This window comes from Bombus pyrosoma, linkage group LG15 (assembly GCF_014825855.1).
Source record: "Bombus pyrosoma isolate SC7728 linkage group LG15, ASM1482585v1, whole genome shotgun sequence".
Lineage (NCBI taxonomy): Eukaryota > Metazoa > Arthropoda > Insecta > Hymenoptera > Apidae > Bombus > Bombus pyrosoma.
The window spans coordinates 10,191,696-10,313,591 of NC_057784.1; the positions used below are offsets into that span (position 1 = coordinate 10,191,696).

The 121,896-nt window shown below is 40.5% G+C and overlaps 6 protein-coding genes across 17 annotated transcripts; 1 reads left to right on the forward strand and 5 right to left on the reverse strand.

The window, feature by feature from the left end:
• Positions 1–25,646: 25,646 nt before the first annotated feature.
• Positions 25,647–61,892, reverse strand: LOC122575574. Of its 6 annotated transcripts, XM_043744673.1 has the most exons (7): positions 61,653–61,892; positions 61,229–61,330; positions 59,824–59,886; positions 58,457–58,554; positions 34,387–34,516; positions 31,781–31,879; positions 25,647–26,877 (listed from the first exon to the last, which is right to left on the reverse strand). In XM_043744673.1, the coding sequence occupies exons 2-7, from the start codon at positions 61,278–61,280 to the stop codon at positions 26,852–26,854; spliced, it is 468 nt and encodes a 155-aa protein (XP_043600608.1). In that variant the 5' UTR covers positions 61,281–61,330; positions 61,653–61,892; the 3' UTR covers positions 25,647–26,851. The 6 variants fall into 6 exon arrangements, with proteins under 6 accessions (XP_043600608.1, XP_043600606.1, XP_043600607.1 ...); XM_043744671.1 differs by lacking the exons at positions 59,824–59,886; positions 61,229–61,330; positions 61,653–61,892 and adding an exon at positions 59,255–59,793; XM_043744672.1 differs by lacking the exons at positions 25,647–26,877; positions 31,781–31,879; positions 34,387–34,516; positions 58,457–58,554 and adding an exon at positions 58,879–59,690.
• A 526-nt stretch (positions 61,893–62,418) lies between these two features.
• LOC122575560 (angiotensin-converting enzyme) lies at positions 62,419–118,909 on the forward strand. 5 transcript variants are annotated; one of them, XM_043744645.1, is made up of 13 exons: positions 62,419–62,553; positions 71,189–71,425; positions 73,402–73,560; positions 74,544–74,640; positions 75,993–76,136; positions 76,341–76,532; positions 76,878–76,975; positions 77,544–77,713; positions 78,023–78,147; positions 79,441–79,783; positions 102,155–102,295; positions 113,409–113,575; positions 117,003–118,909. In XM_043744645.1, exons 2-13 carry the CDS (start codon positions 71,192–71,194, stop codon positions 117,137–117,139), a joined length of 2,007 nt encoding a protein of 668 aa, XP_043600580.1. In that variant the 5' UTR covers positions 62,419–62,553; positions 71,189–71,191; the 3' UTR covers positions 117,140–118,909. The 5 variants fall into 5 exon arrangements, with proteins under 5 accessions (XP_043600580.1, XP_043600577.1, XP_043600581.1 ...); XM_043744642.1 differs by lacking the exon at positions 62,419–62,553 and adding an exon at positions 69,467–69,703; XM_043744646.1 differs by lacking the exon at positions 62,419–62,553 and adding an exon at positions 69,558–69,698.
• Positions 80,857–82,764, reverse strand: LOC122575570 (repetitive proline-rich cell wall protein 2-like). Its single transcript, XM_043744663.1, has 2 exons — positions 82,671–82,764; positions 80,857–82,423 (listed from the first exon to the last, which is right to left on the reverse strand). The coding sequence occupies exons 1-2, from the start codon at positions 82,680–82,682 to the stop codon at positions 81,266–81,268; spliced, it is 1,170 nt and encodes a 389-aa protein (XP_043600598.1). The 5' UTR covers positions 82,683–82,764; the 3' UTR covers positions 80,857–81,265.
• LOC122575582 (E3 ubiquitin-protein ligase RNF12-B-like) lies at positions 85,099–86,865 on the reverse strand (the record flags this gene model as incomplete). Its single annotated transcript, XM_043744691.1, has 1 exon — positions 85,099–86,865. A coding segment is annotated over one exon (1,341 nt), but the record flags the coding sequence as incomplete, so codon positions are not given.
• On the reverse strand, positions 87,985–94,518 carry LOC122575569 (tetra-peptide repeat homeobox protein 1-like). Of its 2 annotated transcripts, XM_043744661.1 has the most exons (4): positions 94,109–94,518; positions 91,442–91,497; positions 91,077–91,302; positions 87,985–90,857 (listed from the first exon to the last, which is right to left on the reverse strand). In XM_043744661.1, exons 2-4 carry the CDS (start codon positions 91,451–91,453, stop codon positions 89,863–89,865), a joined length of 1,233 nt encoding a protein of 410 aa, XP_043600596.1. In that variant the 5' UTR covers positions 91,454–91,497; positions 94,109–94,518; the 3' UTR covers positions 87,985–89,862. The 2 variants fall into 2 exon arrangements, with proteins under 2 accessions (XP_043600596.1, XP_043600597.1); XM_043744662.1 differs by lacking the exon at positions 91,442–91,497.
• On the reverse strand, positions 95,543–102,135 carry LOC122575572 (proline-rich protein 4-like). 2 transcript variants are annotated; one of them, XM_043744664.1, is made up of 2 exons: positions 97,958–102,135; positions 95,543–97,285 (listed from the first exon to the last, which is right to left on the reverse strand). In XM_043744664.1, exons 1-2 carry the CDS (start codon positions 98,024–98,026, stop codon positions 96,206–96,208), a joined length of 1,149 nt encoding a protein of 382 aa, XP_043600599.1. In that variant the 5' UTR covers positions 98,027–102,135; the 3' UTR covers positions 95,543–96,205. The 2 variants fall into 2 exon arrangements, with proteins under 2 accessions (XP_043600599.1, XP_043600600.1); XM_043744665.1 differs by lacking the exon at positions 97,958–102,135 and adding an exon at positions 97,747–97,899 and having other exon boundaries at positions 95,547–97,285.
• Positions 118,910–121,896: the final 2,987 nt, after the last annotated feature.

A 121,896-nucleotide genomic window follows, 5' to 3' on the forward strand; every position in this document is an offset into this window, starting at 1 on the left:
GTCGAGACAAAGCTAAGTGTATCGTGACAGGAGAATTTATCAGTTGCGTGCGGCCGACAGTCGGCGTGATTCAGGAGCGACCGGGGTAAATAATTAGAAGAGCCCCGGGGTGGTTCTTGCGTGGATGCCGCTGGCACTGGGTCGAAAAGCCGAACAAAGGTCCAGAAGAACGGTCTCTGAGCTTTCGTCGACCATCGAGACAGTCGGTTTTACGAGCGAATCGCGGACTAGTGGGATGATACTGGTGGGAAGGGATGTGTTTTTTTGGGCCAAGAGGAAAAAAGCTGGAGGAAAGAGGAAGGAAAAGATTTCGTCTCGATTCTCAAGGAGAAAGAAGCAATGCACCGTTGATACGGAAAATGGCTTTTAAAAGTCACCGAGTTGCTTTTAATTAAAAACTTAATTAAAATCGTACCTGAAATGTCCCAGCCATTCTCCAACTTTGCTGCACTTCGGACCGTACATACGTAAGAATACTTTCGCACTTTGGGCAAGAACGACAAAGTAGCGACATATATCTCAGAAGCAATCTTAAGACGACGATATTGAGGATCTTTTAATGCTTTTTGAAGAGCTTCCTACGACTTTGAATCACCTTTGCCTGATCTCAAACGATCTCCCACGTTCTCGCTTTCATATTATCATTTCTACCATTTTCATTCGTTAAACACTGGGAAAATTTTTGAAGCGTCTTTGAGCAGTTTGCAAGTGAAAAGACCAGCACTAGGATTACCAAACTCGCCAGGATGGTGAATTCCAAATTTTGTTGTACCTTTGGCACGGTCAACGTTGACTTCTATGGGGAGTTCTAGTTGATCTTTAATTAATTCTCGTTACGATTCTCTACACGTTGTACAGTTATTATAACACATTATATATCGGTATCAGTTTCGATGTTGAATTTTAAATAACTCAAAACTATGACGGCATCGAGAACGATCGAATAAATCCTTCTCTATACACAATCTTCTAAAAACGATTCACGATAGCGTGTTTTCACACAGAGAAAATACATTGGTGGCAGCGTTCGAAGGCTCGAGAAAACACTTCGATCTGGCAGAAATAATGGCGGTGCTTGGTGGATAGACGAGAAAAGTCACCCTCTTGTCTCACACGCGCCTTAGCGCGTCGCGGTCCCAAGATCGCGTCGAAAATCTCGCGTAAATCAGCTCGGAGGAGGTGAGATCTAGCATAAATCTTGACCGCGGTATAGCCGCGACCCGCTTTCACCCCCAAACGGTTGGCCGCTGTCGGGATTTATCGACGTCCGGGTCGCAAGAGTGAATTTTACATATCGATCACGGGCAACCCTCTGCGCTTTGAATACGTTCGAATTCATTCGAACCTCGGCAGGGCAGAAATGAAACGCAGGGACGATGGAGCACGGGGGAAGGGTTTGTTATCTGTTGTGGAATGGCCAGGGTTACGTACACAGCGACCAGAATTACTTTCATTCGTCAAGCTGTCGGCCCTTTCCTAGCGAAAGTTAATTCCCGTTTAACGCGCTGACCTTCCAGTCGATTCCTCGATTCTTTTTCAGCTTGAAATTTCGTACTCCTCCACGTCTAGCTTTAGAACATCGAGTCACACGTGACGTGTAGATTGTCTCTCTTGAATGACTACAATCTTATCGAGGGGATATCGTATTGGATTATTTAAAAATTTCATAGCGCTGTATGTACTTTTACGATATACTGCTATTAGTTGACTACCAGAAGCAGCAATTAAGGAAGAAGATCTATTATCGATCGAAAGAAACACCTTGTATTTCGACATAAGATGGCTAAGATCAGGCTAAGATCAGGCTAAGATCACCAAACAATATTATAGGACAAGTTAATTATCTATAAGCTACGCGACGCTACAGAGATAATGAGAAACCCGAAGTACTCTCCGAAAATGAAATCTTTTGCTCATCGGTGTCCCTGAATTTACAGGAAAGTAGTAAACACTCGCTTGGGATTACTTCATCGATAAGCAGAGGAAGCAAAACGCAGACAGACGGTATTAGTTGGCTCGTGGTAACGAAAAAGGAGAAGAATCGAAAGGAGAAGCAACCCCGGTTGACTCTAAAATGCGGCGGTCTGGGTCGAGGACATCGATGCGTTGGTGGCTATCCTTTATTTCCCCTTATTTCCTATAAACTGGGATAAGCATAAAAAATAGTCTAGACGCATTCTGTATAGTTAGCATACAGCAAAGGACCGACCCCGTGATCGATACAGAAGAGAAGCCCAGGGCCGTACACGCGATGGATTCGAAAGAACGGGTGCCCGACATCCAGCCTGGCTCGTCGACAAAAAGTAGACACGGAGGATGCTGTTTGCACCGTAAAATGAGATGCATCGATGGTAGAAAAGGTATGTTCCCGTTATCAAAATGTCCAAGCATCGCCCTACCCGTTATTTTCTTTCCTCTTTTACCCTTCCGCTTTTGCGTTTCGACGAGTAGAAACTAGAAGAGGTTGGAAAGTTTGCTTTCTGACGGACGCGTGATTGGTGTGGTTTTATCGGAACGGATCGCAGAGGATACGACAGGTATGGAGTGGAAAGGCGAGTTGGTGAAATTTTTGGAGGGGTCGATACTTCGAGGCTATCTGTTACTTGCATCTTGTCTGCTCTTTTCTGCTCTTTTTTTTTTTTAGTAAATTGGATGCTCGTTTTAGTGAAAACAGGTGATCGATAAATAGGTTGTTTAATATTAATATCGTAAAATTCACGGAGGACGATTTTCTTAACGCGTCCGTCGTTTTCGACCGAATTTACGAGATGCATAGAGTGCACGTAAATCAATTTATAAATCATACGATCCGCCGCGCGTCGATTCGACGTTATACAAAAGGAATCGCGATTTACGGCTCGCTTGGCCGGAATGAAATTTACGTGGCGTTCGACGTGCGTGCCCGCCCGAAAATATTTTACAAATGACGATTGATCTCATGCATCCGGCGCGTTCGTAATTGATTGCATCCCCCGGAAAAAAATTCGCTCCATTCTATCGATTCTAGTATTGTTCAAGCTCCGTGATCTGTTGCAATTTTTAAAGACCGTCGTCCTGAATGATTCTACTCGCTGTCTTACTCGTGTTGCTTTATATTGCACGTGTAACGGATATACTATACGGTATCAATAATTTTGAAGTTTTCGTTAAAATCAATTGCAATTTAATTCATAAAAATTCCACAACATCTCCATTTCTGTTCTCCGAAACAGCAACGAAAATTCAACGAGCCGCACGAACGAGCAAGCAAAAGAATCGAGGGGACGGGAGAATAAGGCAGTCAGCGAAGATCAAGGCAGCGTGTTATCAGCGACGTCTGGACGAGGTAAACGCGCAAAAACCATTTAATCGCCGCGCCATCGATCACCGTCGGCAGATTAAAAAGAAAATTGCTTCGAAGGAACTCGTGAAAGTTGGAGTATCCTTCTTGCCAGACAAAAATGAGTCCTTGCTTTCAGTCAAAGTCAAGGAAAAGAAAAAAAGGAGAGAGAGAGGGAGGGAGGAAGGGAGACGGAAATGGAGGAAAAAACGAACCAGTGATAAGGAAGGGGAATGTTTTATTTAAAAATATCGACGAGTACCCTTTAACTCTGTCTGGGGAATGAAAGTTATTGTATAAATGGCGGCACTCGATTTGGCACGCTCTTCTGCTATCCGTTGAGTTCATCGATTTCAGGATTTCGGCTGATTATACGAGAGTTCGCGGCGGTCTAACAGTCTGTCGGATTTTCGCTCTTTTTTGCCGCTGTTTGCTCGAAGAATGTCGTCGAGCCGAGCCGGATCATAAGGCAGGTTTAACCTGGCAGTTCTCTTACCCGTGTTTGCTCTACGATAATTCAGCCATATTTGCCCAGACGAGGCGAACTTCCAGCAAGGAGCAGACGAATTATTAGCCAGGAACAAAGCGCCTGTTTTCCGCCAACTTTCTCTCTCTATCTCTCCATTTTTCCACCCTTCCGTGGAACAAGTGTGTTGGCTTCGTTTTGTTCGCCAATCCTTTATTGTACCTCGAGATTACAATTATGTCTTCATCATAGTGGAATCGGCAAGCTGTGTCAGTAAAATAGATGTTGAGTACGCGACTCGTAAGTAATTAGGTGGGAGATTGGCGGATCGATTAGATTTTGTTTAATCCATTAAAGACCAAGCCCGTCCGTAACATGATCACGACAGTCGTGTTTCGTTATAGCGCTGTATAGTGCAATTAAATTTTAAAATGTTTCGTATAACGTACGTACATAACGCTCACACCGTATGTTATTTTTCGAAACTGACAAAATTTTATCCTGCATTTTCGACTTAATTTCACGCGTTGAATAATCTCCTGTTAATTGTCAACTCCTGTCCAATCGAGAATTAGTCAAATTGCTGAAAAATGAAGCTATCAAAGCAAGATTTTCCTGATTTTGCGTGTGTCGTGTATTTAAGCCTATAACATATTCGTCCAAAGTTTCTACGAGTATATTTTCGTCAGCTGTTGTATATTCACACCTTTGCCCTAACGTCTTCCCTTGCAGAAGTGAAATGGCACTCCGTTGGAAGCATCACCGGCGAAAGGGTAGAACGATCCATCTCTGGCGTGGTAATTAAGCGACAGGGCGAGCAAGACGGACAGGTAAGAAGCGAACAGCTGAATCGAGGGTCGGTTCAGACAATCAGAGCGCCCAAGGGGTGGTTAAACACGGATAGCAATGCAACTGTAGACGCGGCGCGCAACCGCATTCTCGCCCCCTTCGGATAGCTCCACGGCCAATCCCTAACCGCTCTACAATTAATTGCGCCTGCTAATTACCTCATGTCGCCGAAACAACGGAATCCATGATTAGCCAAGCATACCTTGACTCATCCGCGAGCAGGTTCCGTCGGAACACCAATCTACTCGCGAGGATCTTTCGACTGTCATAACGATTCAGACGGTCGAGATTATTCGAGAAACAGTCACTGTTTCTCCTTGTAATTTGCCTTCGAGCGTTTCCAAGGTATCTTCGAATTAGTTACCATGTTGCTCGTGAGTCGAAGCTGCTGCTTTCCGATGGGAATTCCAGATGCTATGCTATTTTCGTAGTCGTTGATATGTAAATAGGTCGTGTATATTTATGCAAATTTGTATTTTCAAGGTAAAGAATCGAACCTCGAACGAAAGTATTTTTAAAAGTACACTCTAAATGTAAGTAAGATGTATTTCACTTTCGATATTTGACAATATTTTCGAGGCACGTTTGACATATTTTTGAATGCCCCAAATGACAAAATTCGTCGATATTTCAAGTATTCTAACATCACGTAAAGAGCTATAATTCTGAATTATCGATCCATTTTTCATCCGCATCACAGAACGAACACGTTGTATCGATTGTTCAAAGACAGCAACGTTATGCAAACTCGCTACATCACGACGACTAAACGTGTTAACCGTTGACGGTCCAACGAAAATAGTTTCGTCAAATTTGCACGACGGTTCACCGCGGTTCGCGTGAGCGAATTTAATTATTCGAATCAGCGGGATCGAACGTGGAAAGAAAAAGAGAGATAGACACAGCGAAACTTCGTATCCAAGAGAGTTTTCGACGCTCTCGTTAAAAAATATATAAAAGGCCCGACTGATTCTCGAGGTCGTTGAACAATTTACATGAAAATGTCCGAGTCTACTAGTTTCCCGTGGCCATGAATTATTCAGCCGCGGAAATTACGCCAAAATTGCTTCCGTTGCGTTTCCACAGGAAAAAAGGATCGGAGTGGAATCGAATTAGATTTGCATCGAGTCGAGCGATCTCGTGAAATCACCGATTCCTTTGTTACCTGGAAATCTTCCTTTCTTCTTCGTTCTTGGAAACAGTGTTCGAAAGAATCTACGAGTGGAAAACGTTTCAAGGAACTCGACATTGCGTTCGTTCGTTAAAAGATTTAATTTACCCCATTCGAAATCGGCGAAGCTTGTGCAAATTTCCTATGCAAAAGAGTTCGTGCTATTGTGATGAGTAGACCGCAGATTTGTATACATTTATAAAATGTTTAAATGCATAAAAATATGCAAAACGCATATAATATGCAAATGCATATGTATAGCATCTTTAAAATTAACTTCTCAACGTTATAAAATATTTAGGGATGAAACGAATGTCAGTTACCGAAGATGGACTTTTAATTAAAAATAACTCTTGAATGATTGATTATTATAGAGGGCAGTTACGTTTAATCAAAGAACACATTTTATAATTTCGTTATATCCTTGATACATGAACATGAACGCGCACGTTTCTACGCTATTAAATAACTTCAGAGTCTCGGGAACGAAATAACTTTCCATCAGCCGGAATTCAGATTCACGTCGCGTGCCAAATCCGAATTGGATTTAGCACTTTGCACATTTGCAGTTTCAATTTTTATCGCTCAAGGTATGAGGATTCGAGTAACACACGTGCAAAGAACGTATCATCCAACTCCCTGTGCAGCCTTGTTGATACAGAAAAGGAAGCAAAAGAAAATATCCAAAACATTTTTGACAAAAGTTCCTTGATAAATTCTCATCCTCCTTTTTCTCACATCTCCTCAGAGTAAGCTGAAATCAATTAACGATACAACGTAGATCAGAAATATTGCATCTTGATACACGAGGATGATTTCATCGACGAGGAAATTTCGCGTACATGAAACTGTACCTCCTTACACGCCAAGATTTCTATGAGAGACAACGATGATGTATGCCACTCGAATAATCCGCAATCTCCGACACATCAGTCTGATGATACGTTACCCATCGTTGCAACTTTGCACGCACTCCTTTTTCCTCGTTCGCGGTTGTGATTCATCGCTTATGAGCTCTCGTACCAGTTCTCGTAGCAGCCCTCCAGCCATTTCGAGTTTTCTCAACGGCTCTTCGCATCATATCCGAAGATTCACAGATGGCAAATTCGTCGAATCGCAGAACTACGAAGCGACGGGGTTATTAGAACGTCGAGCCGTATTAAGACGGAGAACCTTGACCGGGGTTGGAAAATTAATGGATTCGATGGAACCAGGAGTCAGTGGGTTAATAGACTAACAGATTGGATCGAAAGGATAATCTGCGTCACCACCGAGTCCTGTGACGCGATCCGTGATGCGACGGGTTAAAAACTCAACCTGACGAATCTATCATCGTTATTGTGGAAACTTGTACGTTTCCTAAAGTTCTTAAAACTTCCAGTCTCTACTCATTTTATCCCTTAGTTATTTTTTAGCCAACTTTCTCCATTTCGGTAGGACAGCCGCGAAATTTATTCGAATAAAGTTGCTCGTCAGAACCGCGCACCCGCACAAAATTCTCCGATGCTTAATTAAGATTTCGTTCGTCCGACACCGACTCGACGCGAATTCGTCGGTAACGAAGATGAAGCTAATATAATCCTATGACCTTGCTCGAGGACGCCCCGTTCCCGAAGGAACGGGCGCAAAAAGGCAAAGGGAGAAGGGCCCTTTTGTTTAAGGACGGCGTTTACGCGCGTCGCGTTGCACTCTTCGTCCTTTATTTCCTTTTGTTCCCTCTCGTCCTACTGCTCCTTTCCTGCCACCTCGTTTGAATTATCATTCCGAAGAGCGAACCTCTTTAGAATTCCTCCTTACGTTCCTTCGAACGCTTTCGGCTATAATTTTTCGCAAATAATTATCTCGGTTTGCAGCTGTTCCAACGCCTCCTGCCAATTTTACTACCCACCTGATTCTAACCTGCACAGAACACTTCTCGAATGAAACATTTTAGATTCTGTTCGATCGTTGAAGATGTAATAAGAAAATTAATCACCCAAATACTTACGCACGATAGCGTAGCTTTCTCGAATTCGCTTGAAACAGCCATTTTCACAAAATTGCCTCTTCGCGAGATCCCATTGAATCGCAGATTTATAATTCGTAGGTGACTATTATCTGGAAGCGACGTTAATCTTAAACCTTGGTTTCCAGTTCTTCTCAGACGATTCAAACCTTTCATTAATGACGCCCATTGGTCTCGGCGCTGCCTCTCCAATTAAGCTTTCACCAATTCTCCTGCTGAAGTATTCGTTTCTCTCTTCGGGGTAGAGCATTCCTCGATTGAGCCGATAAATAAATACGTGGACGCGGGGGCGGCGTGGATTTTTCGCGAACGAACGAAAAGACAAATCCAATCAGCGGTAATTGAGAAACGAAAGTAGTCGTTCGGCTATCAGAGGCTGTTCCCGATTCCTTCGTTTCATCGGGAAAAGCTTTCAAGGTTGATTTTATTCCCGATACTCGGCGCGCCGCGGACTTTCTAGGCCGACGGGAAATTGAATTATCCAGTTTAACGACGGTCTCTGCGTGAGTTTTAAATGTTTCTCACCCCCGCGAGGGTTCGCAGTTTCGGCGATCGGAGGGAGATCGCCAAATCGCCATTATTGGTTGACGAAGCACGTTACCGTCCATAAATATTTGGACACTTCGATCCATAAAAATTTGTGGATTTGACCAAAATGTGAGAAAAATTAACGATGAATCTATACTTAAAAGCAACTTACTACCTTTGCGTGCAATCAGAAAACCAAATTCAAGTTTATTACAACGAAACATACTTGATTATTTACTATATATGCTGCTACATACATCGGCTATTTAAGTATTACCGCTTGTATCAACGTCAGACGTTTCTCTATTATTTTAGGTGAATTTTCTCCACCCGATCCATAATTTAAATAGCATATTTTGGAAAAAGTAAGCGAGTATTCGAATATTTTTGGGCGGTGGTGCAAGACGGTTAGCCTAGATTCCGGAGCAACTAGCGTGGTCGAGCCGACGATAGCGTTGGATTTATTTTTACAGCCCCATTAATGTTACACGTTTTATCGAGGAGAGAGATTCTACTCGCGCGAAGGAAATCCTCCTATACGACCAGACGCTTGCCACTTCGTTTCTTTACGATCAACCAAGAAGATGAAGAAAAAAAAAGAATGAAGCGAGCCCTCTCCTCGCCGTTTTAACGTTCTCCCGGTCCCGGCTCCGTTCTCCGTGGAATTTTATACACTTTGTGTAACGCGACCCTCCTCTCCTCCATCCTTACCCCACCAGCGAGGACGTAAAACCGACCCCTAGAAACTGGAAAATCGTCGGCTGGGTTCCTTCGGCGAAATTCCAGCCGGTTGATTGCTACTTGCCAGCTCGTCTTCATTTTTTTCCTTCGACGCAGGAATTCAAATTAAAGAAGACTACTTTAGTGTCAAGTTCACTGTTCTTCTTTCTTCTTCCTCCGCCAACAGTTTGCTGCTTTTTATTGGATATAATCGCGATACGAAGGGATGATCGATAGCATGGTGACAAAAAATCAGAGGGAAATAGAAGTATAGCTTCGACGATAACACAAAATTCGTAAGCTCGAGTGCATGGCCCCATTCCTGTTTCCAGAATGATCGATAACCGTTCGACGAAACATCCGGCGAAGCCAGCCACCGGAAGAGCCGGATGGAAGGTCGGAGTACGAACGTCGTCGAGATCTCGGCGGGGGTTCCGCCAGGATTTAGGGTCCAAGAGCTTCCCCGTAGTTCTGGCCCACCGAGGGTGGTCGAGGAGAACGAGAACGCTCCGTGGAAAATCCGGCAAAGGTTCGTTTCGACGTCTATTATGCTCCTTCTTATCAACCGTCGCGGAGGTTCCCGCGGGGATCCGAAACGGGTCCCCATTCAGCCTTTTTAAATCTGTTTAACCCATTACTTTAACGTCATTCTCTCGGGCTCTTGCCTCGCGATTTATTTTCCTCGTACTCGTTGCTCGCTGCAAGCAATAGACTTGGTCGACGAGATTAAACGATCGTAAAAATGTTCGCCTTTTGATTGCCATTCGCAAACGAGCGAAATCCTGGAGAGGGAAAGTGGAAACAAAACTGTTAGCTTGACGCATTCGCTAGGGATTCCATTTTCGTTGCTACGCTCCGGACGTCATGCAAATTCATATTTTTATGAACGTACCGAAAGAAACGGAATCTAAATGGAAACTCGTCTCAATCCCAAAATATTATAACGAATTATTTTATAATTTTTTAGTGTATTTCATAATTCTTCTGGAATTTTAGAAATTTTCTACCGCTAAAAATGTTCGGCTGAAGATAGCAAAGAATACAACAGGGTTGATTGAAATTAGGTATTTTCTCCAATTTAGGAGATTCTCGAACGATAGGAAGATACGATCCTGTTCGAGCGAAAGAACACAGTAGGGTTGAGCAGAGAAACGAAACGAGGAAGAACGAGACCAAACAGCCGTAAAGAATCTTTGGGACGTGGCTGGGTCGATTATTGGAAACGGTCGAGTGTCTCGATCTTGAGGTTGCTCGTAAATAAGAGAATTAAGGAAATATCGTGTGACAGTGCGTTACACAATGGCACGGTGGGCAAGGAAAGAGTAGAGGCTGTTGAACAGAGCAGGATTCGCGCGATTGTAAAGCCGAGGAGGTATTGATCGTTACAACAGGGCGTCGTAGCCTGCGTAGCTGCAGAAGCCGTACACTTTACGACTTTACACGAAGGTAACAAGAGTTTGCATTAATAAACCGGTCTGTTCCCGTTGCCTCACCCCTCTGGGTGGTCGTTTATGATCAGCCTGCAATCGATGCGCTCGGACGATACCAAAATCGTCGTAAATCCGTGAACGGAACGCATGGATCGACGCGGTTAAGGCGATTATTAACACTCCGCGAATGAACACGTCCGTTCGACGCGTTTTATTAGCCGATAGCTGGGTTACGTATGTAATATACGGATTCCCTTGAATTTTAATCTGAAACCATTGTTGCTGGGATTATTAAGCGGCCAAAGCGAGCCCCACGTGGGAACTTGCAATCAACCCCGACGGCTTATCGAGTCACTGGAATAGCGTAACGGTAGTTTTACACCTTATCGAAAGGTAGATTATGCAGATTTTGTGTAACATTTTCATTGCTCCTAAAATGTTTGAATTTTTCACTTCGGAAACGATATACTTCTAGTTGGCTTCGTTATCAATCGCTTTTTGGGCGAACTAATTTTCAAAAATCAAAACACGTAATTACAACGATGTGCAAAAGTTTCCAAAAATTAATATTTAGTTTTATGTTACGTTTCGATTCTTGAAATTGAAAATCAATACATACAATTATATTAAATTATATGCAATACTTCGATGATTTTGACCGATGCTTTAGAAGCAAAGAGCTAAATTTAACAGACATAGCCACAAAATAAATCGTAAGACAAAGAATTAATAAAAATATCGGTAAAATTATTGAAACAATTCGAGTCGCTATAGGAAGCTCGATAACGTGGTAACTGAAACAAAACGTTAAAGAGGATTGATCGAATGTAAGACGACAGACGCGTATAGAAAATCCCTCTTTCCATTTGAATCGTTTAAAACCATCTGATCAAATTCTTGACCATTTCTGGTTATCGTTCGTGGAAAAGTCCAAGCATCCCATTACGGAAACAATATGATCCGCTAGGAGAGAAGTTGTTCGGTCAGGGTGGCAACCGATCACTGCGGTCCATAAAGAAGCGACCAATAAATTACTCGCAAACGATCAAGTTGGAATGGTAGCACGGTTATCCTGGCGTTCCCTCTTCGTTCGTTCCACTTCCAGCACGGTACAAATGACCATCGGCCCATAATTCCCGCATGACTAGATATGTCGACGTAACGTTGGTTCGATGGTGCGTGGCAGAGTCTCCCGGTCATCTCCCATGGGTGAACCCCGGCAGAGAGACCAAGAAGACGTTGTAACGGACGCAGAGGATACCCCGTCCGATTCGGTGATCCTCCGAGCGTCTCTTTATATCACCGCGTTGACCCCCTAGAGGTACGTGACGCAGATGGAGGGACACAACCGCAATATCTTTATCCCTTCTCAGGGCTGGAAAACAGGCTGCCACTTCGCGACGTCCGGTAAATTTATATTTAATAGGATCGAAAGCGCGAGATCACTGGGCTACGGTCATCTCTCTGCGATAAAACGTGTCGTAGGCTTCTCTCAGGCTGCTTGTTTCAATAGAAATCGACTCGGGGAAATTGAATCGGCCCAGCCCCTGTTACGTGCTCCTTTTCGCCCCCTTCTGACTCGCTCGTTATCGCTTTTAAGTTTTGATGACGCCGAGAGGACCCCTTCTTGTAATCGTTTAGTTCGACTCGGGTGGAACGTGGCGTAGAAGGGAAATTTCTTGTTCGTTCCTCCCTTCGGATTGACGAAATTGTTATACGGGTGGGAGGTTACGTGAATGGAACGAAGAAGATCAACGGTAGTTTCTTTCCTGGTATCGACTGAATTCGGGTATTCCCATTAAAGGATTCATTACGGAGGGTCGTGAAAAAGAAACGTTCGATGGTAACGCAATTAAATCCCCACCTTTCGGCCCGCATGTGGTTACACGACGCCACGATCGAGGGCTGATTTGTTCCGGAGCCGTGAATATATACGATCGGACCGACAAAAGCGTGGCCATAAAAAAAATCTTATCGCATAGCAGCCCTTATCGCGTGAAAGACGGCACGTTTCGGGAATTCTGCGCGGCTTCGAGGAGGGGTTGTGTCAGTCCCTTAAGACCATAACGTTTATGTAGCCGCTGTAGCTGCCGCAAAAGGGACACGAGAGATACGGGGCCACGCGGTAACGAGAAAACGTGGCCGAGAACTTTCTAAAGAACGGCGACGCCGCGCCGCGGAGACGTCGACGATGCCGCCTGGCAAGTTCAGCAGGGGGTTGCTTACGAGGGTGGAGTTTATTTATTGTTTACGCGGGGATACGGGGCCGACTCCGCGGCGTTTATGCAGATACATCCCCTTAACATAACCATAACTAAATCGACCATTCGATAAGATGGACTGGATAAAGCTGGCCCACTTGTTACGCCACCCCCGCCCGTCCCTTGCAAACTGAGACGGAGTCTCGTTTATCCCGGTCGAAACGTCGAATATCTATTACCCGACTGTATCCCCGAGACTCTCTACAGGAAATTCGATCCAGATTATCTTCCATGTTTTCCTCTTTGCTTGGCCACCACCGTTCCTTTCTCCTACCCCTCCGATCCAAGTGAAACGCCATATCGAGATATGAAAAAGTTCCGGGGATACGTAGTTAGAATTATTTAAATCGAACAAGGAAAGGAGACTGGAGAATGTCAAAACTAGCTTTACCCGAATCTCCCGAAGTAGAACGGTTCGCATGTTTCCCACGAATTTTGCTAAAACCACCACGCAAAACATGCATAAACATCACGGCGAGATTTAACTACGCGCGCATCTACGCGCGCGATCCTCTTTCGTTAGCAACTTTCGACCAACTCTGCCGGCAACTTCGCCAACCGTGCAAGAGTTACTGACACACAAAGCCTCGCACTGCTGCTCTGTACAGGAGGTAGTGGTTCCGCGGAGAAGCACGGGGAAACAGCAGAAAGACACACCTCGTGTCGCGATATCGATCGTTATCGCGTAGCCGCGCGAATTATCACCCTCGGGAACCGGGTGTGCACGCGAGAGGGGCTGATCGAATAAACGAGCGTGTCACGTTGCCCGGTCGTGTCACGAGGCTGCAGCCCCGTCGAGCCAGCCACCCAGCCACCCCGCCTCCCCCCTCAGCCAGCTCTTTCTCTTCCTTTCTCTCTCTCTCTCTCTCTGAGCTCTCGGTTTCCCTCGGTTCGCCCGGTAACGGTGAAAGCGCGCGGCTAGGTAGACTCGTGGGGGCGCCACGCGGCGGTGGTGCAGGGGGTAGCACAGGGGGCGGCAGAGCGTGTAGCAGGGTGGGCAGAGAGAGCGTTCGTTTCTGGAGCAGACGAATCGATGCTCGTTGCCCGTCCTCCCTTGCAACGAGTTCAATGTCTCGCCCGGGCCGGCCGTAGCCCCCGCGGTCGTGGCCGTGGCCGTCGGACGGCGCCCAACCCTCACCTCCAGCCACCCACTCACCCCCTGCTCCCAAGCGTCTCTCGCTCGCTCTCGTACCGGAGCGCGTTCCGTCTACCTTTCGGGCGCGGTTCCATGGCCTTTTGTTTCCCCACGTCCCGCCGGCCAGCTGGAAAAAAATTAATGCGTCTGTGTTTGTGCTGGCTCCGTGGAATAATAGCACGCTGGAATGTAGTATTAGACGGTGCACACCGAGGTGGGTAATTTTCGGCTAGGTGTTTTCGGTAGACGGCAGGTTGGTTTAAGGGTTTAGGAATACCCCGACGAGGATGTTTGTTCTCGTTCAACCTTCGGGAGAATTATTCTTTTCAGGTTTCCAATGAATCGAGTCTGGGTTACGCGATACATTGTCAGCTCGTATGAAAATGTACGGGAATATTTTCATCCGCGTGATCAACGTCCGCGCTTGTATCGTTACTTACGATCATCTCGCCATCGAAATATCTCGCGTTTCTTCTTTTTCAGCCCGTTTGTAACAGCCCATTAGATTATTGTTCGAGGATCATTTTTCTTCGCGCTTTTGCCTGCTTTCCTTCGTTTAGGTCTCTAACCTCGTGTCTCAACCCTTCAACCGATCGCTCTCTCTCTCCTCCGGGCTTTCCTCCCGTCGACTTCTCTTCAGTCTCGACCTTCCTTTCGCTCTCGTTTCTTACCTCGCCGTTTCTCCCCCGCTCACCTACCTCGCGGAGTTTCTCTTTCACCCCGGCACCGTAGCCGCTGTTTAACCCGGCGCAGCCAAGTGGCAGCGACCTCGTACGCCTTCGCGCTGCTCTGTTTGCCAGGCGTTTGTCACCGTCGCGAACAAAGTCTCGCCTATGTGTACCTCCTCTCTTTCTCTACAAGTTTCTCTTCACCTCTCGGGACAACCCCCTTGCGCGATCTGTTTTGTACACCATGTACACTTTGTACATCGCGCAGTAACAGTCTGCTCTCTTTTCTCGAATTCTCTAGCGGTGTTTCCTTGTTTGCTGTCGCCAACGTTGACAAAAAAGTTATATTTTTTTTCAAAAGTATCGAACAAAACATTAATATTTAATATATAACACAGATTTATACTTAATAGGAACTTTAAGTTACACGCATTATTTGGTAAAAATAACTAATTTCGTCGCATATTCGTCAATTTCCGTGTCATACGAAGTGTCAAGTTAAGCCACGTGTCTTCGTATCTTTTAACTGTGATCGATCATTTTTTAACGTTGAAGTATACGTGTAATAACTGTTCCCAGACAGTTTAAGCAGAGATGTATAACGATAGCGAGTTACTTTCTACGGATTCGTCGCGGTTTTTCCGCCTCAAAATGTCGTATCGATCGCAAGTGCTCGTGTGGCAATATTTTGATTTTCCCGTATATGAACGAGCAGCGGGAATGGGTCGGACATAATTATAAATTATGGAACGTTCCTGGTGATGGATGAACACGAGGAGTCACCAGGGGATGCTGTGTAACTAGTACCTTCCCACGCGGAGTATCGCGTTGCGAGATACGCGAGAATATAGAGAACGATACGATCAAAGTTTCGCCATTGCGAGCAGAGAGCACTCGACTTCTTTATGGGGGAGGAAGGGGGATGGATCGAGCTACTGGGGTGGAAAGGAATGGCGGCATCGCGAACCTGCAGGAAGTTCGATTTGGTCTATCGATGTGAATAATACATACCATTACGACGGGTAGAATTGCCTTGGTTTTTTTCGTCCTTCTTTCTCGAAATCGCGGGACACATATTGTTACGATTCCGGGTGGATCGCTCTCTTTTCGAACTTCTTCCTTGCGCAACGTAGACTCAATCTTGGCTCTGAACGGCTCGCCTCGTACAAATTGATTACTTCTTCAGTTTTTCTTGGATCTTTTCGATTCTGCAGATGCTCAAGCACGTAAAAATAGTTTCAATGGAATTCCTTTTTTCCCTGAAAAACATTTTCAAAGAACTCATAGTCCTTGTCTCCATTTCCCCCTCATCGTGCACAGTAGAATGAATTTTCTCTCTATCGATGATCCTCGAGAAACCCAATATCATCTCACTTTCGCGTGAAGAATTATCATACATAATACCATATTATCATACCAATTCAACATCTAGATGAACCGATTCGGATGACATCATCGATCGGCTGAATGTATTTGATCGTGTTTGCTCCCACGAATACCGTAAATGGTTCCACAAATCAGATTTAGATTTAGATTTTGCACTTAACTTTCCGCTTCACACATTCAACATTTCCTTAACGAATATAATTTTTCTCTAGCGTAGTATATTTTTTCTTCCTTAGACGCTCTAGAAACTCCAAACCCTTAAATAACGCATTCCTCTATCGTCTTCCACACGAGAGTAAGTCTTCTCTCCATCGACGATTAATAAATCCTGGTGAAACTCAATATCATCCTACTTCCATTGGACCGTTGTATATCAAGGCAGGGATGGCTAAGGGGGTGGCCTTTACAAAATTTCCCGTGGATCCAATTTGCATAAATAAGCTCGTACCGGCTGTTCTCCTCTCTGGAACGGTTTTCCGTGAACGCAGCTCGTTCGTTTCGATCTTCGTTAGTGCTTAATTATAGCGTTCGTTGAACGTTCATCGACCGAATCCACCTTAGGGGGAAAGAGCGTTCCCTGTTGCACCTGCCAGAAAGCCGCGCTGCGAGCTTCGCCAACAATCGGCTTTCGATCCAAGACCGTCCGCTTATTCCCGCGCATCTCCAGGGATCCCGAGACAATTTCCCTGGCAAATCCGGGGCACGCCATTTGTCTCGTGAATTAAGTTTACTCTCTTTTTTCGCCCATATTCAACGATGCCGTCTGCTCCGCCCTCGTTGCTTCGACAGAGGCCGACAGAAAGAGGAAAGTGGGGTTGAAAGCAGAGAAATTGATATCGGTCGTTTTCTTCGTTTCTTTTTTTTACGCCAGCTTAGTCGAACGAATTATCTTGCCAAATCATTAATCTCCTGGCGTAACAAAACGAAACGACGCTTCATCCTTTTCTTCTATTCCTCTGCTACTCCTCCCCGTTTATCGAACGAAGGGTAGGTGTTCAGAACGAAGTCAGCTAATTCTATGCGAGATCAGCGCTGTAGGTAACTACAATGTGGAATGACAATGGAAACGAATCCCGCGGTAGAAAATTACGAACGCGATCGGTATACGTGGGGATATCCCGGATATCGACCGAGTGTGAGAAAACAGTCGGACGTTTCTGGAACGTACAAATTTTACACCCTTATACTACGAACTGTATAAAGAATAATTGTAAATAGACAATTATAAAACACATGGATCACGCAACAGTATGTTCAGGTATACCGTTGATAGTTCAAAAGTTAGCCATTAATTCTCCATCACGCGTCTGGAGCTGTCGAAACCCGAGTTCACGGGACGCGGACAAAAAGCAAGGGAGCAGAGGCCGCGAAATGGGAAAATAATTTCTCTCCAGACGGTGTTCCCGTGGTCGTTAACCCATTAACACATCGATCATCGCCTAACGCATCGTGCGGAAATCGTGCAGAGGCGGCACGAGATACCTCGTGATTCTTGGCCAAAGTGCCCAATTTTTATCTGCTACGCTTTTTCCACCTCGATGCTCATTGTCTTACTTCGTTTGCTTCTTCGTCTCTTTTTTTTTTATTACACAGCTCTGGGGGGAAACGCTCAGCGAAACAAAGAAGTATCGTAAAGCCGGCCGTAAAAGTGGTGCAGATAAAACGTAGTTGCACCAGCTGTATAAAGCGCTGCGTACAGGATACGCTGCACAGGATATAAAGAAGTTGGTTGCGTGATACAAGGAACATCGGCATGCTGGAAGGAAAACGGAAGCAGAAAAAAGACGGAATAAGCGGAGGGACGTGGGGAAACAAAAGGGGAAATGGCCAGAAGTAGAATTCCAGCCGGCCAGACCGGACGATGCTCGCTTTCGTCTGAGTATCCCGCCTCTGTTTAGAATCCAGTACCGCGGTTTTCATCTTGCACTTGTCATGAATATTTTAATAATATTTACTTGGCCGCGTGCAATAACCGTTGCCCGGCGCGCCGTCGCTTATATTTAGCCGCGGACCGCCCGGGACAATTTTCAGCGTTATGGCAGTGGTCGGTGGCCGGACTACGAACTTCTGAATCTACTTCATGTAGGAATACACGGTCAGAGGAGTCGCGGTTCTGCGTTATTTATAGAAAAATTTGTTGCCAACCAAACGTGGTACTTCTTTTTCAGCGAACGCGACATTGTATTTCTTGCATATTTGTTCATTACAAAGTGTTCTGGTACAAGTTTTATACTTTAATCGCCGCTAATTCCAGCGTTAAAGAACTTTCTTTTTATAAAACTCAAGTTCCTGAGGAATAATCAAAGTGAATTATGTAACGTGAACGTTAAAAAGTACCGTTAAAAAATACCAATTTATGTATATTACATGAAGATTTTTTACCGGTATATAGCATTTATCTAGATCTCGGGAAACGAGTGTAATAAAAACGTCTGTGTCAGGTCTTCAATAAGTATATCCAGAACAAACGAGAGAGAACGGCACCCTTATCGTGGCGCAGCCCAGTGTACTCAGCTCTAATCACTTCCAGTGATATTAATAAATTGTCCCCGGAGGGGTGTATTTTCTTTCGCTTTTTCCCCGGCCACATTCGGCGACGATGTTATTATTGTTTGCTTACTCTCGCGGAGGGAGAAAACGGCTGAGAGTTTGGGGTGGCTCCGGCAACGATCTACATCGAGAGGAAGACGTCCACGACGAGAGAAAAGAAGAGACCAGAAAACGGTATCCGGCCCCCTTCTTCCTTCTTTCTCCTCTAGTTTTCGTACTTGTGGAATAACGTTAGACACGATTTACGGTTAGGCAACGCGACGTAATAACCGATTTAAGCCCGGCCGTTCGCCCTAATCCCGAGTTACGAGGACCCAGCGACGATTTAGTCAATCGTACCACCATAATGCCGTAATATCGCGTTCCACAGCTTTGGCTACGCTGTTCAGCCAATAATAAACGAGTTTATTGTTCGAGGCAGCCTGTCGCGACTAACCGCGCGCCACTGCCACTGGAAAAGGGTTGCGTTCCATGCCTCGTTCTCGGAATAACGTTAAACGACGCGATACCCAGGACCAACGAGCACTCGCGTGCAGGAGGGTGCCAGTATCGTGCGAGTTACCACGTTCTACGATTCTAATAATGGGGTGATCGGTGTTCCTTGGTTTCGTTTAGGGAGAGTCAGGGGGTAACCCGTCTTAGTTTGATTGTAATCGCTGGTTCTTCGAAGCAGGGGTAAAATAATAAAATAATATGCCGAGATTAAATTCTATTTGCGATGAAATTGTTTTAGCGAGTTATCGGACAAATCGGTCGCCCCACAAAGTATAAAAGCAGGAATTTTCATTTGCAGGAAACGTAGGCGTTTCTTAGTTCCATGTTCGATCACCGAACACCAGAGCAATCAACGGTGCAGTCGCGGCAATGGCGCGCAGCAAAGGGACATTTACGACTAATTGCTTCTCCGTGGTTTTCTTCGTTGGGGTTCTTCCTTTTTCCCTCCCCTCGTGTTCGCCTAGCCCATACAAGTCCTCGTAAAAGCCCAAGGAGGGGAAAGGAAAGTAATACGCGGGCCGAGGCTCGCAGTAAAAATTCGTCGAGGGAGAGGACGAGGCTCACGTCGCGGGAACTACGATAATGGCTACTAAAATTCAACTAAACACTCGCGGGACGTTGCCGCACTAATTGCCATCGTAAATTTCTTTTTCTTCGATCGACGGGACGAGCGTTTGATACCAAGATCGTGTCTCGTTGCTCGGGAGAGCGCGCAAACTTTGTAAGAATCGAGTTCTTCCAGACGCTTTTGTTTGCCTCGAATCAACAATAAATACGATTTTGTTTAAAAGTATTCAAACACTTGCTTATTTTAAACCAGCAGTGTTTTAATTACGAAATTACGGATAAATTATACTCCAATAATTTTTGTTTTGACAATTGTCGACCGCAGGCGAAGAAGATAACGAGAAATGTTAAACTGGTAGAAGAACTTCCGACGTTAATGCAAGTTACTGCTATCTTTTAATAAATAATTCGAATATATCATCTCCTAACTCTCCATGAAATGGTATGAAGTACTGCTTCTAATTATATATTCGTTATTGTCTGCGCACTTCGGTCAATTTCAACAGTGTTACCACATAAAATTGAGAGTGTACTGAAATTTTTACAATTTTCGGTTCTGCTTCGAGTATACTCGAGAATATTCCACCTTTTCAATGCTTAATTCCTTTGACATTACATTGCCTCGTTTCGGCTTTCAAATAGGCCCCGAAACGATCGTTTCTCCGCTCGATTCACGAGGCAATGCGACTCCTCCCAATGGTTCTGAGACTCTCTGGCAAATTTACCAAAGTGCTCCTTCGAGGATTTGCGAATCGATTCTTTCGTCTAACTTATGGAAACCGTATCTTAAAATTTTCACAGAGATCTTATAAAGAAATCGTAGTTTCGCCTGTTGAGCATAATTCAACGAAAAGAGAGAAAGGCCACGTAAATACGACGTAAATCGGCATGCTACCTTTCACGAATAATCCCGATTATTCGTCCTCCAGCTCTCTTTTAAGTATTCCGCTTTACGAACATTCAATTAGGTTAGATTGCAAAGCGGATTCCGCGTCGTCGTCGTCATCGTCGGCACGACGTTTTGACGTTCAATCATCCGAGTGCTTGTCTTATACTCTCGGCTTTACACTCTGTATCTGGCAAGTACCTATAAAATATTCTCGCTTTGAGTTTCACCAGCGTTCGCTGTCGCGGATCAAAGTTTAATCGGTCGAATAATTAATACACCCACAGCTCTCCGTGCGAGTAATTGCTGAATTGAAAAAGTAGTAATACGATGACAGGAAGGAAGAACGAGCCACCGTATGTCCTGCACTACAGTCCAATGAAAATTGAACGATTTTACAAAACGTATTAAGGTCGGAAAATTTATTCGTGTAACATTCGTTAAACATACATATCTAGAATATCCAAAGTACGCTACTCGTTGTAATATTTAATGGGCGAAAGATATCTTTGGTATTTAAATTATCCATTTGGTATAAAAATTTTAATCTGCTCGGCTATTCGTAATCTTCCGATTAGAGTAGTTCGATCTTTCTATTCAAGACGCGAGATCGAGCGAAGGCCGCGGACCAGCGGGGACCGGAAGGGCGTCCCTTTCAAACGATCCCCGTCAGAATCTGCTTGAGAGCGGGCAATGAGAGAAGAAAAAACGAAAAAGAGGGAGAAAAGGCGGAAGGGAAGGTGAATCGAATCTCTATTTTCGCAGGCTCGCGCGGCTCGGCCTTTGAATAGACGCGATAAGGATCTTATAACCATGCAGAAGGGAGGGGGGACTGGATTGATGGCGGGGTGTTGTGAAATATAAAGTAAACTACCTGACATTGTCGCGATACGAAGAGGCGCATCGCTGCTTGAATATTGATGCACTGGCTTCCGAAGGGAAGATGAAAGGGACGGCACAGCCTTCGCTTCGGCTTTTTAATAATGAATTCGGCCCTTCTGCCTCGCGGATTTTCTCCCAACCGCTTCAACATTTCCCCTTCCTTCTGTAGCCTTTGAACATGAGGGTGTAAAAAAGGATTGGTTACTCTTGCGATTCCAATGGAATCGATGGAGCATACTTGAACAGAGACTTTGAGTTTGAACGAACGAAGATTCGTCTACGTCGAATTTTGAGAATTCTCAGGGTATCTTGAAATTTATATTTTACGATTTGTGAAATTTTGATTTCTACATACCATACGTATGATGTATTGAATTCGTAGCTTGCACGAATCAACGAGGTAAAAAAGAATGACGAGAATCACAAGGAGACGCCTAATGCTTTCCTAAAATGGACGTAATCGCGTCAACGGCTTAAAAGGCTGACCCTAGAACCGCGCTACGAACCCCAGAACTGACTGATAGGCTTCGTCGTTTCGCTAACGTGATTTTATGTCGTCGACCTGACGATACCTGCTAACTGACGGTCTTCCGAACTGGTGAGCGGACTTTACTTCGATTCAGACTAATCATTTGCACGAGAGCTACCTATTAGATCCAATTTTTCTAATTTTCAGACGCCAATGTAATGCGATCTGTTTGATAATATTTAGTTAATATAATTCGTCTCGATCTCTTGCCGCCAAAAGTGTTTCACGAAGTTACATACTTTCACCAGTTTATACTTCAAGCGGCACCTGTTAGCAAATACTACAGTGTTCCTCGAGATCGGTTGGATCGATACTGCACCTCGATGGTAAGAGAAAGGTAAGTGTCTCTTGGTTCTAGTCTCAGCTAATTCCATCCTGTACAATATTTCAAATTATATAAGGTGGAAGCTAGCTTCTGGTCCGTATTTCGTATTACTTAGATTTGCAAGATCTAACCATCAGTTAACACGATTCTGCTCTATATTTTATGCTATTCAAACTTGAAATTCCTCGTTTCAGCTAATTCCATTTTACATTGTATCTCACGTTACATTCAACTCCGTTCTACACTGTAGTTTCATAGTATTTAAGTTCTAAGCTTTTGATCTCATTTAACATTGTCTTTGTCTCCGTACTACATTGTCTTTCATGTTACTTAACAATTTGATTCATTGATGAAAAAAAATCAATAGAATAGGTACATTATTTCCAAATCGCCAGAGCCTACTCTCACAATCTGCCTCGTCACACTTCACTAATCTTTCGATCAATTACCTATTGTCTCTTAAACAATATTCTTTCGCAAATGATAATCCACCTAACTCTTAAAAAAACACAAAGTCATAACGAAGAAAATTCTATTTTGATCTGGAGGATAATGGAAAATCTGCAGGTTTCGCTAAAAAGAGAAACATTCGCAAAAGTCTGCCAAAAAATCGCGAGAACATTGTCACAGAGGCATTCCATCGAAGTGGTGCATCGATAATTTCCTTAGCCGCACTATATTTCCCGCGACGCGACGCTTTCCACGCTCTGGTATCTGTATGCGATATCGATTCGCCGAGCCACGTGCAACTTCGTTATGTAATAAGAGACAAGTTATTATTCAGTCAACGAGTTGGACGCGATAATCCGTGACCATTCCTCACGAGGGTGTCCCGAAAGTGGTCTCGTTCGCTGATATCTTAAAAGTGGTCGAACCAGCTTCTCCTTCCCCGACATACATATATATCTCGCAATATGAGCACATTTTTCCTTAGGAATCGCTACCAGGTCGGGAAGAAAGTTTCGCTTGTTTATTTTACAGGGAAACCAGTTTACATAGACAGGGAAGTATGGCGCAACAGCGTGAGTAAAATCTAGTTAATAGTCAGTTGAATAAATATTCATAATCCTTTACGCAATAGAATGTTTACTTTTTCTTTCCTTCACGTTAGATTTCCTTCTTATAGAGGCGTAAACGGCAAAACTAGCGCAAAAACTAGATTAGTATACCGTGAAAAAAATGATGTCTCTCGTTTTCACCTTACTAATGGCACACAAAGTGTTGCTTGAACTCTTACTATATATACTCTGTAGAAAACTTTTCTGCTTGTTCGTTCGCAGAAGCTTTCAAATTCGTTCGAAACTTTGTCGATAGGATCTTGGCAAATACAATCGTGTAGTCGTATCTTATCGTAATACTAATGAAATTTCAAAATGTTTCGTATAATACACTGATAAAATGTTTTGATAAATGTTCAAAGAGCCATTGTACCTTGAATGTTAGTTGGAAATAACTTTATGCTCCCGTAGCTTTGCGAGGTAGATGTAACGGAGCAAGTCGACCCAAACTCTAAACGTAATTTCGTGTGGCGAACCGCGGCGTGATGTCCCGAGAACCGGCGAATAATCCGATCATCGAAGTTTCAGCCGGGCCAAACAGCCGGTTTACAGTTTACTTATTCGCTGGGCTTCCGATAAATTCGTTTCATGGGAAACCAGTGAAATGCAGGCTGGCCACGATAATCGATAGGTTGTTTGCTCGACGGGCTGGAATCTCGCGATACCGATTGATGAACCGGGCAAAAGTAGTTCTTTGGTGACATAACGCGACGCCGATCCATGGAAAGTCTAGGCCGCCTATGTTTCGTGTTCGAACAGCTCCAACAGCTCGTCGAATTATGTGGGTTTATAGTCGAGACACGAATCGCCGACTGTGATTGGGAATTGTTGCTTTCCCTCATGGTCCGCGCACGTATCTTCTATTATTACCTTCTCTCTTCCTCCGTATCCTCGTGCTCGCCGCTACCTAATGCAATTGCTTTAATTCCATGTAATTGTATCGATTTTGCTTCCGGTTTACTACACACGCTTTCTTCCGTGTGATTGCCTTCGCATCGATCATTACGTGCATGCTCATTGTGACGTAAGAATATGTAGAGAATGTTCAATGGAGAAATACAATCGTAAAAATCGTTACGATAGAATCGAACAACAGAAACGGATATAGACGGATATGAGATAAAAAAAACTTAGGTAACCATGATTCGCGTATAATGTAAATTTCTTCTATACTTTCATAGATATAATGTTATACGTCGGTAGACACTGCGATCTTTATCGTCCAAGTTCCATCCAGTCGCTCTTAGTCGGTAAGTAGATAAGGACAGCGTTGGTCAGACAGGAAAATTCCGCGTGTTTCTCCGAGAGAGAGACAAGACATTCGTAATTAAGACTGTGGCGTGTCTAGGCAAGTAAATTGGAACCACGGCAAATCTTAATGATCTAATGGACGCCTCGTTAATCATTCATGGGGGAAAAGAAGGAAAAGGGGAGATTAACCGCGCTGACTCAGCCATTAGCTTCCTGGGAGGCGTGCAGAATGCCGTTGATTCTTCGTTCCCCGCGGGATGGAACGACGCATTAACGTTCTCCGCACGCTTTTGAATATCCTGCTAAGCCGTCTAATTCTTGACTAGATGCTCGCCTCGTCGACAAACTTGGATATACTCGTCGGGAATCAATCTTGTTTTACGATTTCATCGAGCGGGTGTCGTCGATGTTACCCGATCAATGATCGCTGTCTCGTTTCTTTACGGCCGTTTCCAGATCATAAATTAAGCAGGAAGCCACCGACATACCGAAGCGCGAGCTTCTCTGCGGTTTTATATAAACTTTGCCGATTTCTTGAAATCTTCCGTATCACCGTTATAAGAGTCAATTACACGCATAGTATCGTGTTTACAGTGCACTCTTACGATCTCGTAACAAAATTTTCATCACGTCGGTATGCGAACACGCGCTGAAGCGGTACGAGATCGCACGATTTCGCGGTTTAATTTCCCATGCATGCTTCATCCATCGCTGCGCCGAGCTACGAAGATAGTGGCCGCGTTGCGCGTAATTACGTTAACGAGACCGTCTTTGCGAATCGGACTCGATAATCAGAGGTAATTACTCCGTGGTAAAGGGTTTCTCGTTGCACGTGTCTCGTTATCGTCAGATGCCGTTTCACCGCGAATCGATCGGGAACCGTGTTATGACGCGAATCAAGTGTCGATCGTCTTCTCAGCGTACTTCTTATTATAACTTTTCTTAATGGTTATACACGTTGTATACAGATAAGTAGTACTTGCTTACTATTCTACTGGGATAAATAGTCGCTCTCAAAGTTAAGCTAATGCTAATGAGATTTCAAAGTGTTTTATACAATACACATGATATTGACATCGAAGTTTTCTATCATAAGCGTTCAAATACTTTCGCAAACCACTGTATATTATTCTCATGGTTACGGCATAATATTCACCAGGATACGTTCTCGTTAATAACAAAGTAATTTTATTGGACCAAAAATTATGTACAGTTCTATGTACTTAAGATTATGCTTATCAACCGTGACTGGTGGTCGAACCAGATTGGCCTGTGATCGATGAACGGTATTCCGAGTCGACGGAACAATCCGCAATTTTCCCGCCCATGCATCGCGTGCCGGTTACATGCCTCGCGCATTTCGATTTCAAGTGCAGCCTATGACTAAGCCGAGCTGTACGGCCGACAATCGGTCGATCGATGGAGATGTGACGTAATAAAGCGAGGCAGGCATGCGTGCACCGCGACAGCACGTTTGAGAAATCGCGTAGGCCAAATCCTGGAAACAACTCGATCGCGTTGTGTATCGTGTATTAAAATCGATACAGAACAGCGTTACAAGGAAGTTACGTATATTTACGACGCTAATTTCACGCGTCTTTTAAGGGGCTACTTTGCATGTGCTCGTAGAATGATTGATGTTTGCCTTCTCGATTTCTATCTGCTTTGTTTATGTACAGGAAATTGAGTAGGGGCTGCAATCTCGACGACGACGAACGGTAAATGTTTGAAGCGTAAACTGCCTTTCTACATCAATAAAGGTACGCGACTTTTAGCGAACGATTCTAGATATTATACTTTTATTATATTAACAACCGGGGAATCTCCATTACATATTAAGAAAGAGGTTAAAGTAGATTTACTTTAAACGTAATTTCATCGAATTATTGTAATATTCCTATTTTATTAAATACTTTACTTTTATGTCACCTTTCTAGCAATGAATTCTGTTCCGACAATATATAAATTGGAGCGCAGTTAGTATTCTATGAGATTTTATCGTGAAGCAAAATTTTGGACTAAATAATTGAGATTCCGCTGTTGCGGATTGCTACATTGACGCTATTTGTATAAAACGTTAACGATACATTAGTTTAAGATATGTACTTCTTTGTACAAATACTGCTAAGGATACTCCTGAGTGTCGTTAGAAACACGTTTAGAAACTCTTCAGGCAGCATAAAAATAATTAAAGCATACAATATAATACAAAATTGGACGCAGGATTATTTGTTCCTAAATTATTCCTTGCCACGGATTCGTCAATTTCTTGAGAACTCCTTGCCATGCCTCACCACTTCCTCGTTGATGATGACGCAGTAATCACGAATCTCTCGATATTTTTACTTCCATTACCTTCTTTATCCATCGTTAATAGTAAAAATACCTGTAGAAAGCTGCAACAAAATATAAAAAATAATCTTACTCAGCTTCTGGAAATACCGAACCGCTACCAATCACCATAATCATACATTATCTCATTCTTATCAAATCTCATCATGTAGCAAAGTTCTTGGTTTTCTAGTTCAACACCGCTCTTTCAACAGTCGTTCAATCCTGCATATTCCTGCGAAACAGGGTGCTCATTGTCGAGGCGGCAGAGTTCGAGATGCCGCGATTTTCATGAAGGATCGCGCGGCTAACCGGCAGAGCCTCGTTTCCGCGAGTAATCGCTGGAACACCTGACCACCGGTAATGAGAAGTCAGCCCCGGGACCACTTCAAAGCTGCTAATTACAAGACCCTCGTCACCCAAGCCACCCTACCTCATCCACATCCGATATTCTCTCTCCCTTTGACTGTTAAGTGCTCGCTTTTCTGCCCGTTGGCTCCAGTACTGGGCCGACCGCGGCGCTGACAATAAAGTTAACCAAGAGGGAGACGGCAGTGGGATCCATTAGGCAGTCGAAGGGGCGCCATGCTACGCGTAAATTTAGGCCCCCTCGGAGTGGAACAGGCTAGAGAAGAGTGCTAGTACCAAGCAAGGGTTGCTTTTCGACGATGCGGTCTTTTTCCGGTTTGCATTGATTGAATTTTGAAAAGATTTTAACTTCAGGGCGGTGCTTGATGCATTGCGTCTGGAGAATAGTGGAGAAATCGTAGAAGTCGTGTATGTGGTTCAAGTTTAACGATCGATTCGAGTTACGGGGCAACACGTGCACCGAAGAGTCTCGTTTCCCTTTCTCTTACCGACACGACGACACCATCAATTCTCGATCATAGACGTTCAGAGGGCAGAGGGAAGTCGATCGAACTTTCACTGGCAGCCGGTCGTTCGCGAAACTATATCATTAACACCTAAATCGTGCTCGACTCAAGTAGCTCCCAGTGTCCCGGGAATTTGTCCCCGATTTCCACCCCGTAATTACGTCCCTTCCGCGCGATTATTCCGCGCGAAAAGGCGGACCAGGCCGATATCGCGGCCCGTTAAAAGCTCGACGAGAGACGGTAGCATCGTTAGAACTTCGCAGAATAACGCGCAGACAACATCGGAATGGACGATCTCCATATTAACGACCCACCTTCGTCGCTAAGCATTAACGAAAACGAGGCCTGGCCTGGCTGTTTCGCGCGGCTGAATTAAATTATGCTTTGCCCTACTTATCTCACTGCTAGTGAATCTTTCGAGTTATCTTGATGCCGCACGACGAATCTCCAGGCAATCATGGTTCGAAACTTTTAACACGTTTTCTTGACATTAAAGCGCCACGACGGTAATCGTCGTCAGCTTCGGAACAGACGTTTTAGTATCGTAGAAGATAATTTGATAGGTTTCGAGAAAAAGTTCTAATCTTGGAAATCAACTACTTTCTTTGTGACGATCTTACGTAGCCGCGGACAGAATTCATGGTCTGTTGGATGAAATCGAAAGTCTATTGGTACAACAGGTGCCTGAAACCTTGAATGTGCAAAATCAATTACCCTTCGGTATTAAATAAATAGGAGAATGAAATCAAAGCTGAAAGCGTCTAAACGGACGGCACGAACTCGTTGAACGTTCTAATACTAAATTGCGTATTGCTGTCTGAGATAAGATCGATAATTAAATTCTGAAGTTCCATTAAAGAGAAGTACGAGTATATTTTATATATCTGCAATTATGTAAGGTAGTTTACACTGCCACACTTTTCAATAAACTTTCATTAACTGAGTAAATATTTGCGATTGTATTGCAGGCAAAAGTGCGCATAGTTCTTTAAGTGGTCCGTTCGGTAATTCGATTAACTGTTATTGCTCATAATGACAGCGTATGAAAGTCGCGCAACGATTCGTGAAACTGTTTGCACACCGATCGAACCTGTCTCGCGAGTATACTGCATGCTTGTAAAATTGCACCCATTACACATTCATAACGGATTAAATAACAACTCGTTACGATTACTCGAAATCGTATTACGAGTCTACTTTGATGAACAAATTAAATATCAGTTTCGTTCGCAGCGTTGAGTCACGATAAAGAAAACGGCGAAAGCCTAGCAACGAGTAATTGCGCCTGTTAACGATTATAAAATTCAAAATTGCCGTCGTTACGCGACTGGTTAACGCTTTCAGGGTTGCGTTCTACCACTGAAAAATGCAAATCGATTTTCTATTCCGAAGAACGATGCGATTCTCTCATACAATCAAAAGATATTCTAAATTGACTTTTTTTTAACAACCCAAGTTATACGATTTCCATCGTTACAGGAGAAACTTTCTGATCTTTGAAATCCCCGAAGAACGTTTTAATTCTACTGTTAAATTCATCGACACGATTGTTAAATTTATAGATGCGGAAAAATATTCTACGATCTATCGCATGAAAGAGAAACCGTAATTTATCAATTCTTGATGAAAATACGGCAGCCACTAAAGAAAGCTACGTTTGAAACTTTACAGCCGTCGTAGTGTTAAGAAAAGAAAGCCTAAAACCGCGAACTTGACCGTGAGACGGAGAATCGGGAAGTCGAGGAACATTGATCCGAGCGGAGGTACAATTTCCAGCGTGACACTAAAAGCGACGACCTTGTCGTTGACCCGGCTGACCTCGTAACACCTGTTACGCCTTGCGAAGTACCTAAGCCGAGGTTACGCGTAAACGAGTTTAAGTCACGAGGCCAACGAAACCACTTTCACTGACTCCCCGTCACACTGTTCTTTAAGTGAATCCCAAGGCCTGACTCCTCTTCGAGGAAACCGGTATTCCCTTCCTCTTCCTCTCTCTCTCTCTCTCTCACTCTTTCTCTTGTTCTCTGCCTAACGACGAAGATCACCAATGGCGGGCACGGCACGATTTCGATAATGAAGGACGAGAGGAAATTTTTATTCGTTCGCGTAACTTCTGCCGGGAGAATCAACCAGAGAAAAAAAGAGAGAGAAAGAGAGAGAGAGAAGGGGGAGGGGATCCCGGCGACGTAATCCCGGAAGAGGAAGCCCTCGGTGCTTCCATTTGCGCGTGGATTACTCGGTGATGTGATTTATGCGAGAACCGAATCGGTATTTTCTGCGAAAATATCGCCGTCAGCGTCGGGGATTTTAGGGGTGGCTTGTTTGTTTCGCAGGTTCGACTCATAAGGAGGAAGATTTTTTTCCTTTTTCTTAAGAGGGTGCAAAACTCTGACAAGTTCAAAATACCGAGTTTTTATATTTATTAATTCTTTTTAAATTCCAAGTGCGTAGAATATTTTGTCGACGCGGCCTATTAAATAACCTAATAATCGATGTTCCGAATATAGCGAATAACTTTCTCGTTTTGTAACATTTTTCCTTTAAGACGATCGAAAGTGAAACAAAATGTTACATGAATATTATCTGAAAAAAATCCGGATTTATCATTCCGTAATTATCAGACCGTAGCATACGTTCGTCCCGTTTTCTTAGTTCGTATAGTAAATACAAAAACGGGACACGGATTTACGTTACAACCCAATACTTACCTAAAACAATTCTCAAACTCTATCTATCTTCAGATTCTAAAATTAATGCTAGACTAAGCTTACCTGTACGTCACCATTCTACGTGCCAACTTCTATGTCTTATTTACAAAATGTTAGTAGAATTTCGTACGTTAAGACGCACTTTCAAATTGGACAAGTATCGGGTGTACTAATTAGCACCAACTAGCACAAACAATATCTATTGTATTAGTAATATATGACTGCATGAGAAACTCGTGGGTTAGTGCAGGAACAAGAGTCTTGTGTTTCCATATTTACAAGTTTCGTGTGACTCGAGAAATTTGCATAATATTGGAATTGATGCTTCGAAGATTAGATGTTCGTTTATATATTACGATCTTCCGCGTTTTAACGCAGTGTTTGACATTTGAGAAAGGTCAGGGAGCAGGGACGTCGACCTTTGTGTAGTTCACGATCATGAACGAGATGGAACGCCTTTCACGGAAGCGGCCAAGGATTGCAAACGTATCCTCTATATGTTGAATTGAGAATATTCAATGATATTCGGTGTAATTTCTGAGCTCTTCAACAGCACGTAGGTTATTTAAAAGTGACGAAGTAGAGTAGGTAAGTCTTGTTACGGAAATTACTAGATTGCGGATGTTTATGCACTTATCAAAAATTTAACCTTGCTACATTCTTTCTGCCATTTTCAATCCATTTTTATTTGTCCAACGCTATATGACAAGTTTGAACAAAATATGAGAAAATTCTTGTTTTAATATTACATCGAACGTGTTCTTAAAACGTCAAAAACTTTTTTGTTTGCCAAAGGAAGCGCAAGTGTGAAATATAAAAATTCGACGATGGCAGCAGGAATAAGTAAGAACCGAGAAAACAGTACTCCGTCTAAGTTCAATTTCTTTAGTGGCGCTCAAAAGAAATGTGAACTAGGATAAACAACCGCAATCTAGAGATTACAGTATTGTTACCGTAATGAATGTGAGTCGTTTAATGAACAGCATGATGAAACGATTCCAATGAATTGACACAGTCGGCACGTGTCAATGAACACAAGTATCTTCGTGTGTCCCTTCAGTCACACCCTAATTACACGGTGTAATCGATCATTCATACTCAATGAAAGAGATCTTCATGCAGCATGAGGACATGTTCAAGTAAACGAAGGAAAAGGCTGGGTTATCTGACGTGTGTGACAACAAATAAATAGTGTTTTATTCACAAGTTAGGTGCACAAGGACGGCGACAAGTGCTCGGGGTTAGTTTCACCCCCAAAAGTTACTGCTCGCCGCGGGGAGTCTTTGGTGAAGGTCTGAATTTTAAGAGCAGACTCGTTGCCATTCTCTGCTTCTGCGTCACGAAAGCGGTTTCATTTTCCCTTCAGAATCCAATCGACGATTTACCTTGGTTGGGTGGCACGAATCCGTATCCGCTTGCGCCTACTATCACTCCGCTTGTGTCCGCGCTATTTGGCGGGGGACCCGGAGGGAACAGCACTGGACCTGAACGAAAAATCATCCTCGTTAAACATTTTGAAAGTAGTTGCAAACTCAATTATTTAACCCTGATCCGGTTTTCGAACGTGTTCTGTCTCAAACTCGCGTTAGTTTCAATCGCGAAAGAAATTTCTAACGTTTTAAGAAAGTCATTGCCATACAATTGCAACAAGAAATCGCGCGTTAATTCCTTTATATTTTCCTCAAATTGAAAACACATTTTCCAACGATAGAAAAATACGATACGATCGGAAATTATCCAAAGAACGTAACACTGTTAAGAGGAAAGTTGACACCAAATTATTACATTACAGTGGTAAACTATAATTTCTACAAGAACTGTTTGATCCACTAACGTGTCTCACCTCCAACGCAGTGTCAATTTCTACAGCTTTTCAATTATCCTCGACTGATTAATCTACCTCTTGCACGTTTCACAGTATGCAAAACTGACTACTGCGCGAAGCCTGAAGCCGTCACTCATCAAACTGTACGTTCAATCATTTCGACGCTCGCCGTTTCCACGTCCGTCGGCCCGAATGCACAGGAATTTCAATGAGACACGATATCTTAGTTTCAACTCCATTCCCACGAATGCAACGATTATGAAAAATCATAAACACGCTTTAAGTGAGCTCGTTAGATGCCTGTCAAACCGTGACTCCTGATTATTCAAGTTACCAGTCAACGAAATTACACAGCTGTCTATTTTCAATGAAATTTTTAAACTATCAATCGCTGATTTTGGTGAAATTTTTAGAATAAATTTTGGAAATTTTCTGAAAGATATTTGATCTATATATTTTTTATCAGTAATCCTCTACATGTAGGTTTTTATCTCACATTTAAAAGTTTTAAGATGACTGCCGAAATTCGCAGTTAGAAATTAGAAGAAGTACAAATTCAATGATAAAATACAGAAATGGCTGTATTTATTGAGAATAAACAAATCGAAAACCACTTAAGGAATCGTTTCGAGATTACGAAATTCTTTGCATAATCTGTGATCCGACCTTCACGGCTTCTGTAAGTCTTTCTCTTGCATCGCTGTGATATTTCGTTTCTTTGACGGTGTTTGGTCTAGTTTAAATCGATTGTTCGATCACGATCAGAAGCAGAAATATGAATCACGTTTCACAATGCTCATGTACGATAATTCTCCGCGACCTTTTTGATGAATGATGGCGTCATGGGCATTTAAATTACAGTACACAGTAAGACGATCAGCTATGGAAGATTATCAATGTGATTCTGTATATTGTCATTTATAAACTTCGTTATTTTCTCGGTAACAAGCTATCAAGGAAAGCCAGTAGAAATCTCTGCCTGAATAAGGAAGTAATTTGCGTGAATGATTATTAATCGATGCCAATACGAGATAATGGTTTCTGCTAATGTACAGCGTGGAAATAGCGTGCAACAAACTCTGCGATGTTTATCGCGTCACGAGAAACTGTTACGAAATTGCGACGTTCAGTGGCAAACACCTGATCAATTGTTCCGGTTAATTAAGAGAGGCTAACGAACTGATCAAAGCTACTATATACTCGCCATACTTCTATCTATGTTTCGCTAATGAGCCGAGCTCTTTACGCAGTCGGCTTACTTTTTCTCATAATCTAGTTAGTTCCAGTCTCCATGCACAATAACGTAGAGTTGTGTTTGAAGAATTCTGGAAGGAAGAAAAAATTGTTATCTAATACTCGGTCGCTATAAAACGACCAGTTTCAGTACGATTCAGCGCACTGTTAGCAACACTTTGGCGAGACTGAACTTGGCACCCATTCCGTGCGTAAACGCGCCGCGTTCCATTCGATCGCAAGGATCGCGTATCCTGGTTACGCGTGCATCGGCTCGCACACATGGCGTAGGCAAATGTCACAGCTGCAACGTTGACTTTAGAATACGAACAAGCGACGAGAGGCCTCATTATCGTGACAAACGACGCTCTATCCGTCAATCGTAAATTGCAAGATTTCAAGTTGATGGACGTGAAATACCATAAAGTTTCTAAAATTGATTGACCAAGTTTAAAATAACACGCGATGATTCACGACAGCTTGTAGAAATCGATCGAGAAACTGACTGGAACATATACGACCACTTTCCTTTTACCTGAAACGAATTATTCTAATCACGAGCCATTGCTAGTTTAACTGAACGTCCATAAACCTGAACTGGTAAACGCAACGCGCTCGATATCGATCAGACTATTGTGATTAGTTCCCTCTTCCGCTATTTATCGTAATTTCTGTGCTTGCTTTCGAACCTTTGGAATGCAAAGATAATCTCGTTTAGTAGCAGCGTCACGCTTCGTCGGGAACATGGACAGCGGATATGGAATTAACCGCGAGTTCACAAATCGATGCTTCGTACTCGTGGCGAAAATTATGACCGACAGGGTTCGAGTTGGAATTGGAATCAAGACCCGCGTCGAATTGATCGAATTGATTGAAAGGTAGTATATCGAGAACATGAGAAGGGTTTCGAGGATAAATAATTAACATACTCACCTCTGTTCGATCGTGGATCTCGCATTACCGCTGATTGTCTCAGGTAAGGCCCGAATCCTGCGAACAGCTGACTGTAGTCCTGGGACGAAGCCACTGCCAGGCTCATTAAAACCAAGGTCACCAGAATTGTCTGAAATAAACAGATTGATTCAATACGTGCTTCGTTTTTTATTTGAATTTTTTCACTGCCAGTAGATCAACACGTATGTCCCTCTGTTTTTAGCTATCCTTTTTGTGCTTATAAAACGTTCGACAAACTAACTGACGTATCCAGCATCGCGGACAAATTATTACATTCTCGAATCTGCTTTCACTGTTTCTCAATCTTTGCGCAAAACGTTAAAAGTCTCGCGAAAAAAATATGCCATAAATAAAAATGGAAATTCTTGCAATCAGTTTTAATCAAGTCTCTAGAGGCGATTGCAACGATTCGACGAGAATATTGGCTCTAAACTGATTCCAGTATCGGAAGCTGCGTCGTTATTAACGTCGCGAATTCTACTATACAACGGAGAACGGTCAACGAGATTCGAAAGTTTCGTTAAACGATCTGAAAACACGCCTAACCGCAGAATGGTAACCTCGTGCGGATGATTTACGATCGAGAAAAGTCTTATATAGAGTTGAAACCACATGACAATTTTTACGAGCGTTAACAATGCAGCAGAATTTATGGGACAATAGCCACGGAATAAAATCACCATCCTGACAGATTGTATACAGGTTGCCTATTCAACGTTTCCATCCGATCTAAAGTCACCCGACTTTCTTAACATTCGCCATTAAACGATAAGGTATGATTAAAAGTGTTACTTGATAAATTAACTAGGATAAATTATGGGGAATGTTGAGGGCAAATCGCAATACGGTGGCACTTTACCGCGAACTGTTCCATTCGATTCTGATGAATTGCAATGATTTTATTTTTAATTGATTTGTTTGCCTCGTAGATAACTATTTCTGCTACGTGCTCGTAGGTATTTATGGCATTTAGAGCGGAAAGGATTCCAGAAATAGATTGTGTTCGAGATTTATGGAACATCGTAAATTTAGACTCCTATCCCAATTAAGGTATTGTTCTAGCATGGAATTTGCAAAGAATCGATTTTTGTTGGCACTTTATGAAAGTATAGGTTATCGAAACGATTAAAACGACGTTCTAAACTACAGTACTCCCTTAAAAAACAGCAGCAATGGCACTTCCGTTTCCATCGACTATGTAACACAAGTGAGATGTTAATTACTCTTTCGACAGAACGTTTCAATCTCGCAACAGGTTCCTGCTTCTCGATCGTGGTCCCCGCAAAAAGCCATAAATATTCCCAAGGTGTTATCACCTAACGAGGAATCGTGTGCCCGAAAGAATTCTTAAAAAGGAAATACACAGTGTCGTGAAAGTGACGTAAAAGCTCTGTGAATCGCCGATTCGGAAATAGAAGAAACACCTTCTCTCTTGAAAACAAGCATGGAGGAAGGTGTTTTGTATCATCTGACAAATGACGATCTTCTCGCTTTTCATCGAGCCTTACGTAAAATCTGACGAAATCATTACGCGACTTTACGGTTCGCTCGACGAGGATTCCATCGACGTTACGGGCTTGGGAACGTCGGTTAATGCTATCGAACAATTGCGCACTCGATCATGGCTGATTATTTAAAGTTTAAATGAACGTGAGCACGCTCATTCTTCCATCGGGTTTCTGTATCGAAAGCAAGGTGAGCAGCGTGACACGTCATTGCCTCGCGATTTCTTTCTTAACGTCTAGCACAATGTCAAGGCGATTAATTGTTGCTCCGTTATGAGAACTCCGGTCTGCGATACATCACAGTAAATAGTTTCCGACTGAGAATTCCAATGTATCAGACTGGTGAGAAAATAACGTCGGTGTTTGATCGTAGTAAGAAAAGCCTCGAATGGCTCGTATTTTATTTTGTATTATCATTTTCCCATTAATCCGATACTTCAAATTTTAAAACCAACGATTGCAAAAGATCGCTTAGATGGAATAGCTCGATCTAACATAATCTGGTGAGACGTTACGTTGATTTACCAACGAGATACTCTATGACAAGGATAGTGTTACGCCACGCTGGGTTTTCTTGTCACAACTTTCAACGGGGTTGATTGAAGCGAGAAAAGAGAAAGACAGTTTAATGATATAGTCTCGCAAGCTGCCAGAAGTCGAGTTGATTGGCATCGGTTCTAATTAGCCATAGCTGCCTGCATGAATAAATCCGCCATAATTACGCTGCCGAAACCGAACGGTGAGAAAAATGCGACAAGTCGTTTCTCAAATACCGATACTATCTTCAGTTTCCTCCAAGCTCATCTTCTTCTGTCAAAAAGTGAAAAAATCCCATTTTAAAACGAGAAATCACAGAAAATGCTTCATATGTCGATGAAGGTATGAAAATCTCAAGGCGTATGAAGATCATTATGTATGTTCGTTCAGAAGAACGAGAGGAATAGGAAAGCAAGGTCGAGGTAACACGGCGAACGCGAATACCTACACGTATCTGATTATCGAGTGGTTACTACAGAATGTTTCAGAATATGATTTTATTCAAACGTAACTCCTTGGAAGTGCAATTAAACGACGAAGAATACAGAACGCCTACATACTTTAAGCCTGCTACGATCCTCCAACTTTTATATCCGAATCTCACTCTTATTTCAACAAACAAAAGATCTTGTAATATGTTAAGACAAATTGCAGTGTAAGATGGAAACACAAATTCATGACTCAAGAGATTTTCCTGGTTCTTTTTGAACTAAAATACTTTTGTATAATCTAACTTTTGCAACTCTTAGACAAACAAGTTAACCTAATTTGTCCTTAAGGCGAGAGAAACGACATTGAAGAGGCACCTTAAACATGGAAGAGAGCGATTTTAAAGGAATTCTGTTGGAAAAGTCACGCGCGTTCTATCGTAGGTACAGAGGCACGAGGTCGCCCACAAACCACGGCACACATGTTCGTACACCGTGACGATAGATCACGCCGCTGTGATATCTAAGGCAACGCGCGTCGATGATCACGAGAACAGTACGTAGCGCACGGTGGCTACTTGAACGAGCGCGGGGCGATGTAATTTATTGCATTCGTTGCGAAATAATCGTAAACATATTGCATATTTGTCGGGGTAAAGCGGCGCACGAAATGCAGAGGAAAACCGGGAATCGGAGGTAATCAGAAAATATGCGTCGAGTTTTCCACGCGTGAATTAATCAACATTCGTGCCGCTGATTGTATAAGCGGCCTAAATCGAAGACTTAATTTTCCGCTGCATCTATTTACAGTACGATAATCTGAAATCATTTTCGCAAAGTGGTGGAAATTTAACCGTAGAATTGAGTTAGTTGTTTCGTCGTTAAACAGAATTCGGTTCACGCGTCAAGCACAAAGCTTTAAATACGTATCCCGGAATGAAAAATATATGACTTATGGGTGATAGTACTAGCTTTTCAGGGAAAGTATACCACTGACTCTACAAATATTTTCGTGGATGCAATTCACCTAATCTTGTAATTAGTTTGACATTTCTTATACGCAATTTGGAAGTTTGTGAAATACTGGTGCTTTACTACACAATGTACCAATCTACACTTACACGAGTTCTCTCCAACTGTTGAAGCAATAGATTTATCAACCTGCGACTATTTCCAGGAAGAATAACAGTTTCCTTTCTCCTCGATGATCAATAAAAGACCAGGTCGACCCGTTTCATTATTTTCTCTCTAATTCGCCCGCGGTTTGCGAGTTTTGCTCGTTCTCCGGTATCTCACACCTTACGACATCCCTCGTACAGAGCGCGATTCATCACAAAATGTCGAACACGATTTGTTCTCGTGTTGCTTGATCGATAAGCATCGATGTAGATCTAACTGAGCGTATCATTAAATCAGTGTAATGGTTACTTTCCCTGATATCTATCATTTTGATACGATGTTACGTGTCAGATCAAACGACTTTGACTGACAAAATATCTGTATTTTATCCAAATTGACTAGACCCGAAGTGTATTTACGATAGACTTTACAGGCCATTTTTCAGAAAGCTCCTTAATTTATTCCGTAACATTATCTACCAACAAATTTCACGATCATTCGATCGCAATCGATATCGAATTGAACACGAGAGGAATTCTTCGAGTGAAATCCAGTGTCTTGTCAAAACAATGATCTCTCGATTGTCACAAACACAAACAGACCGCGTCTCGAGTTTCTCCGTGCGTCAAGTGAGCATACAAGATGTATCTCGAGTGCATAGCGTTTTGGATCCATTAGCAGAGATCGCGTAGCGAAACGCTTAAAGCGTACGCTCGAGTGTTCCGACGAGTGCTTCCGCGTTTAATATTCAGAGAAACGATTTGTTCCTCTGCAGTCGCTTTTTTCCAACGTTTACATCATTAATGACGATGGTATTCGGTCGCATCTGTGGAAGCCGGATGCGTTCGTTGCATAACGTGGAGAAACACGCGTCTACGAACGAAAGTACATGGAGTTTTCCGTCGTTTCGCCAATGGAGAACGCTCTTCTCAGGCAATTACTCGTTTCAGCTCGTTTGGTAGACGGTTCTAATACAGAGGATCGTTGGAATTATCGTTTCGGGAAATATTCACGCAAAATTGACTCGTTACACGTTAGGTAAATTAAGCGTGTCGCGGAATTGTCTGGCATTTCTGGCATTAGCGAGGCTCTTGTAGATAACAGCAATGAAATTTCTCTTCCTTGTCTCTTCCTCGTCTTTTCACTTTCTTAATCTCTTACGTTGCGAAGACACTTCAAGGTATCACTGACACTAAAATATTGCTAGGAACTAAATATTTGTTCGAATCTTATGATATCAGTTGCAAATAACAACATCTTCGATGTTAGCTAGAAGTATTATTTCTGTGCACTTCCATGTGTGCATTTATGCTCCAATGATCTTCTTGTTCTCGTAAGTTGTTCTTAACTATATCTATAGGTTTCAAATCTAATTTTATATGCCACCATAAAGTAAACCGAGGTTTGTACGCTCGTAATAAAGCACGGTAGTCAAACGGCTAATTTACACGAGTATTTTTGTCACCGTACAGTGGAATGCACCTATCTCACATGTACACACGACTGCACTCCAGATAGCTATTGTTACAACACGCCCACATCGTGTCCGTGCAAAATATTATCTTCTCGCTTTTACTTTTCTGTCATGTGCTACTAGTGTATTAGTACTACCGTAAACCCGTCGTTTTCTCGTAAAACTATTTTTTCTCTCCGCGTTAGTGCCCCCAAACAATTAGAAAATTGAAGCGAGCAACGGTAATTACACGATGCAGAGAAATTTCCCTGCAAGCGTTTCTTAATTGGCAATGAAAACAGAGCTTCTATTGTATCGCATATTTAGAAAGGATTTTGAAAGGCTATGTTACACATTTTCTAATTTTCCGATAGAAAATTGAATCCTTCGCAAGATGTACGGAAGAAAAAATTGCAACAAATTAAGCCGATGAGTTAAGAGTTTTTGCTAATAGCCTGTGCAACGCAATGAAATTTAATTAACACGAACCGAAGTGAACAGATTTGTGCAAACAGGTTATGTTTCTGTGAGTTTTCGGTTCGCGTGTTGCAAACGCCGCAGGCGCCTAATTTCGACATCGGCGAAGATATGATGCACACCCGGGAACGCAATGCGTTCATTGCAATGTAGCTGCTACTGCTTACACAACGTCCATTCGCCTAAAATTCAACGTTCGACATTTTTCTATGGCATCGAAATTTCCATCGTTGAAATTTTGATAGAAAATTCCTTTTAGCTTATATGTTAATCTTACACAAACCGTGGCTATAAAAAAAAATACAGTAGCTATAAAAGATGCTTGTACTATTCGTCGTAATATCAGATGTTTTCAATCATGTGAAAGTACTACTAAATGAAATTTAATATACTCAGTCCTGATTATTCGGTATGTATTGCGCTGTAATAAGAACAATGGTATATACATACTTCTTGCAGTCAGTGTAAATTGCTTCTAGGAACGCTATTGGTAATACACGCGACCGGTTTATTACAATAGAAAATTCATCAGCCTGGTTTTGTGAAGCGAACAGACGAAAGAAATAGGAAACATCGTGTCGACTTGCGGAACGTGAACCGGGAGTCCTTTCAGAAAGGTGGCGACGGTGCAATTGTGAAACGTGTAGCGCGATAATCGAGGTCGACTGTTCAGAAAATTCGACGGAATGCGTTCTCTGAGAGCGAAACGACGCCACCGCGTGCACCGGAACGAGGAGAAACCTTCTATCGGCGTTACGGAATTCGTTGTTGTTCGTGGCTAACGAAGAAGAGAGAACAACTGAGATTAACGTAAATTTGATTCGTGTACCCGGAGAAAACTGTATAATGCACGTGTTACGATTTCAGAGAGTATCAGAAAAATATACTACACGCGCTGCAAGAGAAAAGACTATTGCGATGTTTCGAAGCATTGTTCGACACGTAAACATCTTGGCAGAAATCTGCAGATCGCCTCTTGATAATACGGAATAATTATTGCGAGGATCAGATTTAAGATGATATTCTTGACCTCGAACGATATTCTCTCAGATTCACGGTAAATTATTTATTCGTTGCTCGTGCAACTGTTGCAACGTGTATTTCTAACGGAATAAAATATAGGTAACGGAAACGTTCCCTCGATGGCCAATGGTAATGACTTGTGTCACCATTAATAAAGCTTCAAAATGTTTTATTTAACGTGTTACAATATGGATATAGCAGCTATTGTAAGTGTTGCATATACGCTAAATATTCAAATACTTTCGTGTGCCAATATTACGACAGTGGCATCGTTCTGATTCAGAGGCTTTTATAGAATTGTGCGATCGAGTGAAAGCGAACATCCCCGATTGCGTTTTCATCCTCCGTGTGTCGTTCGTGCAATCCTCGTGTTGGACTTCGTCCTTGGCGGTGGGCCAATTATTGCGCGAAATGAGGACCAAAGCTGTTGGACAACGAACGTCTTCGTAATTAGAAAGTGGAACGACTGCCTCGTCCTACCTACTGAATTTCTATCTCTGTGCTCCCAAATCCTCCAATAATTGGTCGATATACACTAAGATAACGTTATTTCAGTTAATAGGATAAGGCTAAGCAATTTGCTTTTTGTAATTTGCTAAATTCGATCGTCGCTATTGTATTAAACACTAACAGTCTCGTATACGCAACAATTTTAGTAATTCTGCGCAAAATTCAAAGTTAAATGTTAAGATGTTGAAGCTTAGCTGACTTAGCCGAGTGAGAGACTCGAGTAGCTTAGTTACTCAAATATCTTACTATATATTCCAGCGTGCACTTTCCCTTTCATATCGATGTTATCTTATCGTGACTGGCCGAGCCGTTCTATTGTAGGGCAGTCTAGCATCCGGCAACATCTATTTACCTTCATCTCGTATAACGCGAGAAGATTTGCTGGCTACTGGCAATTTCGATCCTCGTTTAGAGTTCGGTTACATGATAATATTACGTCACTAGAAATGGAGGCAGTGCGTGAAAAGGGTGAACTAGTTCGCGGAGAACAAGAAAGGCAGGGATACTTCCGACCGCGTACGCGGTTACGGTTCGACAGTTACCGGCGAAAAGCACGAAGAAACGTTTCTCCATCGGTTCCGCACCTTTCCAAGGCGGGAAAATCGCCACCATTCACCAGGGCGGTTTTTAAAAAATAAAAGGCTACCAGCGAAATGATAGCTCTTCTCTCCTTTCCAATCCGTTCCCCGGACCACTTTCGCCCTGCAGGAAATATATAACGAGCTAAATGTTCCTGACTTGAAAGTTATTTATTCTTCCTGTGTAACTAATTATCAAATTATTGAAAAGTTGAGTATCGGAAAAGTTTCATGTTTTCAGTCATTCGTGCAGCAAGTAACGTTTTGTTTGTATTTTGTTATAGATATTATGAGAGAAGTGTAGAAACCAGTAATCAATTTTATGAAACCGAAAGATCTGCGTGATAATGTTCCTGAATGTAATCTAAGAATTTAGTATCTATAAATGTTATTTATTCTTCCGATATAATTAAATATCAAATGCTCGAGAAACTAAAGATCAAGGAGGTTTTATGTTTTTTAATCGTTTACGCAGAAATAGCGTTTTTCTTTTTCGTATTTTGCCACGGATACTATACAAAAAGCGTACAAAATCGGGAAACAATCCTACCCACGATATCGAAAGCTATGTACACAGTTCCTGAATCGAATTTAGTGATTTACAAGCGTCCACGATCGCAGTTATCGCTTGGCGACGAGGAAAAACAAAAGACTAATACAATAAAACGATGAAATCGACCTTTCAGCCGTATGACTAATCGACCACGATATACCGAGCGCGATTTATTTCGACTCATGAATCGTTTACGTGTAATCGATGGATTCCGTTTTTCTTTTTTTTTTCAAATATTAATGGCCGTAGATTTATTTGTTGTTTTTTTTAACGGTATTGGAAATCAAAAAAATTGGAGAAATGATATCGTTTAGGACGAGAAAAGATTTCAAAACTCTTTCCGTCAAAGAGGCTGCTCGGAAATAGCACATTCGTGCAACCTGTTTCACATTAATCTCATACGTCGACGTGACCAATATTTCTCCTCGCGGCTCGAAAATGATTTATAGAGCTTTTTCGTCACACCTCGTAACGACACGACGTAACGTTGGTTTTCCAACGTTTCTACTTCCTCGAGCAATCAATTCACGCATAAGTAATATTCCTTGATAATGTAGGAATATTATCACGATCGAATATCAAGAAAGAAAAACTATGTCTCCGAGGAACGCAAACCACGGAATGTGTATGTAAAAACATTTTCTGTCGCAACACGCCTAAAATCAATTTAAGATACCATAATTGTACGAATCGTTTCTTGTTCACGCACTAGATCCCCCGAAATTGATCGAAAATATCTCCGTATCCGACTAGCTGCGTTACTCTCACCAACTACTTTCGACATACGTACATAAAAAAAAATTATACCCTGAGAAAACCTCCTGCATTCGCTGCAATTCTTATACGATCCTCGAGTCGAGCGATCGTGGAAACGTCAATGTCGCTGTCGATTACTTGACGGTTAGATTAGAAAGCGAGAACGCACACCTATGGCCGGTGTTAAGAGGGCAACCGATCCACCGCGATCAGGGAAACTGATTTCGAATCGTTACCGCGTTCACTGGTTCTCCAATGAATTCAAACTCCAGCTGTATTCCGATACGAAATTAGTTGAAATATAGCCGGAGATTAGTTAATGCCACCAAGAACCTCCCATTTTCACGTTGCTAAACGTTAATATACGTTCACTAATGCGTTTTGCATAACCAGTACTTCTCGTCTTAGGGCAATTAACGTGTAATAAGTGCTTTAGAAATCAGAGTCTCGTGATAGCGAGATATTTATACGAAATCGAAAACATCTAGAGAGTCAAGTGTCGCGATAATTTCTTGTTAGTTGTTCGCCAAGTAAGGATTAATATCCCCACCAATGATTTCGCAAGTCGCTATCTAATTCCGATCGCGTGACTAGGATCAGTAACCGTTTTCATTTTAGACGAGGGTTAATGACGTTTTTCGTGCGTGACTGCATTGGACAGAGCTCTTATGCAAAAAGTGGATAAAAGAGAAATTAAGCGATGTCGTTTGCAGCGTTATTTTACAATGCTTGTTTGACTTTTCGAGCGCACCTAAGCGATTTCCGCGGCTGAAACGAATTACTCTTATTGTTCTGGTCTGATCTTAAATGTTTTCTCTTAGTTTCCTCCATCGATATTATTCATTACGTTACGCAACAATCGATGAAATCTAAGACTTTGGCCGTAAATTATAGTTTTATAACGATTGTTAGAATTTCTATTAAATCTCTATCAAATATCTTTCGGATGGTAATCGTACGATTGGATCGATCGGATGTTAATCGTACTTCTGGCACGCATACTAGTGATTCGTTACGCAATGACAGAGCAACCCGGCAAGAAGCAGACGTTAGTTGAGGCAAACGTTACATCAGCCCGGGGCAAGGACGTGGACCTGTCTCGCCGACGGCTACGATCTCGTGAATGAACCCAAGTCGGGTTTACGGATTTCCTTTACTCGCGTCTCCATGTTCGTTCAACTTCTTCCTACTCACTCTTATCTCGACGAATAAAGCGTCTATTCGGTTCCAAACTGGGAGACGCTAATTAACCAAGCGTAATCCACTCGTGTGAGACGGATGATTACTTTCTCTTCGAAGAGCAGAGTGACGAAAGCGATAAGAACGCGGTGAAGAAGAACGTGTGCAAAGTATCCAGTGCGCTAGAGATGCATGAACGAATCCTTTGAACAAATGTACAACCTACTTTCACGATATGTGACTCCAATGGGATCATCCAAGGCAACGAGGGCTCGCGACTGCAATAAATTCCTTACAACTACTATAAATCATTATAAGTGTCATAAAAGTGATTCAGCTGACCTGAATTAGGATGTGCTGTTAATACTACCGCGATTTCTTCTACATGTTCTAATTATATGGAGACGATAAATGAGCATGCTGATAATCAGGTTTACGAGGATTCTAGGCAGTAGTTCGCGAGACGAGTCGCGGTTCCAGAAAAAGAGGATGTAGAAAGTTCGGCCACAATAAGCGAATCTCGTGGTGTGCATGTTTACACGTGGTTACGACGAAGACGATCAGGGTGTCTTCTCGCTCTCTCGCCTTTCTAACAACCGATCTTATCTTATCACGAGCTAGATATTCAAGGCAATAGTTGACCTATTTGAATTTTAAATGGATCCTTCGACGCAGAAATACGATTTCTACACGGCCAATGATTTCAAATCACTCAACAACCGTAGAAAGTTTGTACATGAAACGTTCGCCAAGATGCTGAGCCACTTCTGGTCAGACAATATTTACGGAAAGTTTGAAAACGCCGCGCAAAAACCATATCAATACCGTACAGGAGGCGAGATTGATGGCCTACCAAAATTCTATTTTAACATAAACCGATCGATATCCCACGATAAAATTCATACTATTATTGAAAGAAGAGTCTGATCATAAATATCTGTTCTCACTTGCAACACCGTCATCCTGCGTGAACCTCTCGTCGATCCTCGATCCGTCCGACTACCGTGCTCGATGGTACTCAGCCAAACACCTCATTTCCCCAGGAACCGGAAAGAGGACTGAATCACGTTCACGTTTACCAATCAAACGAGTCATGTGCCAAACTGGACACAATCACGAAAGCTTTTCTGTCCGATCGCAAGAGTAACAATGATCGATCGATCGAATGAACGAGCACAGGGAGCGCGAGTTAGTTCACTATAAAAGCGCGCGATCTAGTCCCGCGAAAGTCTCTCCCACCGGTACTACCGCCCCCTCCAATTAATCGCGGCACACGGGCCAATTCCGAGGAAAACTTCCCTTTCCCATTGCCACGAATCTCTTCCGTGCGCGTGTACACTGTACACGACTCTCTTCCACTTCTTAAGCTTACGCTCACGAGCGCAAATATTACTTACGATCCTCATGGTTCTTCGATTTTGTTCACAATCCTTCGATTTTGTGCAGAAGAATAGGTCTGCTCGGAGCGGTCACGTGGCGACTGGGTAGTCGCTAAGTGGACCACACGCTGGACGAGCCAGAAAGCAACTGTAGTCTCAAGTTTGCGTTGACTCGTCGATTCTACAGGCACGCTGATATTCACCAGCTTCCACTGCAGGGCACGTTCGTTGCTCGATGGCTGGAAGAGAACAGTACGCTTGTTCCAGAGGCTTCCTACCTCGTTGGAAGCTCGATAAAGCTAGACGCGCGGGCCTGAGCAGAGGAAATGGTGCCGATAAAAGGTGGATCGTAGGTGTATACCGCGCGCTTGCCGTACCGGGAACGTTTGACACGAAGTGGGGGCTGTTCCTGGGACTTATATGTCGCCGCTGGAGGCCACCGTGCCTCTTTAATCCCTGCCCCCCTCGGGTCCGAGCCCCTCTAAACGGACCCTTGACGATGGTCAAGGTGACCCCTGCCTCCGGGGACACTACGTGACCGATCGCCAAGCTCCACCGCTCGCAATCGCTTGGGGGGAAACGACGCGACGCGCGACTCCTCGCCAATTCTACATCTTGCGCGTGCTTCTTGCTTTATCTTTGGCAACGATTACTCGTAGAGTCTTGGGCATCGATCGTTTTCAGTTCTAGAGCTATTGTAGTACGTTTAACGCAATGGTATAGATTTAAAATGCGTTGTGCAAATTTTCATTACAAGCCAAGATAAAAAGGTCGAAAAATGCGATTTTTCTTGCTTCCTTTCTTTGCGATTCCGGCCATTCGCTTGCTTCGATATTAAAAAATTTATTCAGTTTCAAACTATTTTGCAACAATTTTAGAAATCACTTTACATAGCTATACATATGTATAAAGTTTAAAGAAAGTGCCACGTTCTTTCGGTCATGTTCGATCAGATAATTCGACTAAATAGTTCTTCCCTATTCCTCGACAAAATATGAAACAAATTCTTAAGCACGATCTCTAGACTCGATTTTATGTTGAACATTTTGTTAACTCAAAGAAATTTTCGAAATCATGAAATGTTGTGGGTCACCGAATTAATGGCGTTATACAAGGACGGTAATTATTTTTTGGTGGTATTCTAGAAGTACCACTTTATACAGGATTCCTGAAGGTGTTAAAACTTGTGAATCATTCTAAAAAGAACAACGCAGTTATTCATTCTTCTGCTAGATCGATACTAAATCCTTTGCAATTCCTCTGATACCTTCCAATTATCAAATAAATCTCCATCGTGGCGCATTCATCCGCCTAATGAATTCCACGTGCCATCAAGCATCCAGCATAAAAAAAACCGCCTGTAACGTCTTCGAGCCTCGAGGGCAGACGACTGCCGTTGCAAAATTACCGTCGATTACCCACGCGATCTCAATTAAAGCGTCATCCGCGACATATCTCGATGACGATTCTATACGATTACAGCGTCGTGATCGGAATCCGGATCCGTGCACCCGTTTAATGACGTCACGCGTCGTTGCAAGAACCGCATGGTCTTGTCTGCAACGAGATTTTAATCGCAATCGACGTTGTGCCAGCCGAAAGTAGTACGAAATCGCGGCAAAAACTATGCTTGCATTCACGCATGGCGTTTTCCCGGTCTAGACGGACCGATTTATCACGATGTCGCTCTTCTTCAATGTGGTTCGTCACAGCCGTTGAAAAAAAACCTCCGAGATTCGTGCTGACGCGACAATCCGCGTGATAAAAGTGAAGAATAGAGGCCTCTTCAATGGGGAACGTGTCCTTTTTTTCTTCCCCCGATCGCGTCTGGGATCTGGCAGAATATTCTAAGAGAAATCTTTTTTCGACTCATTTCGAAAAATCGTCCCATTATATTATACAGAACGTTTCAGACGATCTTTTGTTAAATAAGTGATTAAAAAATGAATAACGCGTGTAGCCGAATTATACATATATATATGATTTTAATACAAGTATGTTTCATTAGCAAGGAGGTTCAAAATTTTGGCCATTTTTTAACTCCTTCCTTTGCAAATTAATAGTAAATTAACAATTACTTATTATTATCGAAATAAAGTTACATTTAAATTGTTCATTTAAAAACTTATATGTTTCTTTTTTCGTGTCACTGTAGAAGAATCTTCTTTATCTAACTCATAGTTAAAAAATTCAATAATCTGAAACAAATATGTCTTTAAACCTTATGTCTTGACATTCTGTAGTTTCACTTAATATACTTAGAACCCGACCAAGACATATAATTATTAGTTTTTTTCTAATTCTTTGAAGTACCATAAAATGGTGTCAGCAGTCAAAGACATCATATTTAATTACGTAAAGAGGAAGTTTCCTCGTATGCATGCGTTTGCCGTTTCTTTTTCTTAGCAATTGTTTTATACATTCTATACGAGTGAGGTAAACGATAGAAACAAAAACTATATGAATTATTTGAATTTCATGTTTCTTGGAAGTATCGTTATTTGCCGATACCACTTTGTATATTTATATCCTACTGCTCGTTAAAACACATTTATTCTCTCAATAGATTGATTTGATAGATTTATAAAACAAATATTACTTAAAATGTTTCTGGATATCCAATATAAAGATTACAATAAAATAATAAATTGAAACGAAACTAACGGATAAACCCATTGTAGATCTTTCATCCCTCATTTTGTGATTTAATTTCATTCTACGAAAATTAAGCAAATCTCCGATTATTCATGATCGATAATGTACTTAGATAAATCGTCTGGCATTTTCTTATACAAGATCATTCCCCAACATCTTCGATGACCTCAGTTTTTAACAAACAAACGAATAACGCAAAGAAGATAATTAACCTCGACAATCTGGTCGAAAGGAGTCCGCGAAGTTCCCAGAAGTTCGCATAATTTCCGGCGATGAATCTCGGGCGGAGAATAAATCGGTGTCATCCGCGGGCGATTATCAAAGATGCTCGAGGATTCCGCAAGAAGCTATTTCGCTTCTTTCCCGCGCGTAACAACGCGCTTCGAAGCAAGGCCGAGCATCTGCGTGCGTGTCTCTATGTGAAAATTCAATCGTCGCGTCGATTCAAGGGAATCATCTCCCTTTTGGTACGATGAGGTTACTTTTGAAAGTATTCGATGCTCGTTTTACCACGAGAAGAAATGTTTGCTCGCAAAATAAGGAAAATATGTAAAGTGGAGCAAGGTTTTTCAACTGTACTGTTTTACTAAGGGACATATCGAAGAAAGATAGTGGACCGTAATCATGTGATCAAGGTAGAGTTGTATCATTATCCTGGCAAGTGCTGGATATTAACTATAATTATTCTTGACAGCGCAAGATTACCTCGGACTTGGTATCTCAAAATAACGCTTGAATTTGTATCGATACTTTTCTATTAGATATTATCCAACAGAGGAGTTATGTCTTTTCTATTTTACCTCGAAATTATTAACTTGAACTCTTGCAGAAACCATATAACAATTATTTCTTGGTTTATCAAGATTTAACACAATTTTGACTAAAGTTTCACCAGGAAGGGTTAATAAACGTGCTACGTGCAACCGGTCGCGTGGATGGTTTCTTAACCTTCGTCAAAAATGGAACCGTTAACCTTAACCCGATAATTAGTGGGCTTTGAGCCGAGACACAGAGCAAGGAAACGGTCAGTGCTTTCCAATACCATGGGCACTGGAGGAAGGTTAGTCCTTGAGAGATTAACCAGCCAGGATCTCCTAAAATTGGTTCACCTCTCGAGGTCAAGAAATACCACATCATGAAACGTGTCGTTCAGTGTATTTTCTCACGTTTGTTACAACGTTTTTCACGGTCATTGATCTCCAAAAATTCTCGATCGAGGTAGAAACTTTTTGTTCTACAGCAGAGCAGTTTCGCAACAAAACGTATTGGGGGAAAGTTTGCCATTCAGGGCGATTAATCTTCCAGAAAACGATAAAAAGGGTAAAGATTCTTTTTTTCGTGTGATTTATTTTGCAGCGCGAACTCGACGTGTATTTCTACGAGGCTACGATGGAATCTTGTAACATCGAAGGAAACGGTTTGTTATTACATTCAACAGGAATTTAGATCAACCGACGGATCAGTAGGATCACGTGAGTAATTTAGTCTCTCGAACCTGTTTCCCGGTAATTGCACGCATACCGTTCACTCTTTTCACGACGCACGGAGTGTGCCTGTGGTCATTACCTGTACCATTTCAGCTCGCAAACTCGTTTTCACTTACAACAGTTAAGTAGCCAAACTTTTCCGTTATTATCAAATTCGATTACTCTCAAAATTTCAATAAATTGCACAACGTACTTCAACGACCATAAAATGAGAATTTACGAGCGATTGATAATAATCCAAAATAAATAGCCTACCGAACCTTTTCATTATATTTAATCAATCTTATCTCTATCTTTTTGCCAATGTTGAAACTGCTACATCGAAAGAGTATGGCTTGAGTGCAATTACCGGCTACACGACCCAAATTGATCGAGTTATATCGATTACATGTTACACCATGTAATACTAAGGTAGAATTGAAAGTCGATCGTGGGAGAAATTGGACGCGAGCGCTTCAAGTTCTTGACTTTTTCTACGAAACACGTGCCACATATTGATAAAGGTATAATCAAAAGTATATTACACGAGTCATTGAATAGTACAGCGTGTAATCAGCATGATTGTGTTATTTTCGATGGTCAATATCGTTAACGAAGCGTTGTAAGCGCTCGATTCAGAGGCAGCGGACCTTGATGGACCCTAAATAGCCCGCTGTCCTTCGTTGCATTTCGATATTCGATCTCGTTTCGTTTCCCAGTTATTAAACTGGCTTATTTAATCGAGCGGAAGGGACAGAAATAGAAGGAGAGAGAAATCGAGCAAGGAGGAAGGAAAAAAGGAGGAAAAAATAAAAGAACAAAGGCCGGCGATGGACTGTGCAATTACTGTGAAACGTATCGTCGTAAAATTGGAAAACTAATTGTATAGACTGTCGCTAAGGATCCTTATGAAAGTCTAACGAACGTTTAGTCATTGGACGAACGAGGAAAACCAACCGACAGCGCGATGTTACGACAATGATCCGGTGGCCTTAATTAATGCCCTGCTGATGCTCAATCTAATCGACTCGTCAGCGCCACGCGACATCATTTACATCGTGCTTAATTATGCTGATATGCAGTTGAATATTTTTAATGTCTCGAGAAACCACGTTTCCTTTCTCTTTTCTGATTTTGTTGTCGCAAGTCTTTAATTTACCAGATTTCACGATTAGTGTGAGGAAAAGAAACTTCTCTTTTATTTTATTAACTTATGCTGCTGCTTATCTGCAATCCTTGAATTTTTATTTCTTAATCTCGCTGTTGTTTTAGCATAGAAAGAAACATTAATTAATAAAAAAAAAAAAAAAACAGAAACGAAAGATTAATTAGTTCGGCTAACTCAAGTAACTTAGCCGATCTCATGTATCTAACCTTTCTATTTACGTACAGCCTTAAGTTGTCGTGTCAAATTGAAGCAATTATCCGGAGTACAGAATAATATTCATAGCAGTGGAGTTTTAACGGTGCAGTCGTCCTCGCGGTGACATCGTCGATGGACTGATTCACTTAAAACAAGCTATCATTGACCAAATGTTTTTTCCACAGCATTAAATCATCATCGATCGAAGGTACAGAAACGAGGATCTATTAATCGTATAATTACAATTAATTGGATCAAGACCTCCACGAAGCAAACATCATTTGCGTCTGATAGTCACGCGGAAGAGTGACTTGAAATTTCCAGGCCATGCAGAAGGCGAGCAGGGACACCTTGTACTCTAATTTCATACGACAACAAGGTACTCTATATGTCTCGACTTTAAATGCAAACTTCAGATTTCAAACGATCTAATTAGTCGAGAATTGGAGATCGCTCGGAATAATATTCTCGTAAGTTCTCCTTAAACACTCGTTCGTCTTTCAACGATACAAAAATCGAATCAAGTTTTCAACTTTGATTTCGAATTAAACCAACTTGCGGAGGTCCATTCACTGTACGAATGTTCGAATCGAAAGAAAGCGATGTGGAATGGATTCAAGATCGAAAATACAATTAAACCTCTACCGGCCATGAACTGTACTGGTTCTGCTGGTCCTTGGTCCGTCAAATTCGTCTCATTGTAATTTATAGAAACGTTCGCTCGTGTTCCGGAACCGTGACGCGTCACGTCCAGTACTTGTACATGAATAAACCTTCTGTACCAGTTACGAATAGTACGATGAATCAGAAACGGCAACACCTTCGCATTTGCGTCAGGAAATGCAGAAAAAATAAAGTATTTCGTAGAATTTCGAATGTATGATCACATTAAACTTACTTTCATAACTAGTTCAAAAAATTAGATGACTATTATTACCCGCTTGAAGTGTCTGTCAATAAAGATTTATTACAAGATAAACGTAATTACAAGAAATGCGTAATACATTACGCTTCACCGAATTATCGAATTTAGCTTGGAACGTCCTTCTTTATAGACGTAGCATAACGTTTTGATAATCAGCAGGTAAATTACAGAAAGGAACATATTTATAGAGATAATATCTATTTACATCTAACTATAATTAAATTATGAATAAATTTCCAATTTTACCTACTGAATGCAATAAAATGCTAGAGCATACAATGCTCGGAACATATAAAGATAATCTTAACGTCGTCTTTGAACTGTTGCATTCTATTTTTGCTACTTTATGTTGGTTATGCAATTTATCGCAGAAACTAAAGTGTTATAGATCCTTGGAATCTTAAGTATGTAGGTATACAGACAATTTTGCACAGGTCTCTCTTATCTTAACGGATCGAGACGCGACATTAAGTTCGTGAAATTCACCGACTTCTCGCATAGTAACCGGAAGTGACCGTTTCGTGGGCATCCGTTGCAGACGAATTCAGCTCATGGACATTCGATGCGCGTGACGCAGCGAGTAAATTGCCGGTCTGTTACTCGGAAGGCGGTGCAACCCACCGAAGACGCAATTAGCAATACGAATGCACCTTTTATGAGGTCGTCGCGTTGCCTTCGCGCGACGGGCTCGTTAGTCCATTTTTCCTTTTCCTCCGTGCCTCTTCCAGGGAAGCTTTCGGTCTCCTTAACCTTCAACGCTGACTTTTTTCATCTACTATAATGATTTTACTGCGACAACAGATCTCATTGGAATATTCATTGCTTCCTTCTTTCAAGACTAGCAGACTTCGCGCAGGAAAGATTAACAGAAAATAACATACATTCCAAGAAGAATGGAAGATGGAAAAGTGAAAGATCGAGAAGATTGGATATTAGATTTGGTATACCTATAATTATATTTAAATTATCCTGGAATGAAGCTCGACTTTTCATTTGCTATAATAATGTTACTGCAATAAGATGCCTTGTAGGAATACCGATTGCTTGCTTCTTTCGAAATGAAAAAGTCTTAAATGAAATTATCAAAAAAATAATAATTCACCAAAAGTGAAAAAATGAAGGATCGATGCAATTCGATACTGGATTTACCGGTTATATTTAAATTATTCCGCAAGCTTAGATATTATATATGATGGAATTTTATTACTCGGAGAGTTGGAACACGAGGGAGCCGGTCCTGGCGCAAGGACGTCGTCCCAGTGTAACAAACTAATTTCCTACTTATTGGTCGCTCGGAACGAACTGCTAACGATACTAGATATTGAATAGAAAATAGAAATTTTTAAGCACCTAAGATAAAGAAAGTGTAAATGACACATATTTAGATCTTCCGATTACAACTAAAGGAACAAAAACTAAATAAAGATCTGTTTCATCCTCTGAAAGACCCTGAATATTATAACTACGTAAATACTTTATTTTAGATATTTTGTACATTGCTATACATTAAGCGCATTTTTTAAATTTCTTTAAATACATTAACACTCACAGTTTAATACTAGAGAATACTACTTTTAAATAATAACATCGACTAAGAGCCCACGGGTAGGTCGAGTTAGCTACAATCTAAATTGAGTTAACCTGATTCTCAGCTGTTATACGACCGTGTTTTCATACCGTACGAAACACGTGCATCCACAGTAACCCATTGACTTTCTAAGCAACCAGATTCTCGATCTTTATCCGTAAACCAAACGAAGAATCCATGGGTGTTCTGTTGAACAAACATGATCCTCCCGAGGTCTATAGAAAATATCAAAGAAAAATAGTTTGTAAATTTTCATCAGACGAGGAAGGTTTATGGCATACAAATTGCGGAACAAGCCATAAAGGACAGTGAAAAATGGCGCGGCTTAATTTACTATAAGCATTAAATCAAAGTCCACTTTGGAAAGGGAGCTATCTCGTTGAGTTTATTTGATTTATCGTACGAGCCTTTTAATTCCCACATATAATATATTACAAACTTCCATGCATAGTGTAGGAAATTTCCATCGATTACGAATATGTTGCCTTTTTATTATTTCGTTTTCTTTGATTACAATATTTTACGACTTACTCTGTAGCTTGACATTTCTCAGTTGTTTTCATAATGAATACGAAATAAAACTTTAGCAAGAACGTTATTAAAGAATTAGTAATAGGCCACAACTGAAAACGAAAATAGAATATTGCAATAACGAAAACGGCCAAAGCGTTACACGCTGACGCTTCGTATTGCAGAAACTTTTACACGTCGAGTCGTTCCGGTCGATGAAATAATCTACTTGAGAAAATTGAGAGACTAACGCAGTCGTCAAAAATTTGCGTAACCGCAAATTCCATTAGGTATATGTTCTAACTTTGATTGAACCATTGCGAAATGCACACGCAGATCGTTGCAATAAAAGCCTACGAGCGATTATCTGTAATTTCGCATTCGTCTAATGAATACCCTGTCAGAACCAACGACTTCACGGCTTCGTTTAATCGATTTGCGGTATGGATGCAATTGTAATAGAAATTTACATAAACGGCGCGAAGTTGAATTGCGGGTACTTTCAAAATGGCAATGTAGGTGTTTTGAAAATAGTAACACGAATGCTGGTATTTAGTTAGTAAGCGCTGGTAAAGCAGATGCCTTTTTTAACTTGAATATTTCTTTATGTTTTGAAGGTAAAGAAGAACTATAATTCATTTCCAACGTTACTGATTCGGCAGAGAATAAGATTTCAACGCTAGCAAAGGTTAGAACTAATCGTAAACTTAGACTACAGACTTAGGTCATCGATTAATTACAAGCATTGACTAAATATGTAGATATATACAGAAATTCTATATCTCATCGATCCTTCCCTTGCTTTGTGACACAGATTCTAAAGTACCGACCTGGAAAAAATCAGTGTTTCTTACGCCCTCTGTCATTTTCTACGGCAAACAACCTAATTAATTAGCACTCTAACTAATCAACAAAACTGTAATAGCGATTCCAGTCAATCAGCTCTTATTATTTCTTACTCGATTCATAATTGTATCATATATAGTATCGCAATTAGTAACTGTATATCAAATACATAATATGATTGTATGTAATGATGATGTAATAAACACCTGAGTCTGACCATCATAGTCGTTCTTAGAAATTCTCCAGATCATTGAAGAATCTTTCTTAAGTTTAAGACCTTAATCCTCAATTGGTATCGACAGCTACGATAGTTTGGATGAAGTTATTTAATTCTAGAATAGTCCATTCTTATTCATACTTTACTAAGTACCAAGAGTACTTACTATTAATTAATTAATTAATTTAAAGTGCACATGGACAGTCAGTCCATTCGTTAGATCACAGCAGTGATCGTCATCCATTCGCATGTGCGTGCTCGAGCAATAAACGTTCGTTCCGGGCCCACTCGCGACCGCGACCGCGAAATTTGAAAAATCATTAAGCAAAACCAGAGAGATTTTGGGCATTTTGTAAACGCAACTCTACTTAACAAAACGCGATCATTCATTGTCGCAACGCTAACTCTTAAACTGAATTCAATGGAAATTACAATTTATTATATAAAAAAGTTACTTCAAATATTCTGATATTTCAACTTATAATACTATATAATTAATTAAGAACTAACATTTTTACAATCTAATTTTAAACAATATAAAGATGGATAAATTCTGATATGTATAATTCTCTAAGAAGTTCTAAAAATTCATAATAAAAATTGCAAAAGACAATCGCGATATCGTAATTCACAACTCTAAAGCAAGCACGATTATCATTTTATCGCAACTCTAATTTAAACCGTAATCATTCTCTCGCGACACTAATAAAAAAACCGCGATTTGCCCAATGGGATGATAAGACGATATATACATCGGCCAAAAAAAACTACTACTACTACTACTACTACTACAAATACTAAAAGCGAGCATAGTGACAAAGTAGTAACAAGAATGACTTTCCATGCTGTGGGGAGTTATTGATAGTTGCCCTCTTCTATGGCAGTTTGCCGGGCCTCTTCGGCTTATAGCCTCTCCTTTTTTTGGGCGCAATGCCCGCTGAAACTTAAATCTAAGCTCGAGTCTTTCTAATCGCAAACAAATAAAAAACTTATAAAGATAAACTAAAAATATAAACCGCGGAAGCTGATTCAAGTGCACATGGACTGACCAACGATCACGTCGTTGTTATTGAGCATGTGCGTGCTCGAGCAATAAACGTTCGCTTCGAGCCTACTCGCGTCCGAGTCCGCGAAATTCGAAAAATCAATAGACAAAACCAGAGACGAGAGCATGCTCTACTCGTACCAATTTCACCGTCAATTTTTCAAATTAGATTTCCAGAAACAGGTTGGTCAGACGAAAACGCGCCTACCCGACCAGAGACTGTGCCAACCCGCCTGGCCCTACCTACTTATAATTAGCAGACACATCAGAAAGTATACTACCTATCCTACCTAGCCCTATATCTAAAAAATGGCAAAACAAGCACACCAACACACTCGCTCCACGGTTCTCACACATAACACCCGGGCGCAACAGCCTACACTAGAGAGAACGTCCCGGGACGTCTCCGACACCCGAGCTTGACATACAACATGCACGCTCTAATTTACGTACCATTTGCCTGAAATCGACTGACGAAGGCTAGTGACCATTGCGCAAAACGTGATAAGACACGTCTAAAGAAATTATATCGTTAAAATAAATGTAAGTAGACTTGGAATTATGATTGTAATTGACGGAAATATTAACATAGTGGTTATACTTAGTCGTGTACGTGATATTATCACAAATTGTGATTTTATTGATACATACATTGAATTAATATATGTCTCAATATTTTTAATATTCTACGTTGTAGCGAATGAAAAAAAAAACGACGCAATTCCACAGCCTAACCACACACACGCACACACATAATGTGGAATATACGTCGTGCACGATACAGTAACACATCGTCAGTCGCTGAGAAATTTTTGCATTAATTATGGTCATCGTGCCCAATGTCTTTGTCCCATCCAAGTAGCACCTGGGCACGTGAATAAGATCCTGACAATGGGCACGGAAAGGGTTAAATCTGAAAATCCTGATCTAAAAATATGATTAGTTTGTCTAATTTGTATTTAACGCACCAACATTCTCTGCTTTCATATTTTATTACTTAGTTTCAGATTATAATAACTCTACTTTATTAATTTAATAAATCGCTGAAATTTTAATATTACAAAAAAAGTAGCATTAATTGAAAAAAGACTAAGATTCGATGCAATGGAATAATTGTTTAAATGTTTAAATCTAAATGTATTACTAAGATAGAAATAATCTCAGGCGATCTCTTCATCAAAGCACTTTTTCGAAAATACAGAATTAGCGTTCATAATTATTGCTTCGAGTCAAAAATCTGCCTACCGTGAAGTTTCTTCCTGCACATAAAACTTTACACATTCTTGTACGAAAAAAAAGAATCTTAACTCATATTTTAAATCCTATCTGAAGTCAAATAAACGAATGTAACTTAATATTGTCACGAAAGAGAAAATTAAATTCAACATTATTTATTGTATCGTGTATTGCTTGTATCGTCATTATCATTGAGCGAATTGTAGCTTTCATACGGGCGGTATCCGATTTCTCCACTACAAAATGTTCAAACGAGATCATTTCGATATCTCTTGTTTATATTAAAATTCACTGCTTAAGATCGACTATACTTGTGTCATACAGATATATTCGTGTAGATATTTGCCTTTTGCAAATATTCTCACTCGATACTAATATACATATTTACAAGTACCATGAATTTATTCTCAAATGTGTATGCTTAAATCAACTATTAAAGAATTAATTATTATAATCGCGATGTGCAAAAAGACCTATCCTAAACTAATAAATTTGAAAAAAGATGTTACTACTCACGGATATAAAAAATACCCGCTCGCAAAAAAAAATATAAAAAATCACTATGCTCGCAAAAAATTCTACGTAATACAACCAGTCACCCGTGCCGATTCGGACCTTTCATCCTACGACATGATTGAGTGACCGGAGGAACAGAAATGCATGCAACTCGCCGTTCGAAGCGGAGATCCAAAGGACGTTACCATGGATGCTGCGCCATCCCAGCGGATATCATCAGGGAGACTAATATCAGGCAGGAACCGTTGAAAATCCAACGGAGGAAAGAGAGGTTCTGGAAAGCCTGTTACAAAACAAAACACGATGAGTGGTTGCTGATTATTTGAAAAGTTGAAGATAATGAAAAATGGAAATTTATTAAATTCGTAACTTTAATAAGAATAAAGATTGAAATTCTAATAAACTTCGAATAATATTCGATAAATATATAAACTAGAACTCTAATATAAAAGTTTCAAATCTACACATTAAGATTTTAATGATTTCTAAAATATGTTAGTCGTTTGTTTAATAATGCCATGCTGAAACATTAACACTCTTTTTATCTTAATGAAAGAACAACCTCTTTTTTTTCTTTTGCGCGTGGAGAAATCCTCATGGACACTCCGCTGCTGCTAATAATCGGCAACAGCAGAGTAGTGTCGGACTCTTACCGACTGAAACTCCACGATGACCATCTTACGCGTGTGACAGAAGTGCTTCGGGGACCTCTTTCGCGTTTCCCTCCATCGCGTTATCCTACAAAGGTGAGAGTTTCTCTTTCTCTCCCTTTCTGCTCGCTCCTTTGCGAGCATAACTCGCTCGCAGAAGAGGCGGACAGCCTCGTATTCCTGCGGCCCGCTCAGCATCGCTTCTACGATCGCCGAGGGGGTCAATCTCTCGCCTATGACGTGCCGCAGGCTGTAGTGGGACAGCTCCCCTGCCCTCCCCGCAGTGGTGACAGATGCCCGTCGTTTCCCGTCCGATTTTCATCAGGTACTCACCAAACACGCCGTGTCCCGTGAGCACTTGGGTCATCCTGTAGGTGAGCGGGAGGCCACGGCGGCTTCTCCATGTCTCCCTATTTGGAAGGACCGCCTCCGCGCCTCGATGTTCGCCTCCCTCGTTGAGCAGCTGGGATCGCCACTGGTCTCACGCGTTGTCCTCGGCGGTTCCTAGGTCTTTTGGGGCCGCCTGCTCGGTCGAGTCCTCTCCCGGGTCCCACAATCTCATGTGAATGTATCTCCTTTTGAGCACCAACGCCCGAAGCTTCCACGGAGGAGATGCGACCAGAACGGTCGCCGACGCGTGAGACACTGTTCGGTATCCCCTGACGATTCTGATGGCGGTTGCCCTGTGCAGCCTCCTGAGGAGCAGGATGCTGCGATGACTCGCCATCAGATCGTCCGCCCATACCGGGGCTCCATACATCACTCGGGACTGAATGAAAGAATAACCTGAGAAGACCCTAACCTTCCAAATTTTCAATCAAATTCTACTTCTTAATCGATAGTATTCAAAGCAAAATATACAGAATAAACATAATCGAAGTACGATATGTGAAAATACTTACGTTCTTGGCTTTTGAGCCACCGTTCAATCGGTCCCAAAGAAGACGAACAAGTTGAAGCTGCATCTGTAACAAAACATAAAATACAGTTAACATCGTTAATAAGTAACAACAAACTTGGAGCTTTTGGAACATTTCTAGCTTCTTAAATTACCGATCGTTTTTATTTTCTAATTAACAATAATTCAAACAAAATATAGAAAATTGAACAAATTGAAATACAATACGTAAAACTATTTACGTTCTTGAGCTCCCGGAGAGGCTTTATTCTCTTGAGAGATGCACTGACTCTAATACCGAAACGAATGTTAAAAAATATATATATATAAAGAAAAATAAAAGACTACGTCACCGCGACCGCATAATTATAATCGGCGAACAAAAACTTTATTACTTTCGCGTGTGATTATGCGACTGAATTTAATAAAAACTATCGTGATTTGAAAATATTGAAAAATACTCTTACGTAACAAATACTGACTTTACAAACACCATTGCGCGCGGTCCCAAATATTCTTTGAAAATAGAGTTGTGTAACGGACTGGGGGGGGGGGGCGGTGTAAAAGAAGCGAAATATCGTTTCGATATTTTCCTTCTTTTCTCTATCGAACGTTTATTTAGAAAATGCTGTTATCTTCTTTACATTTAAAAAATTATTATTAAAAGATTAGGACAAGTATGAAAAATATTAGTTGAAAATTATGAGATATTTCTCGATATCGAACAAATGCTTACGAATACTGTGAATGCAATGCAATCGTTTGCAAGAATTATACTGTGAATGTCCGTTACTAGAATATGAAATATACACTCCACTAATACACTATAGTCGCGTGTTATAAATATTTCAAAATATTTGCAAGAATCCAAAAGTTCACAACTAAATGTACTTAAAGAATGCTACAGAAACGCGCGCGAAACCTTGCTTTGAAGCATTTGAGGCTACTAGCGCGCCACCTCTATTAAAAAGATATAAGCTACGAATTTGCAAGTATATGATGTTAACTGTAGCAAATTCACATAATATAGTAAAATAATTTGAATTCGATATGTGAATGTTACCATATCTATCGAAATAAGTTAAAGCTATTTTTATTAAGATTTCTATGTTTCAAAGTGTCTACACGAAGCTATCGTTAAATTACCAAGAATTCTATATCGCAAAAAGTAAAATAATTTGTTACAATCTATATTGTATATTCGATCTAGAACAACGATTTATTTAATCGTATTTATTTTCGCCTTAGTATTCCAAATAATTACGAAATTATCTATTATGAAATATGTATAAAGTATATTTTAAAATATATATGAATTGTATATCAAATGTTATCCATGCTTGAATAACAAGGCAATAGAGTTGTTCATACACAGCTGTCTTATGTAGTTAAAATAAATTAAACATTACCAAAGTTCCATGAAAATTCATCGGATTGATCATTAATCGTCGTTGCGTCCATATATTAATATTCCAGTTACTTTTATATTACCCCTGCTATCGATCAATAACCTGCACAATCAATAACCACAAGTTAAAACAAATGTATAAAATAATTAAATGAAAACACAATCAAACTCAAATTTTATTACGAAAGCTTACGATAGAAGCTACCGGTAACAGTAACATTTAATAAATAGACGACCGAAGAAAAATTAAAACAAAAGATTTCAGAAAATCACTTAATTTCACTATCTTAATGTTCAATGAATTGTTAAATAAATGTGTATTAATTAAACGATAATAATAACGAGAGGTAACCGATAGTAAAAGATATAATAATGAATAGTAATGAGGAAGCGATGCCACCAATAGGTTAAAATGCATTACAAACCTGACGCAATACGATCCACGTTATCGATACGAGAAGAGACGACTAAATGACGTCTTAGTTTCGCAGAGCAACTACCAAAGTAACGGGGGAAGGGTGGACCCACGAATCGGTGGCAGGTACGCAGTTGAACGATGTAAACAAAATAAATGTATACATCTGCAAAAACATTCACCTTCTACGTAGCGGTACACGAACCTTTCCAAATTTCAAACAAAGCACACATTACGCAATATTTACATATATCTACACAATGATTACATCGTACAATAATTCGTAAACTTACTGGCAGCGTTCAGTATCAAAGACACGTCTGTCTAACTCGGACCAAGAGAAAGAAAATGAAGCTGCTGACACTGTATATACAATTTCGTGTCATGCAAAAGGGACATACGAGTCGCTGTACTAAACTGTTTAACATTCTATTTTCGCGACACTAAACTTTTGAAGATATCGAAAAGTTATAAACTCTAACGTGACCACAAGAAGCTTCCCTTAAAAATGGGAAAGAAAGAAGACCGAACAAAATCAGACAATGAAAGAAAAATTGCGGCACGTCCGGAACGAACGAGATCGCGATCCCTCGGAAGAACTAATAAACTTACGCGACATATCTCCGTACACGACATAATCCTAAGGTTCAGCGGAAAGCCCAAGAATTGACCGTCACTCGATTCCTGTTTCGCCATTCGAAATTTACACAAATCACGGTCGATGGCACCACCGATGATGTATCTCAGTGATCTACTGGTGATCCAGCCGTGAATCTAGCACATAGGCCTGCTACGACACAGGTTGTCTTTACAAGAAAACCGATTTTTGTGGACATTCGCGGCAGGGACAATCGCAGTACGTGTGTGATTTTGCTGTGGACATCTGCGATCGGGTCAATCACGGTGCTTATGTAAGTCTTTTATGAACATTAACAACACGCTTTTTTATTTATGAATTATAGAGGTAAAGGTTAGAGGAAACATTAATCCTCTCTACTCGGAAATTTTAATTTTATAAATTTCCATGAGTAAGCAGGTTTAATGTTCAATCTACCATTTCTTTTGCAAAACGTAAAGCGGGGTAGTTTACGTCTCTGAATATCATGTTCTTCTTCTTTACGACTTGTACGAAGTTAGCTGCCACCTATGTGTCGTTCGATTTGAGGATCATTGTGTGCCCCGCTAATTAGGCTGACTTCTTTTCATTCATGTGGAGAGGTTTGCTCGCATGCAGGAATATTGTGGCCGATTTTTAATTGTCAATAACTAAAAAACAAACGCAATTTTTTTTATTTTTGATTCTCGTCTTATTGTAGCTTCAAGAATCACTCCTTAAATTTTCTGACATCTGTAGCCGAACACTCTCTATAATATTCGTTACATTAATAATAGAAACTTGTTATATTTTTCATTATTTTAATTGTAAGAATACTAAATTTAATAATTTACCTCTTTTAAGTTTCTTTTAATTTAATTTAATTTTTTAATAATCCTTAATTCAATAATTTTCCCTCTCCGGTATCACGTGCAGCTCCAAATCAAACTTCTTTGTGCAAGAGCATGATCTCATGTAACGAATAATACTCGAACTGTGATCGGTAAACGAAGGAACACATACTTTACAGTTTCTCCAAGTTTGACAAAATTATTTTCCGATGGTAGCCGGTGATTTTTCATGGAATATTAGAGAACTCTCATGGCTCTAAATTCTAGAGATTTTCAAAAGTACAAGCGCACAAAAAATAACGTAAACCCACTAGATTCAAGATTCTGCGAGGCGTACTCTCGTTTCCTGTTGCAATACCAAGCTTACGAGTTATGGCCTCGTTAATTCTGGAACGATCACAGGACGAAAATTATTCCACCAGCGTCCTTCATGCTCACAATGGCGCTATAGTTACGCATTTAGTTCCATGCGCGGGAAAAAGTGACGACACCGATTGTCGTACGAGTATTTCATAGTGAATCAAATTAATGGCTATCGTAACGCAGATAAATTGATTATAAGCGTATAATTATAATAATTTGATCATTCTTATATTTTTCTTCATACTTCATACTTATATTTTTAGTATTATGTTCGTGTTCTTGGTAGCGATTCATTTGTTATGCATACGGTAATGAAATAATTACACACACGCACATTTGCTCCGGGAAAACTGTTTCCATATCATCAACAGAAGAATTTCTAATTACCGCGTAATCAAAAGTCAAGGAATCGGTATCCTTGTAGCAGATGGCTTGAATAAACCACATTCAGAAACACGCTATTCTATTGTGATTTGTACGTCAGAAGTTGTACAACCTACATCGAAAACAATCTCGAATGAAGAAAGAAAAATATATGGACAGGAAGAAGTTCTATAGAATGTAGATAGATTGTCTGATGTAAACCTACATTGAATTGAATTGAAAAACCACAGTTCTTTCAGTCTTCGGCGACAAAGATTTTTTAAGCAACGTGCAAACAATGACACGATAAGAAAAGGGGGCAATGGTTGATTCAAGAGTTTTCAATGAAATTTCAGCGACTTCTTGCGTCTTCCGCTTTTTTACTTTTTATTAAAGTCGCTTTGTGAGTCAGTTTCTTATGCAATGTTTCACATTCACGATTTCGCACAGAAATCGTAAATGACGCTGCTTCCTCTCTTGTCGATTCTATCGACGATAAATAATTACTCTAATTGTATGTACTATCTTCGTATCATCAGCCTTAGATCAACGATAACAATAATTATGGTGCTGTTCATGACTTACATTGTAATTTCATTTTTCTAAATGTGTGTTAAAATTCATTGAAACCTGTTAATGTGATTGAAAAATTTGTTCAGGGAAGACGATGCATAAAACAAAATGGCGAATTGAGTAAATTGCGCCGAAAGATTCAGTTTTAATTTTTTGATAGTAATTAAGTTTGAACTGGTAATTGTAATAGCTCTTAATGAATATTATATCTTTTATATTTACACAACAAATAAAAATGTCTATTACTTAGGTCATTTAGGCTTTTTCAATCATAGATTTATAGCATTTGGCGTTGCCTAATCGTCGTAGTTTGGGGGAATTTCCAGTACATGTCTATGTGTGAACGACAATACGCAATCACGTTAATGACTGCGTAATACAGAATTGCGAAGATGTGTCGCGTGTCCTCCATTTCCGGTTCACGCTGTTAATGCTCTTCGTAGCGAAGTTGACACAAAAAAAGTCGATCATGTAACGATCTTCTTCATTTATAAAATTCACTCTACGATTCCAAAGGTGGAATGAGGTAAAATAAAAGAACAGAGATATCTTTCGATATTTTTCATTGACGAGACATCAACGAGAATTAAGTCGTTAAATTTTACGTCAATCTCGCATTACGATTCAATGAATTTTTATACAGACACCTTCTTTTACAGGGTACTCATAAAAAGCGAGACCAACTTCAGAAATGATTATTTATCGTTTGAAAATATATCTTAATAATATATTCACTTACTATAATATATAAATCTCAATCGTCTTGTGTGAAACCAGGACATATTCCAATACCTATGAACGGGACTTTATGTAACAAGATTGATGAATCGATGAAATAACTTCTTTTTTAGAATTAGCTTCTTACCCATGAAAATAGTCTAATTTGTCTCCAATGCAACAAGCGTATCGATGTCACGTTTTAGATTCTTTGCGACGATTTTTACACCTGATTTGCTATTTTTCGATTTTCTTTCCTCGCGAAACGCGTCGTTAACCTTCACCCAGGAGTCTAACGGACCGATCGATGAAAAGAATTCAATCATTTAACCGATCGACCTTGCCATCGTCGTAGCGTTGCATTTTGAATAATTCTTGAGCGTGCTCGCGTAATACCGGTAACACGTATCACTGTTTTCCCACGTTTCATCGGTTACCTTGTAATAACGCTGACAATCGCCGTTTTGTGTTATATAGCTACAATGGAATTGTCAGTTTGCGCGGAAGATGGACAAAGATTTGCATTCGTGCGTATGTTAGAGAATGTGAACATGATGAATTAAGTTTAGATATAGATTTAGTGAAAGTGTACCGAAACGTAACGTGGATGTGAGGAAATATCTTACAGATTTACTTTCTTCGCCAAATTGCTTATGCAATTCCACTCTAGAGAAGTTTCTCTTACTTAATCGTTCGTATGTTTCCTTGACGTATCAAATCACACTTATTGCATTACTCGACAAGCGTAGATAGCATTATATATTATTCAATTCGACAATTATTTCAATCTTTTTTCTCGGCGTCAAATCACGTGTTTACTTTGTTATTGTATTTAAATTAGGAACCTTAAGATGTCAATTAATCTCGGGATCTCCTCTTGTTGCATTAAATTACCCTCCATTTGCTTTGCAAATAAACGTGTTTTATCATCTTATGCCATAAAACTTCCACGATTAACAAATGAAGAAGTAAACATGCAGTAGTAAAAAAGTGATGAAATAGAAGAAGTTTCATTACATCAGAAATAATTAGAGATCTTTTTCTATATCGCACATAATATACAAGATCCGGCTGAATAACACGTAAAAGCGATCAATTAGACGTGCCAGTCTGGAAGTAGCCATGTTCAAGTATACTTGATACATTTCCAAACCCGATTTTCTCGAAGACTAAGCCAAAAATGAAAAAATGTTATTCCGCTTTTACATATTACCTGGCCTGACCCTGTATATTATATTTATAAAAGGTTCTTACGAGCATTCGAATATTTTCGTGTGTCACTGTAAGCATTCGTAAAACATAGAATATCTTCTTTGACTTGGAAGAGAGATAATGAGCGTAAAGACCTATCAGCAACCAACAAAAAGGCTGAAGAAACGCACGGCTGCGCTTCGTAAATGTTTGCGTACTTGAACCTAGAATTGCGGTCAGTACGTGGGATTGGTGCACCCATTATCTCTCGACAGGATTAGCATTGTCAAAGTTGCTCGCTGGAAGAACACGAGGCGCGCTTTTAAAGTAAAAACCACCTGCGCTATGCTATGCGTTATTGCCTGTGACGTGAGCTAGCTCATGGCATTGAAACCTGAATTCGCGTTCCGTGCTTGCCCTTCTACGCGTTAATTCAATTTTGCCCGTGAAGACCCCGGTAATTAACTACGTGCGCGTAATACGTAATCTTGAATTCTAAGAGAGGTAATAACAGATTTCGAAGTATAGTCTTTCCCCTAAAACAAAGGGTTGATGTATTCATTTAGAGTCGTAGAATCTATTTTTGAGAAATTTTTAAAAATACTACGTGTCATGATATCGATATAAAATGATCCAGCAGCGCATTTACATACGACTCGTTATGTAGAATAATATGTATACACGAATAACAGAGCTTCATTGTATTGACTTAAAGCCTAACTTGCTGAACTATAGAACAAGATATTCTTATAACCATAGTAGAGTCAACGAGGAGCGAATTTGTTTGAAAAACACAAAGCATCGTATAACAAAATTTTGTTCTATAGTTTCAATTTATTTTTTCATTTAATATTACATCCTTGTTGATTGTAACACGATGACTGAAATAGTCTATATACAGTTCCATCATCATCGTGAGACTATTCTTGTGATACGCGGCAGGGTGCGGCTGTTCGACGTTTTCTTGTGGATCGATGAGTTTAATCGCTGTCAGGTCGATGCGTCACGCAGGTGGACGCTTTTTCCTTGATCAATGAAAACAAATGCATAACGATCGCCTTGAACAGTGTACGTAATGAATACTAATCACCCATTTTCTCCTCATTCTTTCCCACGGTTCGCAATCTTATCACTCTGCTTGCAAAATTGCAAATCGCAATTGGAATTGGAAGACAATTAACTGGAGTGAGATAGAGAGTGGTTGTTAGTTACTAGATTGTGGATCTTTATCCATTCTTGTGCAAATAAAAAAATCGACTAAAACGAAATTGAGTTATCATATTTTGTTCATGTATTTCGTTGGTTTGTCCATATACATGTATAGCGTATCCAGGAAAGAACTCTTCTTATGATATATAGCAAATTTGGGTAAATCTTCGCAAGTTACTAATGTATAATGCTAACTCAATTCTTAATGATGTCTGTTATAAGACTGAGGTAACAATTATACAATTGTGTACTGGATTATTGCTAAACATATAAGGAACTACAATCTTTAGTGTTAATTTTAATTCATAGCTGTGTTATAATTCTTCGACGCTTCGATGAAAAGGCAGAAATGATGGAAGATCGCGATTAATTGCGAGTCGAAAACCGACTGCCGAACAATGCGTATTAAACGTGCAATTTAAACCCCTCTGTCTTCCTACGGCCGCATAGCGTTATTAAAACTTGCAAAATTATGAATCACGGTTTCAATTAAAGGTTGATGCAGTGGTGACACAATGACGCTTAAGAATTCTCAGGAGGAAGCACAGGTAGTCGGAGCAGGAAACGGCATCGATGAGATTCAGAGATAATTACATAATTAGACACATTAACTGCGATGAATCATCCTGTCTGATCGAGTCATTTTTTATATTTTCGAGGAATTCGTCGATGTTTCATATGTAATGAATATTCATTCGCAAAACGATCTTCGCAAATCGAACTTCGTAAAACATTCGTTTAATACCCAGTTTCGAATATTCTTTAATTTAGGTTCAGACGGTAAACCGTATTAGGTTAAACAAGGACTTTTTAGAATTCTACGTTGAATGGTTCTTGAAAGGGCCACATAATACATAATTCTTCTCGCTCTGCTAAATGTCATCTAATATCCTACCGTAATCAATCCTCCACAAAGTCTCCATCTGTCTTCCATCCATCTCAATTTTGATCGATTACCGCTGAACTACCTAGTTGAGCCCTTTCGTCACAAATGGATTATCTACAAAAATTAACAGATTTCCAGAAACGTTGGAAGACCTTCGTTCTTTAGAGAAATCGATAAAGTGGTGAACTTTCTCGAGTTCAAAATTATTCTTTGAAACTAACATAAGCAGGTAATTGAAATATTGGTTTGATAAAATTGAAGAATAAATGGAAAACAGTTGCGAGATGCAAAAGAGACGCGTAGTCAACTCGAAGACAATGAGGCTCATTGAAAGAGGTCGACGACGTGTACGACAACGAGTGTCAACGTGAGAGCTTCGAACTTTCGTAATCGACCAGCACAGGTTGGCCCTCGATTCCATAACCTTCTCTCTGACCTGTTTTCGTCCGCGAACATTCCTTTATCTCCTTCGAATGTCCTCATTTAATACGATTAATGTGATTCTTACCTATTTCAATAGAAACAATAACTTTTTCTCATGATATCGCGATTACTTGAAAAACGTGATACCATAAATGGATGTTGATATGAACTGAAAGTAATAGTAATTTTGTAGATGAGGTAAAAATGTTTTCACAGAACCGTCGTGTCATATAGAGCAAAAAACACAATAAAAACTGGATTGTTAGACGTTGAGATTACAGCGACCAATAATCTAGTACCACAAAAAGTCACTTAGTCGTTGTTTCAAGTCGAAATGGGATTTACCATAAACATAATGTTACATAATATATCCAGCCATATTTATATAATACCTTGAATACTCATATAGCGTTAAAGCCAGATTATAGCAAAGTCTATACAGACAGTCTTTTTCATTCTTCGACATCATCACACATCACACATCATCAATCACATTTACGAGTTTAGCCAATTTCTCAGAGGTTAAGTCTTTTTCTTTCATCTTCTTAGCATGTCCCTTCCTCCCTCGAATCCTCCCACGCTTATTCATGATTCGAGACGTTGTCGATGCGACGACGACACCATGGTGTACATGCGGATCCCCACTTCTCGCTACGGATGACCTCCCTATGGTCGCGTTCGAACTGCTTCGCAGGGATAAATGTACACTTGGCGTTGGCTACGAAGCTTTTAGCGACGCCAGAACGAAACGGCCGCTCGTCAACAATCGTCGTCGCGTCTCATCGTGCATCTTCCAAGACCGCGAGATCCATATGCCTGCTGCTCGATCCAAGATCGAACAGCGTCTCAACGGAGGAGCAACGCTCCATCATCGGGGGATGAAAGGTCTCGTAAGTCTCTCCCTCTTTGAGGTGCACTACGACTTCGCTTGACGATTCACTCGCAAGAGAAGGGACTGCAGAATGTTCAGACGATGAAGAAGGAAAAAGGGTGAAAGTGCACAACGTGAATGGGATAAAAATTCAGGAGGATCAATGTATGAGTCGGCGAATCCGTTAATTGGAAAGTTTCACGAGTTCATTGTTGTCGAAAAAGTGCGCGGAATTAAAAATGATGGTTCGAAAGGTTGATCGATCGGATCACATGAATTGCTAAATTGAAGTTCCTTTGATTTAGATCGATAAACCCCTCGAGCTTTTTTTTAATTTAGTGATAGAAGTGTGTGAATCTTGGAATGCGCACGTACATATTTAAAAGGTTTGATCCAAGAATACTTCTTATGCAAGATATTGGAAGAATATTTCCCGTTTCAAGAGGATAATGGAAATTTCCAAGCTTTTATTTTTACAGTAATAGTAGTGCATAAATATTAGGTACTAAATGAATGAGATGGAGGATGCTGTATAAAAAATCCAATCCGTGACTTAGATATAGCAAGTTTCTCACGTGTCGGTTAATAGCGCCGCGTGATCGTGCTTGAATATCGAACGTCCAAGGTGGCAGGATCGGCATGCGATCGTAGATGACCCACTACTCTGCATGAATAGCCTTTCATGCTAAAGGAAGTAGGTAACGCGAAGACATAACACGTGACCGTGAAGTCAAGAAATGAATTACACGTAAACGTCCTAGTTGTAATACAGCTCGCGGTATGATTTACGAAAACAATGTACTATCTACCACGAGCCAATGGCTCTCATTAAATTAATCAACGTAGTCGTTATCTCAAATCATACTAACAACAGGTTTCATTTACATTCTCTGTCGTCGTCATTCGTGTAATTTAAAACAATTTTCCAGAAAAGATAAAAGAATTTTTCCAACATTAATTATTCGAATTTAGCATAGAACTAGGTAGCAATTGAATTTCACGAAATTTCACGGAATTTCTTGAAATTCACCAAAGTTCCTCTAAGGTTCGCTATTCTCAATTTTTGACCCAAAAGAGAACAAACAGATGTGCGACATAGAAAGGAATTCTTCATCTCTTTTATCGATTCTATTTATTAATAGCAATATAGCTTCGGTCGATGCCATAAGTGTCTACTATCGGCGCAATAGTGATTGATAGCAGTACATTATAAGCAGTTTCTTGCCTAAATATCATATTATAATGTTTTTAGTTGTATCTTATTAATCGAATGGAAATCTCGAACAAGGATCTATAGCATATTTTGGTAAAAGTTGAATTAATCGTGAAGTATGGTTTTACAGCTCCCATCGTTTAGTACACACAGATTGAAGATATTTCGTCGCTTATTATTAGATACTTAACACGTTAGGTGTTTGTAACTTATGAGACAGTATAAACCGCTTAAAAACCGCTTTAGACCCTTTCTTGTCATTTCCATTCAATTATTACAATTTTTTTCCAGATAATGCGCGCTTGGATTCTTTTTGGTTTACTCTCCCTGGTCTCCGGCCAGCTAGATCTACCCTCTCTGAACGACGATTCTCGAAACAATCTCGGGAGAGGTATTCCACCTACCGAAGCACAGCTACAAGATATTTTAGCCAGATTAGATTTCCTTGGTACCGAAAGATGTAACGCCAATGTGGCGGCGCAGTGGGCCTACGAAACCGACGTGAGCGAGTACACGCAGCTGCAGGCGGTAAATACGAATTATCCACCAGCATGTATAATTTAAATAACAATTTCTATGAATTCGTGGTCAAAATACCCGCATACGATAAAAACTTTTGGACCTCGTGAAAGTATCGTTCAAAAGAGTTAGTTTCACCTTATTGTTCAACCTTTTCATTCTTCGTTAATGTCACCAACCTACGGCCATGAATTCTGTCCGAGTTAATGCAACCGACCTTGAATTTCAACCGGACTAATGACCAGTCTCCCCACGAGCCTACGGCTTAATTAAAGTAACGCTCAAATCAAACAAGCCAACTAAATTTAGACCTTCAAGTTTACACGTTCCATGACTAGTATACTACTCCGAGATTAATTCAAGCCTAATAGTATATAGATAAACAAAATGTCCTAGGAGAAAACCGAGTATCTTTATTTTTATCTTCAATAAGACATTTAGAGTAAAAAAGAAACAAATGAGGTACACTATAGATCTCAGTCGACTCATTTTCTATTTACTTCAAAAAATAGATTCTACACGATACCTATTTGGAATAGTGCAATAATTTTTCTATTTTTTATGCAATACTTGTCCTTTACTTAAGATAAAAAGACGCTAAAACAGATGCTTTCATAATCCTAGATATGTGATATTCTATACTAGACAACCGTTCGACGTTGCTCGATGGCACTGAGACCTCGACCTGCTCTATGATTCGGCTCGTGAGACCGTGGAACGTCATCGTGGCTGTCAGGACGCGGAGAATCGCGATTTCGCGTGTACGCGGGGATTTCCTCGACGGTGGCCGGCCTTTATTGTCCGCTGAGGGGCCGAACACCTCCGCGGGAAACGTTCCCAGTCGTTGCCATTGTGCCATCGGTGTGTCCTGAATGATTTCGCAACGGAACATCAGTCCAAACGAACTTAGAACGGAAATCTTCAGCCTTCAACGCGAAATCCGCTAGACATTCGCGTGATGCTAATGATAATCGTCGGCTATCCTTGCCTCGTTTCTTCATATTATTTTTTGTTATTCTTGGAAGCTTAGGGAAACCCGTGTATCGTCAGTATGCGACCTACTGTGAAACACGTGCATGGGATTCTTCGACGTTGCTTAATACTGATATGTCTCTCATTAGACTGGGAATTTTAATGCATTTGTATGAAATTTAAGCGTTCAAAGATGCACAGAGCGCGTATAATGTGAATGAATTTAAAAATTATAATTAGGCCATATATCGTATAATAAATCTATGCAAATTAAATTCTTACGAACATAACTAAAAAACTAAAACTACAGAAGCGATTTACTTCATCTATCAAGCATTACAATGAGCATTGTCCTTTGGATATTTTATATATTCAAAAACTAGCATAATTTTGTCACACCATAATTTTAAATTACATAATTAATTTTCGAAATAGAATTATCCTATGTTCAGTGAGAACAGGTGACTGTTACCAACGCGGTAAAAAATATTTAGTTAAAAAATAAGTATCAATTTTATTTGGCATAGAGCATAAATGTTAATTGAACATTCTAGAAAAACTCGTTTAAAAATTTTCTTCGTTTTTGCCGTTCGTTATCGATACATCTAAAGTGAAAAGGAAACGGAGCACTCTTCTACTTTTACTTTTATTTAGAGTTCCTCTACGCTTTACGCTATCTGAACGACTCCCAGTGACCCATAAAGAAACTCGTATACACTTTCTCGAGCATTTTCCTTTCCTCCAGCGCGTTCGTCTATCTCTGATCCCAGGAAGAGTAAAGATAGCAACGTTTATCTCTAACGGTAAACCTGGCGTTGGTTGATTTGCACATCGAACCAGTTTCGCTCGGACGATCACCTTCGTACCGATTACTGCCTTACTCTTCGACGCAAGACTTGTATATTCTAACACAAATTACGCCTGTCATCGAATGAATAAATATATTAAAAGATGAATGATATTAAGATATTCATCTTATCAATGTTTATTGAAATAGAAATATTTCTTCGCAGCTGGAAGCTCAAAGAATATACGCAGACTTTCAAAACCAAGCCTGGTTCTTGATTTCGAAGATCGATAAGGATAACATTAGGGATCCTGTAGTCAGAAGACGTCTCAGATATTTATCTGTGGTTGGACCATCGGCGCTTCCACCGGATCAATTGGACAGAGTAAATAATTACTTAATATGTACTACTAATCCCATCAGGGCCCAATTTTTGTTTAGCATATGGTTTTATAATTTGAACAATTTGTTTTGTAAATAAGATATAATGCACAAAAGTTTGAGGCTAGTTTCACCGTAAACAAATTATACTTATCATTTATATAGTTTTCGTTAAAATTACACAACTTACAAACCTATTTGTACAATAACACATTAAAATATAACGTTTTATATACGCGATATCACGCGTGGAAGAACTAACTAGATTGTGTTACTCGACGTAACTTCATTTTATTTACTACTTTCCCATACAAGAAACATTAATAATACGCAAACAAAAAATGAAACAATTGCTTCCCCGTAATCGATTCAATTCACGCTAAAGGAAGGCGTTCAACTATCGCGCAAGAAAGGAAACCCAAAGCAATAAACGAAAAGCAACCAAATCTATTCTATCACGCACTTCCTTTCGTCGCATAACAGGCTCGATCAAAGAAATAGGAAGTATCTGTCCATAATAGATTACATTTTCTAAAAATAAATGATTACGGAAACAAGACGGAACGAAAAATAAGCTACAGGACGTTCTATCCATCGAGACACAGGAAATAACGTCTCCTCAATTCTTTTTTTCTCTCGCTTTCCTCTCTAAAGTTTTCTCTCTATTACTTTCCTCTCTTCTCTTATTCTTCTCTTCTTTTTAGTGAATTACAACCTTTTTGTTTCCTCCATTTCATATCGAGAATTTTGAAAAATTCTCTGTTACTTCTGATGACTCGAAACAGCTTCCGTCAGTACATTTTTCGAATATCATTTTTAATCAATAGAATAAATCAAAGTTTAGTCTTTATTGTATTTTAAACAAAAGATCGAATAAACCGAAACGTATTTTTTTTATTATATATTAAAATCTTTTGCTCATAATTCGCGATAGTTAAGCTTCCACATGGAGCTCTTCTCATGCCTATTGTTCCCCCTTTTTTTCAGTACAATAGTGTGATCAACGATATGCTGGCGGTGTATAACGATGCTAGCATTTGCGCGTACAACGATCCCTTCCGGTGCGGGCTGCGGCTGTATCCAGGTAATGAATAACGTCTGAGAACTCGAGAGTCGTCCGAATCGGGGAAAATAGATGGCGATACGATTTTCACGGCTTGCAGCCAGCGAAATTGCCACGGTATGCGTAAGCGGCCACTGTTACGCGCAAGAAAGTGCCTCTCTAATCGTAAAACGGCTAAACGATGAATATTTCAACATACTACATCGAGGCGGCATCACAAAGAGATTCGCAGAGGATTTCATGAAAATTCATCGCGATTTAATTTGCAATTTTTTCTCTGCACGATACTCTTCTTTAATTTTCTTTGTTCTTCTTGGTTGAATTATTCATGTGAAGCTTTTCTAGAAATTTTCCTTTTCAGCGAGTAATTTTTTTTATAGAAAATGTTTATATTGTTTGGCAAATCGTTTCTCTCCTTAAAGGATTAATAAATTAATTCATATCGGGGATCTCCCACAGAATCTACAGATATTCTACAGATCTTCATACAGTGATGCACTTTAATTTTCTTTTTTCTTGTTGAATTACTTACGTTCTTCCTTTAAATTTTCCCTTTTCCTAACGGAAGCCATTTTCATGCAGCTTTCGTATCGACGGAAACTGCAATTTCCTATAGAATATGCCAATGATGTTTGAAAGGTCTCTCAAAGGATTAATAAATTAATTTATATCTAGGATCTTGTAGAAACGATTTCTTCTCGCGTTACATGATTAAGAAATATGTTTTCCAAGCGTCTAGTTATACTAAATGGCGCCTCGTAAACCGCACCAGGCAATCAACGCCCAAAGAGCAATGTATTTAGAAACACGGAAGTTTACGATCCTCCTTGCGATTCTACTTGCTTCACGGTTCATTTACTCGATCAGGATTCAGTCTGTAACAACGAGCGTGCGCGTAACACGCGGAAAGAGAAAAATGCGTAATAGTTCTTAAGTCTCCAACGATTTCATCGGCAAGCGCTCTGTCGTTCAGCCAATCGTTTTATAGAACTTCCCCATAGTCTTAGAAAATCGTTACTCGTGTAAAATTGCTGTTTAATGACGAATACGTAACACGATCCCATTAAAAGAGAACTGCAAGCTTATGAATAAGACCGCGAAGCTATTCGTCATTTACATTAAAATTATGCAGATCAGCTCCACATATCTTACATTTCTTTAACCATTGCGGTAATCAGCTTTGCATGGAGCTTAGATCACATGTGTTGCAACAAACCATCAGAATCGAATCTGTCATACGATCATCGTGAAAGCTACTCGAGGTGAAAATCGTAATCGAACGGAGAGACGCTTCTATAAATAGACGGTTTACTTATTCATCGTCGCGGATGAAGATGCTTGGCCGTTTATTCCGAAATAATGTTGTTTCGCAGATATATCGCAGATCATGGCGAAAAGCCGCAATTGGGACGAGTTGCAGTATGTCTGGGCAGAATGGAGAAGACGAAGTGGGATGAGGATTAAGGATCTCTATCAACAACTCGTTATGTTAAACAATGAAGCTGCTAGATTGAATAGTATGTTCGAAAATAAACGCTACTTTTAACTTTTTTAAAGTTGAATTTCCTAGCTTGTAAGAAAAATTGTTTTTCTTTTTTTAAGCGTAGTAGAATATATTTTTTCGGATGGCTTTTGCACTAAAATTTAGAAGTTGAACACGAAGAATTAAAGATATCCGAGAGAAATAATCGGTAACTATAAAAGAATGTATCGCTGCGTAGATTTCACTGATGCAGCCGAATATTGGATGTTCCCCTATGAATCTCCAAACCTACAACAAGACATCGATGAAGTATGGGAAATGATACGTCCTCTTTACGAAGAATTACACGCGTACGTTCGAAGAAAATTGAGGGACCTGTATGGACCTGAAAAGATCGGCACTCATGCTCCTCTTCCAGCTCATATTCTTGGTACTAACATGGTTTTTAATACATTCAAGATTGATGTACTTTGACAACGTTGTTCCTAATTAGGTTAGCTTTTGTAGTTACGACTTGCATCTTGACAAATTCACGGCCCTGGTCGTGAAATATTCTCTTTTTACCGAATTCTTAAATCAATAATATTTTTGTATAATTAATTTCTCAAACTAAACTGATTTCTTTCGTTGAAAAAACATCCGTTTGTAAGCGATAACTATTAACAATACAAATATCTACCAACGTTTGAGTTATTGATATCTTGAATGAATTAATACTATTATAAAACCCCGCGTAAGCTATGCAGGTATTTTAAAATATAACGAAAATTAACAGGTAATATTTGGGCACAATCGTGGACCAACATCATCGATATCACGCTACCGTATCCAGGGAAAAGTTATCTGGACGTGACGCAGGAAATGCAGGCCCAGGTAAAAGTTACACATTACGTAATTCTTATCAGGAGAATTAAGTTGGACAAGCTAATGAATTCAGTCCAGACCGACCATTGTTTCCTAGTAGAATCGAAAGTAACCTGTTACGATTCGAAAGCGACGGTGAAGTAAGTGAAGATTCGAGAAATGCAATGCTTCGCTCACCTATTTCCATTGGAATTCTTTGTTCCTTTTTCTCTGTTCTCTTCATTGTTCGTTACGTAATGCATGAAACTTTGAAACCTTCAGTCATTGATCACGCACGAAAAATATTGAATTCGCCCTCTTACAAATAATACCACAGGTTCAATCTTTTTAATTTCACGACCGATTCTTGTTTATGCTTCGAATATCCGATTACAATCGTTCTTACGATTTCTTGCGTTTATCCATTTTCAATTATGCCGAAAGACTTTCACACTGCGTGTTTACATGGATTTATGTTTTATGTGAGATAAAGCTCCGTAGAAACACGTTCATTGAAACTAATTAGTTGTAATTAGCTCTCTTATCATGTTTTGGTTAGTCGGAATTGAAATTGAAATTGTTTTGGCAATTGATTTAGGGTTACACGCCTATCGAGATGTTCAGGATCGCGGAGGAATTTTATCTGTCCCTCAACCTGAGCGCCATGCCTCCTGAATTCTGGGCTGGTAGCATAATCGCGGACCCTGGAAATCGACCTTTAATTTGCCAGGCTTCTGCTTGGGACTTTTGCAATCGTTTAGATTACAGGTAACTTAATCGAGTTTTATGCTTGTAAAAAGACTACGAATGTTTATATATGCGAACGTTTATATTTTGCAGATAATCAACAATTAGATAAAGTTTTCTTTAAAACGACTAAAATATTAAAACATAAATGAGAGAATATTTTATTTTTCAAGTGCAATAATATGCACGTTATTTAAAGAATTCTATTTCAATTATGTTTGCATTTATATACATCATTGTATATATTTGCGTGTTTACGCTTGTTATAAAATAAATATCCGCAATCTAATTATAAAAAACAGATTAGCTAATTGATTTCATTTTTTTCAGAATCAAGATGTGTACTAAGGTTACCATGAAGGATCTAATCACGGTACATCACGAAATGGCTCACATTCAATACTTCTTACGTTACAGCGGATTGGCTCGGGAATTCAGAGACGGCGCCAATCCAGGTAACGTAGATGCTTCCTTTCAAACTTGCAAATCAATTATTTTCTATGTTGCGAAGTAAAATCAACATTTTTAAAAAATCCATCGCGAACTATTAAAAGAAGGTAATCAAACGTACGGACTTACTTTCCTTCCTTTCGCAAAGATCTTTCAAACGATCGAATATCGACTACCCGGAAATCGTGCGTCATTAAATGAAATACAAGTGTTTCGATGTTCTGAAAACGGAACAAACGAGGAATACACACGATAGTGAATCCTATAAAAACGAACGGTAGGTTCATGAACGAGAAACGACGGAACGACACGCGATAGCACGATGGACATAAGTCGTTGTCGTTACATAAGTCTGGTCCGCTCCTCGACTTCCGGTAGGCGGTCCACTCGGAACTTTTACGGCTAATAGCGCGAAAGCGAGAGCGAGAACGATACGGTCGAGGCGGATTCGCGCGAGTACCGGCCCGGTGTGTCCGAATGGATGTGCGAGTACTCTCTAATCCGTACACCAGATCGTTAAAATATTTTTATTATGGTATAATCGCGCTTTCACCGTTCCGCTAGTCGGTCGTTCGCCTAACCGCCGACTAGATACTATGAAAATAAATCTTGAACGATGCCTGTGACCTTGCGCAGTCGCTTTATGGGGCCTGGAAAGTCGGTTGCAATAACCGGACTATGTTAAGTGGATAGATATTATGGAAAATTTGACGGTCACGGACAATTCCTGAAATAGATTTAGGATAGAGTAAATAGGGTATTTCGAATCGGTCAGATATTTGAGTCGAGTCAAAGAAATTTTTCAGTAATTTTGTAATTTACCAAACTCGGTTATAAAACATTCTTTATCGATCTACATTTGAGAATAGATTATTTGACTCGTTAGTAGCAGCGTGATTAATAGTAGAACGTATCGTATACTTACATTGACAGCTCTATAACCATCATTTTCTATGAGAATATGATAATTTGTACTGATAAAAAGGAAATAACTTTGTTCAATGTTAATACTTTCAGTTGTAATTTGAAGCTTAGATACTCAAATAATCCTATCTCTGTAGTTTAATGAGAAAATTACTAATGATCAACTGGAAAGCCAGATAAAATCCTGCTCGCGGGATAAAATGGTTATTGAGCTGTAAGAAAGTTACGATTCAATAAGAACAATCTCTCGTCGTTCATCGTTGAGGAGTGAAAGAGACTGGAAGATACTTACTGGTTGACAATTTGTCTGTCTAATGCACCTGTCGCTTTCCCTCATGGTTATCGCTAGAAGCAAAACGTGCTTGTTTATACAGGATTCCACGAAACAGTGGGTGAAGCCGTTGCCCTCAGTGTCGCCACTCCTCGTCATCTACAAACCCTCGGTTTGGGTACCAAGTTTATCGATGAACCTACAGCGGATATTAATTACCTGTTCTCTTTGGCGATGGACAAATTGGTGATATTGCCATTCAGCATTGCGATGGAGAGATGGCGGTGGGACATCTTCCGTGGTTACGTCACTAGGGAAGACTACAATTGTCATTGGCATCGATTGATGGAACAATACGCTGGAATCAAGCCGCCTGTTTTGAGAACCGAGGATGACTTCGATCCTGGCGCCAAATATCACATTCCTGCGAACATCCCTTATATTCGGTAAGTTTTTAATTTTTGAGTTTCTAAGATTGAGTTACTTGAGAGTCGCCAAGTTTAAAGTGACAACGTACACCGTGTATTGACAAGATATCAGATAATATAATATTAATTCCTTTTAGTTTCTTCATTAGAAGTATCACTTTTAAAATTCATTATCTGATTTTTTATTGTTAGAGAGAGATACAAATGTCGTGAAATTTTATGAAATTTTATTCGAAATCAACGAAATATACAGATATATCGATAATATTATCAGAGTATCAGTGATCTCTTCGGGTGGCTCCCGATAAACCTAATCACCGAATTCCATGATCCATACCTCATACTACAATAAGAGTCAAATATCTCAAACGTAATAATATTTCATCAACGAAACGCGCAAGTACATCGACGCCAATTAGATTTCTCCTTTTATGAAAACCATAAGAAGCGATTTCACTTCTGATCATTCTTAATTCGTTGCCAACTGCGTTTCGTCTCGTAGTATCATCGATAGATTGGGAGAAAGAGGCTTTCTCCGTGTTAACGATCCTCTGCAAAGAAGCACGTGGTTTTGTTTAAACAGTTATTGAAACTTTTCGGCTCTTCCATCGACATCGTTACGTATATGCATGTTCGATGAAAGTTTCTTTTACTTCGACCACGGCCAGCTTAATTGTTGGGCAGTTTTTTGTTGCGTTAATCATCAGATCGCTTCCGTGTTAACGCATTCGCGAGCAATCGTTCTTGCTCACCGACCGGTTACTTTCCAACTTTTCCAGGAACCGTTTGTTACGGACGTAACGTTGCGTTACCGCGCATCGCGAAAGTCGATTCGGTGATGCTATCGCATTTTCCGAGTTGGACGCTCTCCTTAAGAAGGAAAAGGCAGTTACGAAACCGCCGAATAAAAATTTAATTAACGGCCTTGATTCAATTCAGGATTAGTTTTTGGCGAATGTTTGAGAAATTTTGAAACGGATTCTCATAGAATTTGTTTAACTTTCATGGTATTTTGGAGGTTTGGTTAGGAGACGAAGCAACCGATAGAAAGAAATTCGATTTTTGTTCTTTGGTTTTATTAGAAAGAAGCGAAAGACATGGTATATGGGCGTCCGACAAGCTGAGCTCAAATCAGTCACTCTGCCGACGGACGCCGCGTGAATCTTTATACAATACATCGTACATGTACAATATGTGTATTCTTAGGTACTCAGGTATCAAAGGATATCAAAACACTAGGATCTAAATAGAATGAATCACTGGCTGAAGAACGCTTTCTCCCAAAAACTAGCGTCCACTTCGCAACTCATTCCTTCTATAAATCGTTCTTCAACCCAGCGAAATGATTTTTTGAGAAATAATTAAAATAAATATACCCTCGTCGCGTCGAAAATGAATTCTAAGGAATTTCCAAAAAGGGAAAATCAAGGCGACGCGACAATTTGGGCGGTCGAGCCGATATTACCAGGTGTCAATGGCGACCTTTCGATCTTAATTCTTCTAATGCCCTCCATAACTAGACTCGTAGCCACCACCAGATTCATAACCTCCAGATTCGTAACCTCCAGATTCGTAACCTCCAGACTCATAACCTCCTCCGTGGCTGTGCACCGACACAGGTACAGGTACCTTAACTGGATAGGGCACAGGTTTGGCGACAGGCACTGGTACTGGCTTCGTGACTTGAACTGCTACTGGTCGTTCGACTGGTACTTTAACCGCGTAGGGTACAGGCTTTTCAACAGGAACCGGTACATGTTTCTCCACTGGGTATGGCGCTGGTATGGGTACCTTAACTTCGACAGGTACCGGCTTTTCTACGGGAACTCCGACTGGTCTCTCTACGGGTACCTTGACTGGATAAGGTACAGCCTTCTCGACAGGCACTGGTACTGGCTTCTCGACCGGAACTGGGTACGGTTTCGGGATGTGAACGGGATAAGGTCGGTCAATAGGCACATTCACAGGGTACGGTACAGGTTTGTCGACAGGGAATGGCTGGGGAACGTGTTCCACAACTTTCACGGGGTATGGTACAGGCTTCTCAACGGGGTAAGGCTGTGGTACAGGTACCTTCACGGGGTAAGGTACATTCTTCTCCACTGGATACGGTTGTGGCACGTAAACTTTGTACGGTACTGGCCTTTCCACGGGTATTTGGACAGGATACGGTATCTTCTTCTCCACGGGATAGGGTTGTGGAATATGTACCGGTACTTTGACCAGAACCTTTACTGGTACCGGAATCTTCTTTTCCACTGGGTACGGTTGTGGCACGGGGACCTTGACTGGGTATGGTACTTCTTTCTCTACTGGATAGTGGACCTTCTTCTCGACCGGATAGGGTACCTTCACGCTCTTTACAATCGTGACTTCCTTTACTTTGGCACCTTCGTCGTAGCCACCACCATAGCCTCCACCAGAACCACCGCCGTAGCCACCACCATAGTCACCTCCTTCGTATCCACCGCCATGGCCTCCTGACAGAGCGATCTCATGTCCTCCGCCGTAGTCACCGCCTTCGATGCCTCCCTCGAAATGACTGAGTCCTCGTTTCTCTTGCTTCTTTTCTACGTTAGATTCTTGAGCTGCCACGTTCTTCGTGGTTCCCTTCTCGCACGCCGCTGTGGCCAGTAGGCCAAACAATATCGTAGGAATCTGAAATAAAATAGTTACTCCTATCCTATCTCTTTCATAAATTTTGTGTTCGAAACAGTTCGAAACTTTATCATATCGTATAAATAGTATCGTCTAGAAGAATTAAAAAATTTCAAAGTTCTTCGCCTCTAAAGGATTCTATTCAAGTATTTTATTCGATGTTCTTCGCTTTTAAAGGACTCTATCTTATAATTCTGTTCAACGTTGATTCTCTGGTTCTCGAGGATAGTTGATTGTCGGTACTCACCAAAAATTTCATGTCTTACAGGCACTCCGATATCTGGGCGAAGTCCAGACTTTACTGGATACTTCCCCCCAAGATGCCACCGACTTTATAGTCCGCTTTCCCCCGACCATGGATCGATCGCAAACCCCCCTGTTCGCGCTACGTTCGCGGAAAAGTGAAACACACGCGTGTGGCGCGCGAGCGAGCGACCGGCCGCTTGTTCGACGCGCGCGACGTTATAACATTTTTTCAAATCTCAACCGGCCGCAACTTTGCTTCCATAACCCGTTGCACTGGCGTAGCTACGACCACGGATTCTCTTCCAGGGTGAAAGGAAACGCTCACTGCGCGGAAGACGTACGAGTGTTTATCAAGTTCCCCTCCTGCCTCGATTCGCGCCTCTATCTCTAAATCGATCGATTACATCGAAACGATACCGAGTATAGCGTAGATTGCAACTGTACTTGCATCTTACACAGACTATAACAGAGAACCAACAGGAAAATATGTGAAATCAGTGATGTAAATATGGTGGAGATTATAGAGACGATCGACGACGCATTAGGGAGGAATACGATAACTAACTGACATATTTGCTGAATTTTATCGTACAAAGAGAATGTTCACGGTAGACTGACCAGAATCCTAAACGCAGTTTGCCTAACGGTTCTGTTAGATTTCCTTGGTTTTCCTTGGTTTTCATCACCGATTGACTTCCATTAAGACGAACCCGCAGCAAATGATTCAGCTTCTCTTTTTACGAAAATTTTCAACGATTGTCAAGTGCTTACTTGTCGTTAGTTTTGACCCAAATGATGGTACCTGAGAATTTCGCAGTTAAATCTAGAAATTAGATATTTGTGGGTTTCACGATTGACATCGCGCAATTATCAAAATTGGAGCTTTAGGATGTAAATCATGTTTTGGAAGATATACAACGCCACTTATTGTTGACAACCTTTCCTGTAATAATCGTGTTAACCACGCGATTCTAAAAGTTCGCCTATTTTGAAAGATCTTGTTATTTTACGCCAGTGGACTGGCGAATTCATATTTAGTCCAATGCTCCTCTCTTTCTCCTTCTCTCTGTCATACTTCAAAGTTTCTCGCCAAGGCGATTGCCCCCTCGGTTTCCGGTCCCCGTAAGAGGACGCGCGACATTTCCATCACCTGTAGATCCTCTGGTCTGTGGCGAAATGCTCTTTCGTCGAACGAAGACAGCATGAGGAAGGAAGAAGGCTCGCGGTGGGAGAATTAACAAAAAAAATGAAAAGCGATGGTGGAGGGAGCACCGAACATACGGAACGTATGACGGGTGGGATCCATAGATATACCTACGGTTCGTGTCGGTAGCGGATAAAGCTACGTCCGACTCGAGAGATCGATCGTGTAGATCCTGAGCTCGCTGCAAGGCGATCGCGTCGATAAACGATAATCGCGTTACGCTTGGAGAGAGTAAGACGAGAGAGTCTTACCGAATTCTATTCGTTTCCGTAACGTATACTACCGAACATTTCGTATGTTATAATATTATACGTTCTCGCCCGTAATTCGTTGATCATTTGGTAAACGTAAATTGAAAATGTATACGCTATACGGTTACGAAATGGAGGAAGCTAAACTACACATTTTGTATTTGCTGTATGCTAGGCTGTTAATCCAAAAACTGGAAAGGTAATGATTGGAATAGTTAGATGGAAAACTATACGCGCCGTTGCTTTTTAATCGCCAGTTTACATAGTAATTATGCGGTCTTAAAAGTAAAATAGCATGAGGGAGAAGTAATAAATACCAAGGAATAATAAATACGGTGATATCATTGATAGATTAGATGAAACATTTGCTGATTTTTGATGCGTGAAAGTATCGTGAGTTTCTAAATTACCATCATCAATTAAAGATATATGAATTATACATCGTTATTGACGTCTATGAATATTTTACTACAACCGGAAGTTAAATTACTGGATTTAAGAGAAGAGTTAAACACGATCTTATATTACTTGATCATTAGGTAATTTCTTCATGATAATCATTACTTTTCGCGATGTAGCAGTTTAAACTTTCATTTAACAGATAAAAATGTGAATTTAGAAAAGAATGATTTTTAATCCTTTGTAGTTGAAATTTTACGAGTACTTCCCCAAAAAGAATCTACTCTTGGGGAACAGAACAGTTCGAGAAATATGCATATCGATTGAAACATTAACGAGTTTCCCGTGAGAAACTCACGTAATTGCAGTCATGCGTTTAATTATTCGCGAGAAATTAATCTAATGGAAGAGAAACATGCGAAGACCGATAAGAAAACAAGGTTTCCAGAGTGTATAGTATTAAAAGCATATTTATTTACATTAAACAGAAAATTAACTTTTAAATGAGAATTATTCCTAAAAATAAGAATCCTGAACATCTTTGCTTTTGGAGAATCAACGATGCTGGAAATCAGTCAAAATATACATTTTACATTACACGAAACAACTAGAAGATCGTTACTATGAACAGTTTTACTGAATTAAATAGCATTAAAATATGTACATTTTTCTTTGCATGGTATACACTTACTTGAATCCTTCAAGTAGTCCTAGTAAAATTTGATTTATAAATTAAATATTTCTCATTTATATATTAAATATTCCTCAAAAAGTGATTCGATGAATGTGGATTAACCAAGCAAAACGAAAGCGAGGAGTATTGTAATAAGGATAATCTTTGTACAGGGTAAAACGTTACCTTAAAAAATAGAAAAATCAAAGTAACACGAAAAACGATCCTCTACTTGTTTTAAACAATATATAATAATACATACGATCCTTGTCATCCCTAATTTATCACTCATCACAAATTCAATGCACCCGATCCACAATTCGATCTTCTACTGTCTCGATCGAATATTTCTCTTCTTACGTCCATCATTAGCTTCTATATTCTTCTCATCTTCCCTCGAATCTCCTCGGTCCTTCCATCCATGAGAACTACCTTGGTCCCAATCAAGATTCACTGGTACTGGCACTTGAACCCAATAAGGGAATGGTTTCTCTACTGGTACTGGTACCGGCTTTGTCACATACACTTCGTACGGTCTGTCCACCGGTACTTTGATCGCTACTGGATAAGGTTTTTTTACCTCCACTTTAATTGGTCTCTCCACAGTATACGGTTTTGGCACTGGTACCTTTATCGGTATCGGTACCGGTCTTTCCACAGGTACAGGGAAAGGTGCATCGACTGGTACCTTAACCTCAACAGGGTACGGTTTGGCCACAGGCACTGGATACGGTTTAGCGACCTCCACAGGGTACGGTTTCGGTATTGGGACTGAATAAGGTCGATTTACGACGACCTTGACTGGTACTGGTACCTTCTTCTCCACTTCATAGGGCTGTGGTACCTTAACCGGTACTTTGACCTCGTAGGGCACTGTCTTATCGACGGTGTACGGCTGTGGTACCGGCACCTTTACCTCCACCGGTATCTTTTTCTCGACGGTGTACGGCTGGGGAACTGGAATTTCCACTTTGTACGGTACCGGCCGATCCACCTTCACTCCGTATGGTACCTTTTTCTCCACTGTGTACGGCTCTGGTACCTCAACAGGTACATTTACGAACACTTTGACTGGGTATGGTACCTTTTTCTCAACTGTGTAAGGGTGTGGTACCGGCACCTTCACCTCGTAGGGTATATGTTTATACACAGGATATGGTACTTTCTTCTCTACAGTCACAGGTACTGGAATCTTCTTCTCAACTGTCAACACTTTTGGCCTTTCCCAATCTGAAACCTGTTGCAAAGACAAATCGCTCCTTGGAAATCTTTTCCAACCTTCGTTTCTGATTCTACTTGGCCATTCTTTAAACGACCTTGATCTGAATTTTCTGGTGTACCCCCAGTCCTCCGTGTCGTCCTCTGGTTCTCCTTCGTCTTCTAAAGACGAGGAATGACTCTTGTAAGTGAAGTCCTCGCGATAAGGAACTTTTCGAGTGTTGGAGTAAGATTCCCGAATTTTCTTTGATTCAGTAGTGACATTTCCGCCTTCCAACGCTTTTTCCACTGCTCTTTCGGCTGCCCTTTCCGCAGCCTTTTCTACCGCGAGCTCCGCTGCCCTTTCAAGGTCCTCTTTTCGGGTGGCGGAACAAGTTAGGATGATAGAGAAGCATAATAACGCGATGATGCTTCGTTGCTGTGTGGAAATTCCATAAATATTAGTTGAAAGCGTTGAATTTTTATGGAATAGGAGAAAGAGTAAAACGTTTTTAAAACATTTTTAAAACGTATTTGTGGAAAATGTTATCGAATCAAGATGTATCATTGTTTTATACAAGATGAGTAGGAGATTCGATGGATACGTATGAAAAAAGTATCAAAATAATTGGAATTTAGTATATTCTAGTACTACTTGCAATTGAAATGTCGATTAAAATTTCAAAAGAAAAGTAAAATGATATAGTTCACCTTTGATCCGTTAAGATATTCGCGAAAGGAGGAAAAGGAAGAATCTACTTAATGAAACTCAAAGGTTGAAGATACGAAATACCAACCAGTCGTTCCATGATTTTTCCTAGCCGCGGCGATAGATCAAGGTGCACTGAATCCAAACGAATGCTGCTCCAGTATTATTTATACACGGTGGACAACTTTCGCCTGTTCGACCAGCTAAATCTTTATAGACTTCGCGATATCCAGCTTGTGACAATTATCCACTGTTAAACGGTCATTGTTTTTCATGGGAATGGTCTAGCGGAAACGTACAGGCATTTATTATTCGACTCGTAAAACTGTTTTATTTCCCGAGAAGTAATTTTAGAACATTTTTGTCGGATATTATTTTCACGGAAGCATTTACGATCGAAGGGAAGGATTTTCTAGAATCAATCGCTTGAATACCTTTTTAATTACTCACAGATACTTAAATTGTAATCGAATTGGCGTGAAATTTCTATCTTTTAATTTTTAATTGCGTAATTAAGCGTGAAAATTTGTAATGTCAAATAGAATTCGAACTAGCACTAGAAAATACTAATATTTTCAGATCGTAACATATAAATCCGCTGCATCAATTTTCTAAAATTTTTCCAATAAATATTTTCATCTTTGTTAATGTATCATTGCATATCGTGTTAAAGATGAGAATTTTCTTTTGCATATATGATATGATTTTTCAATATATACGCGTGTATAAAACGTATATTTCTTTAAAATTCATTGAAGCAGCTATAAATCGTTAAAAATTGGACATTTGATCGGTTTCAAAAATACCAGGAATCTTCCAATCATTCGATATATTTCTTTTTGTAACGTATCAGAAATAGTTATTTCCCATGTCACTAAATTATTCAGTGGCGTTATTTAAAACTATTTAAACTTTCCGACGCCTGATCCAATCGTATCCTAAATTTAAAAAATTTTAAAGTGGGAAGAAAATAACAAATTTATACAACTTCAAAAACCATGAAAATTTATTTATAATGCACCAACGCAAAGGTTCTAGTTCATTAATCTGATGAAAAGCTCGCCAGGAAGGCAACGCTATTTGCGTTTGTCGGATGAAAGCGAACGACCACTTTCTATAAGCAATCGTAAAACTGCGCGAACCCTGAACCACTACGAAGCCATGTTTTTCTATTCTCTGAAGCGAACGTTCCAGAATTTCTATCACGGAACTCTAGTATCTATCTAGTAGTATCTTGCAATTATAGTAATCTATCATTTGTTACTAGTCGTCCCTTTCGCAATATTCCATTTGTACGCTCAGTCAGCCTCCTCGCATCCTTAGGTTTCTTTCTTACCGTAGATCTTCATCGATCACACGAGCGATTGAGTATCTCGTGTCTGGAACAAGTGAAACGAAAACCGGTATAAAAGTTCTTCGTGGTAGTCTTGCCATTTTAAATCGCGCCGCTTTCTTCCTCTGACTCGACAATCAGATTAAATATATTCTCTGGTTCGCAACTTTGCGTGTCTTACATTGAAAAATTTTCCAATCAAACAGATTCATAGCTAAACAGGAAACGTAGAAATTTTCGACGAAAGTCACGAAACTTAATTCTGCTGTTCCTGAATTGAATTACTGAAATTGAGCTGAGCGTACTATGATTACAATTATCGTGTTACGGTGCGTATAGCGATATTAGATTTTGCTAAATAAAAATCACATAATTTGGAAGCTTCTTTCTGGGAATGAAATTTGAGGAACATTTTGCGAATAAATAGAAGAGATTACGATTATTTTTTGGTCGACGATTACGTTTATTTTAATCATATTAGAATTGTGTAATTTTCTGTCGATTATTATTGACGTTATTATTATTTACGAGGAAAGTCTCGATCATGGTCGGAAGTTATGTCGTGGAAGTTCCATACGAATCAACAAGGAACATCAATGCAGTTAATCGGAACGAAGGCAAACGTGACCGGAAGGAAATCGATATCTTGGATTTCATTGCATTTATGTAAAAAATAGATCGTATCTTTTATCTAAATTATTCCAATGTTGTTTTCGGCCCTTATACATGTTTGCAAATTTATATTCGAACGTTATCTTATTGGAAACTTATAGAAATAAATTAACTAACAATCGTAATATCGATATTTCTGTTACATAAATAGAAATTATTTAAAGGGCGATAATTACTAATGGCATCAATGCGCATGTACTACGGTAGAAATTATTCTGTCGATACGCCAATGCAGAACCAGAAAATGCATTCCAGAGAATGTAGGTTGCAGTTCAAGTTTAATAATCGATGACATAGAAATTTTGAAATTCGCTACCTTTGAATTCTTCTTAATAAAACCAATTTTCCTGAAATTCCTTTGAAATTGCTAATAGTATGGTTAGACTGCGAGTATTTGTACAATTTCATATCCTTGTGGCTACAAATAGAAGATAGAGAACCTAAACAGAAATTAATTTCCCTCTGACCCTCCTTCTCTCACTGTAGGAGCCGATACTTTAGATATTTTATATATTTTTACATATAATATACGTTTACATTTCCTACAAATGAGTAAAAGTCCACAATCTTACTCCTAAATAACTCTAATAACTCTAAACAGCGAAACAGCGATTCCACTTACGGTATTGGTATACACAAAAATAAACGGAGAGAGCCATTCAACTATTACCATTGACTCCAAATTTCGCACTAGGAAACGTCCTAACAAAACAAAATTACTCTAACGTTCGCCATGCTATTCACATTCGTCGCTCTCAATCGTGATATTTAACCTCGTCCACGGCCTTTTCCTCTTCTACTGGTACAGGAACGGGTACTTTAACAGCATGGGGAACAGGCTTCTCAACAGAGTAAGGCACAGGTTTCGTCACGTAGACAGGTATAGGTCTATGAATTGGTACCTTCACCAGCACAGGCACCGGTTTTTCTACGGTATAAGGTACCTCCTTTTCCACAGGATATGGTGCTGGTACCGGAATCTTCACTTTGACAGGAATAGGTTTATCAACAGTTACAGGTACAGGTCTTGGTACCTTAACTGTCACAGGTACAGGTACTGGTTTATCAACGGGATAAGGGACAGGTTTGGAAACTAGCACAGGATATGGTTTAGATACCGGTATCGGTATCGGTTGTTCCACCTCGATTTTTATAGGATAATGCACCACTTTTTCGACAGGATACGGTTGAGGCACGTGTACCGGTACTTTTATTGCTACTGGAATTTTTCGTTCGATAGGGATTGGTTCGGGTATTGGTACCTTAACTTCATAATGAACTTTCTTCTCCACAGGAAAGGGGTCAGGTATATAAACCTTGAAAGGTACTGGACGATTGACCGGTACTTGAACCGGATAAGGTACTTCTTTGATCACTGGTACCGGTTTAGGTATCTTCAGTGGAACTTTGACTAAAACTTCTACCGGGTATGGTATTTTCTTTACGACTGGGTAAGGTTGTGGTACAGGTACTTTGACAGGGTACGGTATGTTCTTGACGATGGGATATCGTATCGTTTTTTCGACTGGATAGGGCATTGCGATTTTCTTTATCACGGTTACCACCTTGTGCACGTCTTCGTGCACGTGGCGGCCTAGAACTTGACCCTCTCGGGGTACTCCGGTTGGTATATCGTTGGATTCTGGGATGTAGAGCTTTCCGTTTTCGAGATCGTTGCTGTTGACTGCCATTTCTTGGAGATTTTCCTCTTCTGCTTGCTGGTCTTCCAAGGGCTCATTGTAGGAGTCGTCTGTAACGATCTCGTTTAATTAATATTTATGTACCGTTGGTGTAAATATAAATAACATAATAATCGCTATATTATATAAAAAAATGTGTTGTGCAAAAATACTAGATGAGGAAAAGAGAAATTTGCAGTCTCGCGGCTATAGGTTTTTATTTTAATGAAAATGGACTTCTTACGAAGCGCTTCCTATAAGAAGATATTACAACTGATAAATTTACGTACACGTTTCTTCTACCGACTTTGTAGATCTTGGTTCCCGATCTGTCTTCTCCAAAGCACCGCTCGTTTTCTCTTCAACAACAGAAAAGTTTCGTTCTTGTTTAAAGTACTCCCGTGGCTGTGTACTCATAGTTTGGTAACATTTGTCAGAAGTCAAAACTTGTTTCCGATTAATACGATGACCAGACGATGTTGCCACGGCGAATATCAACAAAATTGCCGTATTTCTCTACAAGTGGAACAAATGAATTTTTTTACAAAAATTACAACATCCTCGAAATTCACTTTTCAACATAATCACACGATATTCAGACACTTGGACGCAAATTTAGACATTCTTCTCTTTCCTCTCTTGTTTCAGAACGTACCATGTAATCCATCGTATAGACTAAGATCCTGGTGTCCGTAAGATTGAAAATTCTAACTAGAAAATTACAAATTAGACGATTACTAGGTAAATTACGTTGCTCTACTAGATTTTGAAGAATTTACGATGCACGTTCCAAACTAGACAGAAGTAAATCAGTTCTGTCGATTTACTATCTTTTATATAGTCGTTCCTCCATCCAGAGCCTGTGCAGAAGTTGATGGATTCACCAAGAGGGGACGCGTCTTCGCTTTCGCGTCTTTTGTCGAGAGTGAAACTCATACAGATAACATCCCGGTCAGGAGCTATCGATTCGAAGAACCTAACTCTTGTTCAATTAGAACGAATAGAATCAAGCATCTAGAAATGGAGCGACACTGAATGTTGGTGAACGAGTTTCAGTCAAGTTCAGTCGGTGTTTTCACGCCTTTTGCGACAACGCTTTTTCCCTGTTGCGACGACCTTGAAATGCATTCCATCGAGAATGCTGGCCGCAACCGATCTTGATGCGAGTCACGCACGGAACGAAAGCGAAAGATCGCCTGACTCTCGGAGTCTTCGGGTGATATGCTTGGGATTTCTAGTTGAAACCGGTGCTTAATAAATTTAGCATATTTTTCCTAGATTCTTCCTTTCTAGCAGAAGATATCGAGTTAAAGATAATAAAGGGTGGAAAATTGGAACTGAAGTCGTAATTTCAAGAAACAATAATTCTAAATAATAGAAATGATAAAATTGCAGACATTACATATACACGACTTTATCTCGAATAATCTGAACAGATTGAAATTTGTTTTACACGCAAAGTGCTAAAATTTTCCAAACATCTTATTATTCTGTAACGTTGATAGGAGACACTGACTGCTAACAAATGTTAGATCCAGCGTATATAAGCAGAGAAATTAAGCGAATCAAGTTCTAACGTTTATGGCCTTCCGGATACCAACCGGAAAGATGTAAGCGACAAACCGTGTAAGACATTCACGGTCATGGACTATGTCGATTGAAACTGTACCGCGGTTGTGGCCATAATCGAGTAAATAGTGGACAGTCCTTCGCAAAGGTATACGTAATCGAAGAAGGGGAACATTGGCCGCGGAGAAAATATGGAATCGCGTTAACTGGGACCGTTTTACGGGGATTTCACGGCGGACACGCGATGATCACGGGGCCTTGAACAAATTCTGATCCTTTTCGGTAGCGTTTCTGTCATGCTCGATGCACCATGCAAATTTTTTCCATGCACGTTGTTACTGACAACTGGTATCGCTCAGCAGTGAGTATAGTTTTCTTCTTTCGCGAGGACACGAAACACGTTTTAGAGAATTTTTAGAGACATATATGGGAATTATGGAGGAACTGTGTTTTAAAATATTTCGAGAAATCTGCCAATCGTTTCGAACGCGTTTGTTTTGTAATTGTTTATTTTTATATTACTTTTTAGTGTCCAGGAAATTTTTATTCGTATTTTTGCATCGTTACGTCACTTCTTTGCGTACACGCATAAGATATTCGTGAAAAAGACCAAAATATTCGAATACTCTCGTGAGCGATTACAAGTTAAAATTGTGAGAAAAAGAGTCATTAAGAAATCGTTCGAAATTAAGAAATAAAAATTTCACTTTCAGATATTTGAATTTGAAAGCGCACACTACTAGAACTACGTTCTGGAGTCAATATGCAAATAACTTTCTTTTTATACTTAATGATGTGGTCATTACGATCAAAATTATTAAGCGTGAGAAAACTCCATTCATGCAGCGCATTTGCGAATTTGGGTACCCTGTAATTGATTAATTATTGAAATCATTGCGATGTCTGTAATTAAATTAAAGTCCCTCTGACGATATGTAAAATCGGCCTTATTGTATTAATTACGATTATTTAATAGATAAGCCATTGAATAACGAGGTGGAGTCACGCGACCGATTACAAACGACCTCTTGATGGAGAAAAACCATCTTGATTAATTAAAAGAATCCAGCTTCGTTACATAGTGCGCGTCATTAGCATAATTGGCCGTCTTCGCTTTCGATGCGTGCACGGTGTATACTAACGAACTATTATTTATAGCAATTGTATGCCACGCTAGAAACGATTTATCGGATGTTTCACTCTTTTAAAGTTCTATTACGATCAGCGATTTAGAAAGATTTCAATTTAAGTTTCCGGTCACAGCACCATTTATCTCGAATTGAAATCTAGTCATTATACGATTTATCGAATATTCGGTCCTGTCGCTGGTAGTCTCATTTCGAATGAACTGCTGTAACTGCAGTCGATATCGTTTCCCACAGTTGCTTAATTTTAATTTTCTTATATAACGATTCAATCGTCTCTGCGAACTTAAAACACGATACTATTTTCATTTGGCGTTTCAGTTTCGAATTTAACTTTTTTCTTTAACTACTCAGATTCCCAACACGCAAAAGTGAATATACCGATCATTGTAAAATTCGTACGGCTTCTTTACCGACGCTCGCTACGAGTAAAAGTTGAAGAAACTGCCGAGCCACGCGCAAATAGCGTTGCAGGAATGAAAATTCAGTTCGTTATTAGAAATCACTAATTAGAAATATCAGGAAAAGTTAACGTATAAATTTATATCGATATATACTTATGATAATGAAATAAAGGAAGGAATAAAATAAAAAAGTTGCGTACATACCAGCTGTCCAAATTTCACTAATTAAAAAAAGAAATGAAAGAAAACACCACAGGAACCAAGGTACAAAGACCTAGATGCAAGTAGAAACGCTCCTCGCCCAGTCAAAAGTCGCGAAGGGGAATTAGGACCGTTCCGGTCGGACACGAAGCGGCGAGTTTCTCTCCCATGACTATCTTTCGTACGAAGGGGAGGTCTCTCTCACTTTCAGCCTCGGTGGAAGTCGCGTGCGGTTCGATTGCATAAGAGTTGCCGGCTTGCTCGACGGACGAGCACGAAGCGTGTGATTCGTGAGTCAAGTGACTGTGCTTGGGCACGGTCGAAGTGGGTCGAAGCGCAAAAGTCAAACTCATTGTATATCATGAATATCATGAAAAAATTGAACAAAGAAATTCGACTTTCGTTTACCGTGACCTTGCAAGGAGAAAATATTTCTTTATTTACATTCTCGATACGTTCTTTTACGTTTTTTTTTTTTCTTGTTCATTTCCACTTTCGGTTTGTCGTTTAAATTTTCTCTCCTGCTTTTTTATTTTTCTGCTTACCACTGAATTGCAAACGTCAACGTGGGAGAATTAAATAAGTCGTGGGCGTAATCCGTCGGCATACTCGGCTACTTCAAGCTCTAGCCAACGACGCGACGTCAATTAACGATTCCAACGAACAGAGAGCCACGTGCGCGAATCTCTTTAATTAAAATAATGCTGCTGCTTTTTCGAGGAGTTCGCACAAGGCACGCGTACATTGAAATCGTATGTAGCCGAAGAATCCATCGGAGTTGCTTAACGAACGCGCAACGAAGATAATTGAAGGTTGCTGAAGAATCGTTGCTAAAGTTTCCGGTACTTCCATCGAACTTGTACGCCTTGTCGATAATCGCTTTCCCTTTGGCGGCTTTGTTCGAGACTGGCATACGCTCAGAAATTGTTAAACTCGCTCGAACATTCAGAGCCACTGGGAATTGCTAATAAAAAGAGGGAAAAATAATACGTTCGATATAAGACGAAAGAAAAGCGAAAATCGATAAGATCGCGTTTCCACGAATCTTTTCCTGAGTATTCCGGTAATTCCGTGGAAAGTGTATGTGGGTCAAAGAACAACGAGCTGTATATCGGTGCAAATTACGAGGACACGTTGACGGTAAGGGGCGATCAAGAGCATCGATTTGGCTGGCCCGTGTTGGCAGCGAGAGAAGTGGGTCGTGGCTCTGCCATCCGGTTTAGCGTGTCGTCGATAGAGCACGCGAATCTTCCGTGCACCTGCACGCATGGTCGCTCGGACTATTGGAAGAAAGTTTCAAGTAGAAAGTGAAACTCGCGAATTCGCGAACTCTGTCCCTTCGATCGAAGCACGTGGAAAGCGAGCATCCGATCGTGACACGGATTCTCCCACAACCTTGTAATAATATCGACGATTCGAGGACTGTCGATCGACAGAGAACGTGAAATTGTTTCTGAGATCGTCGATGATAAATATCGTTGTAGAATAGTTAATGAATAGGAACGGCGAGGGACGTCGGTGAGTCGAGCACGCGGAAAACGAAAGTGGAAATTGTTAAACTAGTCGTGACATCGCGTCGGTCGAAGGAATCCGAGGGAAGGTCGTATCGAGCGTGAAACAACACACCGTTCATTATTCTTTAGGTTGTTAATATTTATAATTCGTACAAAAATACATGTATTCTGCTATTTCGGTAAAAAAAAAAAGAGAAGGTGAGATAAGCGAGCTGTTGGTCGAAGATTGCTAAAGACGGGCTCCAACTACGAATCTCTCGATTTCTTCGTATCCATGACTCGCGTCGCCATGTTTGCGGGGTTTGTTACGATCGACCTCGGAGGAACTGGTCTCTGGAGCAGCGCGATGTGTTCGTTAGACTCGCGGCTCACCCCTGTCGCGATCCAGGTACAAGAAGAAATTCGTGAATAGACGCGTGCCATCGAGTACCGTTCCCTTCCGACTCTCGTCAATTTCGTTTCTTCTTTTCTCTCCTCTGTTTTCCTAAAGCTGCTCGTCGATTGCTCGATGTCGCCGGTACGTGATTACCATCCGAAAGATCGCTCGAATGTTAATCAAACCGGAACAAACGCGACTGGAACGAAGTTAATGATAACCGTGGCCACCCGCCCACTCGCTGCTGTAACCAACGTCATGTACCGGAACTGCTACTGGTACTTTAACTGGGTACGGAACAGGTTTCTCGACTGGGTAGGGCACCGGTTTTTCGATGTGAACTGGATACGGTCTGTCTACTGGAACCTTAACTTCCACCGGCACCGGCCTTTCCACGGGGTAAGGTACTGGCTTCTCGACCGGATACGGTTGTGGTACCGGTACCTTTACCGGGACAGCGACTGGCTTCTCCACCGGAACTGGATACGGTCTGTCGACTGGCACTTTGACTGCGACTGGCACTGGTTTTTCCACTGGATAGGGTACTGGCCTGTCGACGTGCACGGGGTAGGGTTTGAGTACTGGCACGTGGATCGGACGATCAACAGGAACCTTCACCGGAACCAATTTTTCTACTGGATAGGGGGCTGGTACATGGACCGGAACTTTGACCGGCACTGGGACAGGTTTCTCGACTGGGTACGGTTGTGGCACTGGTACCTTTACCGGATATGGTACGTGTTTCTCCACGGGGTAAGGCTGTGGAACCAAAACTTTGACGGGGTATGGGCGATCGACGGGTACGTGAACCGGATATGGAACCTTCTTCTCCACGGGGTACGGTTGGGGTACGTGTACTGGAACCTTGACGAGGACCTTGACTGGATAAGGCTTTTCCACCGGGTACGGTTGCGGTACTGGAACCTTCACAGGGACTGGGTAGGGTTTCTCCACGGGGTAAGGCACGTGTTTCTCCACGGGATATGGAACAGCTACGTTCTTAACAACGGTCACGGTCTTGACGTGTTCGTGTCCACCATCGTATCCACCATAGCCACCATAGCCACCATAGCCACCGCCATAGCCGCTGCCGCTTAATTCCAGACCACCGTGTCCACCAGATCCGATGTCATAACCACCGTCGTAGCTGTAACCGTAACCGAGACCCAACAGGCCGCGTTTCTCTTGTTTTTTCGTGGAATTGTCTTCCAACGAAGCTTCTGCTTTCTCAGACGTCTTTTCCTCGGCCCACGTGGACGAAACCAACAGGGCGATCGCTGTTGTGTAAACCTAGAAAACCACATCGGAACGTTAGTATTTGGTCGAAGACCGGATCACATAGTCGACTAGACTAGCTATGAAAACGAAAGCGATTCGAGAGACCGGTTGTAAACGGATCGTACGGACGATTTCGAGTTTCTAGACCAAAAGACACCGGCTGAGTCGCGATTACTGGGATTTTCGGGGAATCCCCAGAAGCTGGATCGGATTTTATCGCAACGGGATCACTGTGCGCGAATCTACGAATCGACGTTACGATTCTTGGAAGTACAAATAGGTTACGATCGATTTGTTGGAAAGCAACGTCCCGATACGGAAACTACAGAACCAGCTCGAAATAGAAATCATTCACTGCGCGACGTGAACGCGTAATCGTATCTTTCTGGTCACTACTCGACCCCGTTGTTCCGGTCGCCGGTTTCTCGGACAGGGGCCGATAGTCGTTCCCCTTCGTCGTGTCACTCACGTACCAGGATTCTCATTTTTGCTCTCGAGATATTCCAGGTGCGTCCAGAAGTGAACTGGATGCTGATTGCCGTTGGTTCGTCGCCTTATATACGCGGCATACTTTCGCCTTCGCCACCCGGGCCCGACACACCGTACCCCCCTCGTTACACCTCTTTGTTCGCGTAGAACGACCACGATCGGCTACCACTCCCCTTTGGGAGACACACGACTCACCTCCCCACGCCACTCCGAAACGTCCCTCTCCTTAGGCAACAGTTTCGTTTTCTTCGTCGTCCGAGGCATCCCCACTGTTGACCACCGTGGATTCCACTGTTATGCGGATACCCGACATATCGGTACCCCGACATGCGTATAGGTCGTTTCCAGTGTTAAACACCTGACGTAGCTGTGACGTTTATTTTTAGATTTTTTTCGAAGATGGAGTCTCGCGGAATTCCCGGTGAGTTTGAATTGTTGGGTGAATAGGTTGGGACAGGCTGCTGTTTAAGCGCTTTAAGACCGATCTATCATATGTAAATTACGTGACAGCTGAATTTCTCCGATATCATAATTACTTTATTCTTGGTGAGTTTGAACAGAAGTAGATCGGTGGATTTCTAATATCAATCCTGACGTCGTGCTACTTTAGAACGAAAAGCTAAAATTAGCTTAAAATTATTTTTCTACTTTCATTTTTAATACGATTCTCGATAACCGGAATACATATTTTGATTAACAGAATTGATCCTTTACCTACAATTCTGTGTTCTAATTTTCAAAGGTAGTAATATCTTGATTATTTTATTCATATTGTTTCTATTCTGTCTCCATTGGATCATCGTGGTATCCTCGATCAATCGAAATTCTTGCTCTAAATTCTTCCTCCGCTCAACCTTCTCTCCTAACAATATTTTAGTCGCAATAATATTTTGCACAAAGAAAGAAAATTAGTTCCCTATTTATACGTTTCGCCTTGCCTATGAAATCCTAATTGCTTCTTCAGCGACGTTTATATTCGAAAGAGAAACATAAGAGGAAAATTTTGAACGTAATACTCGTGCATCTGACGTAACGTGTCAAATGTCCGTATACAAAAATCTCTCTGTCACGTTGCATCCGCACTCGTTCCTTTCTCCGTAGTTTCGCCCCAACTTCCGACTGCGCGTAATTCGCATACCAACCTGTTGACGCGTCGAAAATATCTCTCTTTAATAATCGCATCTCTTATGTATTTCCTCTCTTATTCTAAACCTCAACCTCATTTGTAATCTCCATAGAACGCAATGAATCGACGAAGTATCGAACACAAAGGGTTCTTTCTATTTCGATCGACGTTTCAATACTATTTCCTAAGTCGCTACATAGAACTCGGTACTATTGCGGTACATGAAATGTACCAATTCGACGAATATTGTCCTCTTTTCTCCAACCGGACATGATCGTCGCCGATAAACGATAATCGAATCGGTGCAACACGTTCCAACTCCTCTTCCCTTTCTCCCTGTTTTACCGTTCCGTTTTCGTCCTTCCTCTCTCGACGGCAACCTCGACGGTTACGTGTGCACCAAGCCGTAGGTGCTCACCCGTAAGGATTTATCCGCCGCCAATCTCGTGGGTGCAACCATTGCTCCCTTTCATGAGACACGCGGTCCTACGTCACGATTTCCCTCTCTTTTCCTAGTTTGTCCCCGGTTCCGTTTTCTGCCGCTACCGATTAAAATTCTGAAACCGCTTCTAGCATATTTTCTATAGAGGAAGAAGAAAGTAAGAAATAACGTGATTCATTTTGTACTTTTATTCTCGTAATTAACGATGTTTCATTTTTGTTTCCTCCTTTAATTCATATGCCCCGAACAGTTTTATAGGTAGAAAAGTTCCGATAATAGAAGTTCGCTAGCTCTATTCCCATCAGCTGCTCTTATTAATTGCGATAATAGGAGCCGACGCGCGACGTTCGGATAGCTGAAATTCACCGACAATTTCCACGCAAACGTTCAGTTGCGTATCGAACGTATACGTCTTGAGAAAATAGAAGTTTTACGTAGGATTTCTTAATTAAAAGCTGTATACCTTGATACACTGTAAGGTACTTGATACGACATTTCATGAGATAATTAACTCTCCATAGTATTCGCAATTTTATATACATACGATTGATCGATAGGAATACATTTCTACGTAAGATCGGACGAGAAGACAAGAAATCGAATCCTTGAAACGTTTTAATCCCTAAATTTAATATAAACGTGTTATACCTTATAAAACGTCTCGCGTTCCCATTACAATTTGCAAGTTCTCTTCTCACCAAATGTTTTGTAACGTACACACACACACACACACACACACACACACACACAACGTCTACTTGCACGATGGTCGTTAGGAATGTATAATGTACAATCGATGTTTATGCTGACCACTGGCGAGATCGTAGGATCGTTACGTAACGACTGTGCACGGCGAGATGCTCGCGATTACCGTGCGCACGATTTACATTCGATCGAAGGGAAATTGATAGTCGAAATGTGGGCAGTATATGAAACGATCGAGAATTAGCTTTATTTATGAAGGATACGTTTATAATAAATCACGCGCGTTAAATCGAGGTGTTCCATTAATAAGAATATGAGTTAACGCGAGATTTCATTTAGCCGTTCGACCATTAGAAAAATAAAATCTTGAGACGAATCTACGAGGAGTAGGATTTGAAAGTCGAATCCATTTGACGGCTTTCGAATTATTATCTATCGTTAAAAGGAAACATCAGATATCGACGTTCCTGCCGGTTATTAGATGGATTTGAAATATCTGAAAACCTTTGGGTCGATTTGACTAAAACGATGGAAACGAACTGTCGCTTGTAAATCACAAGCCCTACCATTCACAACGAACGCTTCTCCTTGAATTCAATTACCGTCGTTTTCCTCGCCTCGAGATGGAAGCTTCGATCCTTACGGCCTATCGTCGATTTCTATCTTGAACCAAGCACGTGGGCAGGAGCTCGAAGGTTAACGGATAAAAATTCGCCAGAATACGCGTATTCTCGCTGCTGCGTAACCGTCCGACAGACTTTTTTATCCCGTTCAATTTCACCTCTCTTGGTTACGTTCGATGGTATCAATCGTAATAGCCGCCTTGGATTTCTTTTTTTTTTTTTTGCCTCTTTCACTAACGAATCGACGATCAACGATGAAATTTAGGTGAAAGAAACTTTCGGAGAAACCTTGGACTTCGAAGATATGGCCTAACCTTCATAATTCGCTGGAAAATCGATATCTCGCTCGCTATAACATGTAGAATTCAAGATTAGCATCATCCTTTGCCATCGACTGCCTGTTATCCTTGTTACCTGATTATTTAGATTGATACTGCCGCTCGCATGTATAATCACGAGAGACGAGCGAAGGCGGACAGTGATTTAAACCGTTAGAATATGTCGCGTGATTACATCGGTGAGAAATACATTTTCTTATGAAATGTTCTTTGAAAATTTCAACGTTAACTATGTACTTGAATAAAAACAAAAAGCGTACAGGTTTTGAGCAGTTTAACTTGGGACGGGCTCGCTTCCAGCTCATTTCTACAAAAGCTCATTTCTACAAAAGCTTGTTTCTACAAAAAAAAAAGTGAGTAGGTTATCGGTGAGAAAAAGCATCCAACGTGCTCACTGACGAAAGTAAGAATTCGTCGCGCGAAAGTGAAACCAAAAATCTCGGTCATAAAACAGCCACGGCATAATTACGGATCGTTATGAAACTATCGACGCTCCAGTCGAGGATCGGCCTGGCGACATTCCTTACTTTCGCGATCGCGGTCGTAATAATTTCCTGCGACTGGCCACGACGCAGCCTCTTTTCGATGGAAAGTAGACGAACAAGAGCGTAACAACGATCCGCGAAGGATAGTCCCCGCGTTTATTACGTAAAGGTCGTCGTCGATGAAGAGTCTCTGTGAAACGAGTCTCTCTCTTTTTCTCTCTCTCTCTCCCTCTGTCTTCTTTCCATCTTCCTTCTTTTCCACTTTCATCGCGTTACTTCTCCGAGAGAAGATCTATCCGAGAAAGAACAAGCACGACCTTCGAATCGTTGAAAGGAATCCTAAGCGGCGAATCGACCTCGTTGACACTGACCTTGAAGGAGACGTCGCAGTTTCTTCGTAATTCGCAAAAAGTCGCCACGGTTGAGGTCGTTAAACGCTTCGCCAATTAATCGGCTCACGATCACCTCCCGATTCTTACCTAGTTCTAAATATCTGCTTGTTAATTTTCGATTCGTCTCCGCCGTACCGTGGATTTGTTGTTGGCGAGAGTTCCCTGAAAGATTTTTCTCGGTCGATCGCAGTGTCGATACGCTGATGCGCGTTTAAATATGCAGTTTGTCACAAGGAGATTGCACGACGCTCGTTAAGTTCGCTTTCTCCCGTGTTCCGCAGGAACTTTGTAGCAGGGGTCCTTCAGTTTCAACTCTATCGCGCGTTGTGCGAAGCGGCTGGACAGAGGAACGTAGACGATCCCAGGAGACCTCTGCACAGATGCGACTTCTACAGAAGCCCGGAAGCTGGCAGGATCTTGGGGTGAGTATTTTGATGGAATATTAACCATGAGTTTATGAGACAAGAACGTCGAATATAATATTAATATTAATTACGTGTATCGTTTTAAGCGAAACGACGATTTTTTTTTTAAGTAAAACCAAGTAGTATAACGGATAGCGCATGTCGTCGAATAGTACTTGTAAGCACGTTTGGTTCATGGAAGTATCTTAGCGCAAGTGGTACTGCAAAGCACCGCAAGTCCATAAAGGGTTGAACCAAAATTCAATATTGAGACATTCGGCACCAGTTGCGCGAGTATTAGGTAACGAGAAAAACTCAACGATAGCCTGTCGTAAAAGGCGAACTTAACGTCTCCGTTTGCCAGAAATATTCTCAACAAAGCGAACGACTTTCTCAACGACATGATAAATAGATTGAACGTAACCGCTGTCCGTTTCTTCTTGTGCCTGCTCGCGAGTAACGTTAGCGAAACAGTTTTACGCCTGATTCGACGACCGCGCGGAAAAGACAGAAAAAAAGAAAGCAGGTGGGAAAGAAAAAGAGCGAAACGAACCGCAGGAGCGCCGCTTTGGCAGCCAAGGACCGCGTTAAACCGTCATAAAGCGTGAACGCGTAACGTAACTCGGGCTAACAAGATTGACGAAGGAACACAGCACAGAAAATGTTTGAACGATTTCGTGAGGATCGGACTAATCGTGTTAGTTTTAACACTACCTCGCTCGTAAGAAGTCCGTAAGGTCGAAGTATAACGATTAACTAACCGATAGAAAAAATTCCGCTTTACGAAACACAGCATACTTTCCCTTTTCATCTGCCATATGCCCTGGCCATCATCGCTGGATCATTTTACGGAAGGAATGCTCGAGAATGGAGAAGATATATAGCAAGTCGTTTTCACTACATTCGCAATATCGTGCAAAAATTGTCGATCATTTATCATAGAAATGTTCTACTTTTAGAAATGTTGTTGTACATGTTACTTCGTGTCATTAGACTACGATATGCCAAGTTTCTGATTCTTTTCTATATTCATCTTTTTTTTAACAAGTATCGTTATCTTTCGTTTTTAAAATTCATTCTACGATATATCGTTCTATTGTAGAAATGGAAATTTTCTCCTTTATACAAAGTTTTCATCTTTTAACTTTTGCACATACCAGATACGATTCGAAGTAATGCAATATTTTAATTATATTATTATTTCTTTCCAACAAACATGCAACGAGTAGGTGATCCAATACTCGTGACCTAGCATAAAATCAGCGTAGGTGGTGCAAGTCTTTTACGCATTACCTCGTGATGATACAAAGACATCGTCTGCGTTCCTCAACTTCCTCTGTCGTCCAATACAAAATTACATATTTCTCTAACCCGGTAGCAACTCGAAACGCGTTTGAACTTCGTTCCACCTGATAGAACATAGATTTTTGGTATTTTACAGCTGTAAGAACACGGATTTTTCTCTCGACAGAATTTCGAAAAAGGGCACTTTCGAATATTTATACGCCGATTTCATAACGAGCTCGGTTAAAAATTCACGCTTCTCGAGAAAGTAAGAGGAATATTTTTAAAAATTGAAAGCACATAGTTCACCTTTTTGGATATTTCTAACGAAAGATCGCGAAAAGAAGGAATCTCTCGAACGATACGTAAGAATAAAATGAAATCGATAAAAACATGGGACTCTGTGTAAGATTCTGCGATTAATATATTCCGAGATACCACATGCGCAAAGAACGTGTTCCTCGCTTTTAAATAAAACGTGCTAGTCCTAGTCGTATAGTCCGTGCTATATCGACATCCGAAACTAATTTGATTTCCATAATTTTTCATAAATGTCAACGGACTACGAAAACAGGAATTTCAATTTTATCGGTTAAGCCAAACGGCGAACACAGGAATTGGTTTGGGACATCCGAAAAATTTTTTGTCACAAGGGTTCTGATTTTTTAACCTGATTAAAAGTCAAGGCTAACGCCGAGTTTCCTACTTACATATTTGCATGGATACTCGACTGGCCTGTCCTTCTGCGATATCACTTTAAAAATAGTTCAGACGTGTTCTTCGAAATAACTACAGTCTTTCATTCATGACATATATGTTTAATAAACATTACAAAATATTTCCATTCCATGAGATTATTTGACGATAACGAAACACGCGTGTTAAATTGTACAGGAAAAAGATATCTGGTGTTCCTTTTGTAACAAGTCCTCATGACGAATACATATACTCATGATGAATACATATTATATCATTTAGTCGAGGCTAACGTTAATAGCGTTGATAAGCGGATAGAACAGCGTCTTACGCGACTATCGAAAGTACACGCTATACTTTTACAAAACCGTGTCATCGATCGATTACGTGACGAACGATTGCGAAAAACTTATATCAGAGTTAAAAAATCAAGTAGTCCACTGTAACGTTAGTTAGTTCTTCAATTTCTCGTACATTGCAGAAAGATCACGCTTGTACAGAAACGATGCTCGAACTCTTTGTGTCGTAAGCTCTGAACGACGCATTAACCCTGAATAAAATGTCGACTAACTTGAACGACTAGTTTATTTAATTGATTAAAAGACAAACGACGAAATAACATGTAAGAGTTGCGTGAATTCCACATTATCGAGAAACGTTAAGTATTACGTAAACAAGAAAGTTCTATCGTTTCTTTTGTGACAGAGAGGAATGATGCAGACACGTAGAAAAGAACGTATAGAAATATAGAAAAACGTAACAGATATGTTACAAAGACGCCAGTAAATATAGTAAATCGATCATGAAGAGGTTGCAAATAAAACGTCGTTCTATTGCAAGAAAAATTAACAGACACCTAATAAGCTGTAAACTGGAATCATCGAATCTCTCAAGGATTCTATCTTCGAGTTTTTTCTTCTTGAAACTAATCAAGTTTCCTTATGATTTTAAGATGATCGTAAAAAAACATCAGAGAATCTAAATTAGAGAAATAAAAATTTTTTAGCTTCATGAAAAAATGGCAGAAATAATTGGTATCTGGACGATCTGCTAGACCTTGGCTTGATATATGCTCGTTTAAGATGTTCCTCGCGATCCTTTGTCACAGAATCAAATTATTCAACCTGGATTGGAGGAACTTGAGAATTTTTGAAATTTTATTTCAGCAAATCAACTGCTTCCTTCTCCGAAGCCGTCGTCAGTGTAATCAAATAAAACATTTTGATATTTAGTCTGACCTATAGGAACGTTGTTCTTCTCTTTTTATATCGCAAAGTATCTGCATGAAACACGTATAAAATTGAAATAACATGTTCGCACGTTTAAATTATTTGACTCTGTCGCTTCGCTAATAACGAGTGATATCTTCTGCTTCCATTAAACTGATCAATTCCATCTTTTATAAATTTCTCACTTTTATTATACGGATACACGAATGTTCAATTATCTATAAGAAAACGAAATTGAATAAAGAAATAATATAATTTACGATAAAAATTGCACCATGTAATAATTAATAATAAAAAAATATGGAAAGAAGATAATAATAAAATACGCACTTCTTTTTCTAGTTTGTAATCGCTGATCAATTGTTCAAACACTTTCAAACACGGAACATTTATCAAACGGCAACCAATTTCTTGAGCCATCGCGAAGATTATGATGGGTGACGTGCCAAAAAAAGACACATAAACGATCAGAGTCCATTGTCCATAAATCATTCAGGATTTACAAGAAACCCACGCTACATCATTTCCTAAGCGTTTAACGATATAGAAAAAAATTACAAAATCAGCAATTGTGGGAAGATATTATACACAGACAAAGCTCGCTAACTCGAGCCTTAATGGAAGAATCAAAATTTTCGAGTTCTAGAGGTTTCGATTGTATGTGGAATTTTTACTCGAAAAGTATTCGACATGAAGAAACTTTGTACGAAGCTACAATTATTTTCACCTTCTCGGAAAATGTTATCATTTGATATATATGTCGGGTTAACATTAGAATTTTGGGCGCGTATCAATTCTTCATTTGAATTTGCCATCGTTTTGCACAACAGAAATTATATTTACACGTATAAATATGACTTTTACAAAGTTTAACGATTAATAAGTTTAACGAACACTGTTAACAATATTCTTGGGTTCAAACGAATCCACGGTCAACGGGGAAAACTCTTTGTACAATAGATTATATTTTTCCTGAGACATAAAATGACGTTAGCTGTGACGCTCGGTTACTTTCAGACTGACTGCACGATATCAGTAAACTCTCCAAGGAGATCACAATAAAAGATTGACTCGATCTCATTTGTCAATTACATATTGATTAGGGATATCAACAAAATTCCAGGCGCCGTTGCTAGGCAGACCTGCGTAGAGCCGACATTGCTCCTGGCCGAGGCTTGTTTGTTAATACAGCGTCGATATCGGTACTTCTTCTGTCAGGTTAAAACGTTCATTTCGTGACCGTAGCTACGTTCAGCGACCAGTTGTGTCACCTCGAGCCCAAGTATTGTGGTTTTTTCCAAAATTCCAAAAGAAAGGCTCGATGTCCCTACATCTCCGACATATATAAATACATAAGTTAAACATATGCACGTGGTCAAAGTGCGATGAAGTAGAGATACGACTTGTGTCAGCTTATGTTACTTGAGACAATCCTAACGATCGGTTTCTCACATCTTGTGACACGTGGCATAGCTATAGGCACACTTCCAGTTGCAAAGGCAGCGACGAAACAAGTTCCACTTGTCAGAGATCTGGCTATTGTAAATTCCAGTTACAGAGGTAACATAATGCATCTGAATGCGTGACAAATAATTCGAGTTAATGTCAGTTTTATTTCGATTTCCAGAGGTCTTCGCGGCAGGGCAAAAGGAAATGAGCAAAGCTGCGGTCTTGTAGAGATTTTCTGTGGTAATTTATCCTGTCGTCGAGTTTGTTTTATTTTATTATATTATATTTCTTTTATTTTCCAACGCGAGGAATCCTCATCGAAAATCTTTTATTTGCATCTCCGAATTTTCGTTCTGGCGTTATCTGTGTCTGTTACCTCGCACAGATTGAGATTCCTAATAAGAGTAGGAACATAAGGAAACCCCGGATTATTGGCTGAGATTGAAAGGAACGAGCGATACTTTCAAGGTCCGCCGAAGAGACGTAATGGACAATCTTGGAAAGGTCTTCGGATAGAGTTACCCCTTGACGTATATATTGTATAAGCGAGTAGAATATAATGCACGTGGGCGTATATAGAGATGGAACATATCGGAAGAGATCTACTATATCGATCTCGTAGCGATCCGATCGCGTCCCTTGACAATCTCTGGTAGGCTGCGTGATCTGGGTCAACGAGAGAGGAACCTTTGTTCAGCTGCGCAACTTCGGTTGCCAATTTGATATTTGTATCTTGATTCTGAATTTCGCGTTAGCGAATTTAACTCGACACGTGCGACCATCGATTCAACAAAAATTCGCGATTCGATCAGAAAATATTGGACAATTCAGTCACCTGGAAGGAAGGAGAAACGCGGAGAAAATGGGAATCACAGACATTATTTTTAAAAATTTACTTACTGGGAACATTCACGAACAAAGTATTTCAAAATTTGGAAAGAAAATATGTAAAGGGATCGGACATGAAGAAGAAGCAAGGAAAGATAAAATGAAACGTTTGGATTAATCGTATCGTTTTACTTTCTGATCAAATAAACCTGTGGTTTCAAAGGGTTAAACGATGGCACGCGGCGATGCGTAGCTGCTTTCGTTTCTCCCTAAGTAGCGAATGAAGAAATCTCGAGAAACGAGCAATTAAAAGCGATACAGCTGTCGGAACGTGCAGCTCGCCGTAATAAATCGTTTCTATCGCTTGGGAGGATCTGCAACTGATTTTCTGCTGCAGTGAAATTATCTGTTTAGGAGGAGCGTAATGCGCGTTCACCGGCCATTGTAAAAACGTTCGATTGCGCAAGTAGACAGCTAAGATACTTTTCCGTTTCTAACGACGATCGTTTCGTCTAAATTCGTGAATACTCTACCGTTGCATTCGTGAATTATTTTCGGAATTTAATTTCGTTCGTCGCAGCTGGTGAATCACTCAACGAAATTCATTAAATTATTCACGCGACGATTGTTCAATTTGGTGTTAAACGACCCGTACTGGCCAATTTTCCCTCGCTACACACGCTGCCAATATTATAGTCATTTTCTCCGTTTAATTCGTGCAACCGATAATTAATTTTTTTTATCGAAAGAAAAACATCTGATAATAGAACGTTTCGCGAGCGGAAAAACAGTTTTCTTTCGCAAAACGGACGCTGGCGCCGCGTCCGGGCGATCGATAGATCAAAATCAGCCGAGTAACCGTCCAAAGGCCCGACTTCCTGTAATCGAAGGACGATCTCCGGCTCTCGCGTTTGTAGACGCTGTTACGAAACCGATTGCGCCGCGTAAAAACGCGCGTGTGTCGCGTACACGCAGTTACATGAAGAAACTCGGCTTGTTACGCGTTGCACTTCCGTTTTACAAGCCGTGTAACTTTACTCTCGACCGAGAGAGAACCAAAATGAAAGACGCAGGAAGGAAAAGCAGGAGAAGTAAGAAGAAGGAAGCGATATATTTCAGGGAAAAGATTTCTCGATGTATCCGTCACTTCCTGAATGTTATTCTTCACGATTGGCAAATATTTCTCTCCTTTTCAATTTTTATATATTTTTATCTAGTTTAATGTCACATTATCCAGAGAATTAATAGCAACACTGTGGCAAGATGTGCTATGTGAGAAGTATCGGTAGTATAATTAGCATAACAGGTATTAATTTATCGAATAATTTGCTTCTCCCAATAAACATCAACAAATAGTGCATTTTATTGCTTGTCGAAATATGTTTGAGAGGGAGAGCGTATTAATTTATATTTTCCACGGAGTATACTCATAGAAATGTTGTTTCTCATTTTCCTCTATTTTTGAGCATCGCTCGAGTAATCGATTAGGAGTTCAACAGTTTTTCGCAGACTACGACGACCGAATCGTACAGAACGAGCTAATTGGTCTTTGTTATTCATGCAGAATGAATCTTAATGGGACAGATATTTTGAACTTTAAACGATCTCATCGAAATAACCATCTTGCCGTTACGTAGGATGCACTTAATGGGACATTGACGACACAAGTCTTTACAAACACTTAAAAACGATCAACAAATAAAAAATTGTAGTCTACATAAGCGAACGGAAAACAGTAACTGCACAATTTGAAAATCGCGGATAATTTATACGTAAACACGTATAATGGAGAATGTGTTATAAAACGTGCCTCGAAATCGCAATTACATTTTCGATTATTGAAATTCAAGGATTACAGACGATACGATCTCTACTGCACTTTGTACGATTGACCAATTCGTCCAAGTTGCATAAGCCTGTGGTGTACTCGATCTACAGTTTATGGATCTGATTGAGTAGAAATCGATTAAAATTCATGGAAATGGATAGCCCGGCCTTGGGGCCAGTGCATCGATTAATTTTCGCGTTTCAAAAGCAACCTGCGTCGAATCAATCCTTTGTTTTCTGGGATCGAGTCACATTCGTGACTCACAGTCGCACAAATTTCGTTTAAATATCTACCGATTCGATCCAATGCAAACAGTAATTTTGCTCTTAAAATACGCTTTCAATATGCTTTTAAATAATTAACCTTCTCCTCTCTGAAACGAACGTAATAATTTATACTAAATAATAATCTCATACTTAGTAGATCAAATCAGAGATATTCGATATAGAAATTAAGGAGTAATAAAATCAAGAATATTAGCTTCTCTTGCAAATAAAGTGGTTAATCTGACAAATTATTGAAACATCGATGGTTCTGATCACCTTTACGTTGAAAAAACGGTCAGTCGTACGTATGAAAGTATTAAGCAATGGGTTGTAGCGTTCACGAGAAAAATCGCGGCATTTTCCGATGATAATGGAAACAATTGCCACGAACTGTTTCGACCGCACTCGGTCAAGTGTTGGCGCACTCGATACCCCATTGTGGGCCTGTCAAGGTCTCTATCAGGCAACGAGCAAATAACAGCGGTCGCCTATCGTGCAAAACCGATAACCTCTTTAGTCAAATGACACGCGTTTCCCACACCGGTGTCAAAGATCACCTTAAAACGCAGAACAACGGTAGTACACTCGTGACTCGATTCTACCGTGCAAAAGAGACTGGAAATTATTCGACACGGTTTGCGCGTGGAACCGCACGAATCCGCGATAACTCGCAAGATAATGGAGCTACCGAGAGTTCGATGTTATATTGGAGAAAAACGGAGAAGCGTCGCTTGATCGAGATTTAAAAGGAAAACGAAGGATTCGAAGGATCTCTATGGTAACGTAGCTGCGAAGATTCTTGACGCGGAAAGACTCCCAAGTTTAGCAAAATTTTGCAAAGTTCCTCTTTTCTTCCAAGTCATACCGTAATTCGTTGTTTACGCTTTATTTGCGCATATATTTTCTCAGAGAAGTATGACGTGCATACGACCGGTGGGAGTAGGACAAGACGTTAAATACGCGGAATCGAGCAACCAGCATCCCGCGTTGTGAAATATCATCGGCTGGTGCAGGAAAGTGGCGATTTCGCTGACACCGGAAATTGTGAGACCGATATAAATTGCAACGAGGGCATACCGAAATATTTTTGCTCGTCCGGTCGATTCCCACGAGAGGCGTGGCCCGTTCTCGAAGGAACCGGAAGCGGGTTGCACCGTGGCCTGCATCCAAATGACTTTTCAAAAAGTCGTTATATCATGCCGCTCGATGTCGACTACGAACACTTTTCACTTTCGTGAAATCGACCCTCTGCTTTCTTATGCTTCTCCGACGTTCACTTCGACGAAATGTCTCGTATCTTTGCTTATTTAATACGCAGAATGACGTGTTTATCCATCAAGATGCAACAGCGACGAAGAATTTCTCTACTTTACTAAATTAATTTAACGAAATCAATTTAGAAAGCGGGAATGTTTTTAAACTACCTAATCGGTTTCGTGATATAAAAGATCGAGCGAACGATCGGGACTATGAAGAAAATGAAATAATAGAAATACTAATAACAGCGCAAATTTACAACCTGATAAAATTACCTTTATCAAGATTTCAATTTACATTTAAATTAAAATCCACTGTATCTCGTTTTCCGTGTTAATTATACTTTCTTAACTCCATTGATCTGCGGTGCCAGGCACCTGAAACTCGAAGCTGGCAACGTGTAAACAAATTTTCAAAAGTCTATGGCCACTGGTTACCGCGCTTCGTCCACGAGAATCCTCGATACTCGGACACCCTGTTACGCAAGATTCGCGAATGTTCCTCGTCAAAATGTCTCATATCGACGATTCTTCGTAGAAACTTCACCGTCATAAAAGAACATATTCCCATGAGGGATTGAGTTCTCTTTACGTAATGTGCTGTCGTATCGGAATAACCAGCATTACGACTCCAAGTATCGTTTGTCTCGAAATCGACAATCGGCAAAAGGAAACAGGAAAACAGGAGGAAAGAAGGCGACGCAATCACGATTGCGTAGAGATGTATATAAGATGTAAAAGAAGCTCGAATAACAAAGAAACTCTCTTCAAATCGCGTAACGAGGCTGGTTGACTGATTTTTCTTACGGTGCCATTTACAACGAAATATTTAAACTGCAACTTTTCGCTAGTTTATGACCAACGTCGCGAGAAAGGAGCGAATGATTTCATCGATCGATACCTCGTAACGAATTTCTTCGTTACGCTACTTCCAGGTCATTGTATTTAAATGACCGTCTCACTGACACACAGTGTCTCGCAGGATTGTCTTTTTCGATTCATAATGATCGTTCTCGATCGGATATCGTGTCGACGACCTCTCAGCGACGTTCACTCGCGATCGATTCAATGCGAAGGATAGTTTCTTCCGCGATTATATATCGCTCACAAATTTCAATGAAAGCGGTCAAAATTGTAATTGTATCTAGTCTCTGCGACTTCTTTGTATTCCTTTATTAATCCTCGAAATTAGGATTGAAGAGAAAATTCCCTAGGAAGAAAACTATTTACCAGAAATGATACCAGCAGCGAAAGAAGATCATCGCTGTTTGAAAATCACTGTAGTGCTTAAAAATATAACCAAGGAAAATTTTTATAAATAAAAGTTCCTTAGTTTTGAAGCAGAATAACTATGTATATATACATACCATCCATACCTGATTATCCATACCTGATTGGAATGGAACTATTACGAATCTGGAATTCAAGTCTCTGACAGAATACTTAACACGTGAAGTGTTCAAACGTTTAATGCGTTGAAAATGACATAAAGTTCCTACGATGACGAAGACGATGATTATATCAATGACCAGAAACCACCGTGTTCAGGTAGGAGTAGCTACTTAGCTGAGATCAACCATGCATTATCGTGGAAGAGAACGGGACTATTTCTCGAAACTATTATGGTCACGTCACGATCGATTTCGCTAAAATCACGAGCTCGATCAACGTGCAAATTAGCGCTGGAAAGGACAACTGGTTATAAGCGTCTATGATGGATTACGCGTCAAGCAAGCACGTAAAGGGAAAGAATTTCTGAACGCCACAAAACGCATCTTACGTAGCTACTGACATTCGATTTTGTCGACCCGCGAAGGTTTCTCTCCACTGTCCTGCAAGCTCTTACGGAGCAGAATTAATTTCACCTCGTAACTCATGCACATGGCTGAATGTTGTGACACACCCGCCGTAAATTACGAGCGTCGTTCGAACACGCTCGAACGTGTTTCAAGCCAAGTTGCCAAAGATAGGCTAATTAGTGGCGCGGGACGTTGGAAGAAAAGGCTCGTTACGCGTCTTTATTTTTCTCTCGTTCCAATTCTCCCCGTGAATTTTCCTCGCCGAAGGGTTTTTCATTGTTGCGCCGTTCCGCGCGTTGTCGCAATCGTTTCGTCGAGAAAGCGCCGCCGGTGATCTCGTTAAAGCCTAACAACGCACGAATTACGAGCTTCGCTCGCGGTAATTTCAATGGCCGATGCTTTCTGCCTGCGCGTTGCGTTGCGATCCTTCGTCCACGATTTTCCCGCGTTCCGCTCCACGGAAAACTGTAACCTTTGTCTCGTTCTGTTGTTGCAGGAAAATTATGGAGAGAGGGTCGTCGGTACCGTGGCAAGAGACGCTTCGAGAAGCTATAGGGGACGACAAATTGGACGCCTCTGCGCTCAGAGAGTACTTCAGGCCTCTCGAAGATTGGCTGAGAACGGAAAACCTGAGAACCGGGGACATCGTCGGCTGGTCTTACGGTAAGAAACTCACCTGTCGTTGCTCTGCGCTATATCCACGGTATAGATTGTTCGTAAGCGATACATTTGTTCTATCGTTAATTGATTACTTTAAGAGGCGAATCGAACAACTTTGCTTTACACGAACCAACCTGATACCTAACATTTATCTTTGAAATCCCAATTTTGACTCACGGCCATTCACGTGACACGGCCAATCCACTTATCACGATTCGAATTCCGTGAGATGCCTTCATTTTTCCTCGTGGCTACTACACCAACCAACCCTTTCACCATTTTATTTCGATCCACCATTCGCGCATCGTAACTGTCATACTTCGCAGCGTCGAATCGTGTAAACTAATTGCAGAACCCATTGGACGATCGAACGATTGGATTTCAACGCAGGAAATAGTTACGTGTTACGTAATAAAATCAGAAGTAGAGATAGATTAGACAGAGCCGATATTTGGTAAACGAAACGAGGCTAAATCAATTTAGACGTTAATTAGCGAACCAAGCGATAAAAATAATTAATCAGAAGCAATATCGAATTACGCGCTTCGATTTTATTACATCTCGAGTCTAGATATTATCGATTAAATTCGTAAGCAATTATAATTCAGTTCAGGCAATCAGAGTTCCACTGTATTTGCTCCGTACGTGAATTTTACTTTTGCATCCTGGCCCAACGTGAACAGGTCAGAAACAAGGAACCGATTCACGCGACGAGACACGATCGACACAGCGTACGCTAGCGCGCCTTTCATCGTAACTTGTTACAAATTATGCAATTTCCTACCGTAACAGATTGAAGGTTGCAGTTCCCACGTGCCAGTTACCGTCGGGGAGCGCTACAAATATTCATCGTGTGACGACATTCGACTGAATTACGATCCAGCGCGCGGCGAAATTATTAGGATTGCCACGTTACATCTTCCCGAGCTGGAGCTCTTGCCAAATTCACAAACGACGTTACGTAGCTCACGTATAATCGCTCCTATGTTCGAGCATAGAGAAATAACAGAAAAAGGAAAGGAAAAGTTAGCTGAGATACTTTCGATAATGGATGGTAATTAATTATCCGGATGATTATCTAACGAGGATCGTAACACGCTGACCGATGGTCGTTCTTCTGGCTGATCATAGCTACCATTAAACCGTGAAAGCATCTGGAACACTATTTATTCCTCTGTCGTTTCCTTATTTTAATTGCTTCAACGTCCATAATATCGATGTACTATACAAAAATGTTTTACTTTCATACAGAACTGTATTACATCTTTGCTGGACCGTCGTAAAGACGTCGTCCCTGAAATTTGCATACAGGAAACGTCACAATTGTTTTCACGTTAAACGTAGAGCAGGGTCTGATCAGACCACGGATCGCCAAGTTCTCTCTCTCTCTCTCTCTCTCTCTCCGTGGGACTGGTGGATTGCGAAATCGGAGTAGAACGAGGAAAGAACGCGAGCATGGACCGTAAGAAAATGGCTTATCCCATTGAAGGAGAAAGAGACGTTGAATCGCGAGAGACGTTCGGCGATTCTACTCTCGTTTCCATTGCACGTTGCACATCGTAACCCGTCGATTTGCCTCGCGAACACGCGTGTAACATGGTTTCTTAGGCCATTAAGATCAAAGATGTGAAATAGTGCGTAAAAATTGAGAAAACGTATGATCGAAAAATGTAAATGTTGTAACTTTTATATCGTCTTACCAAAGTAATAAGGAATATACTCTTGGAACAGATCGTTACAACGATTACGACATAATCGTAAATGGCCACCACTATTACAACGACATTAACGAAGACCAAAAGGAACGAACATAAGTAATTTGAAAATTCGACGAACTATCAATCAGTCAAATACGTATTTCGCAGCCCGTTCACCCTTTCGACATATTCAGGAGATTTATATCTTGCAACCCAAAAATTAGTCCAACTGCCTCAGCCACCAACTAACGTCGCAATTAACAAGTCGATACACGAGCCATTCAGGAACCACGTTGATCAATTCCATACATCGTACAGTGGAAAAAGATTATGACGTTTGATCAATTGTTCCATGTTAAGTAATACAAGCCGAATAAAAAGAAGGAAGACGGTGGCAGGTTCGGCGACACACAGAAGGAAAAATGAGCCGCTTCTGAGAAGCGATCGCGATGGAAAGCGCAGATGTACGTGACTCGTGCATTACGAGGAGAAAGAACGCCGGTTGTATAATTTCTCTGTCGATCGCCATACCGCCTTTACCGTTCCTCTTTCCTTCTTTTACTCTCTGCCTCGCGATTTCCTTTAAAAACGGGTGCCTTTAATCACCCTTTCGATACCGTACGCTGCTTTTACGACGTCTCGATGGAGAAAGCATTTCGTGTCGTGCTTTTTCGCTGCTCCCCCCCCCCTTCTTTTTCTCGATGATCGTAATCGCGGTAATTGACTATTTAGATGCAGGTAATGGAATATTAAATTTAGGATTTTTGCAAAAACAAACGAGTTATCGCGATATAAAGCTAGCCTAGCTAATTGGCTAAGTGGTTAAGCTGGTATACAAGTTACGCGTCGATACGCGTAAAGAGAGATCGTGGCGTGATGATCGCGTAATTTCAAGTACCGATGACTTGCAGCTTGAAGAAAAAGGTGTTTTATGGCGACCGAGACACGTCACCGGTCGAAAGGGAAAACGATTCCTGTTCTAGTTCCTTGATCGACAAGATGGCCTTTTTGCTACTATTGATCTTGATTATGGAATTTTAGAACGGTACGTTTACAGAGCCCTGCAGTCGTAAACGATCTATCGATCTTTTTAAGACACGTTCTCCTTACGCTTTACGAGCTTCACGATTCGTAAAAAACCAAATGATATATCAGATCGCGATATATTTTTTTCTATCATCTACATATCTATACACAGTCGTTAGATTTTGAAAGGTTCATGATATGAACAACTTTTGCGATTATTTCTTGTTGCCCAGAACAAAGAAACAATTGGTCGTACGGATAATTTTGATCGAATCAGATGATCTCGAAATTAAATCAACACGTCGTTAGTGCAAAGTTATATTATTGCTTGAAAGACAATTTTCATTCGACAATTCAAATTATCGATCAAATTGTAGAAGAGTATTTTTTATAGTATCGCGGTAAAGTGCATTGCCTATATCGAAAATTAAAAAATCGAACGAAGGTCGTTTTCGTTACGAGTTCTCAATTCAAACAACTTCCATTGCTTCTACCTATCTCTTCCGATCCCTTTATTACCTTATTTCCCGATCCCTGCTATTTACACCAAATCACATCGACCGGTAATTCCTCCCACGAAGCAGATAGCTATCACCGTAAAGTCATTCATCGACCGTAATAACAGTAACCGTATCGTAAATCGTATTGAAATAGTAATACCACTGTACATTTCACGATAGCCTAACCATGGATTACTACAATTGCAGACGGAGATTACTGCAAGCGCAGCATCGAGACTGCTGGTCTGCAGGTCTACGGAAGCGGATTCTACAACGAAGCCACAACAACGCGTGTGACGACAATTTTACCAGCGATTCTCTTAACAGTTTCGATACTTCGTTAATAAAGAAGAAATTTAGCGGAACAGCGAGCTAGATGTTCAAGCATTCTGTAGGATATTCTTTAGCAGAGACGATCGATGCTTCTCGATCTGTCAAGCAATCGAAAACCAAACAAATGACCAAAATGTTTCTAGATGATTGTTTTCGTATAGTAGTATAAAGCATATGCTCGATCGAGAACGAGCGTTTTTTACATAAAATAAGACGCGTCGAATCGGAAATGTCGCGTGTATCCAGTAATTATTGTTATTGTTGTAAGTATTCACTACTAATTTAAAGCGATCCGCAACATGGCAATGGTACGCGCGTGCAATTAAGCTCGCGTGCGAGCAGCACTCGTGTGAGCGTATAAATCGTTTCAGCATGTCGAGGGCCACTCTCGTGTCGCGTACCTTGAAACGTCTCGGCCCCGACGTTTAATAAAGACAAAGAGATTTACGTCCTCCATCGTTAAACGGTGCCAGCGCGCTTTCCAGACAGACACGAGTCGTGCTTTTCTTCTCTAGAACTTCAGCTTAGTCGTAGACCCACCGCGATAGTCGCCACGATCAATTCGTAAAATATCGTTTGAAATTTTATAAACTCGCAACGATACATTCTTGGCAATTTTTTACAATTTTTTAGAAAGTACGAACTTGCTTTCTCCTTTGTATTCGATATCTTTTTTCATATTCGCTGGAAACTTTAACAAAACGTCGATCAATGAAATTATCGTTTAGTAGAAAATTTAGAAACGGACCCTTGGACTTTATTCAAAGATCATTATGGTACAGATAATCGAGATTCTACCATACTTTTCATTTGGCTCTTTCGATGCATATTTTACGCCCCAGTTATCGGTAATTCTAATATTAACTCGACTACATCCAGTTGTAAATATATACCTACGTATATAAATCGTTCATAGTTCTGTAGATCGTGGAATATCGTGAGAAACAGAATTAACGAAAAAATAAGCTCGTTTCGTAATTGCCTTCGCGACACGGTTCGTAAGCCACGTCTCAGACAATTCCACAATCGTGTATCGTAATTGGAAGATATTTCGATCGCAAATGGGAACGAGCTCGGTCCGTAACGACCGTACGAATTATATCGTTCGCTCGGTATCTTTGCAATTTTCATGAGGAGAAAATCAATATTCCGTAGTATTATTGGTATATGCATTTTGTACCATTAAACGTCAACCGTACCGTTAGAGCGAATTATTTTTACCATAGTATATTCTCGTAGGAGAAAATGGAACGTGTAAACACGGAAATCGAAATGAGCGAAGATTGAAATAAATTTGTAGCGCCAAGTATTTCCAGGTCTGTAACGATAATTAGGCTGCAGACTTTATACCTTTATGGGTAATTTAAACACGCAAAAATCTGTAATAGATGATTTGAACACGTATAAACGATTATTGATATGCATTAATAAATAGAAATTAATTAATTAATTAATTAATAGTAGTCTAGTAACGATAATAGTAATAATGTGATAATGGTAATGCCGCGTTTGAAATTCAGGATTTCGAACCACAAAGAAGATACTTTTTTTTTATTGTTCACCAGTGCACAAAGAGAGCCTGCTGTACGCAACCCATTATTCCCGACTTTCGTGGCTCTCACAAGAGTAGAAACGAGCCTCGACCATCGAATAAAAACCGTTTGACGGCGAAGAACCGAAATTGGTTTCTCGGGTTACGTAATTAAAGGATCGCATGTCCATTCGCTGTATCGCAGATAATCGCGTTATTACGAAACCCATAAAAATTGTAATTCCATGGGGCACGTCTTTGTTTAATGAATCCCTTTGTTTCAGTCTCCGAGTAGATCTCAAAATCGCTATTGTACACACTTGTATATTCTCTTAATCTACCTTGACAATCTTTTCATTTCTTTCGTCTATGATTTCATCAAGTCTTCGATTAAATATTGCAACATAAGTCGTGTATAATTTTAATCAAGAATGTTGGGCTCTAACAGGTAATCCAATGATTTGTGAAATTTAACAAAGATACTGGTCTCTTCCTGGATCTTTCCTTGATACGTGCAGGACTGACAGCTTTCACGAGAGCCGCAATAGGAGACGTTATTGTTCTTACGGGGACAGCTGCTCAGACATAATTACACAAAGGTGGTTTGTCCAGAAACTGGTTCACCCACTTGCGTAACGCGAAGATGCGGAAACCGAGTTCGAAAGAGCCGACGCTCGATTGCGGCATCAAACGTGCCCCGATGCTTTTATTCCACTCGTCTTGAACGTGTCTAGATCTTATCATCTACACCTTTCGATGCGTCTCGAATGTTACTACTATCGACACCGTCTTAACGTTCAAGTATCATTATACTTACGGTAGGTGATGACGTTTCGATTAATCTGTCCTGTGACGGTGGCTAACCGTTATTATTACACCTGGCGAGAAAGCGAAATCGAAATGAAAACGATATTTCCTCACACATTTCTATAAATTATTTCTATAAATTATTTACGATCGGACGATTCGCAGAAATTTGCTAGATTTCTCCTCTAACTTGCTCATACGCAATAGAGAAAATCATATAAAATAATCATCCTAAAAGAAGAATAATAAATCAAAAGTTTACGATTCGTAACAAGTTAGCACGAATCTCATTCCATTCAAACTGTAGATATTTATATATTTCATAATTAGACAGAATAAGCAGGACACATATAATTTCTAACAATGTGACACTAATCCTATGGAATTTTTATATTGAATCTTTGACTAACGGCGATCGACCGACAAATCATCGTACCTTCGTATCGTTATAAATCGCCAGTGTAAATTTACTCGGATCGACGATGATCAGAAGCGAATTTACCCAGACCGTTCAAAGCCTGAAGCGTTTCTCAGGGCCGGTAGACTTGGAGATAAAAAAGGAAAAGAAAAATTGGGACAGAGAATGAGATACGAGAGGAGAAGTCACGCCCCGGTCGTCAATCTCGATTCAAGCACGGATTTCGTGGCCTCGGGCCATGACACATAGGGTTAAGAGGTCGTTTTTCTCCGATCGAGCCGCAGGACAGCCAGTGATCCGAGAACCGATCCGATCGGCCGCCCCTTTCGCTTTCGACTTCGTCCATTGGTTGTGTGTCTGCTGGCCAAAAACTGGTCCGTCCGGTTGCATAATCTGAAGACCGGGAAGTCTTATCTTTCCGCGAAACGTCTGTACAATGACTCGGCGAATGCCTCTCGTCCACTTTCACCGTCGCGTCGTCCACGCACGCACGACCTCCAATACACGCGCCTTTGAAATTCGTTCGAGAAAACACCGTGAAAATTCCACAACCTCGATTCGTTGACAGGAACATGCGTTTGTGGTATGGTTTTTTTTGTGATGTAAGGAGGATTACGGCGGAAGGTCGTAGTCGAAGAAGCTCGAAGAATGGATAATCCAGATAGAGACATTTTTTTCAAGGTCACTGATTTTCAGGTTTCAAGGACACGATTCGCTTAGTAGCTTGTTGCTTATGCAATGGCACCTTTCACATAAGATTTTTGTGTATGCGATTCAATGCACTTTCTCAGAGATTAATTAACTTTATTGTTCTAGTTTTACGAATAGACTAGAAAATTAAAATTTATATTTAACAATATAATAATTCTAAATTTAAAATTTAATAATTTAATAATTCTTGAAATGGGGCCATTACAGTTTCTTTTGAAATAACTTATACGTTAAAACATTCTTTCTAGATGGTTTTCTCCAAATGCTAAATTTGTTTCCAGCAAGTTTCAAATCAAAACTTGCATACCTATGTGATTGTTCATAATGATGAAGAAAAAAGTGTTTGATATTTTTAAAATCGAACATGTTATACGTTATTTATAGCAAATGTATTCTTTAATACAATCGATGATTAGCCGTGAAACGAAATTTAGTATCAATACTATTTAGAATAATTTGGCAAAGAACTTTCTATCGTGTTTATCATGAGATCGCAGAACGAATGGCGCCAGAGAAAATGAGACGGGTGGTCAACGATACTCGAGACTAATATCTGGTTAGATCGTAATGAGCGTAATTACTATTAACGGAGAACAATGCCTCTCTTGCGCAATTCAGAAGGTGAAACGGAGCACAATGTCACTAGCTTGTGCAACTATCTTAAACCTGCAATCCACTGCTCTTTATTCGATTAATTTCCGTCAATCTTCTGAATGAAGCACTCGGTGTGTTTAGAACAAGAAATCATTGCTATTCAATTTGCTTCAGACTAATGAATTCCATTCGAAAGTAGCAAAGAATCTGATATCTTTCGGATTGGATCTCATGAATGAGAGCACCATGAACTTACGTAAGATGGTAAATTGAAGATCGTTTTTCTACGACTACAGAAAATTTCAAAAAAGAGAAACAGACGTATTGCATAATTAAAACCATAGGCTATAACGTGCAACTTTCATCGGAGTTTTTTTAGACGCACGTTACTTATTATTGAACAAAACATTTGATAATACCAATTTTCTAAGAAACATTGAAAAATAAAAAAATATTATGAGTAATTGTATCTTTTTAACGCTTAAACAGGTATCTCAGGTGTTTAAATAAATGCCACTTTATTAAATTAATGGCAATTAGTGGCATAATCTTACTGGATGACTTAATATTTTCACTTTTTCATTCACGGTCCAATTGGCACATATAATGACGATTCCATTTTACAATAATATATATAATATTTTTCATCATATAGCACGCCATATGGAATCTACATTCCATTCTTTCCCACTAAAAAAATCATGTTT

What these genes read in the sequence shown, in the direction of transcription:
- LOC122575569 (XM_043744661.1), bottom strand. An exon ending in AAAGTCGGTAGAAGAAACGT is followed by an intron (nt 90,858 to 91,076) that starts GTACGTAAATTT and finishes AGATCGTTACAG; the next exon opens with ACGACTCCTACAATGAGCCC.
- LOC122575560 (XM_043744642.1), top strand. Translation starts at nt 69,482, where the DNA reads ATGGTCGCGTTCGAACTGCTTCGCAGGGATAAATGTACACTTGGCGTT. An exon ending in CGGGCTGCGGCTGTATCCAG is followed by an intron (nt 74,641 to 75,992) that starts GTAATGAATAAC and finishes GTTGTTTCGCAG; the next exon opens with ATATATCGCAGATCATGGCG. An exon ending in TGCAATCGTTTAGATTACAG is followed by an intron (nt 77,714 to 78,022) that starts GTAACTTAATCG and finishes CATTTTTTTCAG; the next exon opens with AATCAAGATGTGTACTAAGG.
- LOC122575572 (XM_043744664.1), bottom strand. Translation starts at nt 98,026, where the DNA reads ATGCCTCGGACGACGAAGAAAACGAAACTGTTGCCTAAGGAGAGGGAC. An exon ending in TTTCGGAGTGGCGTGGGGAG is followed by an intron (nt 97,286 to 97,957) that starts GTGAGTCGTGTG and finishes GTGGTTTTCTAG; the next exon opens with GTTTACACAACAGCGATCGC.
- LOC122575574 (XM_043744667.1), bottom strand. Translation starts at nt 61,261, where the DNA reads ATGATCAATCCGATGAATTTTCATGGAACTTTG. An exon ending in TGAATTTTCATGGAACTTTG is followed by an intron (nt 59,887 to 61,228) that starts GTAATGTTTAAT and finishes GTTTTGTTACAG; the next exon opens with ATGCAGCTTCAACTTGTTCG. An exon ending in GTGGCTCAAAAGCCAAGAAC is followed by an intron (nt 59,719 to 59,823) that starts GTAAGTATTTTC and finishes TTGGAAGGTTAG; the next exon opens with GGTCTTCTCAGGTTATTCTT.